General features: G+C 41.2%; 2 protein-coding genes, 1 long non-coding RNA gene and 1 pseudogene across 6 annotated transcripts; 3 read left to right on the forward strand and 1 right to left on the reverse strand.

Moving 5' to 3' along the window:
* Positions 1-11,945: 11,945 nt before the first annotated feature.
* Positions 11,946-12,345, forward strand: LOC118399891 (ubiquitin-60S ribosomal protein L40-like; annotated as a pseudogene).
* Positions 12,346-66,451: 54,106 nt separating this feature from the next.
* c21h20orf96 (chromosome 21 C20orf96 homolog) lies at positions 66,452-78,434 on the forward strand. 4 transcript variants are annotated; one of them, XR_004829014.2, is made up of 10 exons: positions 66,452-66,921; positions 67,305-67,485; positions 67,660-67,796; positions 68,231-68,389; positions 74,946-75,045; positions 75,477-75,634; positions 75,728-75,829; positions 76,175-76,266; positions 76,461-76,589; positions 78,145-78,434. XR_004829014.2 is itself a non-coding variant. In XM_035797312.2 (10 exons), the coding sequence occupies exons 1-10, from the start codon at positions 66,865-66,867 to the stop codon at positions 78,184-78,186; spliced, it is 1,152 nt and encodes a 383-aa protein (XP_035653205.1). In that variant the 5' UTR covers positions 66,453-66,864; the 3' UTR covers positions 78,187-78,434. The 4 variants fall into 4 exon arrangements, 2 of the variants coding, with proteins under 2 accessions (XP_035653205.1, XP_035653204.1); XR_004829013.2 differs by having other exon boundaries at positions 76,461-76,579; XM_035797312.2 differs by having other exon boundaries at positions 66,453-66,921; positions 76,175-76,261.
* LOC127910332 (uncharacterized) lies at positions 74,649-75,578 on the reverse strand. Its single transcript, XR_008074406.1, has 3 exons — positions 75,469-75,578; positions 74,930-75,024; positions 74,649-74,847 (listed from the first exon to the last, which is right to left on the reverse strand). It is a non-coding gene; the product is annotated as an uncharacterized LOC127910332 (long non-coding RNA).
* A 2,455-nt stretch (positions 78,435-80,889) lies between the features above and the next one.
* Positions 80,890-117,181, forward strand: LOC118378221 (GTP-binding protein REM 1-like). The gene is made up of 5 exons (XM_052473678.1): positions 80,890-81,039; positions 81,860-82,218; positions 113,465-113,547; positions 114,927-115,134; positions 115,861-117,181. The coding sequence occupies exons 2-5, from the start codon at positions 81,885-81,887 to the stop codon at positions 116,136-116,138; spliced, it is 903 nt and encodes a 300-aa protein (XP_052329638.1). The 5' UTR covers positions 80,890-81,039; positions 81,860-81,884; the 3' UTR covers positions 116,139-117,181.
* The last annotated feature ends 26,998 nt before the right edge of the window (positions 117,182-144,179 follow it).

A 144,179-nucleotide genomic window follows, 5' to 3' on the forward strand; every position in this document is an offset into this window, starting at 1 on the left:
TATTGATAGCTAGCATAGCATTAAGCCTAGCATTCAGCAGGCAACATTTTCACAAAAACAAGAAAAGCATTCAAATAAAATCATTTACCTTTGAAGAACTTCGGATGTTTTCAATGAGGAGACTCTCAGTTAGATAGCAAATGTTCAGTTTTTCCAAAAAGATGATTTGTGTAGGAGAAATCGCTCCATTTTGTTCATCACGTTTGGCTAAGAAAAAAACCTGAAAATTCAGTCATTACAACGCAAACTTTTTTCCAAATTAACTCCATAATATCGACAGAAGCATGGCTGTATGAAATTTCACGTTGTTTAGAATCAATCCTCAAGGTGACAAAATATCTTTTTCGTTTTCACATATCTATTCGATGATAAGTCACTGTTGCATTTTGTGGCTAGAGGAGATATGAGAGAAAAGTTTGGATTTTTAGTTGAAATTTAAAAATGTAGTGTGTCAGCTCTGTCATTATTGCCAGCATGGAAAACGGTCCATTAAAATGAACGACAATTATGTGAGTGGACAAAACCATTAAAGCTCTGTGAGGAGTGTGTCTGGTCATTCTGCCGGACAAGCTAGCACATTAATACACCAATTGAGAAATCTCCAAACTGTATTTAGTACAAGACTTCCATTATGAAGATAATACATACAGTCTGGTGTAACACATATTCTTGGCATAATCAATGCCAGTTAGGAGAGTCTAACCACAGAACTGCAACCTTGCACTTTCTTGGAAGTTTCAATATTTTGGGGTTTTACAAACCACTCTCTCATCAAAAAAAGTGTAGTAAAAAAGTGTTAAAATAGCACTTTAAGTGATAATAATCTTAAGTATACTTCTTATAAAATGGCAAAATGCAACGAACACATGGTGGTGTGCTCTATCTCTCGCTCTGTTGCTTGTTCATTATTGGTTGTTCATTATCTGCTTCCTCAAGCACATTGCATTAGTCTCCGGGCCAGCGCAGTGTCTGGATGTCAGACATGTTCACTTTGACAAATACAACTGACGTTAGCTCTGGCACGGCCGCACACAAAATGACAACAACCCTATCAGTGGGCGACCTACTTCAGGCCCTTCCTAAATCCCTGAGCAGGCATGTCTGCAGATTATTACTGTGGTTTAGGTTGGAGGATTGGACCCCCTCTCTTTCTATTTCCCCCTTCAGTCCGCCCTCTCACCCCCCACATGGGGCAGGCCTGGCGGAGCTGTCTGCCAGATAAGGCCTGGGAAAGGAGGGGTCCTGGGGGCTTGGGGTGCATCAGAGGTGTGTGTTACCCCCCCCACCATTCTACCCACAGATCATTTTTTCAGGGATTAGTGGCTGCTAGAGATCTGCACAGAGAGAGATCCTCTGTTGTCATTTCAGACTAGAGTGGATCTACCCCCCCACTCCCCCAAATATAATGGCCTGGTAATCTTTGGTCTTTTGCTGTTTTATATCACATAGTTTGATGAAAAAATATGTCTCATTATATCACACATGGTTCTTGCTCACATGAAGTGAGCATTTTGATACCCACCAACCTTCATGAAACATCATTTATACAAGTAAATAAAAGTACACCACTGCATATTAATCATAAATGTATGATTATTCATAGAATTTTATATTTTGAAAAATATATGACTTTCTAACCTGTGTAATCTAATGTCTCCTGTCTCCAACCCAGGCTTGCTCTCCAGTTAAGAACCCTTCTATGGAATTCATAAAAATGGAATGAAATGTGTCCTTTTCCCTTGCAACGTTTGCCGTAGTGGATGTTTATTTATTTCACCTTTATTTAACCAGGTAGGCTAGTTGAGAACAAGTTCTCATTTACAACTGCGACCTGGCCAAGATAAAGCATAGCAGTGTGAACAGACAACAACACAGAGTTACACATGGTGTAAACAATAAACAAGTCAATAACACAGTAGAAAAAAAAGAAAAAAAGAAAAAAAAAGTCTATATACATTGTGTGCAAAAGGCATGAGGAGGTAGGCGAATAATTACAATTTAGCAGATTAACACTGGAGTGATAAATTATCAGATGGTCATGCGCAGGTAGAGATACTGGTGTGCAAAAGGGCAGAAAAGTAAATAAATAGAAACAGTTTGGGGATGAGGTAGTTAAATTGCATGGGCTATTTACCGATGGACTATGTACAGCTGCAGCGATCGGTTAGCTGATGTTTAAAGTTGGTGAACGATTTTTGCAATCCGTTCCAGTCACAGGCAGCAGAGAACTGGAAAGAAAGGTGGCCAAATGAGGTGTTGACTTTAGGGATGATCAGTGAGATACACCTGCTAGAGCGCGTGCTACGGGTGGGTGTTGCCATCGTGAACTGAGATAAGACGGAGCTTTAACTAGCATAGACTTGTAGATGACCTGGAGCCAGTGGGTCTGGCGACGAACATGTAGCGAGGGCCAGCCGACTAGAGCATACAGGTCGCAGTGGTGGGTGATATAAGGTGCTTTAGTAACAAAACGGATGGCACTGTGATACACTGCATCCAGTTTGCTGAGTAGAGTATTGGAAGCTATTTTGTAGATGACATCGCCGAAGTCGAGGATCGGTAGGATAGTCAGTTTTACTAGGGTAAGTTTGGAGGCGTGAGTGAAGGAGGCTTTGTTGCGAAATAGAAAGCCGGCTCTAGATTTGATTTTAGATTGGAGATGTTTGTTATGAGTCTGGAAGGAGAGATTACAGTCTAGCCAGACACCTAGGTACTTATAGATGTCCACATATTCTAGGTCGGAACCATCCAGGGTGGTGGATGTACTTTTAAAGTGCTGTTCAATCTCAGCTGTGCATTTATTTGTTGTTGGCATTGCTCCCTCAGCGGTGCAAATGTATGATACATTTATTTCATGAGTGGTTTAATGAACACACTGACACTGTGCATTTATGCATCAGTGTGCTTTCTCCACACCACAAGACACATGCTGACAGTGTCATGTAACCTTTCTCTTATGAATACATTCATTTGTGCCTTTTTTCAAATTATCTTTGGCTTTGTTTTATTCTTAGCCACTCTTTAAATGAAAGCTTCAGTGAACAGTTTGGTTGGCTTGGCTTGCCCACTGCTTTCCATTATGAAAAACACCTGCTGTGCTATGAGCATGTTGCCTGCACTGCCCTTGTAAACCTGGAGGCGTGAATCATATTGTAACATCCCCAATGTCACAGGAATGTCAGGTCGTGATCTGCTTATGTGAAGAGACCTGATTCTCTACCCAATCTGTTTGGGGTGAAATGGTGCTTTCCCTTGCGAAAAGGTCAAAGGGTGTTCTATGGCTGGATGAGGAGGGGGACGAGAAGGGAGGCTGATTAAAGAACGGAGCAGACAGTAGCAGGATAAATGAACGTGAAACCCCCCATCTCACAGATTCGGACCCCTGACCTCTTTAAGACAGCCCCCCCCCACCCCCTGCATTTTTCACCCCTCGTCCTCCTGTCCATTTCTCAGAATAGAAACAGCCCTTGTGCTGCATCTGAGGGGCTAGGGGGGAAGGAGAGAGGGGACAACCTTTATTAACACATCCTGGTCTAGTCACAAACATTTTTACTGCCCATGCAGTGCCTCGTCTCACTGCTTTCCTCATCATACCTACCCACCGTACCAGCATCTGGCAGCTCATCTGATAAAGGAGGCTGCAATCAAATTTCATCACACCTACCCATCATCACCAGCACCCGGCAGCCCATCTGATAAAGAAGAATGCAATCAAATTTTATTGGTAAGAGATGACAATTAAGTTTATATTAATTTAGCAATATCCATTCTATTACTGCAATGGCATCTGTAGCCTACAAAAGGGCTCTCTGGGCAATAAAATGGACAAATTACACAATTAACCAATTCCATATGAAAGGCTGGGAGGACTGCTAGGGGGAAGCTGTGGATCTCACAACAAGGATGCCCTCTTTACTATTTCAAATGACAGATTCTTGTTTCAATGTTGTTGTTTGGCTTCATTATGCACAGAATGATGTCATAACGACTGGTCTCTCCAGAGAAATACTTGTGTTGGCTATAAGGGCTGGAAGCATCATCGTACACAGGAACCTGCAGCGAGAGGTCATAACATTTACTCTCTCTCCCCCTACCTCGCGCTTGAACTGGTCCAAGCTGCTGTGTGCTCTCAGGCTCTCCTCATATGAGGGAGGAGGATTGGGTGGGTCAAGCCATTCCTTGGGGGTCAGAGTAAGTGGAGACAATAAAATGAAATAAATAAAAGAAAGCTCTGGCCGCGTGACAGTGACAGCTGAGGTTAAATGGGGACCTAGCTTGGAGCACATTAGACAACAGGCTCATCCCCATCCCAAGGCCAACATTTTCCCCATCCACCAAACTCTGTTCTTGTTCATTATTCCAGCACATTAACATAGACAAACTGCTCACCTGCTGTAGCTCTCCCGTTCAAACCACTCAAAACTTCAATTTCAATGTAAGTCTCTCTTACTCTCACTACCATACAGGCAACTCCATCTCCTGAAATACTGTATATTCATCGACTTATTAACAAAACATATGGTTTCAATGTTATCATCCCTTTGAACTCTCTAGCCTCCAGCCCTTGGCATGTGCACACACAAATACGTACATGCACACACACGCACAAATACGCACGTACAAATACACACGCACGCATGCACACACACACTTGTGATTCACCTTGATCAGTTATTTGGCTCAAATTATGAGCTAAGAAATGGGGTTTGACACTGAGGTGACATCAACATAAATATGTAGGGTTAAGACACCTATCCCTTTATAACAAATCAAGGGCCTGGCTTTGACATTGTCACTGGGGGGCAGATTGTATTGAAATGGGATTTGGAGTGAAGAGTATCAGTATGCTCTCAATGTGTCTTATGCCTTCCACGTTTGGACTCTAGAAGGCTCACAACTCTGCCAGCATTAGCATTAATAACATTTAAAACAGGTATATTATATTATCTCCCTCTGTCTAAGTATGTATGTTAAGGCATCTGTTCATCATTAAAGTCAATAGAGTTTTTTGGGGGGGGGGATATCAAACCCCTCAGAGAGACACATTAGATGTCAGCATTATGCTTTAAGAATTAAAGGCCTGTTGATTTTGGGGTTGTAGATCCTTTTGCTGTGGAGGAAATAATGGATAGTCAACATTTAGGGACTCTAATCTAAGCAACAGCTAGGGATTTGTGGCACATTATTACACTAAACTCCACACTCTAGTACTTTTGGTTTGTTTTGCATGCAATGACCAATGAACATATGGTTTGGGTGAGGCTCAGACGGCCAATAGAAGTACATCAAAACAAAACATATCCCTCAGGAGATATCACTCATGTCATCATCCTCTTTAAGCGTAATAAACAGCTCTCTGTCATTATAGAAACATGTTGCACTGTATGTTTTTTCCGGATGGAACTCTGTAGGTGTTGCTAGCTAGAGAAATACAAAGTAACACTCATAAAAGCATTTAGTCAAATTGTTGACCTTGGACATTTTGTCATAGAGAATAATTCACATATTTGTTGAGGGAAGAAAAGGTCCAGAACCTTCCGTGGCCCTCTCTGTCTGTGTCTCAAATGATAACCTATTCCCTATGTAGTTCACTACTTTTGACCAGAGCCCTATGGGCCCAAAAACACCCAGTCAAAAGAAGTGCACTACATAGCAATAGGGTGCCATTTGGGAAATAGCCTCTTACTCACTCGTATGTTTATGTTCTCTCACCTCCTTAGAGGCTACTTCATCATTATTACTATCACTGTTCAGGTTCCCTTGGAAGGTAGCTTCTAGGGGAAATGAGGCCATTTTATTTCGCAGCCGTGTCTTTATAATCTGCCCACCCAGGTAAAGGACAACAAAGCAGCCAATTACCTCTAATCTAGCATGACTCACAGTTGCTAGCATCAGGGGCTGGCCAGTCCGAGTAGTCTGTGTAGTCTTGCAGATGATTAAAAACAATACGCAAGACCCATTATACAGGGCACACTGTAGATAGATTAGGATTAGTTTATTTCTTTCTTACATTTAAAATACATATTTAAAAGTGTAAAGCACCTCTCAAAAGACCACTCGCATTGATTTGTGTGAGTGATAACCCGTTGGAGAATGAGAATTATGTGATTTAGTTGATTTGAACCCCCTTGCTGAAATGCATGCACTGTAACGCCGATTGGTGTTGGAAGTTGTGACGTTTTCTTTTCTCTGCCACTGAGGGTGCCTAGTGTGTTTATGGCCTGTGTGTGTGTATGTGTACTGTACAATGTGTGTGCTCATGTCTGTGTGTGTATGTGTATACCCTCCATCCCCCCCTTCTCAGTGGTGGGAGGTTCTGCAGGAGGAGCAGAGGAGTAGGAACGCTGCGAGTGCCGGAGGACACAATCCTGTACCAATTACTGTCTGCCTGCCAGGCACCCCCAGCCCAGGGTTTAATATTCCTTCCACTTCATTTTGATCTTGGCAGTAGGGGTATGCCAGCATAATCCAACCCCTCTTGCCCAGTGGGACCTGCCTCCCCTGTATCGCCCTCAGTTTTGATCTCTCCAAGGCTGGGCTGAGCCCCAGCTGTGCCCTGCACGTCAACAGGGAGGCCTGTGGATGGATGTTGCTCTACTATACTCGGCTCTGCTCGACTCAACGACTCGACTCTGCTCTACCCTTTCTGCTGATACAGTATGCAGCATCTGCCAGTTTAAAGGGCCTCTCCTTCACTAATGAGTTGAGAGACTCCCTCTAACCTCTAGCACAGTGAATGCTAATACGCCCAGCTCAGGCTGTTGTATCCTGGGACCTTTGTTATACCGTAAGAGGAGGGGCTGCGTTATTAGCGCTGCAAGGAAGGGGGCGGGGGGGGGGTATGCAGAGTGAATGTGAATTGCTAAGGCCAGGTGAGACAATTTCCGATTAGTGATGACTTGTCACTACCACTGTCATAGACTAAGTGCAGGTATCTGTTAAGAAATGACCGGATACCTTTTATTGCATGTCATTGTACAGTGCAGTGTGCATTCATTTAATTTGTGCCCAACCTTTATCTTCACTTCAATGATTTCTACCATTGACATTTAAAACCAGCCTTCTGTTCTGCCTCCAGTTATACCTGCTTTAATAGCTGTCATCTATGAAACCTACAGCCTGCCAACGTACTGATGTTAGGCAGGAGGAATGACTACTATATACATGTCCCTTTGGTGACAATTTAGCAACTGATACTAAAGCTATGAATACCCCCGTTGTGCAGCATTCGCCATAACTAGGGACCAGAGATTTTACTTGTAAGGTTGCGTGGTCAGGAAAAGCTACTGTCCCAAACCATGATCTCACAGAGGCAGATATGACTGGGGTCTTTCTAGGACACCTCTCCCACCTACATCTCCCCAGCACTTAATCATTCCTGTAGGTAAAACCGAGGAGTGTGTCTTCTACCCTTCACTCAGCTGTTTGAAGAGCTCTTCCTCTCTGTATTCCAGTGCTGCGTTGGGTAAATCAGCCTTGACAGCTCCGCCGGTAAAATCACACCAGCTCCCATCAGACACCATTACATGGGGAAATGACACACTGGGAAAATTAGTGCCGATTTACTGCCATTTAAATGCAAGACTGAGTCTGGGAGGCTTGGTGGCGGGTGCAAGCCTGTCTCTGAGTGACTTTTCCACAGAGGGGCCATACATTTCCGCCAGACAGGCCCTGCAGGCATATCTCTCAGCAGTTCTGCAACGAGAGACAGATAATTATTACCTCTGACAGAGTGATGGACATGAGGAGAGAGAGACGGACAGAAAGAGACAGAGGGGGAGAGAGAGGAGAGGTACATTGCATTCAGAAAGTATTGTGACCCCTTGACTTTTTCCACATTTTGTTACATTACAGCCTTATTCTAAAATTGATTAAATTGTTTTTCACCCTCATCAAGCTACACACAATACCCCATAATGACAAAGGAAAAACAGGTTTAGATTTTTTTTGCAAAAAGACTAAGAACAAAAACTGAAATATCACATTTACATAAGTATTCAGACCCTTTACTCAGTACTTTTTTGAAGCATCTTTGGTAGCGATTACAGCCTCGAGTCTTCTTGGGTATGACGCTACAAACTTGGCACACCTGTATTTGGGGAGTTTCTCCCATTCTTCTCTGCAGATCCTCTCCAGCTCTGTCAGGTTGGATGGGGAGCGTCGCTGCACAACTTTCTCATGTCTCTCCAGAGATGTTCGATCAGGTTCAAGTTCGGACTTTGGCCGGGACCCTCAAAGACATTCAGAGACTTGTCGCGAAGCCCCTCCTGCCTTATCTTGGCTGTGTGCTTATGGTTGTTATCCTGTTGGTAGGTAAGCCTTCGCAGAGTTTTTTTGGTACCCTTGCCCAGATCTGTGCCTCAACACAATCCTGTCTCAGAGATCTACGGACAATTCCTTCGACCTCATGGCTTGGTTTTTGCTCTGACATGCACTGTCAACTGTTTGACCTTATATAGACAGGTGTGTGCCTTTCCAAATTATGTCCGATCAATGAAATTTACCACAGGTGGACTCCAATCAAGTTGTAGAAACATCGCAAGGATGATCAATGGAAACAGAATGCACCTGAGCTACATTTCGAGTCTCATAGCAAAGGCTCTGAATAAAATGTATGTTTTGCTTTGTCATTATGCGGTATTGTGTGTAGATAAATGAATAAATGTTTTAATTTAATCAATTTTAGAACAAGGCTGTAACGTAACAAAATGTTTAAAAATGAATACTTTCCGTATGCACTGTATGTGTAGAGAGAAGGATAGAGAAAGAGAGAGGGAGGGCAAACCTCAATCTGAATCTGTGTGGAGTCAGCCAGGGCAGCAGGTCTGAACCTGAAGAACATATAACCTGTTCCCTAGTTTTAAAGCACATAGGGAAGTATCAAGGAGGTTCTTGTGTGGTCCACAAAGCGGTATCTTTGGCCCTATACATACAGTACATATATTTGTTCTAACCAGTACTGTACATTTAAACTGTAACGTTGCGAGACGGCTAATAGTGCTTTGCTGATGCGGCATTCGGTGCGGCTGGGACTTCATTACCAGAGGAACTGACTGGACTTGTGATTTATTACCCCTCCGATACAGCAAACCTAATTAATGGAAACACAATGTACATGCCAGACATGGAGGTATGACATAGTTTCAAGTCTCAGTCTATCGTGAAATTAATTTGACTCACTATGACATATATATCTCCAAATTCCCGCAGTATGCCATAATCTGTGTGGCTATCTCTGGGGAACTGCATCTTAATTTCATGGGTATCATGCTCATTTGCATTTGGGAGTGTGTGAGTGAGTGGAGTGGAGGGGGGGACTAAGTGAGAAGAAAAGGAAGATGAAGAAAAATGCCCCGTGTCTAATCCTGGGCTCCTTGTTTTAACGGGATGCTATTTAAACACCAATACTCAATATGCAGATTTTTATAACACTAATGCGAAGAAATGTTTGTGTGTTATCATCGCCACCCAGAGCCAAGAGTTTATACAGTAGATGAATCTGTCTCTGGCAATGCAATTATACTGGAACACTGTACTGTAAAGACACTATGGTCTCTTGTGTTGTGTTAAGAGACACATTAAACTGAGTTTAAACTCCTGAAAGCATGCCCGATATAAGCAATGATGTATTTTCTTATAATAAAATAATATACAGAGCATTCTGAAAGTATTCATACCCCTTGACTTATTCCATATGTTGTTGTGTTACAGCCTTAATTCATAATGGATTAAATCAACAAAAAATCTCACCATCTACACACATTTTTGCAAGTTTGTTGAAAATGAAATATATTCAGACCCCTGAGTCAATACTTGTCAGAATCATCTTTGGCAGCAAAGCAGAATCTTTCTGGGTAAGTCCATTATTCTTTTAAAAAATTCTGTTGTTGATCATTGCTAGACAATCATTTAAGTCTTTCCATATATTTTCAAGCAGATTTAAGTCAAAACTGTAACTCGGCCACTCAGGAACATTCACTGTCTTCTTGGTAAGCAGCTTCGGTGTAGATTTGGCCTTGCGTTTTATTTAGGTTATTATCCTGCTGAAAGGTGAATTAATCCCAGTGTCAGGTTTTCTAGGATTTTGCCTGTGCTTAGCACCATTCCATGTATTTTTTTATCTTGAAAAACTCCCCAGTCCTTAACGATTACAAGCATACCCATAACATGATGTAGCCACCACTATGCTTGAAAATATGGAGAGTTTTACTCAGTAATTTGCTCCAAACATAACATTTTGTATTCAGAACAAAAAGTAATTTTTTGCAGTATTACTTTAGTCCATTGTTGCAAACAGGATGCATGTACAGGCTTCCTTCTTTTCACTCTGTCATTTAGGTTAGTATTGTGGAGTAACTTCAATGTTGTTGATCCAGTTTTCTCCTATCACAACCATTAAACTCATAACTGTTTTAAAGTCACCATTGACTGTCACGGTTGTCGTCTGGAGATAGAGAGGAGGACCAAGATGCGGCGTGGTAAGTGTTCGTCATTTTAATGGGAAAACTGAACACTACAAAACAACAACCGTGACACTAATGCACAATCATGCTGACACAAACACTACACATAGACAATCACCCACAACCAACAATGACAAAACAGGCTACCTAAATATGGTTCCCAATCAGAGACAATGACTAACACCTGCCTCTGATTGAGAACCATATCAGGCCAGACACAGAAACAGACAAACTAGACATACAACATAGAATGCCCACTCAGATCACACCCTGACCAAACAAAACATATAAACATACAAAGCAAACTATGGTCAGGGTGTGACATTGACCTCGTCCTCTCCGGCAACTGAGTTAGGAAGGACACCTGTATCTTTGTAGTTACTGGGTTATTAAAACACCATCCAAAGTGCAATTAATAACTTCACCATGCTCAAAGGGAAATATTCAATTTACCCATCTTCTATGCGAGGCATTGGAAAACACCCTGGTATTTGTGGTTGAATCTGTGTTTCAAATTCACTGCTCGACTGAGGGACCTTACAGATAATCAATCGTATGTGTGATGTACAGAGATGAGATAGTCATTCAAAAATCATGTTAAACACTATTCTGCACCTTATTATTTGACTTGGTAAGCACATTTTTCAAGACATTTCAGCTTTTCATTTTTAAATAATTTAGAACATTTAGAAAAGCACAATTCCCCTTTGACATTATGGGGTATTGTAAAATGTGTAGGCCTGTGAATACTTTCTGAAGTCACTGTATCTATACATACAGTACCAGTCAAAAGTTTGGACACACCTACTCATTGAAGGGTTTTTATTTATTTGGACTATTATCCAAAGTTTTAACTGGTATACAAAATGTTTTGCTCAGAAAACATTGCGGCCAAATAAAATCCTGTTCAGCCCCAGGCCACTTATTGGGGACCCCTAATATACTGTATATTGTACTTATATAGCAAATGTTCTCTCTTTCATATTAATTTCACCAATATTCCACGTTTCCAGAGCGTCTCATTTATGCACAGGTTCATTTAGAAAAATCTCAAAAGCTCACATAGAGCGGAGTGTCGATCACGAAACCTTGTTTAAAAAGTCATACGATTTCTAACAAGGAAGTCGTTGTCTTCTCTCAAATCAGCTCGTTCTTTCTCATTAATGAATTTAGCACCATCAAGCAGAAAACCTGAGAAGACGTTTCTGTGACAAGCTAGGCAGGCTTTCCTTCCTGGGGCTCAGTGGCATCACTGGCATGTGCTGTGATGTGTCTTTGATGCAGCTCAAATGTAAACATCAGTTTGGTCTCCAGGGAGCCTGGTGTGCTGGTCTAACTTCCCCAGGAATTATCATCCTCCGCTTACTCAGTCTCCTTTTGTGTTTTTCTGTTTAAAAGGACATGTATTATTCAGAAGAATTTCTTAGGAAAATTATTGAATGCGCTACTGGAATTTGAGTTCAAAACATATGTTGAGGCTCAGCTAGCGGCTGGCCTGCCAAGATGCAGATCTTTGTGAAGACGTTGACAGAAAAAAACATCACCCTTGAGGTTGAGCCCAGCGATGCTATTGAAAATGTCAAGGCCAAGATCCAGGATAAGGAAGGTATTCATCCTAATCAGCAGGGTCTGAACTTCACTGGCAAATAGCTTGAAGATGGTCGCACCTTGTCACACTACAACATCCAGAAAGAGTCCACCTTGCATTTTGTGCTGTGTCTGCGTGGAGGCATCATCGAGCCATCAGCTAGACCAGAAGGACAACTGCGACAAAACGATCTGCCGCAAGTTCTACGCTCACCTCCATTCTCATGCTGTCAACTGCTGCAAGAAGATGTGAGGACATGCCATCAACCTGGGCCCCAAGAAGAAGCTGAATTAAACAGTTCGCTTGATGCTTCTGTGGGACACATGCAGAACTGTCAAAAAATGTGAAGTACAAAATATAACTTAATTTGGAATGGAATGAGATACAACAGGAAGATAGGCATATGGGTGAGGATATAAAAGTTAGTGGTCATGAAACTGTCAATGCAGTGTGTTGGCTAGAATGTATAGGACTCATTGTGCCAAATATTTGAAGGCAATATGGCAGAAATGAAGAAACACCAAAGCTCAACAATACAACAGTAAATATGTCGCCCCCCATGAATGATGCAGCGCGTCATTTACAGTCTGGGCAAATACCTTATATTATAACCAATCATAAGATCTGATATTTACACTGATTGTTTGGAAAACACAAATAAAAACATCTCTCAATGATGACAGATAGCTTTTATTAAACCATTTAAAATGTAATATTCTCCCCCAGAAATGAGCCCAATAACATATTGATGCTATTTTAGCTATAAGAATGATCACCTGTCTGATGCAGCATGGTGTCTACATGGCTGAAGCATGGTCACCGGTATGATGCAGCATGGCGTCTACATGGCTGAAGCATGGTCACCTGTATGATGCAGCATGGCGGCTACATGGCTGAAGCATGGTCACCTGTATGATGCAACATGGCGGCTACATGGCTGAAGCATGGTCACCTGTATGATGCAACATGGCGGCTACATGGCTGAAGCATGGTCCCCTGTATGATGCAACATGGCGGCTACATGGCTGAAGCATGGTCACCTGTATGATGCAGCATGGCGGCTACATGGCTGAAGCATGGTCACCTGTATGATGCAACATGGCGGCTACATGGCTGAAGCATGGTCACCTGTATGATGCAGCATGGCGGCTACATGGCTGAAGCATGGTCACCTGTATGATGCAACATGGCGGCTACATGACTGAAGCATGGTCACCTGTATGATGCAGCATGGCGGCTACATGACTGAAGCATGGTCACCTGTATGATGCAGCATGGCGGCTACATGGCTGAAGCATGGTCACCTGTATGAGGCAGCATGGTGTCACAATCATCGTAAGAAGCAGACCAAAGCGCAGCGTGGTGTGAATGCATCATTTAATAGATGACAAAAAACACAAAGTAAACTGTACAAAAACAATAAACAAATAACGACCGTGAAGCTGTCATAAGAACTGTGCTGACACAAGCAGCTAACATAGACAATCACCCACAAACAAACAGTGCAACCCAGGCTACCTAAGTATGATTCTCAATCAGAGACAACTAATGACACCTGCCTCTGATTGAGAACCATACTAGGCCGAAACATAGAAATCCCAATATCATAGAAAAACAAACATTCACTGCCCGCCCCAACTCACGCCCTGACCATACTAAATAATGACAAAACAAAGGAAATAAAGGTCAGAACGTGACACATAGTGGCTACATGGCTGAAGAACGATCACCTATCTAATGTAGCCTGGTGGCTACATGGCTGAAGAACGATCACCTATCTAATGCAGCCTGGTGGCTACATGGCTGAAGAACGATCACCTATCTAATGCAAGCCTGGTGGCTACATGGCTGAAGAACGATCACCTATCTAATGCAGCCTGGTGGCTACATGGCTGAAGAACGATCACCTATCTAATGCAGCCTTGTGGCTACATGGCTGAAGAACGATCACCTATCTAATGCAGCCTTGTGGCTACATGGCTGAAGAATGATCACCTATCTAATGCAGCCTTGTGGCTACATGGCTGAAGAATGATCACCTATCTAATGCAGCCTGGTGGCTACATGGCTGAAGAACGATCACCTATCTAATGCAGCCTTGTGGCTACATGGCTGAAGAATGATCACCTATCTAATGCAGCCTTGTGGCTACATGGCTGAAGAATGATCACCTATCTAATGCAGCCTTGTGGCTACATGGCTGAAGAATGATCACCTATCTAATGCAGCCTTGTGGCTACATGGCTGAAGAACGATCACCTATCTAATGCAGCCTGGTGGCTACATGGCTGAAGCATGAGGTTGCTCCTCTGCATTGTTTACCACAATAGGGTAATCATTAGCAAGATCACATACTCTAAATATGTTGTTGCTTGTTTAATGTCCTAAAAAACATTCCACTAATGAAATCATGTATTCTTTACATGGCTCCCGAGTGGCACAGTGGTCTAAGGCACTGCATCTCAGTGCTAGAGGTGTCACTACAGACCCTGGTTCGATTCCAGGCTGTATCACAACCAGCTGTGATTGGGTGTCCGATAGCGTAGCGTTGTCCTAGTTGGGATAGGCCGTCATTGTAAATAAGAATTTTTTTTAACTGACTTGCCTAGTTAAAGTAAGGTAAAAAATAAATATAGTGTTTAGAAATACAGTTTAGGCCTAACTGTGTGAATATAGAGCATAAAGAAGTCAAATTCAGATATCATGTCATTTTCACCACTGTCCACTGAGTTTTTAAAACTACGGCACCCGACATGGTTCAAAGTGCTAATAAATCAGCACAATATACTTTTTTGTTTTTTCTAATTGCCTGGGTGTTGGAGAATTGAGATCATGCATACTGTGCTAATTACGACACAAAAAAGAGGGAAGGAGAGCAATGTACAATACAGCGTACTTAACAAACGAGTAATTTATGTTATGTACATGGGGGCCGCTATCTTTATTCACCTCCGCTATTGCGCAAGAATTGGAGTTGAGAAATAAACCATACAACACTGAAAAGCATTATATAGCATTATTACAATATTTATTTTGTATTTAACCAACAAGTGATTTGTGCAAATAATGTTCATGTCTTGACAAGCAAGCAGCTCCATAGTGTAGGTCTAAGTAAACCTTTTGTTGCTAATAATGACGTAGCTGTCTCTGATGGAAAAAGACTGAAAGCAGGTGGAGGACACTGAATGTGCATGCTGATGTTCAATTGATGGGTTCCCGCCTTCACTGAGAACGGTCTGGTGCGAGTATCCAGGATGTAGCCTAGTCTAATTAGGCAGGGCTCACTCCAGGCATGGCTTTGACATTATTGCCTCTGCTTGGAAACCGAATGCTAGTTAATAACAAGTGTGAAGCGTCAGATGGCAGAAAGATTTTGAAGGATTAAATACAAATATCTTCTGTTTTGGAGTTTGAAAATGTACTGGCACAAGCGGGCCATATGAAAGCTTGATTAACTGGCCTGGTGAGCTTGGCAGATGTTGCCAAGGCCTGTGGGCACCCCTGAATGTTGAGCCCTGCAGTCTCTTTAGCTAATCCACTCCCTGTACTCTATGTCATGTGCCAAAGAAAAAACGCCACCTGCTGGAGAAGACAGATTTTGGGCCCAGATATCCCCCTCGCTTCACCTCTTACTCTCTGGTGTGATTCGCAAAGTTCAGTTAATTACCATAGCTCCCGCCTTGGGCCAATCAGTGTAATTTTGGCGAGATGCATCATTTACCCAAGTTAGGTCAAAATCAGGCCAGTGCTGTCTGAGATAACATACGTATGAACGGCATACAGTACTATATCAAGTGGTATAAGAATAAAATAAGTCTGTCTTGAAGGGATACTCACATTTCAAATAAGTCTAACGTTTACTACAATAACCTCTACTTCATAAACCCTAATGCAATCCAAAGATGCTACGCTTTACTCAATGACAAAAAGCATGCATTCAGACAATAAATTATATTAGAGGCATGTCTCGAAAGAAGACGTTTCACTTGCTCAAAGTTTCCATTTTGTTACCGAAGTTCAAAAGTAACTAAAGATACAAGTAGACCTGAGGTGATAGGAGTGAGAGGAGGACACCCTCCCTTTAATACAAAGACTCAGGAGAGACTGAATCCAAGATGTGTCTCTGCCTGCCTTCAGTCATCAGAATGAGTTAAAGGCTTATTTCTTACCCTATTTGAAAATCTGCCAAACATTCCCTGGTTCATCCCTGTACCCCCCCCCCCTCCCCCTGCAGCCTCACTGAGCAGAGCAGGACTCCAACCATCTCTGTCTCTCTGTTTCATTGGCATGACATAACAACGTACATATTGCCAAAACGTATTGAAACATATTGCCAAAGCTCTCTCGCTCCCTCTCTACAGTGCCTCTTCTTTTCTTTTCTTTCTTTCTTTCTCTTGCAGGCACGCATGCACACACACAACACACAAACAACCCTACTTTTCTAACGTCAATAGACAGGTTGACCACTGCGTTCGAGAAAATCTTACCATCTACACCTATGATGCTGATCCTAAACTCATTACCATGACTGGCCTGCATCTAGGTGGTCCTTCTGTAGCTCAGTTGGTAGAGCATGGCGCTTGTAACGCCAGGGTAGTGGGTTCGATTCCCAGGACCACCCATACGTAGAATGTATGCACACATGACTGTAAGTCGCTTTGGATAAAAGCGTCTGCTAAATGGCATATATATACATACACACACACACACATACATATATATATATATCTATCATGCTGATCCTATACCGGAAGGTTGCAAGATTGAATCCCTGAGCTGAACAAGGCAGTTAACCCACTGTTCCTAGGCCGTCATTGAAAATAAGAATTTGTTCTTAACTAACTTGCCTAGTTAAAAAGACTGGCCTGTACATAGATAGAACCGTATAGGGTTCTTCGATTTGTCCCCATAGGGCAGGAGTTTTCAACTCGTATCCTATGAGGTCCGGAGCCTGCTGGTTTTCTGTTCTACCTGATAAGTAATTGCACCCACCTGGTGTCTCAGGTCTAAATTAGTCCCTTGTTAGAGGGGGAACAATGAAAAAATGCAGTGGAACTGGCTTCGAGGTCCATAGTTGAGTTTGAGTGTCATAGGGGAACCCTTTTTGTAAAGGGTTCTACCTAGAACCGTCTATGTAGGGTTCTACCTAGAACTGTCTATGTAGGGTTCTTCATAGAACCCCTGTATATTGTTCTCCCTAGAACCTTCTACCAAGAATAATTTTATAATCTAAAGGTTCTTCATAGAACCCTCTATGAAGGGATCTACCGAGAACCATTTTATCTTTGGAGGGTTCTTCCTAGAATCGTCTATGAACGGTTCTACGAGCCTTATTAACCTTTAAAATGTAATGATTTATGACAATAATTTCAAAAATAATTTAAGGCCTTTCTTTGAGAGCCTAGTTAAAAGTTTATAGGCCACATTAGAACAATGTATGTTGTTATTTATTTAATCAAATAATCAATGCCTTCACAATGTATTCATACCCCTTGACTTTGTCCACATTTTGTGGTGTTACAGCCTGAAATCAAAATTGATTCAATAGATTTTTGTTCTCACCAATCTACACACAATACCCCATAATGAAAAAGTGATGTGTGTGGCGGCAGGGTAGCCTAGTGGTTAGAGTGTTGGACTAGTAACTGGAAGGTTACAAGTTCAAATCCCTGAGCTGACAAGGTACAAATCTGTCATTCTGCCCCTGAACAGTTAACCTGTTGTTCTTAGGCTGTCATTGAAAACAAGAATTTGTTCTTAACTGACTTGACTTGTTAAATAAAAAAATTGTGCAAAATTTGCCCAATATTCTTCAAGCTCTGTCAAATTCCTTGTTGATCATTGCTAGACACCCATTTTCAGGTTGTTTATCATTGCTAGACAACCATTTCCAGGTCTTGCCATAGATTTTCAAGTAGATTTAAGTAAAAACTGTAACTAGGCCACTCATGAACATTCACTGTCTTCTTGGTAAGCAGCTTCAATGTAGATTTGGCCTTGTATTGAAGTGTCTGGTGGAAAGTAGACTGAAACAGGTTTTCCTCTCGAATTTTGTCTGTGCTTAGCTCCATTCCATTTATTTTTTATCCTGAAAAACTCCCCAGTCCTTAACGATTACTAGCATACCCATAACATGATGCAGCCACCACCATGCTTGAAAATATGGAGAATGGTACTGAGTAATGTGTTGTATTGGATTTGCCCAAACATAACGCTTTATATTCAGGACAAAAAGTGAATTGCTCTGCCACATTTTTTGCAGTATTACTTTAGTGCCTTGTTGCAAACAGGATACATGTTTTGGAATATTTGTGTTATGAATAGGCTTCCTTCTTTTCCCTCTGTCAATTAGGTTAGTATTGTGGAGTTGAACCTTTCTTGGAGTATGCGGCATTATTAGTTATTGTTTATGGCCCTCTCATAATAAATAATTACTTTTGTGATTACATCAGTGGCGGTCAGTGCTGTTTATGATTAGGGAGGATGATTCTTTTTTAAATTTGCATGGCCTTATTTCTTTTACAGCATGTTGGATGACTGTCATTCATATTCCTTTCACCCAGTTAAATGTAACATTGATAAGTTTAGGCTACTACATGATACTCAAATTTTCACTATGCCCATCATGAGGTTGCAACACCCTTGCCTATTAATGACATTTTACAATGTAGGTGCACACAGGTCGAGAGAAAAATTTGAGATGACAGACAGTGACACATGGACAGACAGTGACACATTCAATACCGCCTTTCACACACTTGCCTGCATCTAGCTTATCTAGGGTGTAATCATTAGTCCAACAGTTGCAAACAAGAATTTCTATTGGACAAATTCAGGTATTTTTTTATCCCTGTTCTGTTTGCTTCCATTTAAGAAACGTTTTTCAACCGAATCGGAGGAAAGACTACACCCTTGATCATAGCAGCCACGTTGTATTCATTCTACTCTCTATGCACTCTCCTCCTCTCATGTTTTCTCTTCGTTTGTGGACTTCAATGAACACCACATCAGCTGTATGTGACCAGGCGAAAAGAAAACTTTCCAAGCCAAACCATTTCATAACCGCTACACACAGCCTACATCGTTGTCCCCATATTAGCTAAAATAGCATAGCTAATAGAACTGATGCTTAAGTAAACCCGCTACATTCATGCAGTAAAGTTACAGTGTGCAACACCCTTGCCTATTACACTGGCGCGCCCAGGTGGCAATAAATGAATACAACCAAAAGCTTACATTGACTTGGAAGTGTTGTGTTGGATAGTCATAGTGACATTTTTATGACGAAATCTCTCTCTCTCTCTTGCTTCTCTTTCATTTTTGAAGAAATTAATTTGTTGAAAACTATTGTCTTTCTCTCTCTTTGAGTCAACTACTCACCTCATTTCATGCACTGCAGTGCTAACTAGCTGTAGCTTATGCTTTCAGTACTATATTCATTCTCTGATCCTTTGATTGGGTGGACAACATGTCAGTTAATGCTGCAAGAGTTCTGATAGGTTGGAGGACTACTTCTGGAGGATGTCATAATTGCTGTGTAAGTCTATGGAAGGGGGTGAGAACCAAGAGCCTCCTATGTTTAGTCTTGAAGTCAATGTACCAAGACGAGGATGGAAACTAGTGCTGTTGAGGCTACTGTAGACCTTCATTGCAAAACAGTGTTTTAATAAATTATTTGAAAACGTGAAAATATTTTGAATAGTTTTATCTAAAAAGGATAACTTTTTCATGTTTTACCATTTTATTTTTATGAAATTCCCTGAGGAGGATGGTTCTCCCCTTCCTCCTCTGAGGAGCCTCCACTGGATTACATTTAGATACAATTTAACTGGTTATTTAGGCTTGCCATAAAGAAGGGGTTGAATATTTACTGACTCAAAACATTTCAGCTTTTCATTTAATTCATTTGTATACATTTAAAAAAAAAAAATCCGTTTTTACATTATGGAGTATTGCGTCTAGGCCAGTGACAAAACATCTCAATTAAATCAGTTTAAAACCAGGCTGCAACACAACAAAATGTGGAACAAATAAAGGGGTCTGAGTACTTTCCGAATACAAAGTATAAGCAAAAACACAGATATTGAAACAATTCTGAAAATCACCCTGCAATAGAGCATGCTGGGAATTATGATATATGGCTGTATGTAGAACCATTCTTGCCTTACAAAGAACTTTTCTTGCCTTGAATAAAAAATGGTTCTTCCAAAAATGGTTCTTAGGATGTTAAAGGTTCTAGGTAGAACCCTTCGCCTTACAAAAAACCCTTGTCTTCCAAAAAGGGTTATTCATATCAAATCGGTTCTTGGTAGAACCCTATCAGTGTATTCATTACCATGACTGGCCTACCTCTATAATGCAGATCCTATACTCATTACCATGACTAGTATACCTCTATCATGCTGATCCTATACTCATTACCATGACTAGTATACCTCTATCATGCTGATTCTATACTCATTACCATGACTAGTATACCTCTATCATGCTGATCCTATACTCATTACCATGACTAGTATACCTCTATCATACTGATTCTATACTCATTACCATGACTGGTCTACCTCTATCATACTGATTCTATACTCATCACCATGACTGGTGGTTATGGTGATTGCTGTTTTTTTGGTCATGTCTTGGAGGTATGGCAACGCAAGACTAGTCACTTGTGTCCTAACTGGAGTCAGAGCTGTCAGTGCTGTACCTCTGGAAGGGCTGTTGATGTCACTGGGCTCTAGGCTGGCTGCTGCGTCAGAGGCTCTCTAAAGGCAGAGACAACCTGCTGTGCACGTAGCCACATGTGAAATGCCAACGATAGGCCAGGCCACCACAGATAGCCCTGATAAAGTACTGATCGGAACCCCATGCTGCGAAAGCCACTCTGATGTGAAGTTCAGGCCCGATCGGAGTGTCGACCAGCTTGGTCTTTAGCCCTCCCAATGCCCTGTGGCCGTGGTACAGTGTATGTGTCCCAAATGGCACCCTATTCCATTTGGTCACACTTCAATAAATGCATTTAACGTGCATTATTACTTGTAGAGGCACAGGTTCTAACCTTATAACATACTGTAGGTCTAAGAAGGTCTAAGAATATATACTGTTTCTTCATATCTTTATACTTTAGGTCATTTCATCAGGTCATTTTTCAACAGACTTAAAATGGCTGAGAAAACTCTCAGAATAATGATGAGTCATGAATTGAATTAATAAAACTTTATTGACCCCCAGAGGGTCAAATGGATTTGTCGCCAGGAATATATCACAGACACTACTACAGACTCTACAAAGGTGTCATACATGTTTTTGACAAGTATTATCATGCATTGTGACTGCATCTATAGCATTTTACGCATTGTCCTTTAGTGAACAATATGTCTGTCTATCCTTTAAATAATGAACTGGAAGTGTCCGCTGAGAGGACTGTAATTTACACCCATGAATTAGTGTAGTCCTGCTGCCATAAAGATGACGTACCACCTGTAAATACCTTCTGCATGTGCAATGTAATGTGAATTGACATTCGATTGGGTCAGTACAATAAAGGTGTTCTTTAACTGTCTGGCACAAATGTTACATTAACTTTGGCTTTACAGCCTTTAGCTTTGACTGATTGCATTTGGGTCGTTCCACCAATTCGGTGCCTTTTGAGAAGTGTAACTTGGTCAAAAGAAACTTTACATTTCACAAAATGTCATAATTCTGTCATAAAGAGCACATGTTCAACTTCATAAAAACATTTTTTTTCCATCTCAAGGGGTTAAATAAAAAAAGGACTATGTTAAGTGCCTATTATGTGCCAAATAAAGTAACAGGGTTGATCGTAACAGGGTTCGGGTACAGCACTTTGTGACATCGGCAGATGTAAAAAGGGCTTTATAAATACATTTGATTGATTGATTGATTGACCGTAACAGGGCTGAAGATTTCTTCTTAATTAATCTCTTAAATGTAATGGAAAAATTTAGATTTCCGCCTAAATAGACATACCCAAAAGTAACTGCTATTCATATGTAATTACTTATAAGCCCTTAACCAACAATGCAGTTCAAGAAATAGAGTCAATAAATTACATTAAATATGAATTCAAGCTTACCTTGTAAGATGATGGTGATCTATAACGGTAGGTCACAGGCAGACAAATAAGATATCCTCATTATCTGCAGAGTCCCGGCTTTTGGTGTGTATCAACATATTCCGTGTTTATTTTGTTTATGCTTCACAACACTAAACAGAACGTAGGTAGCAGCCATCTTGAAATGAGGTCATTGGCTCGGCCTGCAGTTAGGAGTGATTTTGCATACATATGGTAGTAAGTCATATCATAGATTTGAAGGCACCCATCAATATCCAAGATACTCCACTTTCCACAGACACCATGCTTTTTTAGATAGGGGCTAACGTTCTCATACCAGACTGAATTGAATAAAATAAATCTAATAGAGTCCCCAAATAGCGTTTCACACCTGTTAGGGTGGCACAACTCCATCCATCCACTGGTACATAATTTACCATTGATCAGGTCATATGGGCTTTGTCCCAAATTGCACCTTATTACCTACATAGTGCACTACTTTTGACCAGTCCAGTGCCCATAGAGTTCTGATCAAAAGTAGTGCACTATATAGGTAATAGGGTTCCATTTAGGATGCATCTTGGTGTGGCAGCCATCTTGTTAAAACATTCATTGAGACACTGACACAATCAGTGGCAAACCACAGAATGAAAGTCTATGGGCTTACTGTAGCCTTTCTATCGGGAGCTGTGTCAGAGATCAGGTTAACAGGCTACAGCCTTAACGGTCTACCTAGTAGCAGCTCTGTCTCTCTTTCCCTGTTCGATGTATGAATATTTTGTTAGCATTAATAGAATAGATTTTCGTAGTGTGCCCTGGCAGGTTGGGAAGGTGGATTAGCCACAGTGGAGGCCTGCCTCCAGAGTTAATGAGGCTGAAAATAAGACTGACTCCCCCTGTAACCTCCCTTGAAACTCCCTTGAGGACGAGACATCGCTGGTGGGGGGATGTGTGTAGGAAGGGATAAGAGGGGGTTGTGTTGGTCGATGTCTATGTGTTTCAGTGTACTGTAGCGTGTGTGTGTGTGTGTGTGTGTGTGTGTGTGTGTGTGTGTGTGTGTGTGTGTGTGTGTGTGTGTGTGTGTGTGTGTGTGTGTGTGTGTGTGTGTGTGTGTGTGTGTTTGCGTGTGTGCGTGTGTGCGTGCGTGCGTGCGTGCGTGCGTGCGTGTGTACACATAGGTAAATAATTGACATGGCGGTGCATCAGTGCCTCACAGCGAGAGGGAGAAAAACTATCGGCTGCAATGATCCAGCTCAATGCTTTCTTCCTTCCCTGGATCTACTGTATAATATACTAAGTATTTGTCCCAAATGGCACCCTATTCCCTAGGGTCTGATCAAAAGTAGTGCTCTATGTAGGGAATAGGGTGTTATTTAGGACACAGCCTATATACAGCCCATGAAGGCTGTATATAGGACAGCAATACAGAGTGCTACACTACAAACAGTTTTAACATACAGTGTAGTAATTACTCTCCTCTTTCTCACCATTTCCCCATCTCATCCAGGCTAGAATAATACACTGTAACCCCTGTTGGGAATGTCTGGAATACAGTTTACGTCTGCTGAAACACTTAATCAGCGGCGTACATCCACAGCCAGACATGATATTGGCCGATTGTTTAAAAGTTGCTGTGAATTTTTTTTCTTTAACAGCATTTGCGTTTTGTCTGGGAAAATGACCATCAAATTGAGGTATATAAGGTGCAGAGGATAATTCATATGGTGAGGTGGTGAAGAGGTGAAGTGGTGAAGAGGTGAAGTGGCAAAGCGGTGAGGCGGTGAAGAGGTGAAGAGATGAGGTGGTGAGGTTGTCTTATTTTCTTAAGGTTCCTGAGATGCTAGAAGAGGACAAAGAGTACTAGTATATTTCTCTGGGTTAACTCAAGTGTAGGCCTACTCACAATTGTATGTGTACTTGAGGGCAATCCACTCACTCCACGCTTGAAGTGAAAGGAGCTGATAGCTCACCCCCACCACAACAACAACCCTCTCTATCTGCACTGCACTCTAACTTAACCTTGCGGCAGGAAAAAAGAAAACAATGACTGACCGCAGATGCTTTTACAATCATTATCAGATGAGGTGAAAAAAGTCAATAATTGATAGCTATAAATGTGCATGTTGTCTGGGTCAGGGGGCAGCCTGACTGCAGTGCCACAGCTGTAAACTGTTTGTTATTGACTGCTAACAGCTATTAAGGCTCGCCAAAACCATCAGGCAAGGGCAACAAAAATAAGGCTGTGTTCTCCATCTCCTACGTTATGGCCAATGACGGAGTCGCACTATAAATACGACTGTAAATCCAACATATTAATTGTAGGTACCCTTGAAGGCGAATCTACCATAGTGGATACATTAAACATGTTTGTCATTACTTTATGAATGCTGTGTGTGTGACTCATTGTATTTAATATGAGGAATCCATATCTAGAGTGCATTGGAAGACACTACAGTATGGCTGTGTAATTGGGATGATACTTTTGTCCTACAGAACAACATTTTAAAATGTGGGTTCTTTGGAAATGTGGGTTGTTGGAGTATTCTAATTCAGCTCCCTGTATATTCATGAGCATAAAAAAGCCACTAGGCCATCATTGAAAATAAGAATTTGTTCTTAACTGACTTGTGTAGTTGAATAAAAAAAATATGGCTGACAGGTCAAACACAAAATCTATAGATCAGTATTGACTTGACTGGAACCAATTACTCAACCAAACAGCAAAATGACCTTTCCAAAAAAAGATTGAATAACATCTCATGGAACGGCGGGAGCACACAGACACACACATTTTTATTATTTTGTTTTGTTTGTACATCATTGTATGACTCTTTATTGAACAGCGTACAAATGCTGCTCCACCCCTCCCCACAACGCTAACTGTTATGAGGAGTGCTGAGGACAGCCGGGTTATTGGGTAACCTCAATAGTAAGCTGCCACAGGGCTTTTTTCATTGTTTGTGTGACCGCACACAAAAGGAGCTAATTAACCATTCAGTTGTGGGACATATATAGGCTGCGGTGACAGTTATGTACTGTTCTGTGTCACGCACATCACATGTATATGCATGAATGTCTGGCGTGAGGACATCTGGGACGTGTTAGCTAGCTTGGGCAAAGGAAGAGCTCTCAGGGGAGAACTATTTATCTGTGGAGGGTTAACAAGCTCTGTGACTCAGACCGCCCTCCACTGTTTGCCGAGGCACATGGATGATGACACAAACTCCAATGATCATTTAGCCATGCCAGACTTTCCATGGAAGCAAGGGGTTCTGGGAAATAAGTTTTGATAAGTCATATTTAACCTTTGAGATTGGAGGCCATCGTTTACTGACGCACGCAGATACAACTTCCTTATTTTGGTTTCCTGAATCCCTTCTGACACCAAAATCAGCTCATCAAATACAGTCTGCTTGTATTTCCTTGCCTGCCTAACCCTAATGAGTCAGTGTGTAGTGTCATATACTGTAACATAAACAAGGGGGATCTACTTATCACAGTTTATCACGGTGCAACTTAATCTTCAGAGAGGACACTATGTAGATGTTAAACCAACCGAATGCAGGGAATGCCCCAGTGGAGAGCCCAGGTGAAGCGGTGCAGAAATCCCATTATGTCAACCTTTCCTCTGCAGTCTGTCCACTTGGCACATGAATATCATTGGAAAAGTGCATCAATCCCAATCATTAGACCAATCTGTCAGGTCCAGCCGGTGACATTGTGTATGGCTGCCTGGCGACTGATTATCCAATCTGATTCTAACTACATATTGCCCTAATCCTTAAAATGGTTGAGGTTTAGCCTTTTAATGCTCCTAAGCATGTGGTTCATTTGGGTTAGGGGTTTGGGGGGATTCCATGGCAGGATTTTTAAGCATCACAAAGCACCCATATGCATCCTACTCTCTACAATTCAAATTAATATTATGGACATGATCTTGCGCTAGAGATTAGCAGTTCACGGATTAGCATATTGTTTCTATAGTTGCATGGCGTTACACAGACTAACACACAGGCTTTACCAGACCAGGTTCAAATACTATTTAAAATCATTTAAAATACTGTAGCTGACCTTGCCTGGCTTAATGGACCAATAGAAAAGTCTCAAAACTGCCATCCCCACCATCTGGCACTCAGGCAGGCTAGGGCAAATGCTATTTGAACCCAGGTCTGGGCTTTACAGTCCACTGGTATATTACAGGAAAAACAGTTGAGTCATGATCTAGATACTGTTCTTAAAGGTAGATTTGATATGACATAGAAGCAGAAAGTAAACAGCATAGTGGGTCAATTTCCTCAACAACTAAGAGCGTTGAAGCGCAAGCCTCAATTTGTACGTTGTTTTGGTCCCATGGCTCACACTCTGTAAGAGCGTGAAGGGAACCTGTGCACATGCACAGATACTGTGTGTGACTGTGAGAGCAAAGTGTTGCATCTTGAGCATCTCAATATCTGAGGTGATGCTTGTGTCAACATAATTTCACTGAGTCTACTTTTTAACAACTACCCTAAACATGATGCTTGTTGCCTAGAGACTGCATTTATCCTGAAGCTAAACGTACAGTGTAGTTAACCTGAGCCCATTATACACCACCGGTCAAAAGTTTTAGAACACCCAGCCATGGAAGGGTTTTTCCTTATTTTTCCTATTTTCTACATTGTATAATAATAGTGAAGACATCAAAACTATGAAATAACACATATGGAATCATGTAGTAACCAAAAAAGTGTTAAACAAATCAAAATATATTTGAGATTTGTTATTCTTCAAATTGCCATCCTTTGCGGTGATGACAGCTTTGCACACTCTTGGCATTCTCTCTAACCAGCTTCATGAGGTCATCACCCGGAATGCATTTAAATTAAGAGGTGTGCCTTCTTAAAAGTACATTTGTGGAATTTCTTTCCTTCTTAATGTGTTTCAGCCAATCAGTTGTGTAGGTAGGGGGGTATACTGAACATAGCTCTATTTGGTAAAAGCCCAAGTCCATATTATCGCAAAAACAGCACAAATGAGCAAAGAGAAACAACATGTAATCATTACTTTAAGACATGAAGGACAGTCAATATGGAACATTTCAAGAACTTTGAAAGTTTCTTCAAGTGTAGTCGCAAAAACCATCAAGCGCTATGATGAAACTGGCTCTCATGAGGACCACCACAGGAAAGGAAGACCCAGAGTTACCTCTGCTGCAGAGGATACGTTCATTAGAAATTGAAATTGCAGCCCAAATAATAGCTTCACAGAATTCAACTAACAGACACATCTCAGCATCAAATGTTCAGAAGAGACCGTATGGATCAGATCTTCATGGCCGAATTGCTGCAAAGAAACCACGACTAAAGGACACCAATAAGAAGATAAGACTTTCTTGGACCAAGAACCATGATCAATGGACATTAGACCGGTGGAAATGTATCCATTGGTTTTGTTCCAACCGCCGTGTCTTTGCGAGATGCGATGTGGGTGAATGGACGATCTCTGCATGTGTATTTCCCACCATAAAGCATGGAGGAGGAGGTGTTATGGTGTGGGGGTGCTTGCTGGTGACGCTGTCTGTGATTTATTTCGAAATCAAGGCACACTTAACCAGCATGGCTACCACAGGATGATACATCATCCCATCTGGCATGACCTTAGTGGGACTATCATTTGTTTTCCAACAGGACAATGACCCAACACACCTCCAGACTGTGTAAGGGCTATTTGACCAAGAAGGAGGGTGATGGAGTGCTGCATCAGATGACCTGGCCTCCACAATTCCCTGACCTCAACCAAATTGCGATGGTTTGGGATGAGTTGGACCGCAGAGTGAAGGAAGATCAGCCAACAAGTTCTCAGCATATGTGGGAACTCCTTCAAGACTGTTGGAAAAGCATTCTAGGTGAAGCTGGTTGAGAGAATGCCAAGAGTGTGCAAAGCTGTCATCAAGGAAAAGGGTGGCTATTTGAAGAATCTTAAATATAAAATATATTTTGATTTGTTTCACACTTTTTTGGTAACTACATGATTCCATATGTGTTATTTCATAACTTATTGTACTGTATACATTTGTGCTTAAGATAATCATTTGATTGTACAACTGGGATATAGTAGACCTAAATCATGAATAGTTGACAAAATGTTGACATTATGGTCTATTACTGTACAATCGTTTACCATAAACAGTTTGACATTTTTTGGAGAGGTTCAGAATGAAACGGCATTAATCAGACAATATTTGACAACCGTCGAAAAATGCACCCGGAGGCTAGCAAACTGCACCTGGAGGCTAGCAACCTGCACCCGGAGGCTAGCAACCTGCACCCGGAGGCTAGCAACCTGCACCCGGAGGCTAGCAACCTGCACCCGGAGGCTAGCAACCTGCCTGTGTAATCATGATCAAATAACAAATGCGTATAGCCAAACTCACAAATTTGCATGTTTGGTAAGTAAGCATATTTTTTTGTGTACTGTGATGTTCTGATCAGTGTGTGTGTGTATGCTTGTGTGTATTGGGAAAGAGTGGGGGTCGTTATACTGTATATCCGTCTGTGTCTTAGAAAGTAAGATGGCGTACAAAAAAATGAAATTGTCATTGGCCATGTCCTCTTCTACCATCAAGCTTGATCACTTATCCCCATTGCAGTTATGTTTGAATGTTTCCTCAGAGGCACTGACTACACTATGGGGGATAGAGGCAAAATAATAGTGAAACATTGTTTAACCACTGTGACATTAACATTAGATTAAGATTTGAAAGTTAGGGGAGTTAGTGTCCTTGTCTGTTTTTAAGACTGATCGACAACACTGATTGGGACAACTGTAGTTGTTTCTCATCTTCAGTTGTATCCAACACTGTCTTTTGTGTGTATTCTGTATTTTTCTGTAATGTTTTATGGACACGCTGCTATTTCCCTGTTTAGCCTTCTTGCCTGGTCGCCCTCGCAAAGGAGATTTTTAACCTCAATAGGTTTTACCTGGTTAAATAAAGGTTAAGTAAAAAAATAAAAAAATAAATGACAATATTTATCCTCACATTAGAATTATTACAGTTTCTAAAGGTTAGGAATAATTTAAAAATGTAGTGAGAGTTATTTTCGATGCAGCTTTTCTTTTCAGTATTTGAGTTTACCACAGCCGCACTCCCCTCTCTTAGCCCGCCTCTCCCCCACCCTTGCAACCACAATCTTTTTTCTTTCCTTTTCTTTTTTTGTCTTGCCACAGCAACTCTGAAAGCGGCCCGCTTCAAATCCTATGCAATTTGCTTTTCCCTGAGCAAATATCACTTCCATGCAGCATCGTAATTACAATGCATTTCCATGTAAAGTGGTCCATCCTGGCATCAGTGGGACGTGTCAGTGTGCGTCAGTGATAGGCACCTCATCAAAAAGATAAATGTCACGTTTATTGCGGAGCAGCCGGACCAACTGATCCTGGCCAGTTTAACCATCCATAGACAGGAGCTGGAATCTATACCGGAGGGCAAAGGGGAGTGGGGGTGGTGTGTGTGAATGTGTGTGTTTGCAGGGGGGAAGGGAGGTTAAAGGCAGTGGTGGAAAAAGTACCCAATTGTCAAACTTCAGTAGAAGTTAAGATACATTAATAACAAATAACAAAACAAAACAAATAATAAAACCAATTTTTTAAAACTATAGTAGCAGGAGTGACTTTGAAGAAGTTTGCATGTAATACATGGCCAAATCCTAAATCTGTGTGCACAACTCAGATGTTCTCAATGGGCTTATTACAACAAACGTTGGCCAGCGTACTAATATAAGGTAATCACCCGCACAGTTGATATCAATTGCAACCATCACTGGCCACCGATTTACCATTCCTTAAAGCAGGAGGTTATCTTTTAGTCCATTTTGCTCTCTGGTGGGTAGTATCACTTGAACAAAATGATCCTGCTTTTTTAGTAAACTAAGGGTGATTGATCTGTTTGACAATCATTCCGTGCAACTGAAATAAAGTATTTCCTGGTTTACCACGGCAAATCTACTGTGGCAATTTACCTGACACCTTGTATGAATGGAAAACTGCTGTTGGTGTAGCTTATTCTTATGATTTTTTTCATTTCCAATTTATTTAATCCATTAATTACAACTTGTCTTTAAAAGGAAAGTTGTCTTTGTGGGATCTTAAATTAAGCCAGTTGTCTACAGCAGGCAAATAATCCTGCAGCAACAAGACATTTGAATTATTATGTGGATTACATGCATTCTCAAGCTTTGGTATAATTTCAGCCAGTAGTTTTGAAAGTGGTTCTCACAGGCCAAAACAGGTCCCCGTTATTTCTGTACTATGTCATCCAGTTGTGTACTACATCATTCACTACTTGTGATATGTTACCAATTTTGCAATTGGTGTGATATGTTACAAATCCAATTTGTGCAATATGTTACGAATTTGTTGTGTTTAAGATCCCAGAGTGCATCTTTAATTTACATATTTTTAGGGGTTGATACCATTTTCATGAGGGGAAATCAAGTCTGAAATATCCAAGTGGAAGTCTTTTTACACCAAATACACTTAACTTTTTAAATGTCCTGCATTTAACGAATGTTCTCCTGCAACAGGGTGATCAAATTAAGATCCTTCATCTCTATGGTCATTTCTTATCAAGAAAGCACAAAAAATTGAAATGTTTATTAATCGTAAATTAGGCCTAAAATATCTATATTTTTTATCAAATTAAATAGTAGTCTAATAAAGTTAGTTCAAATAGCACTCATATTATTTTGCCATTTAAAGTGAAACATTTGAATGAAATATAGGCCTACTTCTATATTCTAATTCATCAGTCTTACAGTTTCCGATACTCCTGATAGGTTAATATTTAATTGGGGGCGGGAGTAGAGAACGTAGACACAACTGTCTAGATTCATAATCAGTTGACACAGTAACAGCAAGAGATCAACTGATCGGATAGTTTATTTTTGTGGGTTTTTGGTTGCAATCGAGTTTGTTTTAACACACAGGTGCTATCGAGCCAATGGAATATTTAGCCTAATACTCAACCGTAACTCAAGTCAGGATTTGGCCCAAATTAAAGGACAGGTGATCCTTGCAAGTTCTTAAATTGAATTGCTGCCATACAGTAGTAGCCATTATTACAAGTTTCACAGAACACATAAGCCTACTGTACATAAGGCTGAGCACCAAACTTCTCCCTCAATAAATTGTCGTTGGGCCAGTAACTGAAAGGTTGCTAGATTGAATCCCCGAGCTGACAAGGTAAAAAATCTGCTCTGTCCCTGAACAAGGCAGTTAACCCACTGTTCCTAGGCTGTCAATGTAAATAATAATATGTTCTTAACTGACTTATCCAGTGAAATAAAGGTAAAATAAAAATGATTGCGTTCAAATAATGAGCCTATAAAAATGGTTAATACCCCACCTCCTGAAAAGCTTCTCAGCCTGAGCCTGAAGTATACATTGCCACAGCTACACTTTGTTGAGTCACTTAACACTCCTAAAATGGAACCCAGCCAATACCTGCTGCAAACCCATCTCATTACTGTATCTAATTCCGACAGAACATCAGTTGTCACATCCCGCCGCCCCCTCTTCCCAGGGCCTGTATGTTATTGTAAATCGGAACCACCGTCCCTCCCCTCCTTTCATCCAGGGCCTGTGTATATGTTATTCTAAACCAGTCACCCTCCCTCCATTTCAGGTGTCTCTGTTATTTCCGACGTGTGTCTTAGTCAGGTGTGCATAATTGGCCTGGCATTCATCTCTAAGCTGATTGGGTAGTGGGGCGGTGGGGCGGTGGCGGCAGCTAGTGGCTAAGCTGCGCGGCATGGAGCAGGGAAGGAGAGATAAGGAAGCAGACTGCTCTGATCCATCCACTCACAGGATGCGTTCCAAATGGCACCCAATTCCCTTTATAGTGCACTCTTTTTGACCAAGGCCAATAGGGCTCTGGTCTAAAGTTAGTGCACTATGTAGGGAGTAGGGAGCCAATTGGAACATAGTCTACGGATTACTCATCCTGTTGGAAAATGTAATAAATAGAAGCCTGTTCTGCTTGAGATGGGAAGGAGGCTAGAGGAGGAAAAAAATAAATTAAAAAAATGCTAGCTATTGAAGAGCATCAATCCCTCCATCCCTCCCTCCCTCAATGGATGTATGTCTAGTGTGTTTAGTATTAGACATTGACTGCATGCCAAATTTGTCTACAAGAGGAAGGAATGGCATCTCACTGTGTATGACTGCTGCCTGTCATATTCATTGAAAGGGAGTAATAGGCTGACCTGAGACGGGGTTAGGGATAGGGTATCTTTGCTTTGATGTCTCTGAACGTAACCTTCTCTCCTGTACCTTTTCTCAGGTAGAACACATTAGGAACATAACCACTTGATATCTCCCTGTTTGATAAACTGCCTCATCAAAGTCTCCCCGTGCATCTCTGTATTCAATAATGGATAAGAGGTGGGGGCCCATGTGTGATGGCTCAGCCAATCCCCTCTCAATAATGCATTAAGATCAGCACAGCCACCCTCTCCACTGGGACTGGATTAACATAGAGTCTATTTGATTTCATTGCTGTCTGTGGGGATGATCAAAGTTTACCTACAGCTGCACCGCTGATAGCAAAAGCCCTTTGTACATACCATATTAATAACTGTAAAGTCCCATCCAGCCGAATCAGGAGTGTTGTCTATGTAACAAACTAGACATAGGCCTATTGGGCCAAGACAAGTGCAGCTTGCAGCTGCAGTTTGGTTCATAGAGTTCATCAGTGGGATTCCTGTGTTCTTGCACCCTTATTCTGAACTAATTGGACAAGCATGTTGTTGTTGTTGACGTTTGTCCAGGTACATTGCATTCTCTAGCTATTGTTCTTCTCACCTTGCATTTGACACTATTTCCAGAAGTACATTAGAGCAGTATACGACCATAAGCCCTACACTTTTTGAAGCGTCTACCAAGTGATCCACCCTCAACTTTGAATCCGGCACTGTTGAAAGCTTTAGTGGTGATAACAAATTATTCTGAAGCTAAACTGCGTTAATATATAGTACAATACAGAAGCCTAAGCGCCACCGTCCTCCTGTTGTCTGCGCAAAGCTTCCTTTGAAAATGCTATCATTTCAGGAAAGAGGAGATCCAAGATATTGTCTACTGTCTGGGCACATGGCATATGAGTCCAAGTAGAGAAATGAGAGACAGAGGTAAGCATTTTTGCTCTGTATCTCTCTCTCTCTAACCTAATTCTCTGGCAGCCTCCCAAGCTTTCATCCTGATTTCAGATATCACATTCAAGCAGCACTCTGAATCCAAGTGTGTCCCAGACCTCAGGTCTTTAGTGTTCTCATTCCAACACTTAATTGGGATTCCTTCGTAACAATGGGCCTGACTCTCCTTCCTCTGCCTGGTTTCTCCAAAGTGAATATCTTTGCCAACTTAAAAAACTAAGTCAAGGCCTCCCGGGTGGCACAGTGGTTAAGGGCACCAGCTCTGGGTTCGCGCCCAGGCTCTGTTGTAACCGGCCGTGACCGGGAGGCGACGCACAATTGGCCTAGCGTTCTCCGGGTTAGGGAGGGTTTGGCCAGTAGGGATATCCTTGTCTCATCGTGCACCAGCGACTCCTGTGGCGTGCTGGGCGAAGTGCGTGCTAACCAAGGTTGTCAGGTGCACGGTGTTTCCTCCGACACATTGGTGCAGCTGGCTTCCGGGTTGGATGTGCGCTGTGTTAAGAAGCAGTGCGGCTTGGTTGGGTTGTGTATTGGAGGACGCATTACTTTCAACCTTTGTCTCTCCCAAGCCTGTACGGGAGTTGTAGCAATGAGACAAGATAGTAGCTACTAAACAATTGGATACCACGAAATTGGGGAGAAAAAGGGGGTAAAATGCAACCAAAAAAAATAAGAAAAACAAAGTCAACTCTAATTGCACTCTAGGTGCATCCTAACAATTGGAAATCTGTTATTTTGATAAGTTGTAATAAATTGTAAAAACAACTAAAGAAGGCCATGAATATGGACAGAGTACATCAAAACAACAAGACCCGGGGGCTTCCCGATTGGTGCAGTGCTTGAAGTGTCACTACAGACCCAGGTTCAATGCCAGGCTGTGTCACAGCCAGCCGTGACCGGGAGACCCATGACACAGTGTAAAATTGGCCAAGCATCGTCCGGGTTAGAGAAGGGTTTGTCCGGCCACATTTTCCTTGTCCCATCACGCTCTAACAAGTCCTTGTGGCAGACTGGATGCCTTCAAGCTGACTTCAGTCACCAGTTGGACGGTGTTTCCTCTGACACATTGGGGCGTCTGGCTTCCAGGTTAAGTGAGCAGTGTGGCTTGGCAGAGTTGTGTTTCAGAGGACGCGTGGCTCTCAACCTTCACCTCTCCTGAGTCCGTAGGGGAGTTGCAGTGATGGGACAAGACTAACTACCAATTGAATATCACAGATTTAACAAAAAACAACAAAGGCCCTTTTGTTCCACTACTGTAGAAGCTAAGAGGAGGAAGTTGAGTAAGTCTCATCCAACTTATGCCAGCTTCATTCTTAGTCATTAAGGAATGGTAGGAGTCAACATCCCTGTCACAAACTCCTGACATTTGAAAGCCTCTCCAGTAGAATTGACTCAGGTTCAAAATACTGACCAGTGAAATATACAGGTGTTTCCTGTTTCCTTTATGTAATATTAAAGCTATAATTATGGGAATATTACACGTTTTATACATTATCATTGTTAACTATATTATTTAGATGTTTCAATCCATGTACAACATACATGAAAATACTAGTTTTACAACAATTGTATATAGATTGTGTTAAGTCATTATTTTATATACGTATATTAAGTGTTGTGTTAAATATTTATACGTAATATTTAAATGTGAATGCAGTAACGTAACTTGAAATCCAGTTTTTATTTTTCTCTTGGTAAAAACAACTTTTTAACGCAATCATCATCCCTGGCTCTATCACACGGTGTACACTACAATACGACTGACTCCTTTGCCAACAGTAGATACAACCCTGTAGAGATTTAGAAACATGTTTTGAAACATCCAAGGGAGGAAAAAGCACCAAAAAGCACTGCCTTACTAATTTATCCCTGAGAAACTTTGCCAATCTTCCCCTCTAATGAGTGCGCTGGGCCCAGATGACTGTGCCTCCCTGTAGCCCCTTTATCCTTTAAAATCAGCCTAAATTTGACGCCCCACAGCGTTCCATCTCCCGCTCCACACTCCCCGCTTATGGGACTGCATTATTCATGCGGAACAAGGCAATCAGACCTCAGTGCCACTGATGCTCGCTATCATTGAGCCTTGCACCATGCACAAAATACAACCACCATATAGGGAAAAAATACGAGAAGAAGAACAACAAAATATCTCAGTCTCCATCACATACAGTGCCAGAAAATTAAAACAGAGCCCATGGCAGAATAACGTGGCTCCCTCCTTCCACAAAGGGGCCTGAGATAAGCATGAGAAGGGAAACGATCGGAGAGCTGTGACACAGTGTGGGCACCGGAAAGCTTACTTTTGCCTATCAAAAGCCAGCCATCCATACTTGCCTTCTGCTTATTACAATAACAACATGATTTTTTCAAATTGGGAAATTTAACCGAGAACTCTCCTATGAAGCTGACCCTGTCCTCCTGGTAATTCCTTGTCTGTTGCATTTGAGTTATAACCTTGCTCTGTCTTTGGAGTTGATGTCTCTGTTGTTTTAGCTTTAATATTCAGAGTGTGTGTGTGTGTGTGTGTGTGTGTGTGTGTGTGTGTGTGTGTGTGTGTGTGTGTGTGTGTGTGTGTGTAAATGCTAACGGTGACAGCGAGGAGAGGAGGGAACGTGTTTATTCTAAACACTGACTGAGGAACAAAGTGCTGGTCACCTGCTGTGCTGCTAGATCCTCTGCGAGGCCTCAAATCTCTGCCTGTTTGAAAGGGAAAGCCAAATAAACTACTGATGATGGGAATGTGCGTTGGGATGGGGACGGGAGGCATAGTGTTCTGTCAATCATGAACCGTCTAAACCAAACAGAAAGTCTTTAATACAGAGAGCCATCTGTCTGTATCAGTGACCGGCAGTGTATGACAACAGAACACATTATTGAGGTCCATTGCCTTCTTCCTTCTACCAAGTTCTGTGTTTCTGTTTCTTTCCCTTACACACCAATATGACCCTCAAAGAGATGCAATACAGTACATATATACTTCTTAAAGGGTTCTTAAAGGGTTCTTTGGGTGTCCCCATAGGATAACCCTTTTTGGTTCCAGGTAGAACCCTACATTGAACCCAAAAGGGTTCTATCTGGAACCAAAAAGGGTTCTTCAAAGGGTTCTCCTGTGGGGACAGCCGAATAACACTTTTTTGAGGGCTCCTGAGTGGCGCAGTGGTCTAAGGCACTGCATCTCAGTGTACGAGGTATCACTACAGTCCCTGGTTCGTGATTGGGAGACCCATCGGGCGGTGCATAATTGGACCAGTCTCATCCAGGTTTGGCTGGGGTAGGCTGTCATTGTAAATAAGAATTTGTTCTTAACTGATTTGCCTAGTTACAAAAAAAAGAAAAAAAAGGTTCTAGATAGCACCTTTTTTCTAAGAATGTATCCTTCTTTCAGGGGAAAGTACAACTTTGATTAAATTGCTCAATGTGTATGATATAACAGAAAAAGCTTAGCATGTCATTGCAGGCATCTGTTTCCCCTTTGTATAGTATTTGTGTATGTGTGAGGTGCATAGGTGTTTCTGAATGTGTGATCATGAATATCCATATGTGAATGAAGTGCGTTATTATATCAATTTCACTGTGTGTTTGTGTGCATGTGTGCATGTGTGTGTGTGTGTGAATGTGTACTGTATTTGTGTATGTGTGTGTGTACATCTTTGTATATGTGTGTTTGTGCCTGATATTTATACAGCCTATGAGCCTCACTTATGAAACAGATGTGAGTCTTGTGAATGCTCTCACTGTCGCTCTCTTTCCCCTTTTGCCGTTGCCATGGTGTCACGGTTGGCTTTTCTCACCAATTTGAGGAGTGTCTTCTGAAGCATCGCTACGGCAATGACTGAAGCTCTGGACCGAGGATAAGTCAGCCAGAAACAGAACAGACAGAATCAAAATGGCAGGGTTCCAGCATAGAATTTACTCCTCAAAAACGCCCCTTCCCCTATCCATTGTCTGGCCCCTTCCCTTTTCCCCTGTCCCTCCCTCCCTCACACCCTCCCGCCCTCATATCCCCAACCCTCAAGCCAAGCACGGGGGAACAAGAGGGATTTGGAGAGGAATTGGGGCAGATTGATTGTGAAAACCCTGACAGCTGGAGCTAACCCTGGGTGGTTCCATGTTGTTAATCTATGCAGTGTCTTTCTCTTTTAATTATTCTCATTTCCACCATATCAGCAAAAGGGGCTGTTGAAATATTGATTGCAGCGTGAAAACCTGGAGCAGTGTTATTGGATGAGCTCCCACTATAGATGGGGGCCAATATCTACAACAACTTTGTTTCTAACATGGAGGGAGAAAGTCTGTTGTGTTGCGTTCTGCGTTGTTTTTGCCACCCCCAACATCTCCACAGTATGTCCCTATCTCTAATCTAAACTGTTTATCGGATATGGACCACTATAGAAACATGTGTAGGCCTATGATCAGTTGTTTTTTTATTTTCCAATTGGATTCCTGAAAATAATGGAGGAAACAAATGATAAAAATAAGTAAACAGTATATTACTCCAGAAATACCGTAGTGTGCCACAGTTTTGGTTGTTCAAAGAATAACGCCAAATGATCCCCTTAACAGTTAGCAGTTTATTAATCAAAGGCCCTCATATCCTACACAAAAACTGGTAATTCCACACTAATGTATGGGAGAGGAAATTAGCAGTTTTGCAAAGCTAAAATTTGCAAAGCCAAATTACACAATTGATGGATGTTCCATGAAACCTTACACAACAACCATCCAGTTGATAATCAGTTTATTTCTCTACAAACAGTTACAGTGCCTTCAGAAAGTATTCACATCCATTGAATTTTTCATGTGACTTTGTTACAGCCTGAATTTAAAATGATTTAAATTGAGATGTATTTTTCACTGGCCTACACACAATAGTCAATAATGTTAAAGTGGAATTATGTTTTTTATTTATAAATTAATAAAAAATGAAAAGCTGAAATGTCTTGAGTCAATAACTATTCAACCCCTTTGTTATGGCTAGCCTAAATAAGTTCAGGAGTAAAAATATGCTTAACCAGTCACATAAGTTGCATGGACTTATTTTGTGTGCAGTAATAGTGATTAACATGATTTTTAAATGAATAGCTCATCTCTGTATCCCACATATACAATTATCTGTAAGGTCCCTCAGTCGAGCAGTGAATTTCAAACACAGATTCAACCACAAAGACCAGGGAAGTTTTCCAATGTTTTGCAAAGAAGGGCACCTATTGGTAGATGAGTAAAACAAAAAGCAGACATTGAATATCCCTTTGAGCATGGTGAAGTTATTGATTACACTTTCGATTATGTATTAATACACCCAGTCGCTACAAAGATACCGGTGTCCTTCCTAACTCAGTTGCCGGAGAGGTGACTTTAAAATAGTTACAAGTTGAGTGGCTGTGATCGGAGAACATTGAGGATGGATCAACAACATTGTAGTTACTCCACAATACTAAACCAATTGACAGAGTGAAAGAAGGAAGCCTGTGCAATTAGGTACTAAAGTAAAACAGCAAAAAATGTGGCAAAGAAATTAACTTTGTCCTGAATACAAAGTGTTAAGTTTGAGGCAAATCCAACACAACACATCACACCACAACAGTACCACTTTTCATATTTTCAAGCATGTTGGTGGCTGCATCATGTTATGGGTATGCTTGTCATCGGCAAGGACTAGGATGTTTTTGGGGGGATTAAATAATAAGTATATCAACTATTTATTAATCTCGGAACCCATAACTGAATCTTGCGCAAGCGAGACTACATGACCAAAAGTATGTGGACACCTGCTTGTCAAACATCTTATTCCAAAATCATGGGCATTAATATGGAGTTGGTCCCCCCTTTGCTGCTATAATAGCTGCCACTCTTCTGGTAAGGTTTTCCACTAGATGTTGGAACAATATTGCGGGGACTTGACTGGCTTGCAGTCGGCGTTCCAATTCATCCCAAAGATGTTCGATGGGGTTGAGGTCAGGGCTTGGTGCAGGCCAGTCAAGTTCTTCCACACCGATCTCGACAAACCATTTCTGTATGGATCTCTCTTTGTGTACGTACAGGGGCATTGTCATGCTGAAACAGGAAAAGGCCTTCCTCAAACTTTTGCCAGAAAGTTGGAAGCACGGAATTGTCAAGAATGCCATTGTATGCTGTAGCATTAAGATTTCCTTTCACTGGAACTAAGTGGCCTAGTCCGAACCATGAAAAACTGACAGACCATTATTCCTCCTCCACCAAATTTTACAGTTGGCACTATGCATTTGGGCAGAGAGCGTTCTCATGACATTGGCAAACCTAGATTAGTCGATCGGACTGCCAGATGGTGAAGCGTAATTCATCACTCTAGAGAACGCGTTTTCACTACTCCAGAGTCCATTGGCAGCGAACTTTACACCACTCCAGCCGACGCTTGGCACTGCGCATGGTGATCTTAGTCTTGTGTGCAGCTGCTCGGCCATAGAAAACCATTTCATGAAGCTCCCGGCGAACAGTTTTGTGCTGATGTTGCTTCTAGAGGCAGTTTGGAACTCTGTAGTGAGTGTTTATAACCAAGGACAGATGACTTTTAAGCCCTACGCACTTCAGCACTCGCCAGTCCCATTCTGTGAGCGTGTGTGACCTACTGTACCACTTCGCGGCTGAGCCGTTGTTGCTCATAGATGTTTCCACTTCACAATAACAGCACTTACAGTTGATCGGGGCAGCTCTAGCAGGGCATACATTTGATGAAAGGTGGCATCCTATGACAGTGCCACGTGGAAAGTCACTGAGCTCTTCAGTAAGGCCATTCTACTGCCAATGTATGTCTATGGAGATTGCATGGCTGTGTGCTCGATTTTGTACACCTGTCAGCAATGGGTGTGGCTGAAATAGCCGAATCCATTCATTTGAAGCGGTGTCCACATACTTTTGTATATACACTTCATATGAGTAGCTGTTATGAGAAACGGTGTAAACCTTGTATAAACCCTTTATTAACCCTTTATTAGGGGCATTTTAAAGTAAAGTGTTCCCCATCTTGCTACTACAACTCTAAAACTGGATGCAAATTCCAGCCTATGCCAATCAAACACAGATCCAGGCCTTAACACAGGTCCAAAGTCAAAGCCAATTAAGCACAGATCCAGTTCCAGATACAGGTCCAAAGTAATCATCAGGGCCAGAGGGTCTCTGTAGGTAATGTCAGGTAGCCTGGCGGTTATGAGTGTTGGGCCAGTAACTGAAGGTTGCTGGTTTGAATCCCAGTGCCGACTAGGTGAAAAATCTGCCGATGTGCCCTTGCGCAATCTTAATTGCTCCTATAAGTCACTCTGGATAAGAGGGTCTGCTAAATGAATAAAATGTAGAATCATAACAAACGATACCATCTTCCCATTTACAACAATGGATTCTTTAACCTGTCTCCTCCCCTTCATCGACACTGATTGAAGTGGATTTAACAAGTGACAGCTTTCATCTAGATTCACCTGGTCAGTCTGTCATGAAAAGAGCAATCCCTGCTGCAATCCTAATGGTGTATTATCATTATAAAATGTACTGTTGACCGTAGTGACAGAGAACAGCACCCCTGCGATGTGACATCTTGTCTACAGTGGGAGGTCTGTGGGAGACAGTCTCTACAAGGGAGGATAAACAAACACACACCCTCAAAGTTGATCAGTGATGTAACGGCATTCCTCCTCTTCTGAGGAGGAGAAGCGAGAAGGATCGGAGGACCAATGCACAGCGTGGTAAGTGTCCATAACGTTTATTTTAAGATATAAACTGAACACCATGAAAATATAAAACAATAAACGTGAACATGAACGAAACAGTACCGTGTGGCAACAACCACACACACGGAAAACAAACACCCACAACTCAAAAGTGAAACCCAGGCTACCTAAGTACGATTCTCAATCAGAGACAACTAACGACACCTGCCTCTGATTGAGAACCATACTAGGCTGAACTCAAAACCCCGACATAGAAAAACACACACATAGACTGCCCACCAAAACTCACGCCATGACCATACTAAATAAAGACTAAACAAAGGAAATAAAGGTCAGAACGTGACAAGTGATCACAGAGCAGACAGACGTCTAGAGAGGTATTAGGTCGGCTGGATTGGGGGCCAGAAGAAGCTTTTAGCATTAATATTATTATATTCATAGTCATGAAGTACTAGTAAAAGCCTCATGGACATGCCATTCCTTGATGTTGTTTTGTAATCTATGCTAATTGTATGCATATTTCAAGCCACACCAAAGCTGGTGCGAAAACAAATGAGGCTCTACAAACAAAAGCAATCTGTCAGGAGAAAAAAATATGAATGGTCCGTAATGTTAATGGTCCATGTATTGCTTTTCAGTAGCCAAACTAAATCATTTGTTTTGCTTGTTTAGCTTTAGAGAACAGTGAATGCATTCTAGTGAATACAAACAACTGTCATTGCTCTATGAAAGATGTTATGTTATTATATTCCTCTTGCCTAAAATAATTTGAATGAATGCTTTAGCTCATGTTAGATAATCCACTTGCCACAGGAACAAAAAAAAGAATGAAAGAAAAAGAGAAAAAAAATCTGAACTAAATAGGAACTGCAGGTGTAAGATGGTTTTTATTAGGTGGTATACAGCTACGACTGGTAGTGACTTTTTTTGTAACAGTTAGGAGACTTTACACAGCAAGTTAGGAGAATTAACGTAGCAGGTTAGGAGAGCTTACCCATCAGGTTAGGAGAATTAACATATCAGGTTTGGAGAATTAGGTTAAGGTTTGGAAAAGAGTTAGGGTTAGCTAAAATACTCTCCTAACTTCCAGTCATAGCTGTACTCCATCTAGTCGCAACTGTGTAAGATTGACTCTTTGTCTTCTGATTAAAATAGGCTACATGTTACTCCTTTACTTTACACTTAAAATTAATTCAACTACACTAATATTTTCTGAATCTTGAGGAAAGGCTGTGCTTTTCCTTTTGGTAAAGATAATTCTCTATATATTTTTACATTTAACTAGGCAAGTCAGTTAAAAAGAAAATCTTCTTTACGATGACGGCCTACATCGGCCAAATCCTGACGACGGCCTACATCGGCCAAATCCTGACGACGGCCAAACCCGGACGACGGCCTACATCGGCCAAACCCGGACGATGCTGGGCCAATTGTGCCCTGCCCTATGGGACTCCCTATCACGGCCAGTTGTGATAGTCTGGATTCAACCCATGGTGTCTGTAGTGACTCCTCTAGCACTGAGATGCAGTGCCTTAGACTGCTGCGCCACTCGAGAACCCATTTCATTGGACACTAGTGAGCAATATTTTGTATGGGAGCTATAAGACTTACTCCAGTGTACCTAAAACTAAAACTCCACGCAAGCCATCTCTGCAAACTATTAATTTTGATGTATTTTTTGTTTTCTTTTAATCATTGGGTGGTATGGTGCTGGGCTTCTTGACAACACTGAATTATTAAAAACACGGAATAATGCACCCATTTGCTGGTTAATAATTAATGCATGCATAAAGTAGTCTGCGTTTGATCAATTGTGATTTCATATTGTCAGCGAACTGGATTTCCATGAAGACTGTTTCATGGAGAGTCAATATGATGAAAGTTGTGGAGGGTAGCTTGTTTTAGATGGTGGAATAAAGTACCATCTGTGAATATTTTGTTTCTAAATGACTATTGAAGTCAGCCTTTTTTAGTGCTAAGAATTTACAGTGTGTACTATACAAGAATATTTAAATACTAAACAGAATGTCAAATAAGTGTCGTTTATAGGGGAGAAATATGATTGATTCGTTTGTACTAATTCATGATTACATCACGAGGCCGTTTACATAAACATTGCTATCTACAATTGCCTTACTTTACAGGAATATTGTTTTTACAATGATAGACAACTACAGTATAATCTATAATCTGGATTTACATAGCAGGTGTTATCGATCTAAATTAAATGGCAGTATTTGCTGGCTCCAAACAACTGTTATGCTCAAACCCATGTTTAATTTGAGCTCTAAATGGGCCCTGGGCTTCCTGCTCTACACTTGTGGAATTGATGTCTGTGCACCATATGAGCAATGTGCCAGAGGCTTTATATCTAGTGACATCTACTGTCCACTGCCTAGAACTACTCCTCAAATGGGGAAGTGGTTGGGGAAGAGACAGAGGCAGCTTCAAAGATAGCTCTACAGAGGCTGATACAGAGGCACAGTGCCTTCAGGAAGTATTCACACCCCTTTACTTTTTCCCACAATTTGTTGTGTTAAAACCTGAATAAAAAAAATAGATTTTGTATCACTGATCTACACGCAATACCACAATGTCAAACTGGAATTGTTTGTAGAACATTTTCTAATTTATAAACAATTAAAAGCTAAAATGTCTTGAGTTAACAAGTATTCAAACCCGTTGTTATGGCAAGCCTAAATAAGTTCAGGAGTAAAAATGTGCTTAACAAATTGCATAATGAATGCATGGTCTCATTTCGTGTTCAATAATAGTGGTTAACATGATTTTTGAATGACTACCCCATCTCTGTACCCCACACATACAGTACATTTGTCTATTTAAGGTCCCTCAATTGCGTAGTGAATTCCAAGCACAGATTCATCCACAAAAAAAGCAGATAATGAATATCGCTTTTTAAACTTGGGATGTTGTATCAATTCTACCAGTCACTACAAAGATACAGGCGTCCTTCCTAACTCAGTTGCTGGAGAGGAAGGAAACTGCTCAGGGATTTCACCATGAGGCCAATGGTGATTTTACAACAGTTACAGAGTTTAATGGTTGTGATACGAGAACTGAGCATGGATAGACAGCATTGTAGTTACTCCACAATACTAACCTAAATGACAGAGTGAAAAGAAGTAAGCACTTAAGGCACGTAAAGCTGCAATATGTAACTTGTTGGTCTACCTGGCCAAATTCACAGAGATGTGATTTATAAATCAGTCATTCCTGTTGAAAGCAAGTCAAAGAAGTGGTAGATCTGTTCTGTGTGCTCTCTCTTAAGTTTCATTTTTGCATCTTTTACTTTCGGTTTTGCACACCATCTTCAAACAGCTGAAAATACAATATTTTGGGTTATTAAAAATATATATCAGTGGTTTAGATGGTACAACAATTCTCTACACTATGCATTGCTTGTTTTGTCACAAACTGAAATGAAGCTAAATATTTCAATTTTTGCAACCAGGAAATGGCGAAGCGATTTCTGCATATTGCACCTTTAAATAACATTACTAAAACAAATGTGGCAAAGAAATGACATTTGTCCTGAATACAAAGCGTTGTTTTATGTTGGATTTGGCCCAAACATATTACTGAATACCACGCTTTGTATTTTAATTAAGAATGGTGGTGGCTGCGTCATGTTGAGGGTATGCTTGTCATCGGCAAGAACTAGGGAACTTGAGGAGAAAAGGAAACTGAATACAACTATAAGCACAGGCAAAATCCTATAGGAAAACCTGGTTCAGTCTGCTTTACAACAGACACTGGGAGACAAATTCACCTTTCAGCAGGACGACCTAAAACACAAGGCCAAATCTACACTGGAGTTGCTTACCAAGACAGCATTGAATGTTCCTGAGTGGCCTAGTTTACAGTTCGGACTAAAATTGGCTTGAAAATGGCTGTCTAGCGCTTGAAGACCTTCAAAACATTTTAAAATAATAAATGGGCAAATATTGAACAATTCAGTTGTGCAAGGTTCTTAGAAACGTAACCAAAAAGACTCAGTTGTAATTTCCACCAAAAGTGATTCTACAAAGTATTGACTCAGGGGTGTGAATACATACATAAATGAGATATTTATGTATTTCATTCAGTAAATTTGCTAAAATGTATAAAAATGTGTTGTCACTTTGTCATTATGGGGAATTATGTGTAGATTGGTGAGAAATAGATATATTTAATACATTTTAAATTCAGGCTGTAACACAATAAAATGTGAAATAAGTCAAGGGTTATGAATACTTTCTGAAGGCACACAGAGGCAGCCACACAGAGGCAGCCACACAGAGGCAGCCACACAGAGGCAGCCACACAGAGGCAGCCACACAGAGGCAGCCACACAGAGGCAGCCACACAGAGGCAGCCACACAGAGGCAGCCACACAGAGGCAGCCACACAGAGGCAGCCACACAGAGGCAGCCACACAGAGGCAGCCACACAGAGGCAGCCACACAGAGGCTGATACACAGAGGCTGATACAGAGGCTGATACAGAGGCTGATACAGAGTCAAGTATGCACGTGTTTTCTAAGATGTGTGTTGTCACTTTATAAATCATGAGGTAGAAATGCTACAAACATGCTGAGAAGGGGAAAATAACGTATTCTCAGTGAGATCTAGCAAGACATAAAGAAAGACGGAAGTGAAGCTATAGCCAGAAAGGGAAATGGAAAAATAGAAAGCGAAAGAAATTAAACCTAAGTAACAAACAAAAACTCTAAAGTCCTGTTTATATCTGGTGTTAACTTTGTCCTGATCTTGTCCACATTCTGATAGTGGCCATATTTAAACAGGTGCAGACGATTAAAATATGCATTGGGATCTGATCTTCCTGACCACCTCGGGAGGTAGACAGGAGATAATGGGGACAAATGGGAGACACCTGGTGGAGGTGGAGACAAGCACAAGACAGGTGAAACAGATCAGGGTGTGACATGTAGAGCTTGATGATTTTTTAAAATCCAAAATTATACTTGTTACATTGTTTGGTAGTTCAGCTGGTTAGCTAGAACTCAGTCTCATTGAACACAAATTGCTAACGCTAGCTAGTCACTTAATATAACTTGTTTTCTCAAAATGTATGTTAGCTAAGTTAGCAATATTATGAATACAACTCAAAAAAGCTGTCGACAACAGAATACGATTTGAAAGCACTAGTTATCTCCAAAGTGGTTATTATAGCTTTTACTGCATGCTGACAAATTCTGAACCATTCAGTGGCTAACTACACTACAAAATAATTTTACCAAGTTCCCATGAAGCAAATGTAATGTCATTCCACCATAACATACCCAAGTTTCCTTATTAGCAAGGGGTAGTCTGTATTTAATTTATTTGTGTATTAGAAACATATTTTGGGATCATTGTGGGGAGATTCGCCAGTGGTTGAATGGAGAATAGGTCTTCCCAGGAAAATGTTGTGCGAGATTGCAACATTAATCAAGGGGGGCTGTTACGAATCCCTTTTGGCCCGACAGTCTAGGGGGGGATGGTAATGAGACCCGTAACATAACTCATGCAAATTATTATTGTGACAAAGTAAAAGTGTGAACGAAATAACCACGACAACAGAAATCTACCGTCAAACTTCAGGTTTATTTATAAACACGGTAATGGGGGGAGCAGGAAAAGGGGCTGAGCTGGACCCAAGGAAAGAAACAATAAGTATTCAAAAACACCCCTAAGCTAGACTAGCCTACTTTAACAACAGCTAACTAACTAACCAAAAATACAGTGGGTGGTCCGCCCAGTTCTAACTAGTGTATTTAACAAAGTTCACCTACGGGTAGTGTATGCCCATGGGCGATTTGTCTTGGTTTCCCCTTTTCCCACCAGCAACAAACAAACACCATAACCAAAAACAATACTCACAGGTGATGACAAAGTGCTATGAAGTGCTTAAACAAAAGAGAGGTTAAGACACAAAGCGAGAGTGAACCAGAGACCTACAGACATGGCATTTACAGAGAGATTGAGCTCTAGAACAAACAAATGATGGAGTTTTTAAACCATGGGGAAGGAACTGTGATAGGTTAGGAAATAGGAGGAGGTGTGTCTTCTGATTGATGATTGATTGTTGACTGATTGGGGAGTGATGATTTTCACCTGTGAGGGGAGAAGGAGAGAAAAGAAACACAGGATACACACAGGATAACTGTATTCGTAACACTCCCACCCTTAAAAGAGCAACCCTAGGGGTTGCGACTACAGTATTTCAATGAATACTCACAACAAAGCAACAACCTTGCAAAACATACAGAAATCATTTTCACACACGAGACAAAGCATCTGCCAACACATTATCAGAACCCTTTGGCGGATCTCCAAATTATAATTTTGTACAATCAGCGCCCAACGCATAAGGCGCTGGTTCTGGTTGTACATTCGGTGGAGAAAAACTAAGGGGTTATGGTCAGTATATACAATCACGGGTAGGGCACTGGAACCAATATATACTTCAAAGTATTGCAGAGCCAACAACAAAGCAAGAGCTTCTTGTTCTATTGTCGCATAGTTTATTTGACATTTATTAAATTTACGTGAAAAATAACAAACGGGATGATCCACTCCACTCTTGTCCTGCTGCAGTAGAACAGCACCAGCACCTCTGGCACTAGCATCTACCTCAAGTTTGAACGGTTGTTCAAAATCTGGATCAGCAAGTACAGGTGTACTACATAAGAGTGCTTTCGCTGATTCAAAAGCTCTCTTACAGTCAGGGGACCACACAAATGATCTAGCCGGACTAAGCAAATCGGTCAATGGAGCAACTACCGCAGATACATTTTTACAGAAGCTACAGTAGTGCCAACCATCCCTAAAAAGCAGCGTAGCTCTCATCTGGTGGTAGGTGCAGGGAATGCAGTTATAGCCAAGACCTTGGCATCAACAGGGCGCACCTGTCCATGGCCAACCTCTTTACCGAGATAGGTAACAGTAGCCTTCCCAAACTCAAACTTTGCCAAGTTCAGGGTTAGAGAAGCAGCTGCCAACCGTTCACATACTACCCTTAGGGAGTCAACATGATCTGACCATTCAGACGAATAAATCACTAGGTCATCAAGGTATGCACTACAATTAGGAACGCCAGCTAATACGGAGTTAACCAGTCGTTGGAAGGTGGCTGGTGCATTTCGCATCCCAAAAGCCATGACCGAGTACTGTAGGAAGTTGTCTGGGGTCACAAAGGCAAAAATCTCAGAAGCACGTGAAGTTAACGGAACTTGCCAGTAACCTTTTAAGAGGTCTAACTTAGTTACATACTTAGCAGCACCAATAGTGTCGATACAGTCGTCCAGTCGGGGTAACGGGAACGAATCTGGCATTGTGACAGAATTAACCTTTCGATAATCCGTACATAACCTGGACGTACCATCAGGTTTAGGAACCAAAATGCAAGGAGAACTCCAAGGGCTTGAACTTGGCTTAGCCAGGTCATTCTCCAACAAATATTTCACCTCATCCCTCATTATCTTCCTCTTGGAAGCATTGATATGATAGGGGTGTTGCTTGATAGGTGTAGCATTTCCAACATTAATGTCATGTTCCAACACATTTGTGCGAGTAGGAACGTCATTAAAGAGACATGGAAAACTGTAGTAGCCTCACAATATCATTGGCCTGTCCATCTGTTAAATGAACCAGACCGGATAGGATAGACAGCAGCATTTCTGAGTTGGGCAATCTAACACACTGCTGCTGAGTATTGCGCAACTCCAAGCCATCAACATCATCAATATGACAGTCCACTATCATAGCAGTAGTAGCAGAGGAGACAGCAGTACCTTCCTCTGTTTTTGAACTCTAACTGTGTGATGGGTCGGGTGTGGTAGGCTTTCAACATGTTAATGTGACACACACGAGATTGGCGTTGTCTATCAGGAGTTTGAAGCACATAGTCAGTTTCACTTATTTTCAATTAAATAAGGACCCGAGAAACGAGCTGACAGTGAAGATCCTGGAACAGGTAATAACACCAGTACTTGGTCACCTGGCTGTAGTGGACGAGAAACAGCCTCTTTATCATAGTGTCTTTTCATGATCCTCTGTGAGGAAGACAGAGCTTCCTTTGCGAGAGCACAAGCTTGGTGTAGGCGCTCACGAAAGCGACTAACGTAGTCCAACACATTCTCATCTCTGGTACACAACTCTTGGGACAAGAACTGTTCTTTAAGGACTTTCATTGGTCCTCTCACTGTGTGACCAAACACCAGTTCAGCCGGGCTGAAACCTAGGGACTCCTGCACAGTTTCACGAGCAGCAAACAAAAGAGGAACTCCCTCATCCCAATCTTTCTCAGATTCCAAACAATATTTACGTAGCATAGACTTCAGTGTCTGATGCCATCTTTCAAGTGCACCCTGAGACTCTGGGTGATAGGCGCTTGACACACAGTGCGTAATTGACAAGGATTTTAACACCTGCCTGAAGAGCTTGGATAGGAAATTGGTACCTTGATCGCTTTGTACCACCCTAGGTAACCCGAATGTCGTGAAGAATTTTATTAAGGCTTTACTCACTACCGGGGCTGTAATCCTTCTCAGAGGAATGGCCTCGGGGTATCTTGTAGCCATACACATTATCGTTAACAAAAACTGGTTACCCGATTTTGTCTTCGGTAACGGTCCGACACAATCAACCACCACATGATCGAATGGTTCACCTATGACAGGTATGGGACAAAGAGGAGCGGGAGGAATAACCTGATTTGGTTTTCCTGTTATCTGACATGTGTGGCATGTCTGACAGAACTGAGCCACATCTTGTTTTAAACCCGGCCAAAAGAAATGTCGAAGGATCCGATCATACGTTTTTGTGATTCCTAAATGACCAGACCACTGGTGATCATGAGCAAGGGATAACACATTTTGTCAAAAGGCTGTAGGAATCACTATTTGGTAAACAGCATTCCAATCTCCATCCACGTCAATATGGGATTTCCATTTACGCATGAGGAGATTACCATCAATGAAGTAAGCCACGTTCTTCGTCACATCTTCCAATGAGACAACACTAGAAAAACATTTACCAAGCTTGTTGTCAACCTTTTGGTTAGCAATCAGCTGCTCACGAGTGACTGGTAACTGTATTGCATCAGCAATAAGTTCAACGTTCTTTGATTCTTTCCTGGGCTGTTTGTCAGAGGTGATCAGCTTCTCAGAGGTATCACACAATCCATCCTCTTGATCAACCTCTTTGAACAGAACAGTGTTCGACAAGTCTCTCATCACCCTCGTCGTGCCTGAGCACGAGTGACAGCACAAGCGGGGAACACATGTGGATAACTCTGTGCCAGCTCATTCGAGAGAGTGGTCACTTTTATCCAATACGGGTACTACCTTTCCTCCGGCAATATCGTTACCCATTATAAAGGTCACACCTTTCACTGGCAACATAGGGCGTACCCCCACTCTGTATATTCCACTGATTAACTCAGAGTGTACTTTCACAAAGTGCAATGGCACAAAACCCATTTCAATACCCTGCACTAACACACTGGAACCACAGTATGTATCATCAGATAAGGGCAACACATCAGACAATATAAACGACTGCGCCGCACCAGTATCTCTAAGGATTTTAACCGGTCGTTGAGACGCTTCGTCATTCGTTAGGGACACAAACCCCTCGAAAATGAATGGTTCATAACTGCGGTCGGGGACTGAGACTTTCAAACTACAGTTACCCTGAGGCACCTGTTTTGTTGCAGACCTCACAACCGTATGAATTAGAGCAACACCTGTTGGTGGCTTGGCACGAAGAGGCATCCCTTGTTTGCGTTTAAGCAGGAAGCAATCATTAATCATATGTCCTACTTTATGACAATAAAAACATGGACGCTCATTCTTCTGGCGTGCTTGACATACTACTGCTGGCCGACTAGGGCTAAAGGTAGGAAACTCAGTGGCTCTACTCTCAGTATGAGCCGAAAACACACTCTTGTGCGTCAACACAAACTCGTCTGCCAACACAGACGCTTCTGCCAGGGAGGATACTTTCTGTTCGTTTAGGTAAACTACAATGCGTTCGGGTAAGCAATTTTTAAACTCTTCTAACAAGATTAACTCCCGGAGAGAGTTGAAATCAGTTACCTTACTAGCAGCATGCCATTTATCAAACAGATTTCCCTTGTCTCTAGCAAATTCCACATAAGTCTTACTAGAAGACTTTCTATGAGACCTAAATCTCTGTCGGTATGCCTCAGGCACAAGCTCATAGGCACGAAGAACAGTAGCTTTGACCACTTCATAATTCAAACTGTCCTCCAGAGGTAGCGCTGACAAAACCTCTTGGGCTTTACCAGTTAATTTACACTTAAGTAATAGGCACCATACCTCTTCAGGCCATTTCAATGCTACACGCTCAAATACACAAAAATAGGAGTCAGTACCTTTGTTCAGAGAGTCAGAGGTTAAGGCAATCTGCCTACTAATGTCAAATGTGTTTGAGGACACAGCAGGTGAGGACAGCTCACAAACAGGCACAGTAGGACCGGAGGCTAGCCTCGCTGTCTCTGCCTCCAGTTCCACCTGGCACATTTTGAACTCCAACTGCCTTTGTTCTCTGTCTGCCTCAATTTTACACATCTCCAAATGCCGTTGTTCTCATCCTTTTTCTGCCTCTATTTTACACATCTCCAACGGGAGAGTCTCTCACCTAATTTGGGCTCTCTTCCACCTCCAGTTGGAACTGTGCTAAACGGACATCCCTCCTGGCATCACCATTTGACAGTGGAGAGAGTGGATCAAAACAGGGCAATGTGGCTGGTGTTTTAGCCTCTCCCTCATTATCAGACACCAATGGGCTTACAGGAGCAGCAACATCCGCTACAGGGGTAGTAGGCTCAGGCAGCGGTAACACAAGCACCTGCTCTTCCAACAATACATATTTAATACTAGCCGTTTCACCTCCGCGGAATCGATACTGAATAATGGTCAGCCAAGGTCATTAAATCAACTCTACGACATTTGTCAAAAACCTCCCCACGAAGGGTTATCCAAAAAGGATTTCAAATCAAAAGTAGTCATTTTACACTACTTCACAAGTGCCAAAGAAAATAGCAAACACTAATGCTACTTCAGCTATGACGCTCAACACTGAACTATACCACTACAACAATCTACATGAGCGGCATGGGTGTCAGTTATGACAGATCCCAGACGAGGCTCCACTTATGTTACGAATCCCTTTTGGCCCGACAGTCTAGGGGGGGGATGGTAATGAGACCCGTAACATAACTCATGCAAATTATTATTGTGACAAAGTAAAAGTGTGAACGAAATAACCACGACAACAGAAATCTACCGTCAAACTTCAGGTTTATTTATAAACACGGTAATGGGGGGAGCAGGAAAAGGGGCTGAGCTGGACCCAAGGAAAGAAACAATAAGTATTCAAAAACACCCCTAAGCTAGACTAGCCTACTTTAACAACAGCTAACTAACTAACCAAAAATACAGTGGGTGGTCCGCCCAGTTCTAACTAGTGTATTTAACAAAGTTCACCTACGGGTAGTGTATGCCCATGGGCGATTTGTCTTGGTTTCCCCCTTTTCCCACCAGCAACAAACAAACACCATAACCAAAAACAATACTCACAGGTGATGACAAAGTGCTATGAGGTGCTTAAACAAAAGAGAGGTTAAGACACAAAGCGAGAGTGAACCAGAGACCTACAGACATGGCATTTACAGAGAGATTGAGCTCTAGAACAAACAAATTATGGGGTTTTTAAACCATGGAGAAGGAACTGTGATAGGTTAGGAAATAGGAGGAGGTGTGTCTTCTGATTGATGATTGATTGTTGACTGATTGGGGAGTGATGATTTTCACCTGTGAGGGGAGAAGGAGAGAAAAGAAACACAGGATACACACACACAGGATAACTGTATCCGTAACAGGGGCGGAGGGTCAATTGGTGGAATAAGCTTCCATTTCAACTTTTACTGTAGGTGGAGTGGTTAATCTCAATAGACCTACATCCCCACCTTCATTATCTCCTTTTCTTCTGTACCCTCTACTAAAGTTTGTTTTGATTTGACAATCTATGTCAATGTATAAACAGCTAATTCAGAAGCTGGTGCTCATTCAGAAGTCCCCGAGACACAAATTATATATCCAGGGCCCATCCAGCCCACTGTGATAAAGATTAAGCCAGCAATACTAGCAGGTACTAGGTTAACATTATCGCTAACATTGGAAGAACACTAAGGAACCAAAATCACACAGGGAATCACAATGCACATCACTTGTTTTGTTAATGTTGTTGTCAGTCAGTCACGACACCACCTCACACCTCAGGTACCCATGACCCACGGGTCCCCATTACCCTCCCCATGTCCCTCCCTATCGACCTCAGAGAGTGTTTTTGTGTGTCCACTTTACGTTATAGAGACATTAGACCTCCTCCCTCCTTCTCTGTGAACCTGCTCTCCTGCTCTCTCCTCTTTGGCACAGGGCTCCACATGAATAAATGTCTCCATATCTCACAGTGACAGCGTGCCGACCCCTACTGCGAGGGAAGCCGAGCGTGACCCCCCCAGCCAGGGCCCCAGCAGGGTGCCCATTATCAAACGCAGGCAGCAGCCCCTCACTACGGCTGCCCTAATCCTGCCTGACATTTTTTAGAGTCAAATGTTACACAACACAACCAATACGAGAGGAGAGGAAAATAACAAATTAATCTTTCAGAAGGACCCTATCAGGAAAAAAACAAAACTATCAATGTAGTTTTGGGTGACTTTCCTATGGTTGATTAGGAAAGGGCATCTATTTTTCTGGATTGGCAGGAATGCTACAGTACGTGACACCACTAAATTAGGATGTGGTTATACATGTAAAGATACACTTGGGGGTTTCATGCAAACTCTGGGCATTAGTTCCTGTATGGATTTAAGCATCAACATTTAATGGTATATTTGGATGGTTGTTATTTTACAGTAGCTGAATACAGTAACAACCACTTAATTTGAATTTTGAGACGTAAGAACAAATCTTCCTCCTCTTCAGATTTTCATTATCACAATCCTCATCATCACCATCACCACCACCAACACCACCACTTTAAATTGAATTCAACATGTCATGATAAATTGAAATATAAAGAAAGAAAAGAGAGAAAAATTTGAGGGGAGATTTGTGGAGTTGTGTGTGGCATGTGTCTGGTCTGGGGCTCGATCGTGAACCTGGCTGGTGATTTAGCTCCAATCAAAGGAAAAAGAGGTGGAAAGTGTGAGGAGGTGGGTCGGGCTGAATGTGTCAGACAGGGATCTCCCCTGAGAGGGCACTCCAGTCGCGTAATCAGAGAAGCAGACCTGTTGAAACAAGGAAGCGGATGAGGTGAGACGGGGTGAATCTTGGTGTTATGTAAAAGACACTGCGGATCACCCTGGCGTCTCCCGAGGCCTGCCAGACTAATGGGGCTTTTTCCGGATTAGGGCTGGATCAGAGTGTGTCTCTGGGCCTGTCTCCTGGACAAGAAGAGTAAGGCGGAGTTACCATGCCAATGAGGTCAGCTTGGTGCTCTGCTAGCTACGACAAGCCCAAGGACAGGGCAGAGAGAGGGTGCCAGGCCAGCCCAACCTACTGTAGCCTAGCCCAGCCCGCCCCCCAGGTGCCTGTGTCCTGTCTGCTCCCTGTGTGTGTGTGTGTGTGTGTGTGTGTGTGTGTGTGTGTGTGTGTGTGTGTGTGTGTGTGTGTGTGTGTGTGTGTGTGTGTGTGTGTGTGTGTGTGTGTGTGTGTGTGTGTGTGTGTGTGTGTGTGTGTGTGTGTGTGTGTGTGTGTGTGTGTGTGTGTGTGTGTGTTGTCTAGCATACAGCAAAGGATTACCCTCACGGTGTCCGACAGCAGTCAGTGCTAATCTGGAATAATCTGCAGACTAGTTTGTGCTGTACAACACACAGGGAATCAACAAGAGCTGAGTGGTTTAGTGTTACGCACCGCTGAGTGATACCCAAACAGAGCATCAGGGCGAAATCAGCCCAGTCAAATACCAATAAATAAAATCCCTATATGTCCCTGTGGTGGCCACCCGGACTAAACCCTAGTACACTGAATGAAATAGTTTAGATTCGTGAGGATCTCAGGTCAGCAAAATTAAGTAGATTTAGATTGCATGGTAGATGTTTGTTTTATTTTGTTCGGTTAGGTTAGTATATGTGAAAACACTGAAAAGTACAATACGGGTGACAGATGTGTCTGAAAGCTTTATGGGTGTGTGTGTGTGTGTGTGTGTGTGTGTGTGTGTGTGTGTGTGTGTGTGTGTGTGTGTGTGTGTGTGTGTGTGTGTGTGTGTGTGTGTGTGTGTGCGTGTGCGTGCGTGCGTGTGTGTGTGTGTGCGTATGCGTGCGTGTGCGTGTGTGTGTGTCAGCGTCTGTGTGGACAGGACATACATAAGCATGAGCAAATGGGTTGTCCACCTTCATTCTCCCCCCTATTCATCTGGACCCCCAGTGGAGAGACTGGCAGGCAAGCTACCAATTAGTGCCAATTGTCATTGAGGCAGCTTGGTGAGGCTGCCGACTGACTAGGCCAACAACTGGCCTGGGACAGACTGGTGGGCCTTCTGTCTGCTACTCACCAAGCCAACTCCCTGGCCCTGTCTTCTACCTTGGGTGTGTTCAGAGTTACAAGGTTGTGTCATTTCTGTCATTTGAAATGACACAATGTCCCATGGGTTGTAGATGGATAACATGATGTCAAGTGTGATCAAATGCACATCCTTTAGTGGGGTGCAGGGCCCCAAAAAATAATAAATAGAGCGTGCACACTCATAAGGTGCAGGATCTAAACATGATTTGTTTGTGAATAAAGGTAGGCTGTGGAGGTGATGAGTGTGTGAGATCTATTCCCTTTATAACATGTTTGAACACTTTTTAGTATTTACAACAACCCTGTCTGTTCTACTTGGTGTGTGTTCAGAGGCGCAAAGGTATTTTTCCTTTGAATAACATTTCAGAACACTTGTCAACATCCAACACATTTGCCATTCATTCCAGTTTCATGTATGTGTCACGGATGTTTGGACTGTGTGGTGGCTGCCTGTGATAGTTCGTGATCTGGTCCATAAAATACAATCACTCCTCCATCGGCCCTTTTTTAACTTCAACCATGCATCAGTGCAGACAGCTAGCACTGTTTTAATTCTATAAGTCACATGAACTGCAATAGTGAAAATCCATGTTTACGTCCCAAATGGCACTCTACTTCCAGAGTGCACTACTTTTCACCGGAACCCTAGGGGAGCTCTGGTCAAAAGTAATGCACAAAATACGGAATAGGGTGCCATTTGAGACGAAGCCCATGTGTTACTTTACTCCCACGTAAACTGTCCATAAATGCAGATCCCTCGTTCTACACTGATGATCTCCTGTTTCACACAGGGTGATTATTGCTGCACCACTCATATTAATGTGACTCAATAACATAAAATGTGTGTGCACTCTGCCGGCCTCCACTCATTATACACCATTTCTCTCCATTGACCATCTCCTGGAATTACCTTGATCTGCTTAATTGTGTATATATGATATTGCATGCTCTCCCCCCTCCTCTCCACCAAAAGGAAGGGAAAGTGGATACCTAGTCAGTTGCACAACTGAAATGTGTCTTACACATTTAACCCAACCCTCTGAATTAGAGAGGTGCGGGGGGCTGTGCTAATCGACATCGGTTACTGGCCCAACGCTCTTAACCGCTAGGCTGCCTGCCGACCCCGATTCAATGACTCCACCTCCAATGATTGTCAAACTAGTCAGGTTTGCTGATGACACCACCCTAGTCGGTCTCATCTCTGACGACGATGAATTTGTGGAAAGGTTGACCGCCTGGTGCTGTCGCAACAACCTGGAACTCAACACAGTCTAAACCGTGGTGATGGTGGTTGACTACAGGAAATGCCCCTTACCATCTCTCCCCCCCGAGATTGATGGCTCAGCTGTCAGCACGGCCAAGTCATTCAAATTCCTGGGCAGCATCTCCCACAACATCACAGCGGTCACCAAGAAGGATCAACAGAGGATGCACTATCTGCACCAGCTGAGAAAACTCAAACTCTCCCTAACAATACTTGTTCGGTTCTACACGTCTATCATTGAGTCCATTCTTACATCTTCTATCACCGTTTGGTTTGAATCTGTGTCTGCCTGCTACAAGTGCAAACTGCAGCTCATTGTCTGGTCATCAGAGAAGGTCATCGGCTGTCACCTGCCCTCCATCAAGGACCTGCACGCCTCCATGACAAAGAAGTGTGCATGTAAGTTCATCGCAGACCGTGCCCACCCCGGACACCGCTTATTTAAAAGACTCTGCTCTGGCAGACGTTTTAGGTTAATCAAAACCGCCCGCCACCTGAACAGTTTCTTCCCACATGCTGTGGTCCTCATCAACTGGCCATCGGGCTCACAGGGATTAAGTGACTGCATTGGGCAGATTACTGCACCCTGTCATCAAAAACCTCAATACTAATCTGCACCACAGGAGACTGCTAAGGGGAGGACGGCTCATAATAATGTCTGGATTGGAGCAAATGGAATGGCATTAAACACATGGAAAGCATGTGCTTGATCTATTCAATACCATTCCACTAAATACACTCCAGCCATTACCACGAGCTCGTCCTCCCCAATTAAAGTGCCACCAACCTCTTGTGATCTGCACGAGGTACAACACTGTATATATTTGCTTCAGCAACATCCCTCCATCTGCTTATACTTTACTGTTCAAAAGTTTGTGGTCACTTAGAAATGTCCTTGTTTTCCATGAAAACATACATGAAATTAGTTGCAAAATAAATAGGAAATATATTCAAGATGTTGACAAGGTTATACATAATGATTTTTAATTGAAATAATAATTGTCCAAACTTTGCTTTCATCAAAAAATCCTTAATTTGCAGCAATTACAGCCTTGCAGACCTTTGACATTCTAGTTATCAATTTGTTGAGGTAATCTGAAGAGATTTCACCCCATGTTTCCTGAAGCACCTCCCACAAGCTGGATTGGCTTGATGGGTACTTCTTACATACCATACGGTCAAGCTGCTCCCACAACAGCTCAATTATCATGGCACAAGGCGAGACCCAAATGAAGACACAGGAGGCAGATAGTTGGTTTTACAATGTTTATTAATCCAAAGAGGTAGGCAAGATAATGGTCGTGGGCAGGCAAAAAGGTCAAAACCAGATCAGAGTCCAGTAGTTACAGAGTGGCAGACAGGCTCGTGGTCAAGGCAGGCAGAATGGTCAGGCAGGCGGGTACAAAGTCCAGAAACAGGCAAGGGTCAAAACCGGGAGGACTAGAAAAAGGAGAGTGCAAAAGCAGGAGAACAGGAAGAACACTGGTTGACTTGGAAACATACAAGACGAACTGGCACAGAGAGACAGGAAACACCGGGATAAATACACTGTGAAAAATAAGCAACACATGGAGGGGGTGGAGACAATCACAAGGACAGGTGAAACAGATCAGGGCGTGACATCAATAGGGTTTAGATCAGGTGACTGTGCGAGTCACTCCATTATAGACAGCTGACTACTTCTTTTTTTTATAAATATATTTTTTAAACTTGTTATGAGCAGGTGGGACGGAGTAACAGGCAGTTTACTTTGGGCGCGCTTTTCATCCGGACGTGAAAATAATGCCACCGACACAAGAGAGGTTATTGAATATCCAAGACATACAATATACTTGCAGGGAAGCCGCTCAACAACTACACCACACCAGTCATCCAACAGACTCCCAATCAGAGTTCCACACAAAAGCATCCAGGGTCAACGCCCTGCTCAAGGGCACATCGACAGATCTCCCACAAGGCCAAAAAAAACGGGGATCCAAACCCTCCAAGATCCCCCCACAGTTCCCCATAGCTGTCCCTCAACCATCCAAGACCCCTCCCTCAGTCACCCCCCCAAGAAAAAAGAAAAGAAAAAGAAAATAATATTATAAAAAATACAATTAATTCCATTCTCCACCACCAAGAACACCCCAATGCACCAACAACTAAAAAATGAACTCATGAGACAAAAGAAAACAGAAAACACCAGTGCAAAAAATGCCTAAAAGTATTAGGATATAAGTAATTGACTTACCCGGTCACTCCAGATCTCCGAACAGTACTATTTCTAGGGTCAATTTTAGATCAATGTCATGCATTTTCAGCCATTCCTGAACCTGAGACCATAAACAGGCTACCTGAGGACAATACCAACATAAATGGTCTGTTGATTCTGTATCCTCACAACAAAATCTGCAGAGCTTCGATGATTTTATGCCTCAAATACTCAACATTTTGTTGATGGCAAGAATTCAATATAATAATTTTAGCTGAAAAGCACAAAGTCTTGAATCTGCGTCATTTTATATATCAACTCATACACCGTGTACCATGGAATCAGTATATCAAAAATCTCTTCCCAACTATTTTGCAATCTGTATGGCACAGTTGTTAACATACTGGTCCTCAAATGAAACTGGTATACTTTCCTATTTATGCTATTTTTATTCCTCCGTGAGTTTTGATCCTTTATATTGGGCAGACAGACCAGTTCCCTACCTTCTCCCGCTGCCACCTGCCTCCTCCATTTTTGGGGTGATGCTGTAATCAATTGGTTGCACTCTTGGATTGAGCAGACCTTCCCATACAATTCTGATAACTCCATGAAAGACATAACTCTACCATTCCAATTTACAATATCGTTTAAGAACAAAATACCCTTTTCAAACATCTTTCCCATAAATACAGGTATTTTATCAACCAGCACATTTGCTGTAATATTTGTTATTTTCAGCGGGATGATATTGACATTTTAGCCAGCTGTGCAATGCTTGTTTGAAAAAGAGAGATACTTTGAAAAAAGTATAATTTTCAATTAATCGAAAATGAGACATGGCAATCTGCACAATGGCAAAAAGGCAATTTTTAAGCAATGTATGAGCTTTTCTTACTAATCTACTTGAGAACCATTTAGGGTTCAATAAATTTTTTTGAATAAGTGAAGCTTTTAGAGAGAGGTTTAGTGATTTTATATTTAATAATCTCAACCCAACCAATTTCTATTCATTACATAGATAGGCACGCTTTATTTTGTCTGGTTAGCGTCCCAGATAACGTGAAATATTTTTTTGCTGGTCACTTACCATAAGTAAGTGAGTAAACTGAGATATGACTAAGGAGTTAATCAGGACAATTTTCCCATAAATAGACAGGTATTTACCTCCATGGTTGCAGGATCTTGTCTATTTTTACAGGTGTTCTATTAAAATTAATTGTGGAGAGCTTATTTATATATTTTGTGATATGAATAACGAGTATGTCTACTTCACCATCAGCCCATTTTATACGTAAACTGCAGGGTAATGTAAAAGTAGTATTTTTTAAAGATCCAATACTTAATATTGTACACATCATAATTAGGTTTTAGTCCAGAGAGTCCAGAAAAGTTATCTCGATCTTCAATGAGACATTGCAGAGGTCTAGCTTGCAGACTTAATATAAAACTTGAGTCACACCTTTGTTTTTAAGCCTTGGATTTCTAATCCTCTAATCCTCTAAAGCGTCTGCTAAATGGCATATATAATGTTGTTATTGGATTTTATTTCAATAGCTAGCATTTTGATGGCCATAACGAATAGATATGGTGACAGCCGACACCCTGGTTTAACTCCTCTTGACAATTCAAAACTCTGAGAAGTAGCTGTTATTTACTATTTTACCGCTGAGGTTGCTATACATTACTTTTACCCATTTCATAAGAGAATCACCGAAATTGAAAAAAATCCAGGCATTTAAAAAATCCAGGCATCTAAAAATCCAGTCTTACTTTATCAAATGCCTTTTCAAAATCCACTATAAATACCAAGCCTGGCTTTTTAGATATTTCATGATGTTATATTATCTCTAGTAGTTGTTGTATATTATATCCAATGTATCGTCCAATTTGATGAGTAGAGTGTTGGAAGCTATTTTGTAAAAGACATCGCCGAAGTCAAGGATTGGTAGGATAGTCAGTTTTATGAGGGTATGCTCGGCTGCAGGCTTTGTTACGAAATAGGAAGCCGATTCTGGATTTAATTTTGGATTCGAGATGCTTAGTGTGAGTCTGGAAAAAGAGTTTATAGTCTAACCAGACAACTAGGTATTTGTAGTTGTCCACATATTCTAAGTCAGAACCGTCCAGAGTAGTGATGCTAGTCAGGCGGGCGGGTGCAGGCAGTGATCAGTTGAAGAGCATGCATTTAGTTTTACTAGCATTTAAGAGCAGTTGGAAGCCACGGAAGGAGAGTTGTATGTCGTTGATGCTCTTTTGGAGGTTTGTTTTACACAGTATCCAAAGAAGGGCCAGATGTATACAGAATGGTGTCGTCTGTGTAGAGGTGGATCAGAAAATCACCAGCAACAAGAGCAACATCATTGATATATACAGAAAAACGAGTCGGCCTGAGAATTAAACCCTGTGGCACACCCATAGAGACTGCCAGAGGTCCGGACAAAAGACCCTCCGATTTGACACACTGAACTCTAGTTCAGGTCTAGTCCAAGTTGCTGTGGGGGGTGCAGAGCTCTTGGCCAGGATAGGGGTAGCCAGGTGTTAAGCATGTCGTTCTGCCCCTGAACATGCAGTTAACCCACTGTTCCTAGGCCGTCATTGAAAATAAGAATTTGTTCTTAACTGACTTGCCTGGTTAAATAAAGGTAAAATTTAAAAAATTAAATGGCCGGCAATAGAAAAATGCTTATTTAAATTCTCGATTATCGTAGATTTATCAGTGGTGACAGTGTTTCCTAGCCTCAGTGCAGCGGGCAGCCATTCTCCATGGACTTCATTCACAGTGTCCCAAAACTTTTTGGAATTAGTACTACAGGATGTAAATTTCTGTTTGAGAAAGCTAGCCTTTGCTTTCCTAACTGACTGCGTATATAGGTTCCTGACTTCCCTGAAAAGTTACATATCGCGGGGGCTATTCGATGCTAATACAATACGCCACAGGATGTTTTTGTGCCGGTCAAGGGCAGTCAGGTCTGGGATGAACCAAAGGCTATATCTGTTCTTAGTTCTACATTTTTTGAACGGTACATGCTTATTTAGGATGGTGAGGGAAACACTTTTAAAGAACAACCAGGCATCCTATACTGACAGAATGAGGTCAATATCTTTCCAGGATACCGAGGCCAGGTCGATTAGAAAGGCCTGCTCGATTAAGTTTTTTTTCGGGAGCGTTTGACAGTGATGAGTGGTGGTCGTTTGACTGCGAACCCATTACGGACACAGGCAATGAGGCAGTGATCGCTGAGATCCTGGTTGAAGAAGACAGAGGGGTATTTAGAGGGCAAGTTGGGCAGGATGATATCTATGAGGGTGCCAATGTTTACGAATTTAGGGTTGTACCTGGTATATATATATATAGATATAGATATAGATAGGTCCTTGATGATCTTCTTGGCCTTCCTGTGACACTGGGTACTGTAGATGTCCTGGAGGGCAGGCACTGTGCCCCCAGTGATGCGTTGGGCTGACCTCACCACCCTCTGGAGAGCCCTGCGGTTGCAGGCGGTGCAATTGCCGTACTAGGCGGTGATACAACCCAACAGAATGCTCTCGATGGTGCATGAGGGTCTTAGGTGCCAAGCTAAATTTCTTCAGCGTCCTGAGGTTAAAGAGGCGCTGTTGCGCCCTCTTCACCACACTGTCTATGTGGAAGGACCATTTCAGGTCCTCAGTGATGTGCACGCAGAGGAACTTGAATTTTTTTCCACTCTCCACTTTGATGTGGATGAGGGTATGCTCTCTCTGCTGTCTCCTGTAGTCCACAATCACCTCCTCGTTTACAATCAAGAGAGAGGTTATTTTACACCATTCTGCCAGGGCTCTCACCTTGTTGGTAATCAGGCCTACCATTGGTTGTGTCATCAGCAAACTTAATGATGGAGGTGGAGACGTGCGTGGCTATGCAGTCATGAATGAACAGAGAGTACAAGAGGGAGCTGAGCATGCACTCTGTGGGTCCACCGTGTTGAGGATCAGCGTGGTAGAGCAGTGGTTGTTGCCTACCTTCATCAACTTGGGGTTGGCCTGTCAGGAAGTCTAGGATCCAGTTGCACAGGGCGTGGATCAGATCTAGGGCCCTGAGCTTGGAGGGAACTATGTGCAACTGGGTTTTTGACTGGACTTTACATGCTTATTCGACGCTAGCTACATGCTTTGTTATTGTGGACATCATGCATTTAGCTAGCTTGCTAATGTCGAGTAATAGTCAATCCGATGCTCCTGCCAATGTGAATAATCATTGTAATGTAGCCTGAATGAGCCAAAAACTTATGCAAGTGCAGTTTTGACCATACTATACAGGCTTGTTAACATGCCTATTAGTATTTTATGGGTTTTCCATCTCAAATTGGTAGTTTTAGTTTATTCACTTCTTGATCAGAGTCTTGATCGAAAAGCCATGAGCAAAGTAGTCTCACGGATGCTCTACCATTCCCGTAATGTTGTTTCAATATGGCTGTGACCACATCTCTCTCAACTTGTGTGAGGCGCTCGAAAAACATATAATATAATGTTCTAAAAGCATTTTCATAACATCACGTTCAACAGGGTATCCTAACAATGACATGTAAAACAATGTTGTTGGTTGATTTGAGTGTTTTAGTTCCACTTAAAATTGCACCACTTTTCTTTTCTTGAGGAGGAATGTTAGTGGAGGCTTGACATAGTTCCTAATATGTATGCTCTATTGCTGGCATTTAAATGGTATGATTCTAGAGCATTATTAGAGAAAAAATGAATACAGGGGGAAACACTCTCACTCACAATTTAATATTATAATTTTAAGATTATAATCATGACGTTTCATCCCACCAGGCCTTTATCAAGACCTTGAAAGGCTATGAGAAACAGTAGAACTTCACACTTTTCCACAACCACAGCTCTGCATTTGGTCATTAGATGAACAAACCTGCATGATGTTGACATGCTCTGCTACAAAGTGTTGACATGCTCTGCTCTCATGCATGTCAACATAATGTATGACTACTGTAGAGCATTGCTAGGCTATTACTGACTCTGTTCAGAGTGATGAGATTGTAGATAAGAGATTCCTCCTTTAGGATAGCTAACTGAGTCCATGTTTATGTGGTGGCAGAATTTGGGGTGAGCTGTTGTAACATCTCAAGGGATATGTTCTGTGTTGTGTTGCAACTTGTTTTGGGTTACCTCTATAATTGTCTCTCTCTCCTTGTCTCTCTCTCTCCCTGTCTCTCTTTCGCTCTCTTTCTCTCTCTCAGACTACCTTTCCTGTGCGGGTATTTAAGCTTGGGGTGGAGACCCTGATTGTGACCGATACAGCAGGCTCACTGGCAGACAGCTACCAGGTTGGGGACATCATGATCATCAAAGATCACATCAACTTCCCTGGCCTGGCTGGGCTGGGCTCAATCCCCTCAATGGACCCAATGATGACAAGTGAGTGAGATCTTCTAGTCTAGGTCAGTGGTTCCCACTTTATAATGGGTCCTACTAACTAATTACCACAAACAACCTCAAACCTTGTTCACTTCCAGATAGATTATAGGTTCTAGCATGTTCCCAGATCTGTTTTTGTTCTCTTGCTAACAGTGCTAGATAGATTTGTCTATTTAAGTGGTTGGTGATTGTTGCCATAATAAGATATAATTTTATAAGATATAATTTTTGTGCATTAGACTTTTATTACTTCATAAACAAGAAGGTCCCCACTTTAAAACATTCTAGTATGTAGTAGTAGGTGTTTTTATCTTCTCTCCTCTCCTCTTCTCCTCATAGGAGCACCTCACAGCACCAGAGATAGTGGTAGCCACACAATGTGGCATGAGGGTGTTTGACGACACTGAGTCAGTCAACCACGAAGCTGTTCTGGAGGTCAGCAGCATTTCAAGATCTTTGCAAATGCTGCAGACGCTGGTCACCGAGCTGGTCAGCCGGATGGACATCAACAACAACGTGGTCTGAACTGAAGAGAGCAAGACGAGATGAGACACTGAAACCTGTCAACTTGTCAAGATGAAAACATTCCACAGACCAATGTTACGTATGAAATGGCACAGTATTCCCAATTCAGTGCACTACTTTTGACCAGAGCCCATGGCACCCAATTTCCTATAAGTAGTACACTACAGGGTGACATTTCAGATGCACAACAAGAATCTCAAGAGGATTTGTCAAAATCTTGCAGCTACTGGCCTATTATGCAAACATGGTGCCTAGGTCATTGTCTTGAATATTGTTTGGGTTAAATCAACAATAATCTCATCTGTTCAGTCTGTGAATATTGTACAAAATTGTGTAACTTTATACTGTCACTTGTATTTTGTGATATCACAACTGATGTTTATCTGTTGTATATTTTTTATTTGTTCTGTAAACAGGTTCGCTCAAATGAACAACTTTTACAACCTGTTATTTTTCAGCTGTATTAACTCATCTTTCTATCCACAATTGTGAGCTAATACTTGTTCACAGATAACAAGATAAAACATATAAAAGTGGAAGATTATAATACAGCTCTATGTATGAGGAAACATGATGTATTACAACTCAATGTCACATATTCCAGCAGTAGCATGCCAGCAGCATACCACCCTGCATACCACTGCTGGCTTGCTTCTGAAGCTAAGCAGGGTTGGTCCTGGTAAGACCAGATGCTGCTGGAAGTGGTGTTGGAGGGCCAGTAGGAGGCACTCTTTCTTCTGGTATAAAACTATACCAATACCACAGGGCAGTGATTGGGGACACTGCCCTGTGTAGGGTGCTCTCTTTTGGATGGGATGTTAAACGGGTGTCCTGACTCTCTGATGTCATTAAAGATCCCATGGCACTCATTTTAAGAGTAGGGGTGTTAACCCCGGTGTCCTGGCTAAATTCCCAATCTGCCCCTTAAACCATCACAGTCACCGAATAATCCCCAGTTTACAATTGGCTCATTCATCCCCCTCTTCTCCCCTGTAACTATTCCCCAGGCCGTTGCTGCAAATGAGAACGTGTTCTCAGTCAATTTACCTGGGAAAATAAAGGATAAATAAAATGTTCAGATAATTTTATAGATTGATTTATAGATTTTATAGATGTGCACATTTATATTTAAGATATTGCAGAGTGCTGCTTTTAATTAATGTAAAATACAATCTGTATTTTAATTGTATTGTTACTCAACTTTTGTCGGATATTGAGTACGGATTGCACCGACATTCTGCGATGCTTTATCACATTAAAATATCTATTATGGAAGAATTGTGTTATCTCATTTCAGAGAAGTGCAAATCGCTGTGTCACACCAACTTGCTAAATTTGTATTTACTATTTTTGTTTCAAAATAAATGGTTGAACTAGAATGTAGACTAAATGCAAGCTACAAATGAATACAGGCAAAATATTGCCTGCTACGTTTTGTAACGACCCTGGGTTTATAAACCCGGAAATCGAGCACGCTTTTGCTGCACAGTCGATAGGGCGCCGGACCTCGGGCTCGAAAGTCGTGGGTTCGAGACCTGCTCCCTGCTGTTTCATTACAGTCTGTTTATCTCTCGGATCCGCGCTCAGTGTAGCCTTTTTGGTTACCCAAATTCGAATCCAGAATGTTTAGTCCATAGCTTCGTCCATGTTCCAGTAGGTGGCGGTCTTTTTCGTCGTCGATGTGGTTGCTATGACGAAGAGAAGCGTTACAGAACATTCCGGAGTAACTTTTATGTTATGCAGCTAGACTACAGATACATTTGCAAGGTTGCAAGTCGTATTTATATTTCAAAAGTTAGAATGACTTATTATACTCCAAGTTCAGCTTTGGAATCAATTTATTACGACGTATTGGTGTAAAAACATAATGAATGTACTGCCAAACCATCTTGTCAAGTCACTGAAGGAAGATTTCAAGAAATTGGTAAGTTCATTGTCATGATGATGAGCACACACACATTATATATATATACACATACATACATACATACCTACATACCTACCTACCTACATACATACATACATACATACATACATACATACATACATACATACATACATACATACATACATACATACATACATACATACATACATACATACATACATACATACATACCTACATACCTACCTACCTACATACCTACATACATACATACATACATACATACATACATACATACATACATACATACATACATACATACATACATAGAAGATAGAGACAGAACCATAGATAGACAGAAAGAGAGGCAGACAGACGGACATAAGTCACACACACAATACATAGTAGTAATATCTGTTTAGGATTACAGCAAGTGGGAGAGATGCAACAGGAGCAAGACAGAGCCCCCTCCCTGGGTGATTCTGCCCCCACTGCACAACAAGACTACTGGCTCACCAAGCGAGCGTTATCCAGCGACAGGGAGAGAGGAGAGTGGGACCTCCTCTGCCACCCATAACTTTTTTCCAACAACTGACAAGCCAGGTAAGCTATGAACTCATCTCTCAATGTAAAATATGTTACATTGAGGAGATTAGGTTGACATGCTGGAATGAAAAGATTCACTGAATGAAAATCCAGCTTCATATGATGCAGAAGGCATAAATTGTCAATGGGAAATGAACTAAAATGGTTGACTTCATGTTTTGTCTTTGACAGGGAAGTCTCACCCCAACACTGGTCATGAAGAGTCCACTGCGTCATCTATGGGACGACTCTCTCGACGGAGGAGGAACGAAAGAGTGAAGCTGGACCCCATCACTTTGAAGAAACAAGAAAATATCAAAACACTGAACGTATTTATAGGCTATATCACAAGACATTAAATAAGTGATCAGTAAAATCCTCAGCTATTGAATAGTAGACGTTCCTGTCATCATGTTGAGTCAATAGCCACAGTCAACCACTAGAGGGTGTAATACATAAGAAATAATCCATGGCAGTAATCGATTTAGACCAGCTGTATCAAAATTATTACATGGACGGCATAGTTTCTGCTAGTTTTTATTATTTCCTTTTAATTTGTGTCCAATTAAGACAACCAGGTGAGGGGAGTTCCTAAATAAATTAGTGACTTTAATTGATCAATCAAGTACAAGGGAGGCGTGATTTAGAGACACGTTATAAAGTGTGCACCAGACCACAAGATCTACACTTAAAACACAATACTGCATAAATAGGAAAGGTATTTAATTTGACATGTAAATAAACAAATAACAACCACTTTCAGTTGCTGATTATGTCGAGGAAGAAGACCCTAGTGGAGCTGGAGAAGCACTGTGCATTGCTGCAGGAGAGCAACGTCCGTATGGCCGGGGAGATAGACAGCACAGACAGACAGTCAGTGTCCAGTGCCAGGGAATTCCTCATCAGGCATGACAAATTAGGGGTGAGTACATAGAATCTATGTCATTCTATTCCTCTATATCTGCTCTATTGACGACAGGACACACTTGTGTCCTAGTACTCACGCAAATAGATTGGGCAAGCATCTCACTGTCTATTCTGCTGCACTCGTATGTAACTGTATTCTCTAGATATGATAGAACTACAGAAGTACCAAGTACACTGTAGATATGATAGAAGAACAGTTTTTGTCCTGGCACTACACAGCTGATTCAAATAACCAACACATCATGAAGCTTTGATTATTTGAAACAGCTGTGTAGTACTAGGGCAAAAAACAAAATTTGCACACTTTGGGGTCCCCAGGGCTGAGTTTTGGAAACGCTTAGTTAGGCTATAGAACACCATCAGCTGTAACAGTCAGTTAGACTATAGAACACCATCAGCTGTAACAGTCAGTTAGGCTATAGAACACCATCAGCTGTAACAGTCAGTTAGACTATAGAACACCATCAGCTGTAATGGTCAGTTAGACTATAGATCACCATCAGCTGTAACAGTCAGTTAGACTATAGATCACCATCAGCTGTAACAGGCAGTTAGACTATAGATCACCATCAGCTGTAACAGGCAGTTAGACTATAGATCACCATCAGCTGTAACAGGCAGTTAGACTATAGATCACCATCAGCTGTAACAGTCAGTTAGACTATAGATCACCATCAGCTGTAACAGGCAGTTAGACTATAGATCACCATCAGCTGTAAAGTCAGTTAGACTATAGATCACCATCAGCTGTAACAGTCGGTTAGACTATAGATCACCATCAGCTGTAACAGTCAGTTAGACTATAGATCACCATCAGCTGTAACGGTCAGTTAGACTATAGATCACCATCAGCTGTAACGGTCAGTTAGACTATAGATCACCATCAGCTGTAACGGTCAGTTAGACTATAGATCACCATCAGCTGTAACGGTCAGTTAGACTATAGATCACCATCAGCTGTAACAGTCAGTTAGACTATAGATCACCATCAGCTGTAACAGTCAGTTAGACTATAGATCACCATCAGCTGTAACAGTCAGTTAGACTATAGAACACCATCAGCTGTAACAGTCAGTTAGACTATAGATCACCATCAGCTGTAACGGTCAGTTAGACTATAGATCACCATCAGCTGTAACGGTCAGTTAGACTATAGATCACCATCAGCTGTAATGGTCAGTTAGACTATAGAACACCATCAGCTGTAACAGTCAGTTAGACTATAGATCACCATCAGCTGTAACAGTCAGTTAGACTATAGATCACCATCAGCTGTAACAGTCAGTTAGACTATAGATCACCATCAGCTGTAACGGTCAGTTAGACTATAGATCACCATCAGCTGTAACAGTCAGTTAGACTATAGATCACCATCAGCTGTAACAGTCAGTTAGACTATAGATCACCATCAGCTGTAACAGTCAGTTAGACTATAGATCACCATCAGCTGTAACAGTCAGTTAGACTATAGAACACCATCAGCTGTAACAGTCAGTTAGACTATAGATCACCATCAGCTGTAACAGTCAGTTAGACTATAGAACACCATCAGCTGTAACAGTCAGTTAGACTATAGATCACCATCAGCTGTAACAGTCAGTTAGACTATAGATCACCATCAGCTGTAACAGTCAGTTAGACTATAGATCACCATCAGCTGTAACAGTCAGTTAGACTATAGAACACCATCAGCTGTAACAGTCAGTTAGACTATAGATCACCATCAGCTGTAACAGTCAGTTAGACTATAGATCACCATCAGCTGTAACAGTCAGTTAGACTATAGATCACCATCAGCTGTAACAGGCAGTTAGACTATAGATCACCATCAGCTGTAATGGTCAGTTAGACTATAGATCACCATCAGCTGTAACAGTCAGTTAGACTATAGATCACCATCAGCTGTAACGGTCAGTTAGACTATAGATCACCATCAGCTGTAATGGTCAGTTAGACTATAGATCACCATCAGCTGTAACAGTCGGTTAGACTATAGATCACCATCAGCTGTAACAGTCAGTTAGACTATAGATCACCATCAGCTGTAACAGTCAGTTAGACTATAGATCACCATCAGCTGTAACAGTCAGTTAGACTATAGATCACCATCAGCTGTAACGGTCAGTTAGACTATAGATCACCATCAGCTGTAACAGTCAGTTAGACTATAGATCACCATCAGCTGTAACGGTCAGTTAGACTATAGATCACCATCAGCTGTAACGGTCAGTTAGACTATAGATCACCATCAGCTGTAAAGGTCAGTTAGACTATAGATCACCATCAGCTGTAACAGGCAGTTAGACTATAGATCACCATCAGCTGTAACGGTCAGTTAGACTATAGATCACCATCAGCTGTAACGGTCAGTTAGACTATAGATCACCATCAGCTGTAACGGTCAGTTAGACTATAGATCACCATCAGCTGTAACGGTCAGTTAGACTATAGATCACCATCAGCTGTAACGGTCAGTTAGACTATTGATCACCATCAGCTGTAACGGTCAGTTAGACTATAGATCACCATCAGCTGTAACAGTCAGTTAGACTATAGATCACCATCAGCTGTAACGGTCAGTTAGACTATAGATCACCATCAGCTGTAACGGTCAGTTAGACTATAGATCACCATCAGCTGTAACGGTCAGTTAGACTATAGATCACCATCAGCTGTAACAGTCAGTTAGACTATAGATCACCATCAGCTGTAACGGTCAGTTAGACTATAGATCACCATCAGCTGTAACAGTCAGTTAGACTATAGATCACCATCAGCTGTAATGGTCAGTTAGACTATAGATCACCATCAGCTGTAACGGTCGGTTAGACTATAGATCACCATCAGCTGTAACAGTCGGTTAGACTATAGATCACCATCAGCTGTAACAGGCAGTTAGACTATAGATCACCATCAGCTGTAACAGTCGGTTAGACTATAGATCACCATCAGCTGTAACAGTCGGTTAGACTATAGATCACCATCAGCTGTAACAGCAGTTAGACTATAGATCACCATCAGCTGTAACAGCAGTTAGAATATAGATCACCATCAGCTGTAACAGGCAGTTAGACTATAGATCACCATCAGCTGTAACAGTCAGTTAGACTATAGATCACCATCAGCTGTAACAGTCAGTTAGACTATAGATCACCATCAGCTGTAACAGGCAGTTAGACTATAGATCACCATCAGCTGTAACGGTCAGTTAGACTATAGTCTACCATCAGCTGTAATAGTCGGTTAGACTATAGATCACCATCAGCTGTAACAGGCAGTTAGACTATAGATCACCATCAGCTGTAACGGTCAGTTAGACTATAGATCACCATCAGCTGTAATGGTCAGTTAGACTATAGATCACCATCAGCTGTAACAGTCAGTTAGACTATAGATCACCATCAGCTGTAATGGTCAGTTAGACTATAGATCACCATCAGCTGTAATGGTCAGTTAGACTATAGATCACCATCAGCTGTAACGGCAAATTAGACTATAGATCACCATCAGCTGTAACGGTCAGTTAGACTATAGATCACCATCAGCTGTAACGGTCAGTTAGACTATAGATCACCATCAGCTGTAACGGTCAGTTAGACTATAGATCACCATCAGCTGTAACGGTCAGTTAGACTATAGATCACCATCAGCTGTAACAGTCAGTTAGACTATAGATCACCATCAGCTGTAACGGTCAGTTAGACTATAGATCACCATCAGCTGTAACGGTCAGTTAGACTATAGACCACCATCAGCTGTAAAGGTCAGTTAGACTATTGATCACCATCAGCTGTAACGGTCAGTTAGACTATAGATCACCATCAGCTGTAACGGTCAGTTAGACTATAGATCACCATCAGCTGTAACGGTCAGTTAGACTATAGATCACCATCAGCTGTAACATGCAGTTAGACTATAGATCACCATCAGCTGTAACGGTCAGTTAGACTATAGATCACCATCAGCTGTAACGGTCAGTTAGACTATAGATCAACATCAGCTGTAACAGTCAGTTAGACTATAGATCACCATCAGCTGTAACGGTCAGTTAGACTATAGATCACCATCAGCTGTAACAGGCAGTTAGACTATAGATCACCATCAGCTGTAATGGTCAGTTAGACTATAGATCACCATCAGCTGTAACGGTCAGTTAGACTATAGATCACCATCAGCTGTAACAGTCGGTTAGACTATAGATCACCATTAGCTGTAACAGTCGGTTAGACTATAGATCACCATCAGCTGTAACAGGCAGTTAGACTATAGATCACCATCAGCTGTAACAGTCGGTTAGACTATAGATCACCATCAGCTGTAACAGTCGGTTAGACTATAGATCACCATCAGCTGTAACAGGCAGTTAGACTATAGATCACCATCAGCTGTAACAGGCAGTTAGACTATAGATCACCATCAGCTGTAACAGGCAGTTAGACTATAGATCACCATCAGCTGTAATGGTCAGTTAGACTATAGATCACCATCAGCTGTAACAGTCGGTTAGACTATAGATCACCATCAGCTGTAACAGGCAGTTAGACTATAGATCACCATCAGCTGTAACGGTCAGTTAGACTATAGTCTACCATCAGCTGTAATAGTCGGTTAGACTATAGATCACCATCAGCTGTAACAGGCAGTTAGACTATAGGGCACCATCAGCTGTAACGGTCAGTTAGACTATAGATCACCATCAGCTGTAATGGTCAGTTAGACTATAGATCACCATCATCGGTTAGACTATAGATCACCATCAGCTGTAATGGTCAGTTAGACTATAGATCACCATCAGCTGTAACAGTCGGTTAGACTATAGATCACCATCAGCTGTAATGGTCAGTTAGACTATAGATCACCATCAGCTGTAACTATAGGTCAGTTAGACTATAGATCACCATCAGCTGTAACGGTCAGTTAGACTATAGATCACCATCAGCTGTAACAGGACACCATCAGTTAGACTATAGATCACCATCAGCTGTAAAGTTGGTCAGTTAGACTATAGATCACCATCAGCTGTAAAGGTCAGTTAGACTATAGACACCATCAGCTGTAACAGGCAGTTAGACTATAGGACACCATCAGCTGTAACGGTCAGTTAGACTATAGATCAACATCAGCTGTAACAGGCAGTTAGACTATAGGACACCATCAGCTGTAATCAGTTAGACTATAGATCACCATCAGCAGCTGTAATCAGGTCAGTTAGACTATAGATCACCATCAGCTGTAATGGTCAGTTAGACTATAGATCAACATCAGCTGTAACAGGCAGTTAGACTATAGACACCATCAGCTGTAACAGGCAGTTAGACTATAGATCACCATCAGCTGTAACGGTCAGTTAGACTATAGATCACCATCAGCTGTAACAGTCAGTTAGACTATAGATCACCATCAGCTGTAAATGGTCAGTTAGACTATAGATCACCATCAGCTGTAACAGGAACACCATCAGTTAGACTATAGGACACCATCAGCTGTAACAGGCAGTTAGACTATAGATCACCATCAGCTGTAACGGTCAGTTAGACTATAGATCACCATCAGCTGTAACGGTCAGTTAGACTATAGACACCATCAGCATCAGTTAGCTAGATACATCAGCTGTAACAGGCAGTTAGACTATAGATCACCATCAGCTGTAACAGGCAGTTAGACTATAGATCACCATCAGCTGTAACGGTCAGTTAGACTATAGATCACCATCAGCTGTAACGGTCAGTTAGACTATAGATCACCATCAGCTGTAACAGTCAGTTAGACTATAGATCACCATCAGCTGTAACGGTCAGTTAGACTATAGATCACCATCAGCTGTAACGGTCAGTTAGACTATAGATCAACATCAGCTGTAACAGGCAGTTAGACTATAGATCACCATCAGCTGTAACGGTCAGTTAGACTATAGATCAACATCAGCTGTAACAGGCAGTTAGACTATAGATCACCATCAGCTGTAACAGTCAGTTAGACTATAGATCACCATCAGCTGTAACGGTCGGGTAGGCGATAACAGTGTGAGCACCTTTCTTTATGTTATCTCAGAACCTGATATTCTCCTTGAGAAGTTAAGACGTACTAAGACTCTTGTAATGTAGTAAACCAATACCACCATTTGTACCATTACACTGCCGATTTTGCAATGCATGTAGAGGTCTGTCATTTTTTATCATAGGTACACTTCAACTGTGAGAGACGGAATCTAAAAATAAATCCAGAAAATCACATTGTATGATTTTTAAGTAATTCATTTGCATTTTATTACATGACATAAGTATTTGATATATCAGAAAAGCAGAACTTAATATTTGGTACAGAAACCTTTGTTTGCAATCCTTCAGGTTTCGGGGCTGTCGCTGGGCAATATGGACTTTCAGCTCCCTCCAAAGATTTTCTATTGGTTTCAGGTCTGGAGACTGGATAGGCCACTCCAGGACGTAGGAAAACCTGCAAAATCGTCAGTGTATCAAATACTTGTTCTCCCCACTGTAGAAGCATATTATTGGTACCCTGAATAAATAAAGTCTACCCTGTTTCTCCGTAAGAGTTCTATAGCTGCATTCAACAGCTGGAGCCACAGTCAGATGGAGCAGGCCAAGACAGAGCTCCAGGAGGCTGAGACTGCTGCAAAGAACAAACTTTCGGGTAAGTGGTGATATTATAAATAATGTAAAATGCAGAGGCAACAAAGTTAAGTTTTATTAATTGAGATGACTTTGGCAGAGTGAGAATTATAGATCATAAGCAAATATAGTAGTACAGTAAGTCAAGTGTGCTTGTAAATTATGAATACTTTTTTGTTTTACTGTAAATGTGCCTGTGAATGTCGATATGAAATATTATTGTTGTGTGTGTGTGTGTGTGTGTGTGTGTGTGTGTGTGTGTGTGTGTGTGTGTGTGTGTGTGTGTGTGTGTGTGTGTGTGTGTGTGTGTGTGTGCGTGTGTGACAGTGCAAGGAAAATCTGGTGGATTGGTGTTTGGGAACTCAAAAGGGAAGACGTGTTTGCATGCAGGGCCGTTCCCTCATTTATGATTGAAGTGTCTGTGGGTAAGCCCCTGGTGTGTTACCTTGCCAGGTCTCCATGAGCAGCTGAGGGGGGTGAAGGCAGAGCTGGTGAACGCCCAGGCGGAGCTCCACACCCTGAAGACCTACAAGGATAAAGAGTACCCCGTCAAGGCCCTGCGCATTGCAGAGATAAAGAGAGAGATTGAGAAACTCAAAGAGACACAGCAGGTCAACAGGTCTCTCTCAATGGCAACTTCCTCCAATAGAACGCAATAGGCTGTAGTCTCATATGTTGTGTGCTGTTCATTCCTGTGATTCCAGGATGAGAATGAGGACGTGAACTTGCTGTGCCAGACAGAGATAGTGTACCTGGAGAGACGATCCCAACACGAAGAGCAGGAAGTCCTCTCTGTCATAGCTAAGGTAGGATAGCATTTACTTCATTGTTCCTCTGGGAAAATTGGACACACAGCACTGCTGTATACAAAAATAAAAATAAACATCTATTATCACACACTCGACACAAACATAATTCATAGGATACAAAGGTCTATAGTTCTTTGTGGATGAATGATTCTCACTTGCCGCTAAAATGTTTTATACAAACATTCAGTAAGTATCAGCATAGGTCTATTTCTGAAGCGTATCTGGATTATAGGTGAAAATAACAGTGGAGGTTTTTTGTAATGAGCTAAAGTCAAACTTTATTGGCAGGGGTAGATGTTGACACCATTTGTCATGGCTTTACTCCTTTCTCTCTGTTTTCAGCTAAATGTTTCATATATTCCCTGTGTCGTCAAACTGATGGCCGCACATAATCAGACGATAAAAAAAGAAATTGGAATCCACAAAAAGGTTTGGTAAATAATTACGAAAAGTTCTACCAATTTGATACTTCAACTTGTCATAATGGACTCACTCTAACTCCATACAGGTCATCATGTGAAAATAACCCAATTTTTATTTTTACCATGGCATTATCGGAAAATGACTAATTGAAAAGGTATTGTTTTCTTCCTTTCTGTGTCACTCACTCATGCTTTCAACATTTCAGGAAATTGCGGAGCTGGAAGATAAGAACAGAGAGCTGATCAAGAGTGTCCAGGAACTGCAAATATCACGGACCAACATCAGGAAAGACATCTTTCAAGACGTTTTCCCCAAATCAGATAAGTATGTCAAGGTGATGGAAGGCACTTTACTATACACTGCTGCTCTTAATAGGTTGTGTGATATCACCATTCCATGCCATGAGGGTGGGCACTTTAGACAATCTGGCTTTGGAAAAGGTTCTTGAGGGGGACTTTAAAACACCCATCATTAACCTTTCCTGAAGACACATTGTCTAAAGTGCATCTCTGAAACTAAAACAATTACTAATGATAATTTACTTGCCTTCTTTTCTTTAAGAAACTATTACCAAAGAGTAGTACATTGACAACTCTAGGCAAAGAGTAGTACATTGACAACTCTAGGCAAAGAGTAGTACATTGACAACTCTAGGCAAAGAGTTTGACAATGTCATAATACCAACCATATATTGTCGATACCCACTGAACTGTTGTCTTGTTTATCTATCTGACATCTTATCAGTGTCACAAAACCATCTAGACAGAACTAATAGACATGTGACAGGAATTTAACCTCTTTCTTGTTCCATCAAAATCGATGTCTCGGAAAGAGTAATGGGGTATCACCATCTAATATTACCCAGGGTTGAAAACAGACTTGTAGCGCCATCTTAAATTTAAATGAAGAAGCACAGCAGAGCGGAGTGAATCCCAGTCTGACATTAAAGGTTAATAAGGTGCTCAAATGTCCCCCCAGCCTGTTCCAAAGCAAGATGACACTCCACGCTGTAGACCATGAAAATCCCTCATACCTACAACTCATCAAATATTCAACCATAAAATGTTCCCCTCTGGGGAATACATTCATTTCACGTGACATTTTATACAAGGGAGATTTAATGTTGAATTAGGGTATTGCCGTAATTACAATGTTTTTGGAAAACCTCCTGAATCTCACTTAGCAATGACAACTTTTTAGCACTGACGTGTTTTAAGCCTAAGATAGGTTTACTATAAATATGAAGTTGAACTGTAAATGCAGATGTTCTAATTGGAATTAGCTGTATTGCCTCCGAGTGATTTAAACTCATAATTTTCCAGGCTGGTAAATAGTGAGTCCGCACAGATACAACTGATTTCTCTTAATCTAGTCACTTTTGAGGAGAAAGTATGTTTATTTAAACTGACCTGTTTTTTTCCCTTCTTCTTTGATATGATAAAGTCTTCCATAGGGAAACGGCTGCCAGCTTGTTTATTCTGTATTTCAGAATCACTTATGGCAATGGGAGATGTTACTTTCCAATCATTCGTTCTCATTCAGATAGGCCATTTTTAGGATGGAAAATGTAGGTCTTAAACATCAGAATTGAAGTGGCCTACAGTACATCTGTCATAGGATGTCAATTGGGGAACACACTTGATGTGCATGTCATTTTGTGTGCAATGTTTATTGTTTATTTGTTCATTTGGATTGTAGGTATCCATCAAGAATAGCCCATACTTAATCATCACTTAATTTCTGAAGGGTACTTTGTAATGGCAACAAAATACTTATGGCATTAAGCCTTCACAAGTAATTAACATTTCCAAATGTATACTAAGTATGTACATAAGGAAAAGGTGTTCAGTGTGCATTAAGGTTCTAAATGTGTGTCGTGTTCATTCCAGATGCACCCCGGATATGGAGGTGACCTTAAACATCCCTCGTGAGGAGTGGCTCCCCATTTAGATGTGTGACAGACTAGGAGAGGCACGACTTGTGTGTCGCTCGGCTGCATTTAAACCTGCTGGGCTCTTCTTGGCACAACCCCAGAATGTCTGTTATACTGAGTGCCCATCTTCTCCTACTACAGTGCCCAATCTTCTTAAACCAAGTTCTGCATTGTAATACCAGTCAACTGGGGCCAATAAACATTTGTGAACATTTCTAATAAATACCTCCATGGTTCAATTTCAAATCCTTTGCATATTCTTTCTTCTCTTTTTTTGTGTAGTGGAATCATATGCAATTTTATCAAAACCTCTCCAATGAGCATATAATATGTTTATTGGTGTGGTTTCATTCAGCTATTATTGATAGTCTAGAATTGCCAGTTGAATGTAATTTACTGCCCATTATCACATTCTTCAATGTGCCAGTCCACAGAAAATCCTGTTTAATATTTAGAATATGTTCTGTTGTTTGCTTTTTTTCTCCACAGTAAGTGCCCCAGTGAGACTAACCACTTCAAACCCTCCCTTTCTTTACAAATCTCCTCAGACCCTGTAACTAGTTTTGGGAAGTCCCTGACTGTAATTTACTTAAGTGTGGGAAAGAAGCTGGCATTCAGTGCAAGGCCTTCATCTGGCCATCGTACGGCCGACTGGTTTGATTACTTATTTTTTTCAGTTGGAAAACATTCAGCCAATCCTCAGAAAATACAACTTCCTGGGAAGGAGCTCCGGTCTGTGGCTAGGGGTGTGAACTCTGCCCACACAGTATTAGGACAGAACTGATTTACAGATGTGTGTGTGTGTGTGTGTGTGTGTACTGCTTTACTCAAACAAACTATGCAGCATACAGCATACAAGTGCTTTTAGTGGAGACTGGGCTCACTTTGAAGATATTTCTGTACTTTATAAAGAGTTCAACACTGGGGCTTGACTTGACAAATCTAAACAGAATACTCTACCAATAGACAGGGAGGTAAGGATAAAACACATCCTGTCCCCATATTTCGGTATTTAGGTGGGGACTCTAGATTTCTTTCACACTCCTATTATTTGATTTCTTTAGCCCGCTCTAGAGCTTAAAATAGTTAAGTTATTAACACGAAACCAACTTCCAAATGTCCAGACTGCCCAAACTCAGATTGCTTGAAAATATTATTGATAGTATTTCTACTTTTTGAACTTTAACAATATTAAATGAGCTCCCAATGCATTTCAATGGCAAAAAAAGGCCCATAGACTTGAATGGTAAACCTCCCCAAAATTCTAGACCTATATCCTCCTACACCGTTTAAGTTATCAACACCAAACCAACATTGATATGTTCAGACTGCCCCAACTTAGATTGTTTGTCAAAGGATATTTGATACTATGTATACTTTTGGAACTATAACCATTTTTTGTAATGTGCATAAATTAACATGGGCTTGAATGAGAACCATAGGAATACAGTGGTTGCTATCAAAATGGTCCTGCTCCTTGGTCAATTAAACTAGAATACCAACTATAAAACATTCAGGCAATCCAAACTTCAATTACTCTAAAACCTTTATGAACTATGTAAAACAAAATGCATAAAATGTAATGAAATAAGTCACCAACAGTAATTCTTGGACCGTTCAAGCTAGAGACACCAAAACAACTTCTGGCTATCCTATCTTATCGATCGATTCTTCACAAGCTAGCAAGCCCACCACATTTTCTTCAGGAAATGTACTTTTATAGTATTATTTGATTTATTTAACCCACTCTAGCACTTAAAACGATTTAAGTTATTAACATGAAACCAACTACCAAATGTCCAGACTGCCCCAATTCGGATTTCTTGATAAAATATTTTTGACAGCATTTATACTTTTGGAACTATATCAATATTTAAATGAGCTCCCAATGCATTTCAATGGCAAAAGAAAAGCCCATAGACTTCAATGGTAAAAAAATAAATAAGAAATGTTCAGGCTATCCTAACTTGATTTTTTGGTTTACGTTTATCAATTATAACTTTATACATTTGCATTAAATAACTCACCACCAGTAACGCTTGTACCGTTCAACCTAGAGAAATCCAAATCAACATTCACATATTCAGGCTATCCCAACTTCAAATGATTTAAAACATTTATCAACTATAACTATATTACTATAGATTTGCATAAAATAACTCACCAATAGTAACTCTTGAACCATAGAGACCCCAAACCAACGTTCTCATATTCAGGCTATCCAAACTTCAAAACTATAACTTTATACATATACATATATTAGCATAATTTAACTACCAACAGTCACTTTTGAATTGTATAAGCTAGAGACACTAAACCATATTTTACATGTTCAGGCTATCCTGTCCAATAAATCAATACATTTTTACATCTACCTACTTTTCAACTATTAACCAGTCACTACCATTACTACTGTAGTCACTACCACTATTATAACTTATTTCACAACAATAAATAAACTTTCAAACAAGCTAGGAAGCACACCATATTTTCTTCATGAAATGTAATTTTCTAGATGTGTATATAAAGCAGTGGTTGCCCTGTGTGGGCAATGTGCAAACATTAAAGGAACCTTTTAAGTATGTCTGCACTGTGGAGGTCAACATTGTGGTAAGAGAGAACACTAACAGTTTAGAACAGGAAGTGACTTACTTCACGTCATGTAGTCGGGGTGTGTTCTTCAATGAGATTAAAGTGAACTCGCACACGGGAAAAGTTGCAGCAGCAATGAGGAAATTAAATGAGGGTTGATTCGAAGCACGCGCATCATCGAAGGACCTGCTCCGCTGAAAACACGCAGCGTGTTCAAGCGCTCATTGCCTACATGCGTTTAGCGGGATTTACTGCACGGGTGAGTATCTATCCATTGGTGGAAAAATAAATTAGCCTAATTAACATACGCCATATCCATGTAGCCAACAACTTGTTGGACAGGAAGTGCAATAGCTTTTCACGAAAACTTTGGTTCATAACAGCAAAAACATTATATTGAAATGATTAAACCGCCGGCCGTCCCTATTACATTATTTAGTTGTTGACTGACAAAGTTAGTGGTGCGTCGAGTTTTCCAAATATTTGAAGTAGGCTACGCTATGGCTACGTCTTAGTGTTATCACTGGAGGTGATCTGAAACATTGGCTCTGAATGCCTTTGAACGTGTGTGTGTGTGTGTGTGTGTGTGTGTGTGTGTGTGTGAGACGGAGAGGGAGACAGAGAGAGGAAAGAGAGACAGAGAGATGCGAGTAGAAGAACAGAGAGAGCGACCCCTGATTCCACTCTTAAATTTTTAACAGGGTTGTGGAACTTTGCAGGCTGTTGCCATGACTCCAGTGTATACTGTTACAATGTCCCATCAGCTATTCTATACAAGTGTAACAAAACTGATTGAAACATTGGAAGCTTGTCTTGTTACAAGAACAGAATGACAGCTCGCACACGGCTCTCCGACGCGCGAAAACTTTACTTGGCTATGGTGTAGTCTGTGCTTTGCTCTGAAATGGAGAATACTGGACACAATTAGAAGATTCATGGCTACAGTTGTGAGTAAATGAAAGACAATGTTATGTTTCAGTGCTATTTTCACTCCAGTAGGTTATGCGCTATTTTTTGTTCTATAGTAAATTATGACTTTATCACCTGATTATGCTGCATACTCTATTCTTCTTTTTAAGGAATGTTCTTTGCCTTTTCGCCAAGATGACACATACCCAGAGAGAGGGGAAAGAGACTTTGCGGAGAAGGGCAAGTACTCCTATCCCTGCCTCTCATCAGCCGGGGCCGAGAGACAGAGACCCGCCAGCCGACCTCCATCACCCTCCGCTCTGCCAGTCTGCCTCATACCATCCCGGAGACAAGTCTCTCCACTGCCGCGCCAATTGGTCTTCTGATGACTCAGACAATGACTCGGATGGCTCGGGAGCAGAATGTTTATACCGCGTTGTTTTGCTAGGAGACCACGGTGTTGGAAAGTCGAGTCTTGCCAATATCTTTGCTGGCATACAGGAGAAGGATGCTCACGACCATACAGGAGGTGGGTTTTTTACTAAGCACAATTCCAATAATTATTATAAGGCTATTTATGGTGTGTATAGCCTACTATCACAACTATTGGGTCGTTTTTTTGTCAATCTCTTATCAGTAACCTAAAAGAAATTCATTTTCTCCTAATTAAAATCCACTAATGACTAATTGGTTATTAAATTAGTTAATTCATTTATGCATCTCTTTAACAATGACTTTCAGTAATTGTCTCTGACATTGCAGTATCCCTGATAACCTTGGCTAACCGGTCACAACTACATTTATGGAACTCCTATAACTTGCACATGTAGAAGTGAGTGACCTCAAAGCGTTGATTGGCAGCTTGTATTGACCCATGCATTTGGGCATCCAGCTGTGATGTGGTTTGTGGAGGATGTCCTTTTAAAATACCAATTTCTCTATAGTTCTCAATTTCATAATAGTGCTAAGAATATTTAGAAAACAAATGAATAATGAAACTTTTTGGTCATGCATGATAGGGTAGCCTAGACAGACAGTGGCTTCATTCGTTTGTGACAGGTTCATGTTGTTGTGACCTGTGTGTGTCCGAGTCATTGCTGATGGCCGTGGATGGGAGTGACTGGCTGAAGATGCATCCCAAATGGCACCCTATTTTCCTTTAATGGTGCACTACTTTTTTGACCGTAGGGCTCTGGTCAAAAGTAGTACACTATAAAGGGAATAGGGTTCCATTTGGGATGCAGCCTAGCTGAATGTTATGAGTGGCCCTGTTGTTGTGGAGAGACCCATCAGCTGTCAGAAGGGCTGTGTGTCAGGGAGACCCGCTGGGACAGGACATCGTTTGACTGACACCGCCACCCAGGACCCTGTTCTGTTTGGTCATTTCTCAAACAATGTATCCCAAATTGCATCCTATTCCCTACATAGTGCATAGTGTCCTACTTTTGACCAGATCCCTGCGCCCTGTTCAAAAGTAGTGAACTAAATAGGACAGGGTTCCCCAACTGCCAAGCCCGCGGGCGATTTTATTTGCCCCCCCCCCCCTGCAAAGTTGTTCCAACATAAAAGACTGTAAAAACACCTGCACATCAGCACCAAGTGATTTTTAATTTTGGAAATCTGTTCCAAGTATTCCCACACATAGTAGAGAGATATGTTATCGTATACAAATGTAAGCAAGGCTTGAAATTATTATGTTTTGTTCAAATGTTATATCTGTTTGGGCTTCTTGAGGTCGATTTGCAGTCTACAAATGATTTGTAATTATGTTCCGGCCCCCTGACCATCCGCTCAAGAAAAAATCTACCTGTGGCTGAATCTAGTTGATGATCCCTGAAATAGGGAATAGCCTCAGTGGTTGTTTTCAATGAGCTACATTTTGAGACGCTCTGATAAACTGGGAATGGAGTTCCCCCATCAAATGTGATATTACATGATTATTATAATGTTTGCAATTGGAATATGCACTGACTGGGGCCAGTGCATCTCTGTGCTCACATTGGCTGCATTTACACAGGCAGCCAAATTAAAATATTTTTTCCACTAATTGGTCTTTTGACCAATCACCTCAGATCTTTTCACATTAGATATTTTCAGAGTAGATCTGATTGGTCAAAAGACCAATTAGTGAAAACAAATATTTGAATTGGGCTGCCTGTGTAAACGCAGCCTAAGATATTCTGATGTAAAGTTTATTTTACTGGAAAGAATTCCTGAGGTGATGTGGGGACATGTATTTCCATAACCTCATAATTTAGATAGATATAGCCTGTGTTTTTCCAAAAGATTAGAGGAAAACCTTTTCAAAATCTTTGTACTGTACATGTATTTTGCCAAATGCCAAAGCATGTGCAGACACAGCCAGACAGAAGATGGGAACTCCTACTGGAGAGAGGTATTGTAAGGAGATGGAATTCCTAAAGAGGCTATCCCAAACAGGACAGAGATGAATGGTAAGAAGCAGAGAGGGGTTGCCCCTGTCTGTTCAAGTGAGCGAGAGAGGGGGTGGATGTGTGGGCTCAGCTCTCTTGTTTATCTTTGCTGGATGGTGAGGTTAGGTTCAGGTTCTGCTGACATGGCAGTTGTGTGTGTGTGTCCCAGCTCTTCAGAAAGATAAGGGCTCCCCTATGACACCTCCCCACCCCCACCCGCTCTGACATCTGTTTTCAGCCTGTCACTGACTGGTGGTGTTATTGTTATTTTTAGTGTCTTGTCACTTAGCTTGTCACACTGGCAGCAACTGAGCTGTTCTTCAAGTGGACTCCTTGGTTAGTTTAGAGCTGGTGTAATGAATGGCAAGTGTTTTATGAGGACAGAACAGCATTACGAGGAGATTACAACTCATGCCAATGTAGGCATATTACTAGACATATTACTAGACATATTACTAGACATATTACTAGGCATATTACTAGACATATTACTAGGCATATTACTAGACATATTACTTGATTGCTTGTTTAAAGGTTTTGACCTATATTGTAACTTCAACTCAACGACCTCAACTTCTAAAAGGTTTGCCGGACCATTTGTCATTGTCTTGTGCGGGCGGCCTTTACAATAAGGTTAGAGCTGAACGTGGAAAATGTAACAAGCTCTTTCACTCTTGGCCAAAGTGTGTTTTAGTCTCCCTGTCATGACGGCAAGGAGGATCTCATCAGACTAAACAAGACATGGCTCAATGATTTTTTACACATCAAAAATTCCATGTCATGACATGGTAGTGGAAGTATAATAACTCCATGGTCATGAGATGGTAGTGGAAGTGTAATAACTCCATGGTCATGAGATGGTAGTGGAAGTTTAATGACTCCATGGTCATAGTGGAAGTGTAATAACTCCATGGCCATGAGATGGTAGTGGAAGTGTAATAACTCCATGGCCATGAGATGGTAGTGGAAGTTTAATAACTCCATGGTCATAGTGGAAGTGTAATAACTCCATGGCCATGAGATGGTAGTGGAAGTGTAATAACTCCATGGCCATGAGATGGTAGTGGAAGTGTAATAACTCCATGGCCATGAGATGGTAGTGGAAGTTTAATAACTCCATGGTCATAGTGGAAGTGTAATAACTCCTTGGCCATGAGATGGTAGTGGAAGTGTAATAACTCCATGGTCATGAGATGGTAGTGGAAGTGTAATAACTCCATGGTCATAGTGGAAGTGTAATAACTCCATGGTTATGAGATGGTAGTGGAAGTGTAATAACTCCATGGTCATGAGATGGTAGTGGAAGTGTAATAAATCCATGGTCATAGTGGAAGTGTAATAACACCATGGTCATGAGATGGTAGTGGAAGTGTAATAACTCCATGGTCGTAGTGGAAGTGTCATAACACCATGGTCATGAGATGGTAGTGGAAGTGTAATAACTCCATGGTCATGAGATGGTAGTGGAAGTGTAATAACTCCATGGTCATGAGATTACATTTACATTTAAGTCATTTAGCAGACGCTCTTATCCAGAGCGACTTACAAATTGGTGCATTCACCTTATGACATCCAGTGGAACAGCCACTTTACAATAGTGCATCTAAATCTTATAAGGGGGGGGGTGAGAAGGATTACTTTATCCTATCCTAGGTATTCCTTAAAGAGGTGGGGTTTCAGGTGTCTCTGGAAGGTGGTGATTGACTCCGCTGTCCTGGCGTCGTGAGGGAGTTTGTTCCACCATTGGGGGGCCAGAGCAGCGAACAGTTTTGACTGGGCTGAGCGGGAACTGTACTTCCTCAGTGGTAGGGAGGCGAGCAGGCCAGAGGTGGATGAACGCAGTGCCCTTGTTTGGGTGTAGGGCCTGATCAGAGCCTGGAGGTACTGAGGTGCCGTTCCCCTCACAGCTCCGTAGGCAAGCACCATGGTCTTGTAGCGGATGCGAGCTTCAACTGGAAGCCAGTGGAGAGAGCGGAGGAGCGGGGTGACGTGAGAGAACTTGGGAAGGTTGAACACCAGACGGGCTGCGGCGTTCTGGATGAGTTGTAGGGGTTTAATGGCACAGGCAGGGAGCCCAGCCAACAGCGAGTTGCAGTAATCCAGACGGGAGATGACAAGTGCCTGGATTAGGACCTGCGCCGCTTCCTGTGTGAGGCAGGGTCGTACTCTGCGGATGTTGTAGAGCATGAACCTACAGGAACGGGCCACCGCCTTGATGTTAGTTGAGAACGACAGGGTGTTGTCCAGGATCACGCCAAGGTTCTTAGCGCTCTGGGAGGAGGACACAATGGAGTTGTCAACCGTGATGGCGAGATCATGGAACGGGCAGTCCTTCCCGGGAGGAAGAGCAGCTCCGTCTTGCCGAGGTTCAGCTTGAGGTGGTGATCCGTCATCCACACTGATATGTCTGCCAGACATGCAGAGATGCGATTCGCCACCTGGTCATCAGAAGGGGGAAAGGAGAAGATTAATTGTGTGTCGTCTGCATAGCAATGATAGGAGAGACCATGTGAGGTTATGACAGAGCCAAGTGACTTGGTGTATAGCGAGAATAGGAGAGGGCCTAGAACAGAGCCCTGGGGGACACCAGTGGTGAGAGCGCGTGGTGAGGAGACAGATTCTCGCCACGCCACCTGGTAGGAGCGACCTGTCAGGTAGGACGCAATCCAAGCGTGGGCCGCGCCGGAGATGCCCAACTCGGAGAGGGTGGAGAGGAGGATCTGATGGTTCACAGTATCGAAGGCAGCCGATAGGTCGAGAAGGATGAGAGCAGAGGAGAGAGAGTTAGCTTTAGCAGTGGGGAGCGCCTCCGTGATACAGAGAAGAGCAGTCTCAGTTGAATGACTAGTCTTGAAACCTGACTGATTTGGATCAAGAAGGTCATTCTGAGAGAGATAGCGGTAGAGCTGGCCAAGGACGGCACGTTCAAGAGTTTTGGAGAGAAAAGAAAGAAGGGATACTGGTCTGTAGTTGTTGACATCGGAGGGATCGAGTGTAGGTTTTTTCAGAGGGGGTGCAACTCTCGCTCTCTTGAAGACGGAAGGGACGTAGCCAGCGGTCAGGGATGAGTTGATGAGCGAGGTGAGGTAAGGGAGAAGGTCTCCGGAAATGGTCTGGAGAAGAGAGGAGGGGATAGGGTCAAGCGGGCAGGTTGTTGGGCGGCCGGCCGTCACAAGACGCAAGATTTCATCTGGAGAGAGAGGGGAGAAAGAGGTCAGAGCACAGGGTAGGGCAGTGTGAGCAGAACCAGCGGTGTCGTTTGACTTAGCAAACGAGGATCGGATGTAGTTGAAGTGTAATAACTCCATGGTCATGAGATGGTAGTGGAAGTGTAATAACTCCATGGTCATGAGATGGTAGTGGAAGTGTAATAACTCCATGGTCATGAGATGGTAGTTGAAGTGTAATAACTCCATGGTCATGAGATGGTAGTGGAAGTGTAATAACTCCATGGTCATGAGATGGTAGTGGAAGTGTAATAACACCATGGTCATGAGATGGTAGTGGAAGTGTAATAACTCCATGGTCATGAGATGGTAGTTGAAGTGTAATAAATCCATGGTCATGAGATGGTAGTGGAAGTGTAATAACTCCATGGTCATAGTGGAAGTGTGACAACTTCATGGTCATGAGATGGTAGTGGAAGTGTAATAACTCCATGGTCATAGTGGAAGTGTAATAACTCCATGGTCATAGTGGAAGTGTGACAACTTCATGGTCATGAGATGGTAGTGGAAGTGTAATAACTCCATAGCCATGAGATGGTAGTGGAAGTGTAATAACTCTATAGCCATGAGCTGGTAGTGGAAGTGTAATAACTCCATGGTCATGAGATGGTAGTGGAAGTGTAATAACTCCATAGCCATGAGATGGTAGTTGAAGTGTAATAAATCCATAGCCATGAGATGGTAGTGGAAGTGTAATAACACAATGGTCATGAGATGGTAGTTGAAGTGTAATAACTCCATGGTCATGAGATGGTAGTGGAAGTGTAATAAATCCATGGTCATGAGATGGTAGTGGAAGTGTAATAACACAATGGTCATGAGATGGTAGTTGAAGTGTAATAACTCCATGGTCATGAGATGGTAGTGGAAGTGTAATAACTCCATGGTCATGAGATGGTAGTTGAAGTGTAATAAATCCATGGTCATAGTGGAAGTGTAATAACACAATGGTCATGAGATGGTAGTGGAAGTGTATTAACTCCATGGTCATGAGATGGTAGTGGTAGTGTAATAACTCCATGGTCATGAGATGGTAGTGGAAGTGTAATAACTCCATGGTCATAGTGGAAGTGTGACAACTTCATGGTCATGAGATGGTAATGGAAGTGTAATAACTCCATGGTCATAGTGGAAGTGTAATAACTCCATGGTCATAGTGGAAGTGTGACAACTTCATGGTCATGAGATGGTAGTGGAAGTGTAATAACTCCATAGCCATGAGATGGTAGTGGAAGTGTAATAACTCTATAGCCATGAGCTGGTAGTGGAAGTGTAATAACTCCATAGCCATGAGATAGTAGTAGAAGTGTAATAACTCCATGGTCATGAGCTGGTAGTGGAAGTGTAATAACTCCATGGTCATGAGATGGTAGTAGAAGTGTAATAACTCCATAGCCATTAGCTGGTAGTGGAAGTGTAATAACTCCATAGCCATGAGATGGTAGTAGAAGTGTAATAACTCCATAGCCATGAGATGGTAGTGGAAGTGTAATAACTCCATAGCCATGAGATGGTAGTTGAAGTGTAATAAATCCATAGCCATGAGATGGTAGTGGAAGTGTAATAACTCCATGGTCATGAGATGGTAGTGGAAGTGTAATAACTCCATGGTCATGAGATGGTAGTGGAAGTGTAATAACTCCATAGCCATGAGATGGTAGTTGAAGTGTAATAACTCCATGGTCATGAGATGGTAGTGGAAGTGTAATAACTCCATGGTCATGAGATGGTAGTGGAAGTGTAATAACACCATGGTCATGAGATGGTAGTGGAAGTGTAATAACTCCATGGTCATGAGATGGTAGTTGAAGTGTAATAAATCCATGGTCATGAGATGGTAGTGGAAGTGTAATAACTCCATGGTCATAGTGGAAGTGTGACAACTTCATGGTCATGAGATGGTAGTGGAAGTGTAATAACTCCATGGTCATGAGATGGTAGTGGAAGTGTAATAACTCCATGGTCATGAGATGGTAGTGGAAGTGTAATAACTCCATGGTCATGAGATGGTAGTTGAAGTGTAATAACTCCATGGTCATGAGATGGTAGTGGAAGTGTAATAACTCCATGGTCATGAGATGGTAGTGGAAGTGTAATAACTCCATGGTCATGAGATGGTAGTTGAAGTGTAAGAAATCCATGGTCATAGTGGAAGTGTAATAACACCATGGTCATGAGATGGTAGTGGAAGTGTAATAACTCCATGGTCATGAGATGGTAGTTGAAGTGTAATAAATCCATGGTCATGAGATGGTAGTGGAAGTGTAATAACTCCATGGTCATAGTGGAAGTGTGACAACTTCATGGTCATGAGATGGTAGTGGAAGTGTAATAACTCCATGGTCATAGTGGAAGTGTAATAACTCCATGGTCATAGTGGAAGTGTGACAACTTCATGGTCATGAGATGGTAGTGGAAGTGTAATAACTCCATAGCCATGAGATGGTAGTGGAAGTGTAATAACTCTATAGCCATGAGCTGGTAGTGGAAGTGTAATAACTCCATGGTCATGAGATGGTAGTGGAAGTGTAATAACTCCATAGCCATGAGATGGTAGTTGAAGTGTAATAAATCCATAGCCATGAGATGGTAGTGGAAGTGTAATAACACAATGGTCATGAGATGGTAGTTGAAGTGTAATAACTCCATGGTCATGAGATGGTAGTGGAAGTGTAATAAATCCATGGTCATGAGATGGTAGTGGAAGTGTAATAACACAATGGTCATGAGATGGTAGTTGAAGTGTAATAACTCCATGGTCATGAGATGGTAGTGGAAGTGTAATAACTCCATGGTCATGAGATGGTAGTTGAAGTGTAATAAATCCATGGTCATAGTGGAAGTGTAATAACACAATGGTCATGAGATGGTAGTGGAAGTGTATTAACTCCATGGTCATGAGATGGTAGTGGTAGTGTAATAACTCCATGGTCATGAGATGGTAGTGGAAGTGTAATAACTCCATGGTCATAGTGGAAGTGTGACAACTTCATGGTCATGAGATGGTAATGGAAGTGTAATAACTCCATGGTCATAGTGGAAGTGTAATAACTCCATGGTCATAGTGGAAGTGTGACAACTTCATGGTCATGAGATGGTAGTGGAAGTGTAATAACTCCATAGCCATGAGATGGTAGTGGAAGTGTAATAACTCTATAGCCATGAGCTGGTAGTGGAAGTGTAATAACTCCATAGCCATGAGATGGTAGTAGAAGTGTAATAACTCCATGGTCATGAGCTGGTAGTGGAAGTGTAATAACTCCATGGTCATGAGATGGTAGTAGAAGTGTAATAACTCCATAGCCATTAGCTGGTAGTGGAAGTGTAATAACTCCATAGCCATGAGATGGTAGTAGAAGTGTAATAACTCCATAGCCATGAGATGGTAGTGGAAGTGTAATAACTCCATAGCCATGAGATGGTAGTTGAAGTGTAATAAATCCATAGCCATGAGATGGTAGTGGAAGTGTAATAACTCCATGGTCATGAGATGGTAGTGGAAGTGTAATAACTCCATGGTCATGAGATGGTAGTGGAAGTGTAATAACTCCATAGCCATGAGATGGTAGTTGAAGTGTAATAAATCCATGGTCATGAGATGGTAGTGGAAGTGTAATAACACAATGGTCATGAGATGGTAGTTGAAGTGTAATAACTCCATGGTCATGAGATGGTAGTGGAAGTGTAATAAATCCATGGTCATGAGATGGTAGTTGAAGTGTAATAAATCCATGGTCATAGTGGAAGTGTAATAACACAATGGTCATGAGATGGTAGTGGAAGTGTAATAACTCCATGGTCATGAGATGGTAGTGGTAGTGTAATAACTCCATGGTCATGAGATGGTAGTGGAAGTGTAATAACTCCATGGTCATAGTGGAAGTGTGACAACTTCATGGTCATGAGATGGTAGTGGAAGTGTAATAACTCCATGGTCATAGTGGAAGTGTAATAACTCCATGGTCATAGTGGAAGTGTGACAACTTCATGGTCATGAGATGGTAGTGGAAGTGTAATAACTCCATAGCCATGAGATGGTAGTGTAAGTGTAATAACTCTATAGCCATGAGCTGGTAGTGGAAGTGTAATAACTCCATGGTCATGAGATGGTAGTTGAAGTGTAATAACTCCATAGCCATGAGATGGTAGTTGAAGTGTAATAAATCCATAGCCATGAGATGGTAGTGGAAGTGTAATAACACAATGGTCATGAGATGGTAGTTGAAGTGTAATAACTCCATGGTCATGAGATGGTAGTGGAAGTGTAATAAATCCATGGTCATGAGATGGTAGTGGAAGTGTAATAACACAATGGTCATGAGATGGTAGTTGAAGTGTAATAACTCCATGGTCATGAGATGGTAGTGGAAGTGTAATAACTCCATGGTCATGAGATGGTAGTTGAAGTGTAATAAATCCATGGTCATAGTGGAAGTGTAATAACACAATGGTCATGAGATGGTAGTGGAAGTGTAATAACTCCATGGTCATGAGATGGTAGTGGTAGTGTAATAACTCCATGGTCATGAGATGGTAGTGGAAGTGTAATAACTCCATGGTCATAGTGGAAGTGTGACAACTTCATGGTCATGAGATGGTAATGGAAGTGTAATAACTCCATGGTCATAGTGGAAGTGTAATAACTCCATGGTCATAGTGGAAGTGTGACAACTTCATGGTCATGAGATGGTAGTGGAAGTGTAATAACTCCATAGCCATGAGATGGTAGTGGAAGTGTAATAACTCTATAGCCATGAGCTGGTAGTGGAAGTGTAATAACTCCATAGCCATGAGATGGTAGTAGAAGTGTAATAACTCCATGGTCATGAGCTGGTAGTGGAAGTGTAATAACTCCATGGTCATGAGATGGTAGTAGAAGTGTAATAACTCCATAGCCATTAGCTGGTAGTGGAAGTGTAATAACTCCATAGCCATGAGATGGTAGTAGAAGTGTAATAACTCCATAGCCATGAGATGGTAGTGGAAGTGTAATAACTCCATAGCCATGAGATGGTAGTTGAAGTGTAATAAATCCATAGCCATGAGATGGTAGTGGAAGTGTAATAACTCCATGGTCATGAGATGGTAGTGGATGTGTAATAACTCCACGGTCATGAGATGGTAGTTGAAGTGTAATAAATCCATGGTCTTAGTGGAAGTGTAATAACACCATGGTCATGAGATGGTCGTTGAAGTGTAATAAATCCATGGTCATAGTGGAAGTGTAATAACACAATGGTCATGAGATGGTAGTGGAAGTGTAATAACTCCATGGTCATGAGATGGTAGTGGTAGTGTAATAACTCCATGGTCATGAGATGGTAGTGGTAGTGTAATAACTCCATGGTCATGAGATGGTAGTGGAAGTGTAATAACTCCATGGTCATAGTGGAAGTGTAATAACTCCATGGTCATAGTGGAAGTGTGACAACTTCATGGTCATGAGATGGTAGTGGAAGTGTAATAACTCCATGGTCATAGTGGAAGTGTAATAACTCCATGGTCATAGTGGAAGTGTGACAACTTCATGGTCAGATGGTAGTGGAAGTGTAATAACTCCATAGCCATGAGATGGTAGTAGAAGTGTAATAACTCTATAGCCATGAGCTGGTAGTGGAAGTGTAATAACTCCATAGCCATGAGATGGTAGTAGAAGTGTAATAACTCCATAGCCATGAGATGGTAGTTGAAGTGTAATAAATTCATGGTCATGAGCTGGTAGTGGATGTGTAATAACTCCATGGTCATGAGATGGTAGTAGAAGTGTTATAACTCCATAGCCATGAGCTGGTAGTGGAAGTGTAATAACTCCATAGCCATGAGATGGTAGTAGAAGTGTAATAACTCCATAGCCATGAGATGGTAGTTGAAGTGTAATAACTCCATGGTCATGAGATGGTAGTGGAAGTGTAATAACTCCATAGCCATGAGATGGTAGTTGAAGTGTAATAACTCCATGGTCATGAGATGGTAGTGGAAGTGTAATAACTCCATAGCCATGAGATGGTAGTTGAAGTGTAATAAATCCATAGCCATGAGATGGTAGTGGAAGTGTAATAACACCATGGTCATGAGATGGTAGTTGAAGTGTAATAACTCCATGGTCATGAGATGGTAGTGGAAGTGTAATAACTCCATGGTCATGAGATGGTAGTGGAAGTGTAATAACTCCATGGTCATGAGATGGTAGTGGAAGTGTAATAACTCCATGGTCATGAGATGGTAGTTGAAGTGTAATAACTCCATGGTCATGAGATGGTAGTGGAAGTGTAATAACTCCATGGTCATGAGATGGTAGTTGAAGTGTAATAACTCCATGGTCATGAGATGGTAGTGGAAGTGTAATAACTCCATGGTCATGAGATGGTAGTTGAAGTGTAATAAATCCATGGTCATAGTGGAAGTGTAATAACACCATGGTCATGAGATGGTAGTTGAAGTGTAATAAATCCATGGTCATGAGATGGTAGTTGAAGTGTAATAAATCCATAGCCATGAGATGGTAGTGGAAGTGTAATAACTCCATGGTCATGAGATGGTAGTGGAAGTGTAATAACTCCATGGTCATGAGATGGTAGTGAAGTGTAATAAATCCATGGTCATAGTGGAAGTGTAATAACACAATGGTCATGAGATGGTAGTGGAAGTGTAATAACTCCATGGTCATGAGATGGTAGTGGTAGTGTAATAACTCCATGGTCATGAGATGGTAGTGGAAGTGTAATAACTCCATGGTCATAGTGGAAGTGTGACAACTTCATGGTCATGAGATGGTAATGGAAGTGTAATAACTCCATGGTCATAGTGGAAGTGTAATAACTCCATGGTCATAGTGGAAGTGTGACAACTTCATGGTCATGAGATGGTAGTGGAAGTGTAATAACTCCATAGCCATGAGATGGTAGTGGAAGTGTAATAACTCTATAGCCATGAGCTGGTAGTGGAAGTGTAATAACTCCATAGCCATGAGATGGTAGTAGAAGTGTAATAACTCCATGGTCATGAGCTGGTAGTGGAAGTGTAATAACTCCATGGTCATGAGATGGTAGTAGAAGTGTAATAACTCCATAGCCATTAGCTGGTAGTGGAAGTGTAATAACTCCATAGCCATGAGATGGTAGTAGAAGTGTAATAACTCCATAGCCATGAGATGGTAGTGGAAGTGTAATAACTCCATAGCCATGAGATGGTAGTTGAAGTGTAATAAATCCATAGCCATGAGATGGTAGTGGAAGTGTAATAACTCCATGGTCATGAGATGGTAGTGGAAGTGTAATAACTCCATGGTCATGAGATGGCCATAGCCATGAGATGGTAGTTGAAGTGTAATAACTCCATGGTCATGAGATGGTAGTGGAAGTGTAATAACTCCATGGTCATGAGATGGTAGTGGAAGTGTAATAACTCCATGGTCATGAGATGGTAGTTGAAGTGTAATAACTCCATGGTCATGAGATGGTAGTGGAAGTGTAATAACTCCATGGTCATGAGATGGTAGTTGAAGTGTAATAAATCCATGGTCATAGTGGAAGTGTAATAACACCATGGTCATGAGATGGTAGTGGAAGTGTAATAACACAATGGTCATGAGATGGTAGTTGAAGTGTAATAACTCCATGGTCATGAGATGGTAGTGGAAGTGTAATAACTCCATGGTCATGAGATGGTAGTTGAAGTGTAATAACTCCATGGTCATGAGATGGTAGTGGAAGTGTAATAACTCCATGGTCATGAGATGGTAGTGGAAGTGTAATAACTCCATGGTCATGAGATGGTAGTTGAAGTGTAAGAAATCCATGGTCATAGTGGAAGTGTAATAACACCATGGTCATGAGATGGTAGTGGAAGTGTAATAACTCCATGGTCATGAGATGGTAGTTGAAGTGTAATAACTCCATGGTCATGAGATGGTAGTGGAAGTGTAATAACTCCATGGTCATAGTGGAAGTGTGACAACTTCATGGTCATGAGATGGTAGTGGAAGTGTAATAACTCCATGGTCATAGTGGAAGTGTAATAACTCCATGGTCATAGTGGAAGTGTGACAACTTCATGGTCATGAGATGGTAGTGGAAGTGTAATAACTCCATAGCCATGAGATGGTAGTGGAAGTGTAATAACTCCATAGCCATGAGCTGGTAGTGGAAGTGTAATAACTCCATGGTCATGAGATGGTAGTGGAAGTGTAATAACTCCATAGCCATGAGATGGTAGTTGAAGTGTAATAAATCCATAGCCATGAGATGGTAGTGGAAGTGTAATAACACAATGGTCATGAGATGGTAGTTGAAGTGTAATAACTCCATGGTCATGAGATGGTAGTGGAAGTGTAATAAATCCATGGTCATGAGATGGTAGTGGAAGTGTAATAACACAATGGTCATGAGATGGTAGTTGAAGTGTAATAACTCCATGGTCATGAGATGGTAGTGGAAGTGTAATAACTCCATGGTCATGAGATGGTAGTTGAAGTGTAATAAATCCATGGTCATAGTGGAAGTGTAATAACACAATGGTCATGAGATGGTAGTGGAAGTGTAATAACTCCATGGTCATGAGATGGTAGTGGTAGTGTAATAACTCCATGGTCATGAGATGGTAGTGGAAGTGTAATAACTCCATGGTCATAGTGGAAGTGTGACAACTTCATGGTCATGAGATGGTAATGGAAGTGTAATAACTCCATGGTCATAGTGGAAGTGTAATAACTCCATGGTCATAGTGGAAGTGTGACAACTTCATGGTCATGAGATGGTAGTGGAAGTGTAATAACTCCATAGCCATGAGATGGTAGTGGAAGTGTAATAACTCTATAGCCATGAGCTGGTAGTGGAAGTGTAATAACTCCATAGCCATGAGATAGTAGTAGAAGTGTAATAACTCCATGGTCATGAGCTGGTAGTGGAAGTGTAATAACTCCATGGTCATGAGATGGTAGTAGAAGTGTAATAACTCCATAGCCATTAGCTGGTAGTGGAAGTGTAATAACTCCATAGCCATGAGATGGTAGTAGAAGTGTAATAACTCCATAGCCATGAGATGGTAGTGGAAGTGTAATAACTCCATAGCCATGAGATGGTAGTTGAAGTGTAATAAATCCATAGCCATGAGATGGTAGTGGAAGTGTAATAACTCCATGGTCATGAGATGGTAGTGGAAGTGTAATAACTCCATGGTCATGAGATGGTAGTGGAAGTGTAATAACTCCATAGCCATGAGATGGTAGTTGAAGTGTAATAAATCCATAGCCATGAGATGGTAGTGGAAGTGTAATAACACAATGGTCATGAGATGGTAGTTGAAGTGTAATAACTCCATGGTCATGAGATGGTAGTGGAAGTGTAATAAATCCATGGTCATGAGATGGTAGTTGAAGTGTAATAAATCCATGGTCATAGTGGAAGTGTAATAACACAATGGTCATGAGATGGTAGTGGAAGTGTAATAACTCCATGGTCATGAGATGGTAGTGGTAGTGTAATAACTCCATGGTCATGAGATGGTAGTGGAAGTGTAATAACTCCATGGTCATAGTGGAAGTGTAATAACTCCATGGTCATGAGATGGTAGTGGAAGTGTAATAACTCCATGGTCATAGTGGAAGTGTAATAACTCCATGGTCATAGTGGAAGTGTGACAACTTCATGGTCATGAGATGGTAGTGGAAGTGTAATAACTCCATAGCCATGAGATGGTAGTGTAAGTGTAATAACTCTATAGCCATGAGCTGGTAGTGGAAGTGTAATAACTCCATGGTCATGAGATGGTAGTTGAAGTGTAATAACTCCATAGCCATGAGATGGTAGTTGAAGTGTAATAAATCCATAGCCATGAGATGGTAGTGGAAGTGTAATAACACAATGGTCATGAGATGGTAGTTGAAGTGTAATAACTCCATGGTCATGAGATGGTAGTGGAAGTGTAATAAATCCATGGTCATGAGATGGTAGTGGAAGTGTAATAACACAATGGTCATGAGATGGTAGTTGAAGTGTAATAACTCCATGGTCATGAGATGGTAGTGGAAGTGTAATAACTCCATGGTCATGAGATGGTAGTTGAAGTGTAATAAATCCATGGTCATAGTGGAAGTGTAATAACACAATGGTCATGAGATGGTAGTGGAAGTGTAATAACTCCATGGTCATGAGATGGTAGTGGTAGTGTAATAACTCCATGGTCATGAGATGGTAGTGGAAGTGTAATAACTCCATGGTCATAGTGGAAGTGTGACAACTTCATGGTCATGAGATGGTAATGGAAGTGTAATAACTCCATGGTCATAGTGGAAGTGTAATAACTCCATGGTCATAGTGGAAGTGTGACAACTTCATGGTCATGAGATGGTAGTGGAAGTGTAATAACTCCATAGCCATGAGATGGTAGTGGAAGTGTAATAACTCTATAGCCATGAGCTGGCAGTGGAAGTGTAATAACTCCATAGCCATGAGATGGTAGTAGAAGTGTAATAACTCCATGGTCATGAGCTGGTAGTGGAAGTGTAATAACTCCATGGTCATGAGATGGTAGTAGAAGTGTAATAACTCCATAGCCATTAGCTGGTAGTGGAAGTGTAATAACTCCATAGCCATGAGATGGTAGTAGAAGTGTAATAACTCCATAGCCATGAGATGGTAGTGGAAGTGTAATAACTCCATAGCCATGAGATGGTAGTTGAAGTGTAATAAATCCATAGCCATGAGATGGTAGTGGAAGTGTAATAACTCCATGGTCATGAGATGGTAGTGGATGTGTAATAACTCCACGGTCATGAGATGGTAGTTGAAGTGTAATAAATCCATGGTCTTAGTGGAAGTGTAATAACACCATGGTCATGAGATGGTCATGGTCATGAGAGTAGTAATAAATCCATGGTCATAGTGGAAGTGTAATAACACAATGGTCATGAGATGGTAGTGGAAGTGTAATAACTCCATGGTCATGAGATGGTAGTGGTAGTGTAATAACTCCATGGTCATGAGATGGTAGTGGTAGTGTAATAACTCCATGGTCATGAGATGGTAGTGGAAGTGTAATAATTCCATGGTCATAGTGGAAGTGTAATAACTCCATGGTCATAGTGGAAGTGTGACAACTTCATGGTCATGAGATGGTAGTGGAAGTGTAATAACTCCATGGTCATAGTGGAAGTGTAATAACTCCATGGTCATAGTGGAAGTGTGACAACTTCATGGTCATGAGATGGTAGTGGAAGTGTAATAACTCCATAGCCATGAGATGGTAGTAGAAGTGTAATAACTCTATAGCCATGAGCTGGTAGTGGAAGTGTAATAACTCCATAGCCATGAGATGGTAGTAGAAGTGTAATAACTCCATAGCCATGAGATGGTAGTTGAAGTGTAATAAATTCATGGTCATGAGCTGGTAGTGGATGTGTAATAACTCCATGGTCATGAGATGGTAGTAGAAGTGTTATAACTCCATAGCCATGAGCTGGTAGTGGAAGTGTAATAACTCCATAGCCATGAGATGGTAGTAGAAGTGTAATAACTCCATAGCCATGAGATTGTAGTGGAAGTGTAATAACTCCATAGCCATGAGATGGTAGTTGAAGTGTAATAAATCCATAGCCATGAGATGGTAGTTGAAGTGTAATAACTCCATGGTCATGAGATGGTAGTGGAAGTGTAATAACTCCATAGCCATGAGATAGTAGTTGAAGTGTAATAAATCCATAGCCATGAGATGGTAGTGGAAGTGTAATAACACAATGGTCATGAGATGGTAGTTGAAGTGTAATAACTCCATGGTCATGAGATGGTAGTGGAAGTGTAATAACTCCATGGTCATGAGATGGTAGTGGAAGTGTAATAACTCCATGGTCATGAGATGGTAGTTGAAGTGTAATAACTCCATGGTCATGAGATGGTAGTGGAAGTGTAATAACTCCATGGTCATGAGATGGTAGTTGAAGTGTAATAACTCCATGGTCATGAGATGGTAGTGGAAGTGTAATAACTCCATGGTCATGAGATGGTAGTTGAAGTGTAATAAATCCATGGTCATAGTGGAAGTGTAATAACACCATGGTCATGAGATGGTAGTTGACGTGTAATAAATCCATGGTCATGAGCTGGTAGTTGAAGTGTAATAAATCCATAGCCATGAGATGGTAGTGGAAGTGTAATAACTCCATGGTCATGAGATGGTAGTGGAAGTGTAATAACTCCATGGTCATGAGATGGTAGTGGAAGTGTAATAACTCCATAGCCATGAGATGGTAGTTGAAGTGTAATAAATCCATAGCCATGAGATGGTAGTGGAAGTGTAATAACACAATGGTCATGAGATGGTAGTGAAGTGTAATAACTCCATGGTCATGAGATGGTAGTGGAAGTGTAATAACTCCATGGTCATGAGATGGTAGTGGAAGTGTAATAAATCCATGGTCATGAGATGGTAGTGGAAGTGTAATAACACAATGGTCATGAGATGGTAGTTGAAGTGTAATAACTCCATGGTCATGAGATGGTAGTGGAAGTGTAATAACTCCATGGTCATGAGATGGTAGTTGAAGTGTAATAAATCCATGGTCATAGTGGAAGTGTAATAACACAATGGCCATGAGATGGTAGTTGAAGTGTAATAAATCCATAGCCATGAGATGGTAGTGGAAGTGTAATAACTCCATGGTCATGAGATGGTAGTGGAAATGTAATAACTCCATAGCCATTCGATGGTAGTTGAAGTGTAATAAATCCATAGCCATGAGATGGTAGTGGAAGTGTAATAACACAATGGTCATGAGATGGTAGTTGAAGTGTAATAACTCCATGGTCATGAGATGGTAGTGGAAGTGTAATAACTCCATAACCATGAGATGGTAGTTGAAGTGTAATAAATCCATAGCCATGAGATGGTAGTGGAAGTGTAATAAATCCATGGTCATAGTGGAAGTGTAATAACTCCATGGTCATGAGATGGTAGTGGAATGTGTAATAACTCCATGGTCATGAGATGGTAGTGGAAGTGTAATAACTCCATGGTCATGAGATGGTAGTTGAAGTGTAATAAATCCATGGTCATAGTGGAAGTGTAATAACACCATGGTCATGAGATGGTAGTGGAAGTGTAATAACTCTATAGCCATGAGCTGGTAGTGGAAGTGTAATAACTCCATAGCCATGAGATGGTAGTAGAAGTGTAATAACTCCATAGCCATGAGATGGTAGTGGAAGTGTAATAACTCCATAGCCATGAGATGGTAGTTGAAGTGTAATAAATCCATGGTCATGAGCTGGTAGTGGAAGTATAATAACTCCATGGTCATGAGATGGGAGTGGAAGTGTAATAACTCCATGGTCATGAGATGGTAGTTGAAGTGTAATAACTCCATGGTCATGAGATGGTAGTGGAAGTGTAATAACTCCATGGTCATGAGATGGTAGTGGAAGTGTAATAACTCCATGGTCATGAGATGGTAGTTGAAGTGTAATAACTCCATGGTCATGAGATGGTAGTTGAAGTGTAATAACTCCATGGTCATGAGATGGTAGTGGAAGTGTAATAACTCCATGGTCATGAGATGGTAGTGGAAGTGTAATAACTCCATGGTCATGAGATGGTAGTTGAAGTGTAATAAATCCATGGTCTTAGTGGAAGTGTAATAACACCATGGTCATGAGATGGTAGTTGAAGTGTAATAAATCCATGGTCATAGTGGAAGTGTAATAACACAATGGTCATGAGATGGTAGTGGAAGTGTAATAACTCCATGGTCATGAGATGGTAGTGGTAGTGTAATAACTCCATGGTCATGAGATGGTAGTGGTAGTGTAATAACTCCATGGTCATGAGATGGTAGTGGAAGTGTAATAACTCCATGGTCATAGTGGAAGTGTAATAACTCCATGGTCATAGTGGAAGTGTGACAACTTCATGGTCATGAGATGGTAGTGGAAGTGTAATAACTCCATGGTCATAGTGGAAGTGTAATAACTCCATGGTCATAGTGGAAGTGTGACAACTTCATGGTCATGCGATGGTAGTGGAAGTGTAATAACTCCATAGCCATGAGATGGTAGTAGAAGTGTAATAACTCTATAGCCATGAGCTGGTAGTGGAAGTGTAATAACTCCATAGCCATGAGATGGTAGTAGAAGTGTAATAACTCCATAGCCATGAGATGGTAGTTGAAGTGTAATAAATTCATGGTCATGAGCTGGTAGTGGATGTGTAATAACTCCATGGTCATGAGATGGTAGTGGAAGTGTAATAACTCCATAGCCATGAGATGGTAGTTGAAGTGTAATAAATCCATAGCCATGAGATGGTAGTGGAAGTGTAATAACACAATGGTCATGAGATGGTAGTTGAAGTGTAATAACTCCATGGTCATGAGATGGTAGTGGAAGTGTAATAACTCCATGGTCATAGTGGAAGTGTAATAACTCCATGGTCATAGTGGAAGTGTGACAACTCCATGGTCATGAGATGGTAGTAGAAGTGTTATAACTCCATAGCCATGAGCTGGTAGTGGAAGTGTAATAACTCCATAGCCATGAGATGGTAGTAGAAGTGTAATAACTCCATAGCCATGAGATTGTAGTGGAAGTGTAATAACTCCATAGCCATGAGATGGTAGTTGAAGTGTAATAAATCCATAGCCATGAGATGGTAGTGGAAGTGTAATAACTCCATGGTCATGAGATGGTAGTGGAAGTGTAATAACTCCATAGCCATGAGATGGTAGTTGAAGTGTAATAAATCCATAGCCATGAGATGGTAGTGGAAGTGTAATAACACAATGGTCATGAGATGGTAGTTGAAGTGTAATAACTCCATGGTCATGAGATGGTAGTGGAAGTGTAATAACTCCATGGTCATGAGATGGTAGTGGAAGTGTAATAACTCCATGGTCATGAGATGGTAGTTGAAGTGTAATAACTCCATGGTCATGAGCTGGTAGTGGAAGTGTAATAACTCCATGGTCATGAGATGGTAGTTGAAGTGTAATAACTCCATGGTCATGAGATGGTAGTGGAAGTGTAATAACTCCATGGTCATGAGATGGTAGTTGAAGTGTAATAAATCCATGGTCATAGTGGAAGTGTAATAACACCATGGTCATGAGATGGTAGTTGACGTGTAATAAATCCATGGTCATGAGCTGGTAGTTGAAGTGTAATAAATCCATAGCCATGAGATGGTAGTGGAAGTGTAATAACTCCATGGTCATGAGATGGTAGTGGAAGTGTAATAACTCCATGGTCATGAGATGGTAGTGGAAGTGTAATAACTCCATAGCCATGAGATGGTAGTTGAAGTGTAATAAATCCATAGCCATGAGATGGTAGTGGAAGTGTAATAACACAATGGTCATGAGATGGTAGTTGAAGTGTAATAACTCCATGGTCATGAGATGGTAGTGGAAGTGTAATAAATCCATGGTCATGAGATGGTAGTGGAAGTGTAATAACACAATGGTCATGAGATGGTAGTTGAAGTGTAATAACTCCATGGTCATGAGATGGTAGTGGAAGTGTAATAACTCCATGGTCATGAGATGGTAGTTGAAGTGTAATAAATCCATGGTCATAGTGGAAGTGTAATAACACAATGGTCATGAGATGGTAGTGGAAGTGTAATAACTCCATGGTCATGAGATGGTAGTGGTAGTGTAATAACTCCATGGTCATGAGATCGTAGTGGAAGTGTAATAACTCCATGGTCATAGTGGAAGTGTGACAACTTCATGGTCATGAGATGGTAATGGAAGTGTAATAACTCCATGGTCATAGTGGAAGTGTAATAACTCCATGGTCATAGTGGAAGTGTGACAACTTCATGGTCATGAGATGGTAGTGGAAGTGTAATAACTCCATAGCCATGAGATGGTAGTGGAAGTGTAATAACTCTATAGCCATGAGCTGGTAGTGGAAGTGTAATAACTCCATAGCCATGAGATAGTAGTAGAAGTGTAATAACTCCATGGTCATGAGCTGGTAGTGGAAGTGTAATAACTCCATAGCCATGAGATGGTAGTTGAAGTGTAATAAATCCATAGCCATGAGATGGTAGTGGAAGTGTAATAACACAATGGTCATGAGATGGTAGTTGAAGTGTAATAACTCCATGGTCATGAGATGGTAGTGGAAGTGTAATAACTCCATGGTCATGAGATGGTAGTGGAAGTGTAATAACTCCATGGTCATGAGATGGTAGTTGAAGTGTAATAACTCCATGGTCATGAGATGGTAGTGGAAGTGTAATAACTCCATGGTCATGAGATGGTAGTTGAAGTGTAATAACTCCATGGTCATGAGATGGTAGTGGAAGTGTAATAACTCCATGGTCATGAGATGGTAGTTGAAGTGTAATAAATCCATGGTCATAGTGGAAGTGTAATAACACCATGGTCATGAGATGGTAGTTGACGTGTAATAAATCCATGGTCATGAGCTGGTAGTAGAAGTGTAATAACTCCATAGCCATGAGCTGGTAGTGGAAGTGTAATAACTCCATAGCCATGAGATGGTAGTAGAAGTGTAATAACTCCATAGCCATGAGATGGTAGTTGAAGTGTAATAAATCCATAGCCATGAGATGGTAGTGGAAGTGTAATAACTCCATGGTCATGAGATGGTAGTTGAAGTGTAATAACTCCATGGTCATGAGATGGTAGTGGAAGTGTAATAACTCCATAGCCATGAGATGGTAGTTGAAGTGTAATAACTCCATAGCCATGAGCTGGTAGTGGAAGTGTAATAACTCCATAGCCATGAGCTGGTAGTGGAAGTGTAATAAATCCATGGTCATGAGCTGGTAGTGGAAGTGTAATAACTCCATGGTCATGAGATGGTAGTAGAAGTGTAATAACTCCATAGCCATGAGATGGTAGTAGAAGTGTAATAACTCCATAGCCATGAGATGGTAGTGGAAGTGTAATAACTCCATAGCCATGAGATGGTAGTTGAAGTGTAATAAATCCATAGCCATGAGATGGTAGTGGAAGTGTAATAACTCCATGGTCATGAGATGGTAGTGGAAGTGTAATAACTCCATAGCCATGAGATGGTAGTTGAAGTGTAATAAATCCATAGCCATGAGATGGTAGTGGAAGTGTAATAACACAATGGTCATGAGATGGTAGTTGAAGTGTAATAACTCCATGGTCATGAGATGGTAGTGGAAGTGTAATAACTCCATGGTCATGAGATGGTAGTTGAAGTGTAATAACTCCATGGTCATGAGCTGGTAGTGGAAGTGTAATAACTCCATGGTCATGAGATGGTAGTGGAAGTGTAATAACTCCATAGCCATGAGATGGTAGTGGAAGTGTAATAACTCTATAGCCATGAGATGGTAGTGGAAGTGTAATAACTCCATAGCCATGAGATGGTAGTGGAAGTGTAATAACTCCATAGCCATGAGATGGTAGTGGAAGTGTAATAACTCCATGGTCATGAGATGGTAGTGGAAGTGTAATAACTCCATAGCCATGAGATGGTAGTTGAAGTGTAATAACTCCATAGCCATGAGCTGGTAGTGGAAGTGTAATAAATCCATGGTCATGAGCTGGTAGTGGAAGTGTAATAACTCCATGGTCATGAGATGGTAGTAGAAGTGTAATAACTCCATAGCCATGAGATGGTAGTAGAAGTGTAATAACTCCATAGCCATGAGATGGTAGTGGAAGTGTAATAACTCCATAGCCATGAGATGGTAGTTGAAGTGTAATAAATCCATAGCCATGAGATGGTAGTGGAAGTGTAATAACTCCATGGTCATGAGATGGTAGTGGAAGTGTAATAACTCCATAGCCATGAGATGGTAGTTGAAGTGTAATAAATCCATAGCCATGAGATGGTAGTGGAAGTGTAATAACACAATGGTCATGAGATGGTAGTTGAAGTGTAATAACTCCATGGTCATGAGATGGTAGTGGAAGTGTAATAACTCCATGGTCATGAGATGGTAGTGGAAGTGTAATAACTCCATGGTCATGAGATGGTAGTTGAAGTGTAATAACTCCATGGTCATGAGATGGTAGTGGAAGTGTAATAACTCCATGGTCATGAGATGGTAGTGGAAGTGTAATAACTCCATAGCCATGAGATGGTAGTGGAAGTGTAATAACTCTATAGCCATGAGATGGTAGTGGAAGTGTAATAACTCCATAGCCATGAGATGGTAGTGGAAGTGTAATAACTCCATAGCCATGAGATGGTAGTGGAAGTGTAATAACTCCATGGTCATGAGATGGTAGTGGAAGTGTAATAACTCCATGGTCATGAGATGGTAGTTGAAGTGTAATAACTCCATGGTCATGAGATGGTAGTGGAAGTGTAATAACTCCATGGTCATGAGATGGTAGTTGAAGTGTAATAACTCCATGGTCATGAGATGGTAGTGGAAGTGTAATAACTCCATGGTCATGAGATGGTAGTGGTAGTGTAATAACTCCATGGTCATGAGATGGTAGTTGAAGTGTAATAAATCCATGGTCATAGTGGAAGTGTAATAACACCATGGTCATGAGATGGTAGTGGAAGTGTAATAACTCCATGGTCATGAGATGGTAGTTGAAGTGTAATAAATCCATGGTCATGAGCTGGTAGTGGAAGTGTAATAACTCCATGGTCATGAGATGGTAGTAGAAGTGTAATAACTCCATAGCCATGAGCTGGTAGTGGAAGTGTAATAACTCCATAGCCATGAGATGGTAGTAGAAGTGTAATAACTCCATAGCCATGAGATGGTAGTGGAAGTGTAATAACTCCATAGCCATGAGATGGTAGTTGAAGTGTAATAAATCCATAGCCATGAGATGGTAGTGGAAGTGTAATAAATCCATGGTCATAGTGGAAGTGTAATAACTCCATGGTCATGAGATGGTAGTGGAAGTGTAATAACTCCATGGTCATGAGATGGTAGTGGAAGTGTAATAAATCCATGGTCATAGTGGAAGTGTAATAACACCATGGTCATGAGATGGTAGTGGAAGTGTAATAACTCTATAGCCATGAGCTGGTAGTGGAAGTGTAATAACTCCATAGCCATGAGATGGTAGTAGAAGTGTAATAACTCCATAGCCATGAGATGGTAGTGGAAGTGTAATAACTCCATAGCCATGAGATGGTAGTTGAAGTGTAATAAATCCATGGTCATGAGCTGGTAGTGGAAGTATAATAACTCCATGGTCATGAGATGGGAGTGGAAGTGTAATAACTCCATGGTCATGAGATGGTAGTTGAAGTGTAATAACTCCATGGTCATGAGATGGTAGTGGAAGTGTAATAACTCCATGGTCATGAGATGGTAGTGGAAGTGTAATAACTCCATGGTCATGAGATGGTAGTTGAAGTGTAATAACTCCATGGTCATGAGATGGTAGTTGAAGTGTAATAACTCCATGGTCATGAGATGGTAGTGGAAGTGTAATAACTCCATGGTCATGAGATGGTAGTGGAAGTGTAATAACTCCACGGTCATGAGATGGTAGTTGAAGTGTAATAAATCCATGGTCTTAGTGGAAGTGTAATAACACCATGGTCATGAGATGGTCGTTGAAGTGTAATAAATCCATGGTCATAGTGGAAGTGTAATAACACAATGGTCATGAGATGGTAGTGGAAGTGTAATAACTCCATGGTCATGAGATGGTAGTGGTAGTGTAATAACTCCATGGTCATGAGATGGTAGTGGAAGTGTAATAACTCCATGGTCATGAGATGGTAGTGGTAGTGTAATAACTCCATGGTCATGAGATGGTAGTGGAAGTGTAATAATTCCATGGTCATAGTGGAAGTGTAATAACTCCATGGTCATAGTGGAAGTGTGACAACTTCATGGTCATGAGATGGTAGTGGAAGTGTAATAACTCCATGGTCATAGTGGAAGTGTAATAACTCCATGGTCATAGTGGAAGTGTGACAACTTCATGGTCATGAGATGGTAGTGGAAGTGTAATAACTCCATAGCCATGAGATGGTAGTAGAAGTGTAATAACTCTATAGCCATGAGCTGGTAGTGGAAGTGTAATAACTCCATGGTCATGAGATGGTAGTAGAAGTGTAATAACTCCATAGCCATGAGCTGGTAGTGGAAGTGTAATAACTCCATAGCCATGAGATGGTAGTAGAAGTGTAATAACTCCATAGCCATGAGATGGTAGTGGAAGTGTAATAACTCCATGGTCATGAGAGATGGTAGTGGAAGTGTAATAACTCCATAGCCATGAGATGGTAGTTGAAGTGTAATAACTCCATAGCCATGAGATGGTAGTGGAAGTGTAATAAATCCATAGCCATGAGATGGTAGTGGAAGTGTAATAACACAATGGTCATGAGATGGTAGTTGAAGTGTAATAACTCCATGGTCATGAGATGGTAGTGGAAGTGTAATAACTCCATGGTCATGAGATGGTAGTTGAAGTGTAATAAATCCATGGTCATAGTGGAAGTGTAATAACACCATGGTCATGAGATGGTAGTGGAAGTGTAATAACTCCATGGTCATGAGATGGTAGTTGAAGTGTAATAAATCCATGGTCATGAGCTGGTAGTAGAAGTGTAATAACTCCATAGCCATGAGATGGTAGTGGAAGTGTAATAACTCCATAGCCATGAGATGGTAGTTGAAGTGTAATAACTCCATGGTCATGAGATGGTAGTGGAAGTGTAATAAATCCATAGCCATGAGATGGTAGTGGAAGTGTAATAACACAATGGTCATGAGATGGTAGTGGAAGTGTAATAACTCCATGGTCATGAGATGGTAGTGGAAGTGTAATAACTCCATGGTCATGAGATGGTAGTTGAAGTGTAATAAATCCATGGTCATAGTGGAAGTGTAATAACACCATGGTCATGAGATGGTAGTGGAAGTGTAATAACTCCATGGTCATGAGATGGTAGTTGACGTGTAATAAATCCATGGTCATGAGCTGGTAGTAGAAGTGTAATAACTCCATAGCCATGAGCTGGTAGTGGAAGTGCAATAACTCCATAGCCATGAGATGGTAGTTGAAGTGTAATAAATCCATAGCCATGAGATGGTAGTGGAAGTGTAATAACTCCATGGTCATGAGATGGTAGTTGAAGTGTAATAACTCCATAGCCATGAGCTGGTAGTGGAAGTGTAATAACTCCATAGCCATGAGCTGGTAGTGGAAGTGTAATAAATCCATGGTCATGAGATGGTAGTTGAAGTGTAATAACTCCATGGTCATGAGATGGTAGTGGAAGTGTAATAACTCCATAGCCATGAGATGGTAGTTGAAGTGTAATAACTCCATAGCCATGAGCTGGTAGTGGAAGTGTAATAACTCCATAGCCATGAGATGGTAGTGGAAGTGTAATAAATCCATGGTCATGAGCTGGTAGTGGAAGTGTAATAACTCCATGGTCATGAGATGGTAGTAGAAGTGTAATAACTCCATAGCCATGAGATGGTAGTAGAAGTGTAATAACTCCATAGCCATGAGATGGTAGTGGAAGTGTAATAACTCCATAGCCATGAGATGGTAGTTGAAGTGTAATAAATCCATAGCCATGAGATGGTAGTGGAAGTGTAATAACTCCATGGTCATGAGATGGTAGTGGAAGTGTAATAACTCCATAGCCATGAGACGGTAGTTGAAGTGTAATAAATCCATAGCCATGAGATGGTAGTTGAAGTGTAATAACTCCATGGTCATGAGATGGTAGTGGAAGTGTAATAACTCCATGGTCATGAGATGGTAGTGGAAGTGTAATAACTCCATGGTCATGAGATGGTAGTGGAAGTGTAATAACTCCATGGTCATGAGATGGTAGTGGAAGTGTAATAACTCCATGGTCATGAGATGGTAGTTGAAGTGTAATAAATCCATGGTCATGAGCTGGTAGTGGAAGTGTAATAACTCCATGGTCATGAGATGGTAGTAGAAGTGTAATAACTCCATAGCCATGAGCTGGTAGTGGAAGTGTAATAACTCCATAGCCATGAGATGGTAGTAGAAGTGTAATAACTCCATAGCCATGAGATGGTAGTGGAAGTGTAATAACTCCATAGCCATGAGATGGTAGTTGAAGTGTAATAAATCCATAGCCATGAGATAGTAGTGGAAGTGTAATAACTCCTTGGTCATGAGATGGTAGTGGAATGTGTAATAACTCCATAGCCATGAGATAGTAGTGGAAGTGTAATAACTCCATAGCCATGAGATAGTAGTGGAAGTGTAATAACTCCTTGGTCATGAGATGGTAGTGGAATGTGTAATAACTCCATAGCCATGAGATGGTAGTGGAAGTGTAATAACTCCATAGCCATGAGCTGGTAGTTGAAGTGTAATAAATCCATAGCCATGAGATAGTAGTGGAAGTGTAATAACTCCATGGTCATGAGATGGTAGTGGAATGTGTAATAACTCCATGGTCATGAGATGGTAGTGGAAGTGTAATAACTCCATGGTCATAGTGGAAGTGTAATAACACCATGGTCATGAGATGGTAGTGAAAGTGTAATAACTCCATAGCACCTTTTATAGGTAGTAGGGATAAACACATCAGTAGAGTTCTTGGATGTCAAATATATTTGACCAACTTTGCAAAACACCTTCATATTTTAGTTACTAAAGACAGATAAGCTTAAAATGGCCTAAATGAAAAATGAAAATCTGATTCAGCTCACTGATATACATGTGTATGCTCCCATGTGGTTTATTGACAGCAGTCTACAAGGTTTCAAGCCTTTGGTCTCCATCAGGTTTCCATTCATAAAGAACAAGCCCAGATTATTTATATTGCGAAAGTATTCGGCCCCCTTGAACTTTGCGACCTTTTGCCACATTTCAGGCTTCAAACATAAAGATATAAAACTGTATTTTTTGTGAAGAATCAACAACAAGTGGGACACAATCATGAAGTGGAATGACATTTATTGGATATTTCAAACTTTTTTAACAAATCAAAAACTGACAAATTGGGCGTGCAAAATTATTCAGCCCCTTTACTTTCAGTGTAGCAAACTCTCTCCAGAAGTTCAGTGAGGATCTCTGAATGATCCAATGTTGACCTAAATGACTAATGATGATAAATACAATCCACCTGTGTGTAATCAAGTCTACGTATAAATGCACCAGCACTGTGATAGTCTCAGAGGTCCGTTAAAAGCGCAGAGAGCATCATGAAGAACAAGGAATACACCAGGCAGGTCCGAGATACTGTTTTGAAGAAGTTTAAAGCCGGATTTGGATACAAAAAGATTTCCCAAGCTTTAAACATCCAAAGGAGCACTGTACAAGCGATAATATTGAAATGGAAGGAGTATCAGACCACTGCAAATCTACCAAGACCTGGCCGTCCCTCTAAACTTTCAGCTCATACAAGGAGAAGACTGATCAGAGATGCAGCCAAGAGGCCCATGATCACTCTGGATGAACTGCAGAGATCTACAGCTGAGGTGGGAGACTCTGTCCATAGGACAACAATCAGTCGTATATTGCACAAATCTGGCCTTTATGGAAGAGTGGCAAGAAGAAAGCCATTTCTTAAAGATATCCATAAAAAGTGTTGTTTAAAGTTTGCCACAAGCCACCTGGGAGACACACCAAACATGTGGAAGAAGGTGCTCTGGTCAGATGAAACCAAAATTGAACTTTTTGGCAACAATGCAAAACGTTATGTTTGGCTGTAAAAGCAACACAGCTTATCACCCTGAACACCTCATCCCCACTGTCAAACATGGTGGTGGCAGCATCATGGTTTGGGCCTGCTTTTCTTCAGCAGGGACAGGGAAGATTGTTAAAATTGATGGGAAGATGGATGGAGCCAAATACAGGACCATTCTGGAAGAAAACCTGATGGAGTCTGCAAAAGACCTGAGAATGGGACGGAGATTTGTCTTCCAACAAGACAATGATCCAAAACATAAAGCAAAATCTACAATGGAATGGTTCAAAAATAAACATATCCAGGTGTTAGAATGGCCAAGTCAACGTCCAGACCTGAATCCAATCGAGAATCTGTGGAAAGAACTGAAAACTGCTGTTCACAAATGCTCTCCATCCAACCTCACTGAGCTCGAGCTGTTTTGCAAGGAGGAATGGGAAAGATCTTCAGTCTCTCGATGTGGAAAACTGATAGAGACATACCCCAAGCGACTTACAGCTGTAATCGCAGCAAAAGGTGGCGCTACAAAGTATTAACTTAAGGGGGCTGAATAATTTTGCACGCCCAATTTTTCAGTTTTTGATTTGTTAAAAAAGTTTGAAATATCCAATAAATGTCGTTCCACTTCATGATTGTGTCCCACTTGTTGTTGATTCTTCACAAAAAAATACAGTTTTATATCTTTATGTTTGAAGCCTCTAATGTGGCAAAAGGTCGCAAAGTTCAAGGGGGCCGAATACTTTCGCAAGGCACTGTAGGTTACAATTTGTACATTACAGTGGCAAGAAAAAGTATGTGAACCCTTTGGAATTATCTGGATTTCTACATAAATTGGTTCTAAAATTAGATCTGATCTTCATCTACGTCAACGACAGCCAAACACAGTCTGCTTAAAATAATAACACACAAATTTTTGTACTTTTCTCATCTATATTGAATACATAGTTGAAACATTCACCGTATAAGTTGGGAAAAGTATGTGAACCCGTAGGCTAATGACTTCTCCAAAAGCTAATTGGAGTCAGGAGTCAGCTAACCGGGAGTACAATCATTGAGACGAGATTGGAGATGTTGGTTAGAGCTGTCCTGCCCTATAAAAAAACACTCACAAAATGTTTGTTTGCTATTCAAAAGAGGCATTGCCTGATGTGAACCATGCCTCAAACAAAAGAGATCTCAGAAGACCCAAGATTAAGAGTTGTTGACTTGCATAAAGCTGGAAAGGGTTACAAAAGTATGTCTAAAAGCCTTGATGTTCATCAGTCCACGGTAAGACAAATTGTCTATAAATGGAGAAAGTTCACCACTGTTGCTACTCTGCCTAGGAGTGGCCGTCCTGCAAAGATGACTGCAAGATCATGGTGCAGAATGCTTAATAAGGTTAAGAAGAATCTTAGAGTGTCAGCTAAAGACTTAATTAAATCTCTGGAACATGCTAACATCTCTGTTTACGAGTCTACGATACGTAAAACACTAAACAAGAATGGTATTCATGGGAGGACACCACGGAAGAAGCCATTGCTATCCAAAAAAAACATTGATGCACGTCTGAAGTTCGCAAAAGAGCATCTGGATGTTCCACAGAGTTACTGGCAAAATATTCTGTGGACAGATTAAAGTACAGTTGAGTTGTTTGGAAGGAACACAACACTACGTTTGGAGAAAAAAAGGCACAGCACACCAACATCAAAACCTCATCCCAACTGTAACCTATAATGGAGGGAGCATGATGGTTTGTAGCGGCTTTGCTGCCTCAGGGCCAGGGCCAAGTTTATCAAGACATTTTGCAGGAGAATGTAAGGCTATATGTCCGCCAGTTGAAGCTCAACAGATGTTGGGTGATGCAACAGGACAACGACCCAAAACACAGAAGTAAATCAACAACAGAATGGCTTCAACAGAAGAAAATACACCTTCTGGAATGGCCCAGTCAGTGTCCTGAACTCAACCCGATTTGAGATACTGTGGCATGACCTCAAGAGAGCGGTTCACACCAGATATCCCAAGAATATTTGTGAACTGAAAATGTTTTGTAAAGAGGAATAGTCCAAAATTCCTCCTGGCCATTGTGCAGGTCTGGTCTGCAACTACAGAAAACGTTTGGTTGAGGTTATGGCTGCCAAAGTAGGGTCGACCAGTTATTAAAATCAAGGGTTCACATACTTTTTCTACCTTACACTGTGAATGTTTACACGGTGTGTTCAATAAAGACGTAAAAACATATAATTGTTTGTGTGTTATTAGTTTAAGCAGACTGTGTTTGTCTATTGTTGTGACTTAGATGAAGATCAGATAAAATGTTATGACCAATTGATGCAGAAGTCTAGGTTATTCCAAAGGGTTCACATACTTTTTCTTGCCTATCCACCATCTGTTGTAACTATTTCAACTCCTTTTTCTGTCTTCCTTTTAGAATGTTTTCCAACATTATTGAGGAATGTACAGTATGAAATAATAACATATTTTCTAATCTCTTTCCTGGCTATTGTTTGTTGGTTTAGAGGACACCTATGAGAAAACCATGACTGTGGATGGGGAGGAGACTATCCTCATCGTCATGGACACCTGGGAGAACGAGAAACAGGTACGACAATAACCATGAACCTGGTTTTGTCAACAAAAAATGGATTGCACAGTAGTGGCGAATATGATGTCTTCTTGCAACAAGACTCTTTTCAAAGTAAAAAAGGTGGAAAAAATACACATTTTAACAAGAAAAACAGGAAAAACCAAGTTCTATAACTTCATCCATTTAGTTTGTTTACCTTCAATATACATGGTGTATGGGGCCTCCCGAGTGGCCCATGGTCGAAGGCACTCCATCGCAGTGCTAGAGGCGTCACTACAGAACCCGGTTTGTTCCTTGGCTGTGTCATAACTGGCTGTGATCGGGAGTCCCATAGGGCAGCGTAAAATTGGCCCAGCGTCGTCTGGGCTAGGGGAGGGTTTGGCCAAGGGGGCTTTACTTGGCTCATCATGCTCTCGCGACTCCTTGTGGCGTGCCGGGCGCCTGCAGGTTGACCTTGGTCGTCAGTTGAACAGTGTTTCCTCCGACACATTGGTGCAGTTGGCTTCTGGGTTAAGCAGGTGCGTGTTAAGAAGTACGGTTTCGGAGAACGCATGACTCGACCTTCGCCTCCCAAGCCCATTGGGCAGTTGCAGCGATAAGACCAGATCGAAATTGGAGAGAAAACGGGGGTAAAATTTCCCAAAAAATAAAAAGATACATGGTGTACAACCCACTGAACCATAAGCCTCCATTCTATTCTCTTCAAAACAACTATGATACCTAAAGGGCAACCCGACATTGTGGAAAAATATATGTGCTCACTCTGTGTGCCTGTAGCAATACCCCATTGACTCACCCCCCAAAGTGGGGTGAATCCTGGTTGTGCTGGATTCAGTGAGTGGTGCATGGCTCCAGTGGTATGGGGCAAGCGTCTGTATGGGACACTGATGGCTGTGGGGCCTAATTACTCCAGTATTGATTACAGCTGGGGAGTGAAGCATGCAGGCCAGGCTGCGTGTTGACTTGTCTGTACCTGGTAAGAGGAGATATAAGGACATAATGATGTCTATAAGGACAGTGGTTTGACTGTGTTTAAGGGCACCAAGTGTTTCTTAGAGGCATAAAGTCAGATAGATGTACTGTATGTTTGACCAATGGCCATCCCTGGAAACCAGAGTTCTGTATTCACAAATACATAGAAATCCGCTTTTGTCCGTCTGTCACAATTTGCATTTACCCTTTTTCGAATACGGAAGTTAAAACTTAATGTTGACCATCACTAATCTTTTAAATGGACAAGGTTATATTTGACATCAGGGTTGGCTTCAATGATAACATCAAAGAACACATGCTATATCAAAGTCCAGATCCTGGCGAGCCCCCAAATATGTCTATCGTTGGTGAATGTTCAACTTTATTTCTGTTGGATAACAGTTTTAATTTGTTTCTCTCAGGAGGAAGATCAGACGTGGGTCCAGGACTACTGTATGCAGGTGGGCAACGCCTACGTCATAGTTTACTCCATCACGGATCGCACCAGCTTCGAGAGTGCCTCCGAGTTACGCATCCAGCTGCGGCGCATACGGCAGTCCGAGAACATTCCCATCATCCTCGTGGGCAACAAAAGTGACCTGGTCCGCTCCAGAGAAGTGGCTGTAGAAGGTAGCGTTGATTCCAATGATAATGATGTTATCATTTAAGCATCTCTCCACATCTTCTGAACAGTGATTTGATGACAGCCATTTAAGCAATATGAGCAGCGCTCTGCTTATAATAGAGAGTAAAATAGTTTGGCTTACAACAGTTCGTGTTGCATTTTCTGTGGACTTCATAGTCAAAACTACAGAACATTGAAATCACATATCAAATGTTGCAGTCCACACAACAGACTGTGGACTGTTCATTTAACATTCCAAGAGTTGGATTTAGAGCACACATCTCATACACTAACACTGTATTTAACAATGTCACTATAATTCTTGATGATTTGGTCAATGTTTTAATATTTAACCTGTTCTGCAGGTGAGAATAAGCTTGTTCTAATTCTGGAGCAATGGATCAAATGGATTTATGTTAGAAGTTTCACCTGATCCAGGGATTTTTTGTTGTTGTATATTTCTAAATATGTGGGCATTGTGTATGATCGAATGTATGGCACAGAGTGCCCATGTCACTTGTTTTTCCCTGCAGCCACTTGCCTACCAATAGAGGACCAATGGAATGGAAACCTCTGCAAAACAAATGTATTGGTTGCCTTGTGTGGCTTCTTTATTTATTTTAAATTGTCAGACCAAGTTGTCAGACCCAGACATTAATCTAATGTCGACCTCTCACACTTAAACACCTCTCGTTTGACCCTTTCTTCCTCTGTGCTCTGCTCTTTCCTAGAGGGTCGTGCGTGCGCTGTGGTGTTTGACTGCAAATTCATAGAGACATCTGCTTCGCTCCACCACAACGTTCACGAGCTCTTCGAGGGCATCGTCCGGCAGATTCGCCTGCGGCGAGACAGCAAGGAGACCAACGAGCGCCGGCGCTCCGTCTACAAGCGTAAGGAGAGCCTCACCAAGAAGGCCCGCCGCTTTCTAGACCGCCTGGTGGCCAAGAACAACAAGAAGATGGCGCTGAAGGTTCGCGCCAAGTCTTGCCACGACCTGGCCGTGCTGTAATGGCTGCTGTGTGGCGTACAACAAGTGGTTCACGTCGTCAGTGGTTGCAGACTCCAACGCTCCTCTTTGCCCTAACAATCCCGTTGTGGTAAAGGGGAAGAACATTGTTTGTTATTTTCTATTTATTTCACCCATTAGAAGCAATTGGGTTGCGGAAATGTGAGGCAATTGAGACTTTTTGTTGCTATATCCCAGATTTTCTGAGAATGAGTTTGCTAATCATACACCTTATCAACTGTTTGCCTTACATCTAATTAAATAGATTCCTAGACCAGTGTATCCAGACACAGATCTGGCATTTAAACTCCTTTTTCTGTCTCTTTTTGAGAAGGTTTTCTAAGATTATTGAGGTATGAAATAATTATTTGAATGCACTGTATGATGTATTGAAAGCAATGTCCACAGTGGTACTTTACATAGATTTCACTGACTACTTGATTTCAAGGTTTTGCACTATGGGAGACAGTGATGTATTAGGAGGAATCAGTGGAGCTTCTTCTACAGCAATGATGTTTCTCTCTACCAAGAGAGCTCAAGTCTGGTTTGAGACTGTTCTGTCTGTGAGCCCATCAGTTCACAGCTAAATTACATGTGAATGGCGATCTTGTTTGGAAATCGACACCATCGTAAACTTTCCAAAAGGTTTATCCCATCCTCATCTTCCTTTACAAGCACCTCCTACACTGGAAGGACCAGTAGGGTGTTACAGTGAAACTGTCATGGACGCTTTTGAAGAGGCGTGGTCTGGTTGACCACTGTCAAGAAACACCTTTGTATGATGACATGGTCCTGAAGAGACCAAAGAAGTGTTGAGTTCTTCAATGTCAGTGTTTGTGCCCACGTTGGGCGGAGAGAGGTATAGTAATCACTTTTGTACAAAATTATGTTTTGAGTTTGTAAATACAGTATGTCAATGATTTTTATGTGGAAATAAAGCAGTAGCAGTACCACTTTACCATTGTCTGCACTGGAATTTAAGGTATGTTACATTTCTGTAAGCAATGCCTTCAGAGTATTAGGATCAAAATGAGCTATTTTTAAAAGCTTTTATAAAATATTTGAAAGAAATGAAAGAGATCGTTGCTAACCTGTGTGCCTCGTTTCTGCTTTCTCCTCATATTAGCTGAAGCAAAACCAGACTGAGCGATGTGAGCATAGACTCTTCAAAGGCTTGAAAGTACATGAGTGATTCTGGTGTAGCTTTCCATAAACCTGCTAAAGGAAACTCCTGGATGGGTAGAAACTCCTGTTAGTATCAAATTCATGTCCAGACAGACATGTTTGGAAAAATAAAGTTACAGAGGGTCAAAGATCATACCCCCAAGACATGCTAAACCTCTCACCATTACCAATAACACGGGAGGTTAGCATGTCTTGGGGGGAACCCATAGCTGATATGGCTAACTTTCTTAAACAAATGTGATTTCTACTGACAATTGAAATGTACAAACTATGGTATAAGGGAACAATGAGCAGATAAGAGGCAATCCGTAATTTTGATTAAGACATTCATGAGCGAGCTAAGATGGACGTAGTCAATATAACTATTGTTCAGCACTTTTGAAGTGTACAGCCACAGAATTCAGAACATGTGCCATTCTTACAGTATTCTCCCTGTACACCAAGTCAGAACCGTAGGTTAAATGAAGGGGGCATATAAGCAGACAATGAAAGCTCTTACAATATTTGAGGATGACATTTCTCTAAAACAGGCTATAGGCTACATGTACATCACCAACTCAGAACATTAGACTAAGTTATGAGGGGGAAAGGGACGCAATTATTAGGGTGAGGCACATGGGCTACTAACAACATAAACGTAGTATTACTTTCTTAGCTACAGTATACATATCTCCCTGGCATAATTTATGCACCAGCTTACAATATATTTTTGGACTCGTCTTGTTGTGCTGTTCTCACTTGAACAGGAAGGTGGCACGGCGGTCCTTCTTGTGGCAAAATGTTGTCATCAAATTGTGTCATTAACGTCTGGCATTCTCTGTATTTTGGTGCTTTCACGACAACTGGGAACTCAGGAAAAAAAACAATAAGAATCATGACGTCAGTGATTTCTGCCAGTAGATTGTCGTCATGATTAATGTTGATGACTGCTTGTCTAGATTGCTAGTATGATGCTGACATGATAAGTCCAATCAAAGCTATGGTAGCTATAACGTGATTTGATGTTATTTTATCTGTGGCCAATGACCTTGAGCCTTCTTGGATGGGCATTTCTAATGTAAATCTATGGCAGCACCCAAGGGGCTTGAATGTTCTATCGCTCCCTGTAGAATTTGCTGTGATATAGTGTCCCCATAAGTGACAGAACACTGAGACAATCACGGCGCAACTAAAGAATACCAACCCCTATGCCCCTATGTTTTTCGACTGGCTGCCCCACCACTACAGAAAGCACTGAGCTTGGCTGAAACACCTGCATTTTGGAGTTGCCTTACTCAGGCGCCCGGCACGCCACATTAAGAAGAAAATAAATTCCACAAATTAACTTCTTTACCTTTATTATTTAACTAGGGAAGTCAGTTAAGAACAAATTCTTAATTTCAATGACGGCCTAGCCTAGGGGCAGAACGAAAGATTTGTACCTTGTCAGCTCAGGGATATGAACTTGCAACCCTTCGGTTACTAATCCAACACTCGAAACACTAGGCTACCCTGCCACCCCTGTTAATTGTTGTTCCACCTCCTACATATGTGATGACATCACCTGGTTTAAACATCTCTAGAGACTATATCTCTCTCTTCATTACTCAATGCCTAGGTTTACCTCCAATGTACTCACATCCTACCTTGCCTTTGTCTGTACACTATGCCTTGAATCTATGCTATCGTGCCCAGAAACCTGCTCCTTTTACTCTCTGTTCTGAACATGCTCGACGGCCAGTTCGTATAGTCTTTAGCCTTATCCTACTTCTCCTCTGTTCCTCTGGTGATGTGGAGGTTAACCCAGGTCCTGCAGTGCCTAGCTCCACTCCCACCCCACAGGTGCTCTCATTTGTTGTCTTCTGTAAACGTAAAAGCCTTGGTTTCATGCATGTTAACATTAGAAGTCTACTCCCTAAGTTTGTTTTACTCATTGCTTTAGCACACTCTGCCAACCCAGATGTCTTAGTCGTGTCTGAATCCTGGCTTAGGAAAACCACCAAAAACCTTGAAATTTCCATTCCTAACTATAACGTTTTCCGCCAAGATAGAACTGCCAAAGGGGGCTGTGTTGCAATCTACTGCAGAGATAGCCTGCAGAGTTCTGTATTACTATCTAAGTCTGTATCCAAACAATTTGAGCTTCTACTTCTAAAAATTCACCTTTCCAGAAACAAGTCTCTCACTGTTGCCGCTTGCTATAGACCTCCCTCTGCCCCCAGCTGTGCCCTCGATACCATATGTGAATTGATTGCCCCCCATCTATCTTCTGAGCTTGTGCTACTAGGTAACCTAAACTGGGACATGCTTTAACACCCCGGCCATCCTACAAACTAAGCTTGATGCCCTCATCTCACACAAATTATCAATGAACCTACCAGGTTCAACCCCAAATCAGTAAACACGGGCACTCTCATAGATGTCATCGTAACTAACTTTTCAATCAAGATCTCAGCGATCACTGCCTCATTGCCTGCATCTGTAATGGGTCTACAACCAAACGGCCACCCCTCATCACTGTCAAACACTCCCTGAAACATTTCTGCGAGCAGGCCTTTCTAATCGACCTGGCCGGGGTATCCTGGAATGACATTGACCTCATCCCGTCAGTAGATTATGCCTGGCTATTCTTTAAAAGTGCCTTCCTCACCATCTTAAATAAGCATGCCCCTCTCAAAAAATGTAGAACTAGGAATAGATATAGTCCTTGGTTCACTCCAGAACTGTCTGCCCTTGACCAGCACAAAAACATCCTGTGGCATTCTGCATTAGCATCGAATAGCCCCCGTGATAAGCAACTTCTGGACCCCTACAAATCAGCTGGGCTAGACAATCTGCACCCTCTCTTTCTAAACATATCTGCCGAAATTGTTGCAACCCCTATTACTAGCCTGTTCAACCTCTCTTTCGTATCATCTGAGATTCTCAAAGATTGGAAAGCTGCTGCGGTCATCCCCCTCTTCAAATGGGCTGACACTCTAGACCCAAACTGCTACAGACCTATATCTATCCTACCCTGTCTTTCTAAGGTCTTCAAAAGCCAAGTTAACAAACAGATTACTGACCATTTCGAATGCCACCATACCTTCTCCGCTATGCAATCTGGTTTCAGAGCTGGTCATGGGTGCACCTCAGCCACACTCAAGGTTCTAAATGACATCATAACCGCCATTGATAAGAGACATTACTGTGCAGCTGTATTCAACGACCTGGCCAAGGCTTTCGACTCTGTCAATCACAACATTCTTATTGGCAGACTCGACAGCCTTGGTTTCTCAAATGACTGCCTCGCCTGGTTTACCAACTACTTCTCTGATATAGTTCAGTGTGTCAAATTGGAGGGACTGTTGTCCGGTCCTCTGACAGTCTCTATGGGTGTGCCACAGGGTTCAATTCTCGGGCCGACTCTCTTTTCTGTATACATCAATGATGTTGCTCTTGCTGCTGGTGATTCTCTGATCCACCTCTACGCAGACGACACCATTCTGTACTCTTCTGGCCCCTCCTTGGATACTGTGTTAACTATCCTCCAGACGAGCTTCAATGCCATACAACTCTCCTTCCGTGGCCTCCAACTGCTCTGAAACACAAATAAAACTAAATGCATGCTATTCAATCGATCACTGCCCACACCTGCCCGCCCGTCCAGCATCACTACTCTGGACGGCTCTGACTTAGAATACGTGGATAACTACAAATACCTGGGTGTCTGGTTAGAATGTGAACGCTCCTTACAGACTCACATTAAGCATCTCCAATTAAAAATTACATCTAGAATCAGCTTCCTATATCGCAACAAAGCATCCTTTACTTATGCTGCCAAACATACCCTCGTAAAACTGACCATCCTACCGATCCTCCACTTCGGTGATGTCATCTATAAAATAGCCTCCAACACTCTACTCAACAAACTGGATGCAGTCTATCCCAGTGCCATCCGTTTTGTCACCAAAGCCCCATACACTACCCACCATTGCGACCTGTACGCTCTCGTTTGTTGGCCCTCGCTTCATACTCATCGCCAAATCCACTGGCTACAGGTTATCTACAAGTCTCTGCTAGGTAAAGCCCCGCCTTATCTCAGCTCACTGGTCACCATAGCAGCACCCACTCGTAGCACGCGCTCCAGCAGATATATCTCACTTGTCACCCCCAAAGCCAATTCCTCCTTTGGTCGTCTTTCCTTCCAGTTCTCTGCTGCCCATGACTGGAACGAATTGCAAAAATCTCTGAAGCTGGAGACTCACATCTCCCTCACTAACTTTAAGCACCAGCTGTCAGAGCAGCTCACAGATCACTGCACCTGTACATAGCCCATCTGTAAACAGCCCATCTACCTACCTCACCCCCATACTGGTATTTATTTATTTATTTATTTTGCTCCATTGCACCCCATTATCTCTACCTGCACATTCATCTTCTGCCCATCTACCATTCCAGTGTTTAATTACTATATTGTAATTACTTATTACTTATTTATTTCCTTAACTTACCTCATTTGCACTCACTGTATATAGACTTTTTGTTTTCTTTTGTTCTACTGTATTACTGACTGTATGTTTTGTTTATTCCATGTGTAACTCTGTGTTGTTGTATGTGTCAAATTGCTACGCTTTATCTTAGCCAAGTCGCAGTTGCAAATGAGAACTTGTTCTAAAATAGCCTACCTGGTTAAATGAAGGTGAAATAAATAAATACAAATTGAAGTGCATTCCAGCTGACTACTTCATGAAGCTGGTTGAGATAATGCCAAGAGTGTGCAACACTATCATCAAAGCAAAGGATGGCCATTTTGAAGAATCTCAAATATAAAATATATTGATTTGTTTAACACTATTTTGGTTACTATATGATTCCATATGTGTTATTTCATAGTTTTGATGTCTTCACTATTATTCTACAATGTAGAAAATAGTTGTTTTTTTAATCTGAAAAACCCTTGAATGAGTAGGTATGTCCAAACATTTGACTGGTACTGTATAGAATTGTTTTAGCAAACAGGTGGCTCTACCCCACCTGCCCTGAATGAAGGGTTGCCACTCCTCCACTCTTCTGGGAAGGCTTTCCACTAGCTCGGGCACTGATGTTAGGATTATAGGCCTGGCTCGCAGTCGGCGTTACAATTCATCCCAAAAGTGTTCGATGGGGTTGAGGTCAGGGCTCTGTGCAGGGCATTGTCATAATGAAACAGAAAAGGGCCTTCCCACAAAGTTGCAAGCACAGAATCGTCTATAATGTCATTGTATGCTGTAGCGTTAAGATTTGCCTAACCCGAACCATGAAAAACAGCTCCAGACAATTATTCCTCCTCCACCAAACTTTACATTTTGGCAGGTAGCATTCTCCTGGCATCTGCTAAACCCAGATTCGTCCATCGGATTGCCAGATGGTGAAGCGTGACTCATCACTCCAGAGAACGTGTTCTCCACTGCTCCAGAGTCTAATGGCAGCAAGCTTTACACCACTCCAGGAACAACATGCTAAAAGAGGGTTCTGATTGTAGTTATAGCAATGGCCTCATGTTATGGCAGCATTGATTGATTGGATCAACATATAAACTGATTTCTAGAAGGTTTGTTGAGATTAATCGCTATCTATATTGGGTGGCTCACAATACCTATAGATGTAAAGTAAAATCAGCATTACTGTATAGTTAAATATGAAGCGATATGGTGACCACCCACTGTAGCAGCACTGAAAGAAACATTTTGAAAGTGCAAATTGTAGATGTCAAATCCCCCAAAAGCATTGCTACAAGTTATTTCATCACTCAAATGCAAATGGTTATAGGCCTACATGTCACGTCCTGTTACCCAAGGGTCATTGAACTATTTTGACTAGCTTCTTCGAACTCAGTTTTCTATTCAGAAGAATGGCTCACTTGTTTTACCTCAGTGATTGTCACGTCTCTGGCCTCTAGGTCATCAGGCTGCTCGTTATGGCGCACACCTGTCACCAGCGTTACCCGCATGACACTCACCTGGACTCTATCACCTTCTTGATTTACCTGCCCTTTATATGTCACTCCCTTTGGTTTCTTCCCCAGGTGTCATTGTTTCTGTTCCAGTGTCATGTCTGTGCATTGTTTGTGTTTCTTGTTTTGCATTCAGTTGCGTTTATTTATTAAAACACTCACTCCCTGAACTTGCTTCCCGTCTCTTGGCGCACATCATTGCAGTGATGTACAAATGTACACTTTCTAAATGGCTCTTTACACTGTTGACAAACCTCAGCCATTTTAAATACATTTTCACATAAGGTGCCAAACTCAACACATTTCACAGGAATGAGAAACAGTAGAACTTTAAATAGTCTGTGTGTGCATGCATGTCTGTGTGAGTGTGCCCACGTTATTATAATAATATAATATGCCATTTAGCAGACGCTTTTATCCAAAGCGACTTACAGTCATGTGTGCATACATTCTACGTATGGGTGGTCCCGGGAATCGAACCCACTACCCTGGCGTTACAAGCGCCATGCTCTACCAACTGAGCTACAGAAGGACCACAATACTGGGTCGCATGTGTTGAAACAGCCACTGTGTGTGTGTGGCGCTCCATGAGCAGCAGGCCAGGCAGGGGGCCAGGGCTGCATCAGGGACTGCCCTGAAAGGGTTGGGTCAGCTCTTTCCACTCTCCCCTCCTGTCACAGAACAGCGCAGCCAGAGAGGGAGAAGTAGGAGGGGATGATGCAATGTGCTTATTGGCTTTGAGCTCAGTGCATTGATTTGGTCTGGGTAATGGAAGGAATGCATTGCTCTACTGTGCACAACCCCTGAGGAACACACACAGTGAGAAAGGTCAGTCATCTGATCAAATCAAATCAAATCAAATCAAAATCAAATCAAATTTATTTATATAGCCCTTCGTACATCAGCTGATATCTCAAAGTGCTGTACAGAAACCCAGCCTAAAACCCCAAACAGCAAACAATGCAGGTGTAAAAGCACGGTGGCTAGGAAAAACTCCCTAGAAAGGCCAAAACCTAGGAAGAAACCTAGAGAGGAACCGGGCTATGTGGGGTGGCCAGTCCTCTTCTGGCTGTGCCGGGTAGAGATTATAACAGAACATGACCAAGATGTTCAAATGTTCATAAATGACCAGCATGGTCGAATAATAATAAGGCAGAACAGTTGAAACTGGAGCAGCAGCACAGTCAGGTGGACTGGGGACAGCAAGGAGCCTTCATGTCAGGTAGTCCTGGGGCACGGTCCTAGGGCTCAGGTCAGTTGAAACTGGAGCAGGAGCATGGCCAGGTGGACTGGGGACAGCAAGGAGTCCTCATGTCAGGTAGTCCTGGGACATGGTCCTAGGGCTCAGGTCCTCCGAGAGAGAGAAAGAAAGAGAGAAGGAGAGAATTAGAGAACGCACACTTAGATTCACACAGGACACCGAATAGGACAGGAGAAGTACTCAGATATAACAAACTGACCCTAGCCCCCGACACATAAACTACTGCAGCATAAATACTGGAGGCTGAGACAGGAGGGGTCAGGAGACACTGTGGCCCCATCCGAGGACACCCCGGACAGGGCCAAACAGGAAGGATATAACCCCACCCACTTTGCCAAAGCACATCCCCCACACCACTAGAGGGATATCTTCAACCACCAACTTACCATCCTGAGACAAGGCCGAGTATAGCCCACAAAGATCTCCGCCACGGTACAACCCAAGGGGGGGCAACCCAGACAGGCCGACCACAACAGTGAATCAACCCACCCAGGTGACGCACCCCCAGGGACGGCACGAGAGAGCCCCAGCAAGCCAGTGACTCAGCCCCGTAACAGGGTTAGAGGCAGAGAATCCCAGTGGAAAGAGGGGAACCGGCCAGGCAGAGACAGCAAGGGCGGTTCGTTGCTCCAGAGCCTTTCCGTTCACCTTCCCACTCCTGGGCCAGACTACACTCAATCATATGACCCACTGAAGAGATGAGTCTTCAGTAAAGACTTAAAGGTTGAGACCGAGTTTGCGTCTCTGACATGGGTAGGCAGACCGTTCCATAAAAATGGAGCTCTATAGGAGAAAGCCCTGCCTCCAGCTGTTTGCTTAGAAATTCTAGGGACAATTAGGAGGCCTGCGTCTTGTGACCGTAGCGTACGTGTAGGTATGTACGGCAGGACCAAATCAGAGAGGTAGGTAGGAGCAAGCCCATGTAATGCTTTGTAGGTTAGCAGTAAAACCTTGAAATCAGCCCTTGCTTTGACAGGAAGCCAGTGTAGAGAGGCTAGCACTGGAGTAATATGATCAAATTTTTTGGTTCTAGTCAGGATTCTAGCAGCCGTATTTAGCACTAACTGAAGTTTATTTAGTGCTTTATCCGGGTAGCCGGAAAATAGAGCATTGCAGTAGTCTAACCTAGAAGTGACAAAAGCATGGATTAATTTTTCTGCATCATTTTTGGACAGAAAGTTTCTGATTTTTGCAATGTTACGTAGATGGAAAAAGCTGTCCTCGAAATGGTCTTGATATGTTCTTCAAAAGAGATCAGGGTCCAGAGTAACGCCGAGGTCCTTCACAGTTTTATTTGAGACGACTGTACAACCATTAAGATTAATTGTCAGATTCAACAGAAGATCTCTTTGTTTCTTGGGACCTAGAACAAGCATCTCTGTTTTGTCCGAGTTTAATAGTAGAAAGTTTGCAGCCATCCACTTCCTTATGTCTGAAACACATGCTTCTAGCGAGGGCAATTTTGGGGCTTCACCATGTTTCATTGAAATGTACAGCTGTGTGTCATCCGCATAGCAGTGAAAGTTTACATTATGTTTTCGAATAACATCCCCAAGAGGTAAAATATATAGTGAAAACAATAGTGGTCCTAAAACAGAACCTTGAGGAACACCGAAATGTACAGTTGATTTGTCAGAGGACAAACCATTCACAGAGACAAACTGATATCTTTCCGACAGATAAGATCTAAACCAGGCCAGAACTTGTCCGTGTAGACCAATTTGGGTTTCCAATCTCTCCAAAAGAATGTGGTGATCGATGGTATCAAAAGCAGCACTAAGGTCTAGGAGCACGAGGACAGATGCAGAGCCTCGGTCCGATGCCATTAAAATGTCATTTACCACCTTCACAAGTGCCGTCTCAGTGCTATGATGGGGTCTAAAACCAGACTGAAGCATTTCGTATACATTGTTTGTCTTCAGGAAGGCAGTGAGTTGCTGCGCAACAGCCTTCTCTAAAATCTTTGAGAGGAATGGAAGATTCGATATAGGCCGATAGTTTTTATATTTTCTGGGTCAAGGTTTGGCTTTTTCAAGAGAGGCTTTATTACTGCCACTTTTAGTGAGTTTGGTACACATCCAGTGGATAGAGAGCCGTTTATTATGTTCAACATAGGAGGGCCAAGCACAGGAAGCAGCTCTTTCAGTAGTTTAGTTGGAATAGGGTCCAGTATACAGCTTGAAGGTTTAGAGGCCATGATTATTTTCATCATTGTGTCAAGAGATATAGTACTAAAACACTTGAGCGTCTCTCTTGATCCTAGGTCCTGGCAGAGTTGTGCAGACTCAGGACAACTGAGGTTTGGAGGAATACGCAGGTTTAAAGAGGAGTCCGTAATTTGCTTTCTAATAATCATAATCTTTTCCTCAAAGAAGTTCATGAATTTATCACTGCTAAAGTGAAAGTCATCCTCTCTTGGGGAATGCTGCTTTTTAGTTAGCTTTGCCACAGTATCAAAAAGGAATTTCGGATTGTTCTTATTTTCCTCAATTAAGTTAGAAAAATAGGACGATCGAGCAGCAGTAAGGGCTCTTCGGTACTGCACGGTACCGTCCTTCCAAGCTAGTCGGAAGACTTCCAGTTTGGTGTGGCGCCATTTCCGTTCCAATTTTCTGGAAGCTTGCTTCAGAGCTCGGGTATTTTCTGTGTACCAGGGAGCTAGTTTCTTATGAGACATTTTTTTAGTTTTTAGGGGTGCAACTGCATCTAGGGTATTGCGCAAGGTTAAATTGAGATCCTCAGTTAGGTGGTTAACGGATTTTTGTCCTCTGGCGTCCTTGGGTAGGCAGAGGGAGTCTGGAAGGGCATCAAGGAATCTTTGTGTTGTCTGTGAATTTATAGCACGACTTTTGATGTTCCTTGGTTGGGGTCTGAGCAGATTATTTGTTGCAATTGCAAACGTAATAAAATGGTGGTCCGATAGTCCAGGATTATGAGGAAAAACATTAAGATCCACAACATTTATTCCATGGGACAAAACTAGGTCCAGCGTATGACTGTGACAGTGAGTGGGTCCAGAGACATGTTGGACAAAACCCACTGAGTCGATGATGGCTCCAAAAGCCTTTTGGAGTGGGTCTGTGGACTTTTCCATGTGAATATTAAAGTCACCAAAGATTAGAATATTATCTGCAATGACTACAAGGTCTGATAGGAATTCAGGGAACTCAGTGAGAAACGCTGTATATGGCCCAGGAGGCCTGTAAACAGTAGCTATAAAAAGTGATTGAGTAGGCTGCATAGATTTCATGACTAGAAGCTCAAAAGGAAAACGTCATTTTTTTTGTAAATTGAAATTTGCTATCGTAAATGTTAGCAACACCTCCGCCTTTGCGGGATGCACGGGGATATGGTCACTAGTGTAGCCAGGAGGTGAGGCCTCATTTAACACAGTAAATTCATCAGGCTTAAGCCATGTTTCAGTCAGGCCAATCACATCAAGATTATGATCAGTGATTAGTTCATTGACTATAATTGCCTTTGAAGTAAGGGATCTAACATTAAGTAGCCCTATTTTGAGATGTGAGGTATCATGATCTCTTTCAGTAATGACAGGAATGGAGGTGGTCTTTATCCTAGTGAGATTGCTAAGGCGAACACCGCCATGTTTAGTTTTGCCCAACCTAGGTCGAGGCACAGACACGGTCTCAATGGTGATAGCTGAGCTGACTACACTGACTATGCTAGTGGCAGACTCCACTATGCTGGCAGGCTGGCTAATAGCCTGCTGCCTGGCCTGCACCCTATTTCATTGTGGAGCTAGAGGAGTTAGAGCCCTGTCTATGTTGGCAGATAAGATGAGAGCACCCCTCCAGCTAGGATGGAGTCCGTCACTCCTCAGCAGGTCAGGCTTGGTCCTGTTTGTGGGTGAGTCCCAGAAAGAGGGCCAATTATCTACAAATTCTATCTTTTGGGAGGGGCAGAAAACAGTTTTCAACCAGCGATTGAGTTGTGAGACTCTGCTGTAGAGCTCATCACTCCCCCTAACTGGGAGGGGGCCAGAGACAATTACTCGATGCCGACACATCTTTCTAGCTGATAATCAACAATAATCAGAGTTTGGGCTACTCAGTCAGAGTCAGTCGACTAACATGCTGCATGCGGAGCACAGACAACAAAACAACAGAAAGCAGAGGGCAGAATGGAAAAAGTGAACAAGAGGGAGAGGAGAGGGGAGGTCCCGGGGGATACAGGAAGATGAACACTCTTGCACCAGTTGCGAGGCTGCTTCTTGTAACGTGTCAAGAATCTGCCGTCCTCCAGATGTGTCATATGTATACTGTCCAAATACCCCAAAGATATTTACATTTGCCCGGCCCTGCTTTCTGTTGAACAGCTAGCAGAGAGGAAGAGTGGGAATGGTAGAGGGAAGAGGGAGTGTGGGAGAAAGAGAGAACAAGAGAGAAAGAGGGAGAAAGAGACAGGGGGAGAGAGAAGAGAAGGGAGCAAGAAAGACAGCAAGAGTGTGAGAGAGCAGGACAGAGAGGAGAGAGAGGGAGTTAATTACGGAAAGTTGGCAGCCAGCAGAGGAGTGAGCAACCAGCTGTGGCAGGATACAACAGAAAGAATGAGATTAAACCCAGAAAAATGCAGGGTAATAACAGTTGTTTTTTTCAAGACAAAAAATATGAGTAATGATCATGCTCCTCATCCTCTGAAAATGTAACTTCCTCCCCTATCGTTTTGGCAAGATTGTCCAGAAGAGCAGACTGGTTGTAACATGGATAAAGAGCAGACTGGTTGTAACATGGGTACATCTTATCCGGTGTCCTGTGTGAATAAGTATGCTCTCTCTACCCTGCTGGTCATCTATGAACATTTAAACATCTTGGCCATTTTCTGTTATAATCTCCAGCCGGCACAGCCAGAAGAGGACTGGCCACCCCTCATAGCCTGGTTCCTCTCTAGGTTTCTTCCTAGGTTCCGGCTTTTCTAGGGAGTTTTTCCTAGCAACCATGCTTCAACACTTGCATTGCTTGCTGTTTGGAGTTTTAGGCTGGGTTTCTGTACAGCACTTTCTGACATCAGCTGATGTGAGAAGGGCTTTATAATTGCATTTGATTGATACAGAGGAGACTGTTGTAACATGGATAAAGAGTATACTAGTTGTAACATGGATACAGAGCAGACTGGTTGTAACATGGATACAGGGAGTATACTAGTTGTAACATGGATACAGAGAAGACTGGTTGTAAACATGGATACAGATTATACTAGTTGTAACATGGATACATAGTATACTAGTTGTAACATGGATAAAGAGTATACTAGTTGTAACGTGGATACAAAATATACTAGTTGTAACATGGATACAGAGAAGACTGGTTGTACCATGGATAAAGAGTATACGAGTTGTAACATGGATACAGAGTATACTAGTTGTACCATGGATAAAGAGTATACTACTTGTAACATGGGTACAGAGCAGACTGGTTGTAACATGGATACAGAGTTAATGAGTTGTAACATGGATACAGAGTATACTAGTTGTAACATGGGTACATAGTATACTAGTTGTAACATGGATACATAGTATACTAGTTGTAACATGGATACAGAGAAGACTGGTTGTAACATGGATACAGAGCAGACTGGTTGTAACAGGGATACAGAGTATACTAGTTGTAACAGGGATAAAGAGTATACTAGTTGTAACATGGATAAAGAGTATACTACTTGTAACATGGGTACAGAGCAGACTGGTTGTAACATGGATACAGAGTTAATGAGTTGTAACATGGATACAGAGTATACTAGTTGTAACATGGGTACATAGTATACTAGTTGTAACATGGATACATAGTATACTAGTTGTAACATGGATACAGAGAAGACTGGTTGTAACATGGATACAGAGAAGACTGGTTGTAACAGGGATACAGAGAAGACTGGTTGTAACAGGGATACAGAGTATACTAGTTGTAACATGGATAAAGAGTATACTAGTTGTAACATGGGTACAGAGCAGACTGGTTGTAACATGGATACAGAGTATACTAGTTGTACCATGGATAAAGAGAAGACTGGTTGTAACAGGGATAAAGAGTATACTAGTTGTAACATGGATAAAGAGTATACTACTTGTAACATGGGTACAGAGCAGACTGGTTGTAACATGGATACAGAGTAAATGAGTTGTAACATGGATACAGAGTATACTAGTTGTAACATGGGTACATAGTATACTAGTTGTAACATGGATACATAGTATACTAGTTGTAACATGGATAAAGAGTATACTGCTTGTAACATGGATACAGAGAATACTACTTGTAACATGGATACAGAGCATACTGGTTGTAACATGGATACAGAGAAGACTGGTTGTAACAGGGATACAGAGAAGACTGGTTGTAACAGGGATACAGAGCAGACTGGTTGTAACATGGATACAGAGAAGACTAGTTGTAACATGGATACAGAGTATACTAGTTGTAACATGGATACAGAGTATACTAGTTGTAACATGGATACAGAGTATACTAGTTGTAACATGGATACAGAGTATACTAGTTGTAACATGGATAAAGAGTATACTAGTTGTAACATGGGTACAGAGCAGACTGGTTGTAACATGGATACAGAGTATACTAGTTGTAACATGGATACAGAGAAGACTGGTTGTAAACATGGATACATAGTATACTAGTTGTAACATGGATAAAGAGTATACTAGTTGTAACGTGGATACAGAATATACTAGTTGTAACATGGATACAGAGAAGACTGGTTGTAAACATGGATACATAGTATACTAGTTGTAACATGGATAAAGAGTATACTAGTTGTAACGTGGATACAGAATATACTAGTTGTAACATGGATACAGAGCAGACTGGTTGTAACATGGATACAGAGCAGACTGGTTGTAACATGGATAAAGAGTATACTAGTTGTAACATGGATAAAGAGTATACTAGTTGTAACATGGATACAGAGAATACTGGTTGTAACATGGATACAGAGAAGACTGGTTGTAACAGGGATACAGAGAAGACTGGTTGTAACAGGGATACATAGTATACTAGTTGTAACATGGATAAAGAGTATACTAGTTGTAACGTGGATACAGAATATACTAGTTGTAACATGGATACAGAGAAGACTGGTTGTACCATGGATAAAGAGTATACGAGTTGTAACATGGATACAGAGTATACTAGTTGTACCATGGATAAAGAGAAGACTGGTTGTAACATGGATACAGAGTATACTAGATGTAACATGGATACAGAGCAGACTGGTTGTAACATGGATAAAGAGTATACTAGTTGTAACAGGGATAAAGAGTATACTAGTTGTAACATGGATAAAGAGTATACTACTTGTAACATGGGTACAGAGCAGACTGGTTGTAACATGGATACAGAGTTAATGAGTTGTAACATGGATACAGAGTATACTAGTTGTAACATGGGTACATAGTATACTAGTTGTAACATGGATACATAGTATACTAGTTGTAACATGGATACAGAGAAGACTGGTTGTAACATGGATACAGAGCAGACTGGTTGTAACAGGGATACAGAGTATACTAGTTGTAACAGGGATAAAGAGTATACTAGTTGTAACATGGATAAAGAGTATACTACTTGTAACATGGGTACAGAGCAGACTGGTTGTAACATGGATACAGAGTTAATGAGTTGTAACATGGATACAGAGTATACTAGTTGTAACATGGGTACATAGTATACTAGTTGTAACATGGATACATAGTATACTAGTTGTAACATGGATACAGAGAAGACTGGTTGTAACATGGATACAGAGAAGACTGGTTGTAACAGGGATACAGAGAAGATTGGTTGTAACAGGGATACAGAGTATACTAGTTGTAACATGGATAAAGAGTATACTAGTTGTAACATGGGTACAGAGCAGACTGGTTGTAACATGGATACAGAGTATACTAGTTGTACCATGGATAAAGAGAAGACTGGTTGTAACAGGGATAAAGAGTATACTAGTTGTAACATGGATAAAGAGTATACTACTTGTAACATGGGTACAGAGCAGACTGGTTGTAACATGGATACAGAGTAAATGAGTTGTAACATGGATACAGAGTATAATAGTTGTAACATGGGTACATAGTATACTAGTTGTAACATGGATACATAGTATACTAGTTGTAACATGGATAAAGAGTATACTGCTTGTAACATGGATACAGAGAATACTACTTGTAACATGGATACAGAGCATACTGGTTGTAACATGGATACAGAGAAGACTGGTTGTAACAGGGATACAGAGAAGACTGGTTGTAACAGGGATACAGAGCAGACTGGTTGTAACATGGATACAGAGAAGACTAGTTGTAACATGGATACAGAGTATACTAGTTGTAACATGGATACAGAGTATACTAGTTGTAACATGGATACAGAGTATACTAGTTGTAACATGGATAAAGAGTATACTAGTTGTAACATGGGTACAGAGCAGACTGGTTGTAACATGGATACAGAGTATACTAGTTGTAACATGGATACAGAGAAGACTGGTTGTAAACATGGATACATAGTATACTAGTTGTAACATGGATAAAGAGTATACTAGTTGTAACGTGGATACAGAATATACTAGTTGTAACATGGATACAGAGCAGACTGGTTGTAACATGGATACAGAGCAGACTGGTTGTAACATGGATAAAGAGTATACTAGTTGTAACATGGATAAAGAGTATACTAGTTGTAACATGGATACAGAGAATACTGGTTGTAACATGGATACAGAGAAGACTGGTTGTAACAGGGATACAGAGAAGACTGGTTGTAACAGGGATACATAGTATACTAGTTGTAACATGGATAAAGAGTATACTAGTTGTAACGTGGATACAGAATATACTAGTTGTAACATGGATACAGAGAAGACTGGTTGTACCATGGATAAAGAGTATACGAGTTGTAACATGGATACAGAGTATACTAGTTGTACCATGGATAAAGAGAAGACTGGTTGTAACATGGATACAGAGTATACTAGTTGTAACATGGATACAGAGCAGACTGGTTGTAACATGGATAAAGAGTATACTAGTTGTAACAGGGATAAAGAGTATACTAGTTGTAACATGGATAAAGAGTATACTAGTTGTAACATGGGTACAGAGCAGACTGGTTGTAAAATGGATACAGAGTTAATGAGTTGTAACATGGATACAGAGAATACTAGTTGTACCATGGATACAGAGAATACTAGTTGTACCATGGATAAAGAGAAGACTGGTTGTAACATTGGTAAAGAGTATACTAGTTGTAACATGGATACAGAGAATACTGGTTGTAACATGGATACAGAGAAGACTGGTTGTAACAGGGATACAGAGAAGACTGGTTGTAACAGGGATACATAGTATACTAGTTGTAACATGGATAAAGAGTATACTAGTTGTAACGTGGATACAGAATATACTAGTTGTAACATGGATACAGAGAAGACTGGTTGTACCATGGATAAAGAGTATACTAGTTGTAACATGGGTACATAGTATACTAGTTGTAACATGGATACATAGTATACTAGTTGTAACATGGATACAGAGAATACTAGTTGTAACATGGATACAGAGCATACTGGTTGTAACATGGATACAGAGAAGACTGGTTGTAACAGGGATACAGAGAAGACTGGTTGTAACAGGGATACAGAGCAGACTGGTTGTAACATGGATACAGAGAAGACTGGTTGTAACATGGATAAAGAGTATACTAGTTGTAACATGGGTACAGAGCAGACTGGTTGTAACATGGATACAGAGTTAACGAGTTGTAACATGGATACAGAGTATACTAGTTGTAACATGGATACAGAGAAGACTGGTTGTAAACATGGATACAGTTTATACTAGTTGTAACATGGATACATAGTATACTAGTTGTAACATGGATAAAGAGTATACTAGTTGTAACGTGGATACAGAATATACTAGTTGTAACATGGATACAGAGAAGACTGGTTGTACCATGGATAAAGAGTATACGAGTTGTAACATGGATACAGAGTATACTAGTTGTACCATGGATAAAGAGTATACTAGTTGTAACGTGGATACAGAATATACTAGTTGTAACATGGATACAGAGCAGACTGGTTGTAACATGGATACAGAGCAGACTGGTTGTAACATGGATAAAGAGTATACGAGTTGTACCATGGATACAGAGAATACTAGTTGTACCATGGATAAAGAGAAGACTGGTTGTAACAGGGATAAAGAGTATACTAGTTGTAACATGGATAAAGAGTATACTACTTGTAACATGGATACAGAGTATACTAGTTGTAACATGGATACATAGTATACTAGTTGTAACATGGGTACATAGTATACTAGTTGTAACATGGATACATAGTATACTAGTTGTAACATGGATAAAGTATACTGGTTGTAACATGGATACAGAGAATACTACTTGTAACATGGATACAGAGCATACTGGTTGTAACATGGATACAGAGAAGACTGGTTGTAACAGGGATACAGAGAAGACTGGTTGTAACAGGGATACAGAGCAGACTGGTTGTAACATGGATACAGAGAAGACTAGTTGTAACATGGATACAGAGTATACTAGTTGTAACATGGATACATAGTATACTAGTTGTAACATGGATACAGAGTATACTAGTTGTAACATGGATAAAGAGTATGCTTTTACACCTGCATTGTTTGCTGTTTGGGGTTTTAGGCTGGGTTTCTGTACAGCACTTTGAGATATCAGCTGATGTACGAAGGGCTATATAAATAAATTTGATTTGATTTGATTTGATATACTAGTTGTAACATGGGTACAGAGCAGACTGGTTGTAACATGGATACAGAGAAGACTAGTTGTAACATGGATACAGAGTATACTAGTTGTAACATGGATACAGAGTATACTAGTTGTAACATGGATACAGAGTATACTAGTTGTAACATGGATACAGAGTATACTAGTTGTAACATGGATAAAGAGTATACTAGTTGTAACATGGGTACAGAGCAGACTGGTTGTAACATGGATACAGAGTATACTAGTTGTAACATGGATACAGAGAAGACTGGTTGTAAACATGGATACATAGTATACTAGTTGTAACATGGATAAAGAGTATACTAGTTGTAACGTGGATACAGAATATACTAGTTGTAACATGGATACAGAGAAGACTGGTTGTAAACATGGATACATAGTATACTAGTTGTAACATGGATAAAGAGTATACTAGTTGTAACGTGGATACAGAATATACTAGTTGTAACATGGATACAGAGCAGACTGGTTGTAACATGGATACAGAGCAGACTGGTTGTAACATGGATAAAGAGTATACTAGTTGTAACATGGATAAAGAGTATACTAGTTGTAACATGGATACAGAGAATACTGGTTGTAACATGGATACAGAGAAGACTGGTTGTAACAGGGATACAGAGAAGACTGGTTGTAACAGGGATACATAGTATACTAGTTGTAACATGGATAAAGAGTATACTAGTTGTAACGTGGATACAGAATATACTAGTTGTAACATGGATACAGAGAAGACTGGTTGTACCATGGATAAAGAGTATACGAGTTGTAACATGGATACAGAGTATACTAGTTGTACCATGGATAAAGAGAAGACTGGTTGTAACATGGATACAGAGTATACTAGATGTAACATGGATACAGAGCAGACTGGTTGTAACATGGATAAAGAGTATACTAGTTGTAACAGGGATAAAGAGTATACTAGTTGTAACATGGATAAAGAGTATACTACTTGTAACATGGGTACAGAGCAGACTGGTTGTAACATGGATACAGAGTTAATGAGTTGTAACATGGATACAGAGTATACTAGTTGTAACATGGGTACATAGTATACTAGTTGTAACATGGATACATAGTATACTAGTTGTAACATGGATACAGAGAAGACTGGTTGTAACATGGATACAGAGCAGACTGGTTGTAACAGGGATACAGAGTATACTAGTTGTAACAGGGATAAAGAGTATACTAGTTGTAACATGGATAAAGAGTATACTACTTGTAACATGGGTACAGAGCAGACTGGTTGTAACATGGATACAGAGTTAATGAGTTGTAACATGGATACAGAGTATACTAGTTGTAACATGGGTACATAGTATACTAGTTGTAACATGGATACATAGTATACTAGTTGTAACATGGATACAGAGAAGACTGGTTGTAACATGGATACAGAGAAGACTGGTTGTAACAGGGATACAGAGAAGATTGGTTGTAACAGGGATACAGAGTATACTAGTTGTAACATGGATAAAGAGTATACTAGTTGTAACATGGGTACAGAGCAGACTGGTTGTAACATGGATACAGAGTATACTAGTTGTACCATGGATAAAGAGAAGACTGGTTGTAACAGGGATAAAGAGTATACTAGTTGTAACATGGATAAAGAGTATACTACTTGTAACATGGGTACAGAGCAGACTGGTTGTAACATGGATACAGAGTAAATGAGTTGTAACATGGATACAGAGTATACTAGTTGTAACATGGGTACATAGTATACTAGTTGTAACATGGATACATAGTATACTAGTTGTAACATGGATAAAGAGTATACTGCTTGTAACATGGATACAGAGAATACTACTTGTAACATGGATACAGAGCATACTGGTTGTAACATGGATACAGAGAAGACTGGTTGTAACAGGGATACAGAGAAGACTGGTTGTAACAGGGATACAGAGCAGACTGGTTGTAACATGGATACAGAGAAGACTAGTTGTAACATGGATACAGAGTATACTAGTTGTAACATGGATACAGAGTATACTAGTTGTAACATGGATACAGAGTATACTAGTTGTAACATGGATAAAGAGTATACTAGTTGTAACATGGGTACAGAGCAGACTGGTTGTAACATGGATACAGAGTATACTAGTTGTAACATGGATACAGAGAAGACTGGTTGTAAACATGGATACATAGTATACTAGTTGTAACATGGATAAAGAGTATACTAGTTGTAACGTGGATACAGAATATACTAGTTGTAACATGGATACAGAGCAGACTGGTTGTAACATGGATACAGAGCAGACTGGTTGTAACATGGATAAAGAGTATACTAGTTGTAACATGGATAAAGAGTATACTAGTTGTAACATGGATACAGAGAATACTGGTTGTAACATGGATACAGAGAAGACTGGTTGTAACAGGGATACAGAGAAGACTGGTTGTAACAGGGATACATAGTATACTAGTTGTAACATGGATAAAGAGTATACTAGTTGTAACGTGGATACAGAATATACTAGTTGTAACATGGATACAGAGAAGACTGGTTGTACCATGGATAAAGAGTATACGAGTTGTAACATGGATACAGAGTATACTAGTTGTACCATGGATAAAGAGAAGACTGGTTGTAACATGGATACAGAGTATACTAGTTGTAACATGGATACAGAGCAGACTGGTTGTAACATGGATAAAGAGTATACTAGTTGTAACAGGGATAAAGAGTATACTAGTTGTAACATGGATAAAGAGTATACTAGTTGTAACATGGGTACAGAGCAGACTGGTTGTAAAATGGATACAGAGTTAATGAGTTGTAACATGGATACAGAGATTACTAGTTGTACCATGGATACAGAGAATACTAGTTGTACCATGGATAAAGAGAAGACTGGTTGTAACATTGGTAAAGAGTATACTAGTTGTAACATGGATACAGAGAATACTGGTTGTAACATGGATACAGAGAAGACTGGTTGTAACAGGGATACATAGTATACTAGTTGTAACATGGATAAAGAGTATACTAGTTGTAACGTGGATACAGAATATACTAGTTGTAACATGGATACAGAGAAGACTGGTTGTACCATGGATAAAGAGTATACTAGTTGTAACATGGGTACATAGTATACTAGTTGTAACATGGATACATAGTATACTAGTTGTAACATGGATACAGAGAATACTAGTTGTAACATGGATACAGAGCATACTGGTTGTAACATGGATACAGAGAAGACTGGTTGTAACAGGGATACAGAGAAGACTGGTTGTAACAGGGATACAGAGCAGACTGGTTGTAACATGGATACAGAGAAGACTGGTTGTAACATGGATAAAGAGTATACTAGTTGTAACATGGGTACAGAGCAGACTGGTTGTAACATGGATACAGAGTTAACGAGTTGTAACATGGATACAGAGTATACTAGTTGTAACATGGATACAGAGAAGACTGGTTGTAAACATGGATACAGTTTATACTAGTTGTAACATGGATACATAGTATACTAGTTGTAACATGGATAAAGAGTATACTAGTTGTAACGTGGATACAGAATATACTAGTTGTAACATGGATACAGAGAAGACTGGTTGTACCATGGATAAAGAGTATACGAGTTGTAACATGGATACAGAGTATACTAGTTGTACCATGGATAAAGAGTATACTAGTTGTAACGTGGATACAGAATATACTAGTTGTAACATGGATACAGAGCAGACTGGTTGTAACATGGATACAGAGCAGACTGGTTGTAACATGGATAAAGAGTATACGAGTTGTACCATGGATACAGAGAATACTAGTTGTACCATGGATAAAGAGAAGACTGGTTGTAACAGGGATAAAGAGTATACTAGTTGTAACATGGATAAAGAGTATACTACTTGTAACATGGATACAGAGTATACTAGTTGTAACATGGATACATAGTATACTAGTTGTAACATGGGTACATAGTATACTAGTTGTAACATGGATACATAGTATACTAGTTGTAACATGGATAAAGAGTATACTGGTTGTAACATGGATACAGAGAATACTACTTGTAACATGGATACAGAGCATACTGGTTGTAACATGGATACAGAGAAGACTGGTTGTAACAGGGATACAGAGAAGACTGGTTGTAACAGGGATACAGAGCAGACTGGTTGTAACATGGATACAGAGAAGACTAGTTGTAACATGGATACAGAGTATACTAGTTGTAACATGGATACATAGTATACTAGTTGTAACATGGATACAGAGTATACTAGTTGTAACATGGATAAAGAGTATGCTTTTACACCTGCATTGTTTGCTGTTTGGGGTTTTAGGCTGGGTTTCTGTACAGCACTTTGAGATATCAGCTGATGTACGAAGGGCTATATAAATAAATTTGATTTGATTTGATTTGATATACTAGTTGTAACATGGGTACAGAGCAGACTGGTTGTAACATGGATACAGAGTATACTAGTTGTAACATGGATACAGAGAACACTGGTTGTAAACATGGATACATAGTATACTAGTTGTAACATGGATAAAGAGTATACTAGTTGTAATGTGGATACAGAATATACTAGTTGTAACATGGATACAGAGCAGACTGGTTGTAACATGGATACAGAGCAGACTGGTTGTAACATGGATAAAGAGTATACGAGTTGTACCATGGATACAGAGAATACTAGTTGTACCATGGATAAAAAGAAGACTGGTTGTAACATGGGTAAAGTATACTAGTTGTAACATGGATAAAGAGTATACTAGTTGTAACATGGATACAGAGAATACTGGTTGTAACATGGATACATAGAAGACTGGTTGTAACAGGGATACAGAGAAGACTGGTTGTAACAGGGATACATAGTATACTAGTTGTAACATGGATAAAGAGTATACTAGTTGTAACGTGGATACAGAATATACTAGTTGTAACATGGATACAGAGAAGACTGGTTGTACCATGGATAAAGAGTATACGAGTTGTAACATGGATACAGAGTATACTAGTTGTACCATGGATAAAGAGAAGACTGGTTGTAACATGGATACAGAGTATACTAGTTGTAACATCGATACAGAGCAGACTGGTTGTAACATGGATAAAGAGTATACTAGTTGTAACATGGATAAAGAGTATACTAGTTGTAACAGGGATAAAGAGTATACTAGTTGTAACATGGGTACAGAGCAGACTGGTTGTAACATGGATACAGAGTTAATGAGTTGTAACATGGATACAGAGAATACTAGTTGTACCATGGATACAGAGAATACTAGTTGTACCATGGATAAAGAGAAGACTGGTTGTGACATGGGTAAAGAGTATACTAGTTGTAACATGGATACAGAGAATACTGGTTGTAACATGGATACAGAGAAGACTGGTTGTAACAGGGATACAGAGAAGACTGGTTGTAACAGGGATACATAGTATAGTAGTTGTAACATGGATAAAGAGTATACTAGTTGTAACGTGGATACAGAATATACTAGTTGTAACATGGATACAGAGAAGACTGGTTGTACCATGGATAAAGAGTATACTAGTTGTAACATGGGTACATAGTATACTAGTTGTAACATGGATACATAGTATACTAGTTGTAACATGGATACAGAGAATACTAGTTGTAACATGGATACAGAGCATACTGGTTGTAACATGGATACAGAGAAGACTGGTTGTAACAGGGATACAGAGAAGACTGGTTGTAACAGGGATACAGAGCAGACTGGTTGTAACATGGATACAGAGAAGACTGGTTGTAACATGGATAAAGAGTATACTAGTTGTAACATGGGTACAGAGCAGACTGGTTGTAACATGGATACAGAGTTAACGAGTTGTAACATGGATACAGAGTATACTAGTTGTAACATGGATACAGAGAAGACTGGTTGTAAACATGGATACAGTTTATACTAGTTGCAAATCTATACATAGTATACTAGTTGTAACATGGATAAAGAGTATACTAGTTGTAACGTGGATACAGAATATACTAGTTGTAACATGGATACAGAGAAGACTGGTTGTACTATGGATAAAGAGTATACGAGTTGTAACATGGATACAGAGTATACTAGTTGTACCATGGATAAAGAGAAGACTGGTTGTAACATGGTTACAGAGTATACTAGTTGTAACATGGATACAGAGCAGACTGGTTGTAACATGGATAAAGAGTATACTATTTGTAACAGGGATAAAGAGTATACTAGTTGTAACATGGATAAAGAGTATACTAGTTGTAACGTGGATACAGAATATACTAGTTGTAACATGGATACAGAGAAGACTGGTTGTACCATGGATAAAGAGTATACGTGTTGTAACATGGATACAGAGTATACTAGTTGTACCATGGATAAAGAGAAGACTGGTTGTAACATGGATACAGAGTATACTAGTTGTAACATGGATAAAGAGTATACTATTTGTAACAGGGATAAAGAGTATACTAGTTGTAACATGGATACATAGTATACTAGTTGTAACATGGATAAAGAGTATACTGGTTGTAACATGGATACAGAGAATACTACTTGTAACATGGATACAGAGCATACTGGTTGTAACATGGATACAGAGAAGACTGGTTGTAACAGGGATACAGAGAAGACTGGTTGTAACAGGGATACAGAGCAGACTGGTTGTAACATGGATACAGAGAAGACTAGTTGTAACATGGATACAGCGTATACTAGTTGTAACATGGATACATAGTATACTAGTTGTAACATGGATACAGAGTATACTAGTTGTAACATGGATAAAGAGTATACTAGTTGTAACATGGGTACAGAGCAGACTGGTTGTAACATGGATACAGAGTATACTAGTTGTAACATGGATACAGAGAACACTGGTTGTAAACATGGATACATAGTATACTAGTTGTAACATGGATAAAGAGTATACTAGTTGTAATGTGGATACAGAATATACTAGTTGTAACATGGATACAGAGCAGACTGGTTGTAACATGGATACAGAGCAGACTGGTTGTAACATGGATAAAGAGTATACGAGTTGTACCATGGATACAGAGAATACTAGTTGTACCATGGATAAAAAGAAGACTGGTTGTAACATGGGTAAAGAGTATACTAGTTGTAACATGGATAAAGAGTATACTAGTTGTAACATGGATACAGAGAATACTGGTTGTAACATGGATACATAGAAGACTGGTTGTAACAGGGATACAGAGAAGACTGGTTGTAACAGGGATACATAGTATACTAGTTGTAACATGGATAAAGAGTATACTAGTTGTAACGTGGATACAGAATATACTAGTTGTAACATGGATACAGAGAAGACTGGTTGTACCATGGATAAAGAGTATACGAGTTGTAACATGGATACAGAGTATACTAGTTGTACCATGGATAAAGAGAAGACTGGTTGTAACATGGATACAGAGTATACTAGTTGTAACATCGATACAGAGCAGACTGGTTGTAACATGGATAAAGAGTATACTAGTTGTAACATGGATAAAGAGTATACTAGTTGTAACAGGGATAAAGAGTATACTAGTTGTAACATGGGTACAGAGCAGACTGGTTGTAACATGGATACAGAGTTAATGAGTTGTAACATGGATACAGAGAATACTAGTTGTACCATGGATACAGAGAATACTAGTTGTACCATGGATAAAGAGAAGACTGGTTGTGACATGGGTAAAGAGTATACTAGTTGTAACATGGATACAGAGAATACTGGTTGTAACAGGGATAAAGAGTATACTAGTTGTAACATGGGTACAGAGCAGACTGGTTGTAACATGGATACAGAGTTAATGAGTTGTAACATGGATACAGAGAATACTAGTTGTACCATGGATACAGAGAATACTAGTTGTACCATGGATAAAGAGAAGACTGGTTGTGACATGGGTAAAGAGTATACTAGTTGTAACATGGATACAGAGAATACTGGTTGTAACATGGATACAGAGAAGACTGGTTGTAACAGGGATACAGAGAAGACTGGTTGTAACAGGGATACATAGTATACTAGTTGTAACATGGATAAAGAGTATACTAGTTGTAACGTGGATACAGAATATACTAGTTGTAACATGGATACAGAGAAGACTGGTTGTACCATGGATAAAGAGTATACTAGTTGTAACATGGGTACATAGTATACTAGTTGTAACATGGATACATAGTATACTAGTTGTAACATGGATACAGAGAATACTAGTTGTAACATGGATACAGAGCATACTGGTTGTAACATGGATACAGAGAAGACTGGTTGTAACAGGGATACAGAGAAGACTGGTTGTAACAGGGATACAGAGCAGACTGGTTGTAACATGGATACAGAGAAGACTGGTTCTAACATGGATAAAGAGTATACTAGTTGTAACATGGGTACAGAGCAGACTGGTTGTAACATGGATACAGAGCAGACTGGTTGTAACATGGATAAAGAGTATACTAGTTGTAACATGGATAAAGAGTATACTAGTTGTAACATGGATACAGAGAATACTGGTTGTAACATGGATACAGAGAAGACTGGTTGTAACAGGGATACAGAGAAGACTGGTTGTAACAGGGATACATAGTATACTAGTTGTAACATGGATAAAGAGTATACTAGTTGTAACGTGGATACAGAATATACTAGTTGTAACATGGATACAGAGAAGACTGGTTGTACCATGGATAAAGAGTATACGAGTTGTAACATGGATACAGAGTATACTAGTTGTACCATGGATAAAGAGAAGACTGGTTGTAACATGGATACAGAGTATACTAGATGTAACATGGATACAGAGCAGACTGGTTGTAACATGGATAAAGAGTATACTAGTTG

The sequence above is a fragment of the Oncorhynchus keta genome, chromosome 21 (assembly GCF_023373465.1).
Source record: "Oncorhynchus keta strain PuntledgeMale-10-30-2019 chromosome 21, Oket_V2, whole genome shotgun sequence".
NCBI classification, from domain to species: Eukaryota; Metazoa; Chordata; class Actinopteri; order Salmoniformes; family Salmonidae; genus Oncorhynchus; species Oncorhynchus keta.

Bases quoted from the DNA above. Each gene is read 5' to 3' on its own strand.
- LOC118378221 (XM_052473678.1), top strand. From the start codon at position 81,885: ATGACACATACCCAGAGAGAGGGGAAAGAGACTTTGCGGAGAAGGGCA. The intron at 113,548-114,926 runs GTACGACAATAA...TGTTTCTCTCAG, and splicing joins CCTGGGAGAACGAGAAACAG to GAGGAAGATCAGACGTGGGT. The intron at 115,135-115,860 runs GTAGCGTTGATT...GCTCTTTCCTAG, and splicing joins CAGAGAAGTGGCTGTAGAAG to AGGGTCGTGCGTGCGCTGTG.
- c21h20orf96 (XM_035797311.2), top strand. From the start codon at position 66,865: ATGAATGTACTGCCAAACCATCTTGTCAAGTCACTGAAGGAAGATTTC. The intron at 67,486-67,659 runs GTAAGCTATGAA...TGTCTTTGACAG, and splicing joins TCCAACAACTGACAAGCCAG to GGAAGTCTCACCCCAACACT. The intron at 76,262-76,460 runs GTTTGGTAAATA...TCAACATTTCAG, and splicing joins AAATTGGAATCCACAAAAAG to GAAATTGCGGAGCTGGAAGA.